At 39.5% G+C, this 125,562-nt stretch overlaps 3 protein-coding genes and 1 pseudogene across 13 annotated transcripts; 1 reads left to right on the forward strand and 3 right to left on the reverse strand.

Moving 5' to 3' along the window:
• Window positions 1-1,682: 1,682 nt before the first annotated feature.
• On the reverse strand, window positions 1,683-33,961 carry ERCC8 (ERCC excision repair 8, CSA ubiquitin ligase complex subunit). 7 transcript variants are annotated; one of them, XM_087759809.1, is made up of 12 exons: window positions 33,842-33,961; window positions 31,505-31,600; window positions 31,259-31,360; window positions 26,617-26,740; window positions 24,960-25,041; window positions 24,251-24,319; window positions 21,969-22,035; window positions 19,319-19,422; window positions 16,375-16,499; window positions 11,478-11,675; window positions 3,773-3,859; window positions 1,683-2,052 (listed from the first exon to the last, which is right to left on the reverse strand). In XM_087759809.1, the coding sequence occupies exons 1-12, from the start codon at window positions 33,916-33,918 to the stop codon at window positions 1,984-1,986; spliced, it is 1,200 nt and encodes a 399-aa protein (XP_087615935.1). In that variant the 5' UTR covers window positions 33,919-33,961; the 3' UTR covers window positions 1,683-1,983. The 7 variants fall into 7 exon arrangements, with proteins under 7 accessions (XP_087615935.1, XP_087615936.1, XP_087615938.1 ...); XM_087759810.1 differs by lacking the exons at window positions 31,259-31,360; window positions 31,505-31,600 and having other exon boundaries at window positions 33,842-33,960; XM_087759812.1 differs by lacking the exons at window positions 31,259-31,360; window positions 33,842-33,961.
• A 117-nt stretch (window positions 33,962-34,078) lies between these two features.
• NDUFAF2 (NADH:ubiquinone oxidoreductase complex assembly factor 2) lies at window positions 34,079-108,230 on the forward strand. Of its 3 annotated transcripts, XM_087759693.1 has the most exons (5): window positions 34,304-34,351; window positions 34,744-34,831; window positions 81,506-81,595; window positions 91,996-92,036; window positions 106,104-108,230. In XM_087759693.1, exons 2-5 carry the CDS (start codon window positions 34,759-34,761, stop codon window positions 106,359-106,361), a joined length of 462 nt encoding a protein of 153 aa, XP_087615819.1. In that variant the 5' UTR covers window positions 34,304-34,351; window positions 34,744-34,758; the 3' UTR covers window positions 106,362-108,230. The 3 variants fall into 3 exon arrangements, with proteins under 3 accessions (XP_087615820.1, XP_087615818.1, XP_087615819.1); XM_087759692.1 differs by lacking the exon at window positions 34,744-34,831 and having other exon boundaries at window positions 34,088-34,351; XM_087759694.1 differs by lacking the exons at window positions 34,744-34,831; window positions 81,506-81,595 and having other exon boundaries at window positions 34,079-34,351.
• Window positions 108,231-108,452: 222 nt separating this feature from the next.
• SMIM15 (small integral membrane protein 15) lies at window positions 108,453-110,465 on the reverse strand. Of its 3 annotated transcripts, none has more exons than XM_087759697.1 (3): window positions 110,340-110,465; window positions 109,645-109,720; window positions 108,453-108,977 (listed from the first exon to the last, which is right to left on the reverse strand). In XM_087759697.1, the coding sequence occupies exon 3, from the start codon at window positions 108,948-108,950 to the stop codon at window positions 108,726-108,728; it is 225 nt and encodes a 74-aa protein (XP_087615823.1). In that variant the 5' UTR covers window positions 108,951-108,977; window positions 109,645-109,720; window positions 110,340-110,465; the 3' UTR covers window positions 108,453-108,725. The 3 variants fall into 3 exon arrangements, with proteins under 3 accessions (XP_087615823.1, XP_087615821.1, XP_087615822.1); XM_087759695.1 differs by lacking the exon at window positions 110,340-110,465 and adding an exon at window positions 109,927-110,066; XM_087759696.1 differs by lacking the exon at window positions 110,340-110,465 and having other exon boundaries at window positions 109,645-109,780.
• Window positions 110,466-123,700: 13,235 nt separating this feature from the next.
• LOC148055575 (uncharacterized) lies at window positions 123,701-124,741 on the reverse strand (annotated as a pseudogene).
• Between the last annotated feature and the right edge of the window lie 821 nt (window positions 124,742-125,562).

The following is a 125,562-nucleotide window of genomic DNA, read 5'->3' on the forward strand; positions in this document are numbered from 1 at the left end:
TATCTCCAGTGGTCCCTTCCAATCTCAATAATTGTGTACCCAAAACACAGGAAAAGGAACTCATTTGGGAAAGCCCATTCCAAAAAACAGGAGAATTAATGCAACATTCTTATTTATGGGTTTAATTTTTATGATTTCTCACCTTTTTAAAATAAATTTAATTTTTCTACCTCTCCCATTTTATATACCATTCCAAGTCCACCATAGAGCTAGTGTTTTTTTTGGTAGGATTTTTGTTTGTTTGAAAATCAACATCATTTATAGTCATATTACAGATAACTGAAAACTGATTGAAAAAAATACTGCATTTATTCTTTGATAACTAGCTCTATGATTTACTGAGCACATTTTTAGAAATTCAAATATGAAATTCATGCACTGCAGTTGGTATATACAAATGATATGCACAATTATAACATGCAACAAAGTCATCCTCTTCAAGATAAAAATCAAAATGTGTTATCTTTCTTCACATTTGTTCCCCAGTTTTTCCAATTTTAGAGGGAACAGCCACCATTGGTAATGAAAACTATAATTTGAAAAAAAATAGAAATTCTCTTCTCTATTCCTGTAAAGTGACAGTGTCAGGCTGGTCCTTAACTTCAGCTGAAACTTCTGAGAGTCTTCCACTCTACAGCTATCCACTTAATAGTGCAACTTAAATTTTGGGTCTCTTCCAGCAAATATGCACTACATATGAAGCTTGTTTAATTACAACATTCCCTTGATATGCCCACTCCTCACTTGGTATCATTTTACAATGCTAGACTCTAAATTGATATAGAAACTGAGAGCCTATATCTTGTATAGATATTAAAATACAGAAGCACAGTGAATTAATTCTAAAATGCATACCAATCATAGAAATAATACACACAATACAAAGATTAAATTATTATCTTTCATTTATTTGTACAATATTTTTTCCTTTCATCTGAATTTGTGGTCCTAACATCTGCTCTTTTTTGGAAAGAATTTTTCCTCTATAGTGCTGCACTTGCATCTGATGGGAAACTCTAACTCAGCTCTCAGACTGGTGACTACACTATGCCTGAAGCACAAACTAGTGATTGAGATGAGCCAATAACCCCACAAAGTGCCTCTCTTTCAAAACAGAGCAGGCATTAGGACCACAAAGTCAGATGAAAACAGTTCTTAAAGACTACATTTGATATTTCTAACTTGAAATGTGATCCACTTTCTGCCTTGTACTGTACCTCAAGCCTGCTTATGTCCAGGAATTCTTGACACTGGCTAGGGAAGAGTGAGAGATACATACACAGAAAACTGATCTTAAAAACCTGCTAACAGGAGTAACAAAAACTCTAATTAAACTAGTTTCTATTCTTAACTTTCTGGGACAGATTCAGGTACTAGTTGGTGGGGTCACCATATAAATACTTGAATAAATGATCCCAGCTATGTCTCTTTCTGAACTGAATACTGTATTTATGGATAAACTTATGCAAAACTGAAAATGCAAAAGAACAGGCACAAAATCCTGTTGGCTCCCACAGCACATAAGCACTTGAAAATGAACGCAGTTTGCTCCACCTAGACATTGATAAAAATAAGCTGAAAGTATCCCTGAGCTAGTCCTCCTTCAGGCAAAATCATTCGTATTATGTCTCTTGGAAACATACAGATTATCTCCTTAAGTATTAGTGATACCAGAAACAATGCAATATTAACTGGTCCCAAGGGCTTTTATTTTTCTTTTATCAGCTGTTCAACACTGAGTGAAGTATACCAATGCATGAGGGTAAGTATAAAAGTCAGTAAGTATGAAAAAGTAATCGTTTAGATTTAACTGTAATAGTGAAGAAAGAACACAGAGAACAGTGGAAAGTTCTGAAAGACCTTGCTTTAACAGAACTGTACCAAAAATCCAGTCGTAATAAATCTGGCAATATCCAATTCTGTTGATAAAGTCCGTGAACATGGTGCCTGAATGTCACTTTTATATCAGCACATAATTGAAATTCAGCCTTCATCATCACTGCTGCTCCATGCGTCTTCATATGCTGGATTTAAGTGCTGTTGAGGCAGAGACTAAAGAAAATAAAAATTCTCTCAGTAGTTTGCTTAATTAAGAGTACTAAAATCAAATAAGGGCAATACTAAAGGCATTTCTTAAATTACTATGTGTAGACAAACTATTGTGTCTCTCACGGGTACCGGCATTTTTTTAACCACTTCTCTGGCCATTCCGCTGATCAGAGACAAGATACATTAAGAAAAGAAGTAGTACTCTATTTAATTCCAATTTCAACAAAAAAATATCTGGAGCACTGACTGGAAGTTTTACAAATGTCTGGTGTAAAATATAACAGATGGGTATTACTGTGTTTGTTTTGAGTCACTGGTTTTAAGTCATAATTGCCCTGGTCCAGCATAATTGTGCACTACTGTCTCAATAAGTAGTCCTGGCCTCTGTCCACATCCAATCTCCTCAGCCCCCCTAGGGTCAAGCTAAAGGGTTTGTGCAGCTATGCAGTGCACTGAATCACAGGTTTTACTTGGGGTAATTTTTTTTTTTTGTTTACTTCTGTCCTGGGTTCAGATTCTAGTCATACAGGCATTCAAATGGCTGTTCTAGCACATGAGAAGGAGCAGGAACTAGTGGCCTGTGGACAGCAGAACTGCTTCTTTCAGCGCTCATCTACAGTGCTCATCTACAACATGTGCAAACAGCAGCCGTAGCTTAACAGATTTCAGAACAACAGCACATATTACATACCTTCACCATGTCAAATTTAAAGGGGCAGTTCTAATCACAGCTGGGTAGATACTCTTGTTGCTGTGGGTTTGTTTTTGTTTTTCAGACCAAGAAAAAACAATTCACACACATCAAAATTCTCAGTTACAGCAAAAATGTTCATTTCGGGTCAACTGAACACATTTTGGGTTTAGGGTATCTAACCTTTGAAACTACTTTTTTCTTCTGTGCCTAAGTGTAGGATAGTTTTGAAATAAGTTGTCTTACAAAGCAAAGCAAATGTTACAAGAATTTTATGCTTATTTTCCCATCCAAAATGGAACATTTCAGAAATTTTAAAAAGTGGAATTTTGTATGCTATGAGCCAAAACATTAATATACCCTGATTTTTTAAGATTAGTAGAGTTTGCCAGGCTCTGATTCTGTGAATGGTTTCAGTTCCTTAAAATCTAGAATTTTTCCCCTTCAAACTGTTCACTGAAATTTTTATTGCCCAGCTCTAATACTAAAAGAGAGAAAGTACTCTCTTGGAAAACAGTGTTACATACGATGTTCCCTGTAACAGCCTGAACGGCTTGCCTCAGATGCTAGAATAAGCTCATTTAGAATCTTCTTTACTATATTTCTGCATCAAAAATATTTGGGTATGAAGTGTGCCATCCCTAATCTTACTGTTTAATACACAGTATATTCTTAAACAATTTAAAATACAATCTTTGGCACCTTTCCAATTCCAAAATAGCATAAGATACAGAAAACTGTACGGAAATTAAAGAAGCTGAAGTAGAAGTTGAAAGACTGATAGCCAAATGACAAGTACTACTTTTAATTCAGTGAGAAGCTAAAAGTCTGGAAAAGATTTTACTAGACTATGAAAGAAAATGTACTCTCAAAATCCCAACACAAGCAAAAGACTGCACAGAAACAATAGGTGATTCTCCTCTTAATTAGAAATTGTTATAAATTTTGATGGTGAAACACATACTTAATTTCCACACACCCCCCGCAAGTATAACAGCCATAAAAAGTATAGTTCAAACTCAAATTCATTACCTTTTCAGAAATGTCATCAGGAAGTGGCTCTCGAAGAGCTGGTATCCACGCAAGGATATTGCAATCTTTGCTACCACTATAAAGTTCCTTTAAGAAAGCAAGCAAAAATTACTTTTACACAAAGTCATTGAACAGTGACATAGATATAATGGTGGGAAAAAGATGTACGAAATACTTAAAAATAAAGACAAATATACAATTTCGAATTTGTACTATAATCTTGATAAACAGTATTTTAAGTTATATGCCAAAACAAAATGAATAAGTTTTTATATTTTCCCCCAGATTGTTCACCAAAACAGCTCTACCCACATTTAAATGAACTTTACTGCTTAAATGCACTTTTCTTCTTCCCTTTCTCATGTCTCCTGAAAAGACACCTGTTTTAACAGTTAGGAAGCTTAAAGAGATGATTTATGTTCAATGGAGAAGTAAGGAAAAAAAAAAAGATTTTTTTAAATTATAATTAAAATTTTTTTTCTTCATACCCAAAAGTTTTAATTATAATTAAAAAATATTAACCAACTTAAAAGCATCCATTGCAACACACGTTAGAAGAGCGCATACGTATGGAACAAAGAAGTATTAAGTAAATGTAGTTTCAGTACGCCTATGGAAGGAAAAGAACAAAGAACAATTTGAAGCCTGTGTCCTGTTGGGAAGACAGAGATCAGAAAGACCAATTTATTATTTTTAATATAAATACCTCTATTTATTATGGTACTGACTAAGGACTGAGATCCCATTGTGCAAGGCACCCTGCAAACACATGGAAGCAAACAGTCTCTACACCAAACAGCTAACAGTAAAATACAGCTTAGTTTTCTTAGTTCTTTATTAAAGGAAATACAGACTTCTCTGTCACTCTAAACTGAGGAAATTTTGCTAATGAGAAATACTGCATCATCTTTGCAGTAAATTTTGCACTAATAATCCTTCTATTTTCCAAAGTGCTACTTAAATGAACACGCATGAAGATACTCTTATACGCCTTCAAACTTGAATCATACTCCTGCATATTATATGCAATGTCTGACAACACTTGAGCATTGCCATGCATTTAAACTGCCTGAGTGAAACATGTATTTTTTCTGTATGAAAGCCTTGCTTTAAGCATGTTTGTTTTTGCACTTAAACTAGCAACTCTGTGCATGTGAGCACATTATTAATGCATTGATTCAACAAAATTCCACAAGTTCAATAAATTATTACACTTCTGTCTTCACAGAAAGTCTCCTACATTATGTAGATTTAATTCTAGAACTGCATGAATTATGCTGACAGTTGGTGCAGGAACTTAATGCCTAATTCCTATAAATACCAATTTATGTGGGTAATCTTATTCAAGAGAGCTGACACACTCACTCTTGTAAAACTGGTCCCATGCATGAAGTTATTAATGCATAAAACACATACAAGATTAGAGTTTATAATTTTATGAGAGAGAAACATCCTACTTACCTGTTTTAAAAGAAGACAGGTGAAATTACACCAAGCTATAGCCCAAATCCCACTTTGTATCCTGTCAGTACTCTACTATCTATCCTGTCATGCTCTACTCAGGCCTCCTGCCTTTGACAGGATACAGAATACCACTAGAACTTTAAAATCTCTTCCCACCCCAAAATCTCTCCTTGTGAGCAATGTCATAGTGAGATCAGCATACTTTAATCTTTATTACCACTTGTCTCACTTTCTGATCCTGGCATTGCAAGATCTTCAGTTAATATCCACTGCATTGAGTAATACTTACAATTAATTATTACAACCTGAAATGGTGAGTCATACCTTAAGTGAGTCGAAAGCAGAAGCAGTGAGCTCCATGCATGTTTATGGTACAATATATGGAAATATTATGCTTTAAGACTCTGAGGAAAGATTGCAAATAAAACCTAATTTAACTTTCACTTATCTTTACTTAATAGCCTACCACTGGATTTGCCAAATACATTTACAGATGTCACTGGCATTTCTTGAACAACAGAATTTAATTTAAAGCAAATTTGTTTCCTGATGTATACATAATATTTTGTGACATGTTGTTCGTGCACGGTGCTTTACTCCATTTCTTTTTCTGAAACAGAAATGTAGGTCTTGTTTGCTTACTTAAGTTATTTTAAGCAGCTAATATGGCACAATGGTATCGAGCATGTTAGATCCAATAGTAAACATCATCTAAGAGATTGCAAAATGAAGATTTCCTCTTCCACACCCCTTTGAAATTACCGACCTCCTATTAAATTAATGGCTCTTATTAAAGGGCCAAATTCTGCAGTTCTTATTACTCAAGCAGACTAACATCTTATTAACTTTACAGAGATATTTATGTAAGAACAATTTAGGCCAACAATAATATAGTGGATTTTATGGCTCTATTCCCAGGATCTCAAAAGGCATATATACACACATTAACTAAATCTCACACCACTTTGTGGAGACAGCTCCACACAATATCTCAAACACAAAAAGTATTCCGCACAAACCTGCTAATTAATTTGGATATCATAAGAACAGATAAAGACTAATATCACTGGATTCCAAATAGCTAGTTGCTTGGGTATCAGTGATCATATTTGATTATAATGGTTCTGAGCAAACAGAAGACACTTCTCACCTCAAATACATAATTGGTGCAAAGTTAAAGTTCCTTTTAGAGCCTATTCCAGTTATGAGGTGAAACAAAGGTAGTGATTAAAATACAGTTAATGAACAGAAAGAATGTGAGGGACTGGCAGCAATGCATATCCATCAGAAGTTCTGAACATAGAAAAAAATAGTATGAAAATCTAAGGACCAGATTTGGGGGTAGGTAGGACATAAATCACTCAGCAGGGTTAAAGACAGCAGAAAAAGTTTAGAAGACTATTCATATGAAGAAAACTCTTAACAATGAGAGAGACTTGCTACTAGATGGAAATGGTAGAAACTATGCAGAAAAGATGGAGACCTTGTTTCATATGAAGATAGTGTACTAAATTCAAACGTGCTAGTAAGAAAAATGTTAGAAAGCCATCTGCTACACATTTCACCAGTAGATGCATAACTTATATCAGAAAGAGTTAGAAGAGTTGTTGGCTTGCTTAAGTTAATCATGTTTAATATGTCTTGAAATACTACAAAGCTCAAAGTAAGCTAATATGCCATTCAGGGGAAAAAAAAAGAAAAAGACAAAAAAGTGGAATGATACAGATACAAATGAACTAACTGACATTTCTTTAATCCTAACCAAGACAACGGAAAAGGTGATTAAACAATTCTCTTACTGTAGAGTTAAGATATAGGAATATAAACAACATCAGTCAACACAGTTTGCAACAAAGCAGATTTTGTCAAGCAAAACTGATTTTATTTACAACTAGTAACTGAAAATAGAAATGCACAGCTGTGAATAACTGTCACATTGATTTAATATTGCATACAAGAGTAAAACAAAACAGGTAACTATAAATTTTACAAGTGACTGCATTCTCAGAAAATGAGTTAATTGGGAAATAATTTCTATTGGGATTATATGAAGACTGATGAATGTACTTAATTGTCTCAAGACAGAATGAACTATTTGGAAGTCTAGGTGTGAACACAAACAGTCAAAATAACACTACTGCTACCTCTGGTGTTGACACACTGACTATAGTAATGTTATTTCATCATAGTAAAAATTTAATACAACTAGAAGCAGAGCATTTAAAGAAAAAGAAAATCCAGTCACACTTCTAGAATATAGAACTGAACTCTGGAAAAGGGCAATTCTGAAAGAGAATCAGGAATCACAACAGATAACCACATGAATTTTTTGCCAAAGTAAACCCATAGCTATAGTAACTGATGCAGTTCTTGTGTGCATGCTCACACATGAGCGATATTTTTCTAAGGATCTTAAAAGCCAAGATAGAGGCACTATAAAGAGACATGCATTTCAGGGCTGGAAAACATGATTTACATGGAGATTTAATGAGCTTCACCTCTTCAACCTATCAAAAAGAACACAAAAGATAACTTAATATAAACACACTAGCACTTTTCCCAACTTTTGTTGGGAAACTGTTCTTAAAAACACAAAGGGCTTTTTAAGCTAGTCAAGAACGGTCCAGAAAAGATGTGCCTTAGCTATAATGTGAATATTCCACCTTTCAGTGGATTTAGCATCTCACTGCCTATTCATACCAGAACTGCCTTCCAGATCTAGCACAGCTTACTAGCTTGGGCTCTATTGTCTCATCTGTTATGTGTCCAAAGCTTTCAGTGAAGTCCATATCAGTGACAGGGAAACACTGTTTCTGTCGAAGTTACTGAATCATAGAATCGTTAAGGTTGGAAAAGATCCTTAAGATCATCGAGTCCAACTGTTAACCTATCACTGCCAAGTCCACCACTAAACCATGTCCTTGAGGACAAGGACCACGTCTACCTGTCTTTTAAATACCTCCAGGGATGGGGACTCAACCACTTCCCTGGGCAGCCTGGTCCAACGCCCGACTACCCTTTTGGTGAAGAATCTTTTCCTAATAACCAACCTAAACTTCCCCTGGCGCAGCTTGAGGACGTTTCCTTGCGTCCTATCCCTTGTTACTGGGGAGAAGAGACTGACCCCCACCTTGCTACAACCTCCTTTCAGGTAGTTGTAGAGAGCGATAAGGTCTCCCCTCAGCCTCCTCTTCTCCAGACTAAAAAACCCCAGATCCCTCAGCCGCTCCTCATAAGACTTGGGCTCTAGACCCTTCACCAACTTCGTTGCCCTTCTTTGGACACGCTCCAGCACCTCGATGTCCTTCTTGGAGTGAGGGGCCCAAAACTGAACACAGTACTCGAGGTCCGGCCTCACCAGTGCTGAGTACAGGGGCACTATCACCTCCCTGGTCCTGCTGGCCACACTATTCCTGATACAGGCCAGGATGCCATTGGTCCTCTTGGCCACCTGGGCACACTGCTGGCTCATGTTCAGACGGCTGTCAGCCAACACCCCCAGGTCCTTTTCTGCCAGGCAGCTCTCCAGCCACTCCTCCCCAAGCCTGTAGCGTTTCATGGGGTTGTTGTGACGCAAGTGCAGGACCTGGCACTTAGCCTTGTTGAATCTCATGCAGTTGGCCCTGGCCCATCGGTCCAGCCTGTCCAGGTCCCTCTGTAGGGCCTTCCTACCCTCCAGCAGATCAATACTTCCACCCAACTTGGTGTCATCTGCAAACTTACTGAGGGTGCACTCCATCCCCTCATCCAGATCATCAATGAAGATATTGAACAGGACTGGCCCCAACACTGAGCCCTGGGGAACACCACTCATGACCAGCCGCCAACTGGATTTGGCTCCATTCACCACCACTCTCTGGGCTCGGCCGTCCAGCCAGTTTTTAAGCCAGCACAGAGTGCACTTATCCAAGCCATGAGCAGCCAGATTCTCCAGGAGAATGCTATGGGAGACAGTGTCAAAGGCCTTACTAAAGTCCAAGTAGACAACATCCACAGCCTTCCCCTCACCCACTAAGTGGGTCACCTTGTCATAGAAGGAGACCAGGTTAGTGAAACAGGATCTGCCTTTCATAAACCCATGCTGGCTGGGCCTGATCCCTCGGTTGTCCCGCACGTGCTGCACAATGGCACTCAAGATGACCTGCTCCATGACCTTCCCTGGCACCGAGGTCAGGGTGAAAGGCCTGTAGTTCCTGGGATCCTCCTTCCGACCCTTCTTGTAGAGGGGCGTCACGTTTGCTAGCTTCCAGTCATCTGGGACCTCCCCGGTTGACCAGGACTGCTGATAAATGATGGAGAGTGGCTTGGCCAGCTCCTCTGCCAGCTCCCTCAGTATCCTCAGGTGGATCCCATCTGGGCCCATGGACTTGTGAGCATCCAGGTGGAGGAGCAGGTCAGTGACTGCCACCTCTTCAACAACTGGGACTTCAGTCTGCGTCCTATCTCCATCTCCCAGCTCAGGGGCCTGAAAAACCCGAGGATGACTAGCTTGACTATTAAAGACTGAGGCAAAGAAGGCATTAAGTACCTCTGCCTTCTCCTCATCCTTCGTGGCAAGGTTACCTTCTGTATCCAACAAAGGAGGGAGATTCTCCCTGGCCCTCCTTTTGTCACTAACATATTTATAAAAACTTTTTTTGTTCTCTTTAACAGTGGTGGCCAGTTTAAGTTCCAGCTGCACCTTCGCCTTTCCGATCTTCTCCCTGCATAGCCTCCTTGTAGTCCCCCTGAGTCGCCTGCCCCTTCTTCCAAAGGCGGTAGGCTCTCCTTTTTCCTGAGTTCCAGCCAAAGCTCTCTGTTCAGCCAGGCCGGTCTTCTCCTCCGCCTGCTCAGCTTGCGGCACATGGGGACGGCCTGGTCCTGCGCCTTTCATATTTCCTCCTTGAATAACATCCAGCCTTCCTGGACTCCTTTGCCCTCCAGGACTGCTTCCCAAGGGACTCTGTTAACCAGACTCCCGAACAGCCCAAAGTCCGCCCTTCTAAAGTTCAGGGTAGTGGTTTTGCTGACCCCCTTCCTTACCTCTCCTAGAACTGAAAACTATCATGTCATGGTCGCTGAGCCCAAGACAGCCTCCGACCACCACATCACCCACCAGGCCCTCTCTGTTTGTGAACAGCAGGTCCAGCGGGGCACCTCCCCTGGTTGGCTCGCTTACCAGCTGCGTCAGGAAGTTCTCTCCCACACACTCCAGGAACCTCCAAGACTGCTTTCTCTCTGCTGTGTTGTATTTCCAGCAGATATCTGGTAAGTTGAAGTCTCCCACGAGAACAAGGGCTAGAGATTGTAGACTCAAAGGAAGAGCTACCAGATTACCTTCTATGAGGTCATGAGAGGTCATGAAAAGATATCCACGTGCCCTTTCTGCCTCAAATATTTCTGTCTGATATTTCAGAAACAAAAGATGAGGAAGGAGGAGCTGGAACATGAAGTACAATGCTCAGCACCTGAGGGCAACTATGTAACAGCCTTACAATCCATACTAACATCCACTCTGCTCTTGCCACACCACAAGCCATAAGAACAATCTGTGGTAAAGCATCTCATAACAAATTAAGCTTTGTTATCCTTAAGTCTTTTATTTCAAGAGAAAAATACACCATAGGGGTAGAGGAAAAGAAAAAAAAGGCAGAGGAAAAGAAAAAAGGCTGTCAGCACCATGAGTCCCTGTAATGCTATAGTATTTCTTAGGTGAAGTGTTCTCAGATTAATTTAAGCTCATTATGTTCCCAACACTTCATCCAAACCGTTCATAGATCCAGTGACTGGTATAACTACAGGCGTTTGAGCAAGGTCACTTTAGCAAAGTACTTGAGAGGTTTCCCAGTGCCGATAGCAACACCAATGCACTTCACCTAAATGCACTTCACATTCTTTCTTACTGTGATCAGTCTTAGGTATCTCAGACAAATGTCTCCTCTTCAGTCTTACAAAAAACAGACAAAAGCCTTAATGCATACGATTTATTAATGACAATATAAGCCAAAAAATTACTATAGGTATACTGAAAAGTTACGTGTGTGAGACAAAACGAGTACTGGAAGGAACCCAATACAGAAAGGGCCATCCCAAGAACTTTACCTAACTTTTCTTGCTTGACACATAGGCCACAGAACTCCATCTTATGTCAAGATCTTTGGTTAAAGCACATCCCTGAAAAGTTAGTACTTTTTGTGCAAATGGTTTGGCAATCTGTATAAATATTCCAGGTTGTCTGGAATATTGTTTGTACTTTACTTACCTGAAAATTAGGTTGAAATACACAGCAGTTGACAGTACTATAATGCCCTCTAAGCATAGTTATCAGTTCTCCAGTGAAAATTGTATAAACAGCAATGGTACTATCATACGGTACAAAGGCAAACTCTGGATTACAGCCACAAGAGATTGTGAATTTGAGTCCTTTTCTACTTTCATTACAGACTTTCCCATAATTCACCTGTAAAATGAAGAATTATGTAGTTAGCTATTATCTAAAACAATAAGAAATAACTTCACATGAAAAGGTCAATTTCATTTCTTCTTTAACACCCAATAAAATTTATTTTAAGCTTCCCAATGTTAATACAACTTTTGAGATTTCCAATTACAGATTTCTATAAAGAGAATAATTTTTCTGTTCATTAAAGTTCACTCTCCTTAATAGCAACTTTAAGAAAGGGACAGAAAGATATGCCTAAAAATCAGTAGTTCCACACTAAGAAACAGAATTTGCATGGGCTGTTGCATGCCAGATCTACACTGAACATCTAAACTATCACTGAAATTAGAAATGGTTCAGGAATTACCACCTTAAACATTTCCCTAGATGATCCAACATAATAATTTTCTCTCAGATACTGAAACAATTAAAAGAACTCCTTATGCACAACAGTATACAGTTACAAATCATAGAATCATGGAATAGTTTGGGTTGGAAAGGACCTTTAAAGGTCATCTAGTCCATCCCCCCTGCAATTAGCAAGGACGTCTACAGCTAGATCAGGTTGCTCAGAGCCCCGTCCAGCCTGACCTTGAATGTTTCCAGGGATGGGGCATCTACCACCTCTCTGGGCAACCCATTCCAGTGTTTCACCACCCTCATTGTAAAAAATTTCTTCCTTATCCCTAGTCTAAATCCACCCTCTTTTAGTTTAAAACCATTACCCCTTGTCATACTGCAATAGGCCCTACTAAAAAGTCTGTCCCCATCTTCCTTATAAGCCCCCTTTAAGTACGGAAAGGCTGCTATAAGGTCTCTCCAGAGCCTTCTCTTCTTCAGGCTGAACAACCCCAACTCTCTCAGCCTATCTTCATAGAAAAGGTATTCCAGCCCCCTGATCATTTTTGTGACCGTCCTCTGGACCCACTCCAACAGGTCCATGTCCTTGCTGTGCTGAGGACCCCAGAGCTGGACACAGCACTCCAGGTGGGGTCTCACCGGAGCAGAGTAGAGGGCCAGAATCACCTCCCTCGACCTGCTGGCCACGCTTCTTTTGATGCAGCCCAGGTGACAGCTGGCTTTCTGGGCTGTGAGCGCACATTGCCGGCTCATGTCCAGCTTTTCATCAACCAGTACTCCCAACTCCTTCTCCTCAGGGCTGCTCTCGATCCCTTCATCCCCCAGCCTGTACTGATACTGGGGATTGCCCTGACCCAGGTGCAGGACCTTGCATTTGGCCTCATTGAACCTCCTGAGGTTCACACAGGCCCATTTCTCCAGCTTGCCCAGGTCCCTCTGGATGGCATCCCATCCCTCAGGCGTGTCAACTGTACCACTCAACTTGGTGTCATCTGCAAACTTGCTAAGGATGCACTCAATTCCACTGTTGTTGTCATTGATGATATTAAACATTACTGGTCCCAATACTGCAAGAATTTAGTCCATGGATTGAAGAAAAATTGATCTACACTACTTCCTATGCTGTAAGTGCCCTTTGTTTATCGGAGTTGACTGATGTTGCAGAAAACTACATTTCTGAAGTATATATGGCAGTGGGACGGCAAAGAACAGAAGGATCAGTCTAGACAACTCAAGAACTAGCCCTAAGGATTTCTCAGAAAGTCATCCCTTGCTCAGGGACAAAGGAACAGAGGAAGAACATCTGCAATGTAGGGAAGATTCTGCATCTCTCTCTCGAGTTCCCAAGAAACAGCAGAAGAATACGTAGTATGAAAACAACTGAATGACAAGCAGAAGGATGGCCTAAGTAAAGGGCAAAGAAAACGGATGAGAAGAAGGAGACTCATGAAGAAGAAGTAAATAAAGAATAACTTGCTAAATTGTTATGGACTAGTTAAGAGTGATAAAAAAAAGCTTCTAACCAAAGCTAAATCACCACTGAGAAATTCAATACTGTTCCCTATAAGGGCAGCTAGGATAGGAGCAAATGCTACATTTCTAAGACCTGGCTTGTGAGGTGTGTCGGAAGCCTTGCAAATCAAAGTAGTATATGAAGTATAGCTTATTAGCGTCTGTACGTTTCAAGCTCTTGACAAATCCTACACAGGTAAAAATCTCACCAAAGGTGGAAAGTGGAAGCTACAAAGTATTCCAGTTGGACATATCAGTCTAACTAGGTCCTATCAGATATCAAAAGGGTATTAATGAGAAAATACAGAAATATATTCATGAGAACAGTATAGCTTAACTGTAAACAACCTTAATTAAAGCATTAGAATTTTGTCAAATAAAATATACTTTTTTTTTTTTTTCATGAAGAGGGAGAAGTCCACTATGAACATCTGAAATTCACACATTATTTTATGGCTTAAAAGAAGCATTTCTTCTAATAAAAATAACAGTATTTTAAATTTTAATTAATTAATACTACATAGCATTATATAAAAAATATTTTGTTTTCAAATAGTATTGTGCTAAAATCTATGCTGTTAATTTCTGCTGATAAACAGAGATTCCCTTACATGTACAATGTTAGTAAAGCTCTCTGGGTTAATTTTAAAGCTCCCTACCTAAGCCTCATTGCCTATAGTTAAAAAAAATATCCTAAGTGTGAAATCTTTTGACTATAAGCTAACAGATTTGCAAAGTCTAGCAGGTAAATATTCTAACAGAAATATCTTGCTTTGTCAGGTTCTTGATCCATACTACATCAATTGCCTGAGTCCAAAGTTTGAGGCAAATAGAAGCATCAGTCAGCATGAGCCAGGCAAGAATACTTGTTGCTCTATTTTTAAAGTACGCTCTTTCATAGCAAAGAGCACTTATGTAAGAAAAGTATAATAAAAAGGAGTTCTGAGAAAATCTCTCTCAATCATCATAAAAATGTATACAAAGACATTTCGATTAGCATACAAGTAGATTGATGTTTTTTCATATTGAGAGGATATTTTCATGAGATGTGAAGCTTATGTCACATCCTTTGTGGATAATACTGCTCATTCTGTAGACAGTGTTTGTAAATACTGTGTTAAATCTTGTTAATGCTAGTCATTTTAAAGAGGCATATTACTCTGCTGATAAAGAGCAATTAAACTCCTTTACACTGCATGTGAGCAGTAACAGCAACAATTCCCAAGCCACAGCACTGCTCATAACAAAGGCATGTACAATGAAAGGGAGGAGTAGAGGCTGGGAAAAGTAAATTATATGGATATACTCAGTGTAAATGTTCCTGCTTGACAGAGGAGCAAAGGATGCTGCCAAAACAAGAACTGAAGAAAGATCTTAAAAACTGGTGTTGTTCTTTGAGCACGCAGACAAACAGAAAACCTGCTTCCTTCTGTTTGATTCTTCCCATACTCAGTGAATCGGGACTTCCTATTCATTTTTTGTGATAAAGGAAGAACGCAAGATGCATACGACTCCAACATTCATTTCTCTTACTAACTGAAACAATCCACTAAGCCCCAAATTTGGTTCATTGCTCAAAAAAATTCACATGCATGGCTTAATTTCTATACCTTTTGAAAGGTATAAAAAAATTATGGATATCAAAAGGACTGGCTAGTAGGGGAAATAAAGGAACTACGGTGTGAACCTGTATTACCTGTACATGCATTTATTCATCTGCTGGTGCCTTGAAATTATTTTAAGCAATACCTCTAGGCAGTGTGTGAAAATACAGTACTCTGGACAATATAATTCTGCACTTGAAAAAGCAAGGCAGGATCAAGATATTCCATACCAAATAAGAAAATTGTAAACTAGCCTATGAAACAAGTCAATGAACTAACAGGCACAAAAAACCAAAAAAACAGCGATCCAGCTGGTGACAGGAGAGTGAACAAACTGTATTATCTGCTTTGGTGATGGTGATTTGAAGACAGAAAGATGTCTGTATATGAAGTGCTGAGAACAAGCTGGCAAATACGAGCAGTGTGGAGACAGAAAAGGCCTTTCATTTAAGTGTCTATAAGGAATTCTTTTTGCTGTGTTCTGAAACTAAGCAGCAAAAGTAAAAGATTTCTAAGGTAGACTAAATTTTTTTCCTTTCCTGATAGCAATGACAGACCATAATCATGACTGGCTAAACTCACATGGAAACTGACTTACCTAGTATGTCCTTCTTTCAAAATAAACACAGGAAACAATTTTCTTTACTGAACAGAAAATTAAAACAGCAACCTTCAGCAAAAAAACAAGCCATAGAAAGGACTGGAGCAGCACTAGATATTTAATTGCACCCTTGCCACCATTTGGTTGCAATGCAAATGTAGAGGGATAAATATTTTTATCACTGCTATACAACTCCACAAAAACACAAAGAAAGTTGTGATAAAGCCAGGCAGTTAATCAGTGAAACTCTCCGGTATGGATAACTGCCCTGTGGATGGCATACTGACAACTAATAGTTAAAAAAAGAAGTTTCTACGAACAGTCACTGCATATTAAGGTTTACGTTGCTGTCTGAAGTGTTTTCAGCTACGCTTACAAATCAATGAACTTAAAGTTACCATATTCAATCTTTAAGTAGATTCAGGCTTCTCAATACTCTATGTTTTTTATAGTAAGTAGAAATAAGAAAGGAAATCTGGAAAAAAAAATGCTCACAAAATATTGTAATGATGAGACTAAGCAGCTATATCCTTTATGAAAACGAATAAATATCCAAAGTTGTAATGACAATTCAACGAATTATAAATCTTCTAAAATGAAGTGGAACCAAAAACATAACCAAAGATTCCCGAAAACTTACTAATGTGTTTTCTCCAGTGGAGCTGTTCCAGAGTCGCATCCGATCATCTGTACCAATGGTCAACAGATGAAGTCCATCATTTGTATAGCATAAACCATTAACTCTCCCATTGTGAGCCGTGTTTGCTGTCAGGAAAAAGAGCTGGTTCAGATTTCTACAGAAGAATTCCTATTTTGTATACACATTTTTATTTCAATGTATAGCACTGAAAGTACCGTTTAAACGGTAAAATACCAGTAAATTAATAATTTAACTCTTGGTTTATAAGAGCATCTGGCTGGTGACTGGTCACCAGCGGTGTTCCTCAGGGCTCAATTCTAGGGCCAGTGCTGTTCAATGTATTGATCAGTCATCTGGATGCAGGACTTGAACACACCTTTAGCAAGTTTGCTGATGATACCAAACTGGGAGGTGATGTTGACTGTCTCAAGAGACAAGAGGCCGTGCAGAGGGATCTCGATAGAGTGGAGCACTGGGCAATGATTAATGGCATGACATTTAACAAGAACACAATGTCGTCGTCTGCACCTAGGATAGAGTAATGCTGGGCACAAGTGTGAACTGGGAGAGCAGTGGCTGGAGAGCAGCCCTGCAGAAAGGGATCTGGGGGTGCTGGTCGACGGCAGGCTCAATACGAGTCAGCAGCGTGCCCTGGCAGCCAAGAGGGCAAACCACATCCTGGGGTGCATCAAACACAGCATAACCAGCCCGTCAAAAGACGGAATTATTATCCTGCTGTATTCAGTGTTGGTGTGGCCTCAGCTTGAGTACTGTGTGCAGTTCTGGACCCCACAATTTAAGAGGGATGTGAAGGTCCTTCAATGCATCCAGAGGAGGGCAACAAAGCTGGTGAAAGGGCTGGAAGGCATGTCCTATGAGAGCGGCTGAGGACTCTGGGCTTGTCTAGTTTGGAGAGAAGGAGGATGAGGGGCAACATCGTTGGTCCCTACAGCTTCCTGAGGAGGGGAAGTGGAGAGGGAGGTGCTGATCTCTTCTCCCTGGTATCCAGTGATAGGACATATGGGAGTGGTTCAAAGCTTCACCAGGGGAGGTTTAGACTGGACATGAGGAAGCATTTCTTTACGAGTGGCTGGTCAAGCACTGGAATAGCCTTTCTAGAGAGGTGGCTGATGCCCCAAGCCTGTCAGTGTTTAAGAGGCATTTGGAGAATGCCCTTAACAGCATGCTTTATCTTGGTCAGTCCTGCGTTGGTCAGGCAGTTGGACTAAATGATCATTGTAGGTCCCTTCCAACTGAATATTCTGTTCTATTCTATATTGTTTATAGAGTACTATGAATTAATTCCATTGAGTTCACCCTGGAATACTGCACATTCTTAAGTATGTTAAAGTAGCTAAAGTCCAATTCAGTGCTACTGCACCAAACCTAATTATGGTGCCCATAAATTAACTCACTGAAAAATGGATAAGGTATCTCTGCATTATACTGCAGTACACAATTTAGACATACCTCTTAGGTTAAAAGTGTTACCTGTTTTTCAAAGATTTTATAAAAAAATTGTTAGCTGCATTTGGTTTAGTTCAGCTGTATTTCAATATATTTAATATCCTAGTCTGATTGCCATTATATTATCAAAAAGTCATCCTGAACCTATCAGACAGAGAAATAAAGTTGAAAAGAAAGTTGTATTTGGACGAGACAACATGTCATTCAAAGGAATGTGTGAAATGGCACTAATTATCTTGGGAGTTACACAGAATTTTGTTTTTCATAAGAAAATTTGTCCTCATTTTTCTTTTTTTGTAAGTCTTAGATTTCTTCAGAGCATTTTCATGTCAGTAGTTTCTTGAATTTCCATGAAATTTAAAATTGTCAAAAACAAATGTCTATATTAGCATACTACAATTTACATAGGAGAGAGCATGGTTATTAAAAGAGATACTTACTACTACTTCATATAGTCTAACTGTATATTTTGGAAAATTAGTTTGACTTTACAGAGATTTGCATGTATTTTTCTACACGCAATTTAAGTTTCATGTAACAAGTCAGACTGACTTGTAGCTTTAATCACTATCATTTATACTATGCAAATCCCTTTGTTCAGAGCCATGATACACAGTTTCTACTTTGTGATTCAGTTCCAAATACTATGTGGTTCTACCTCAGAGCATCAACTGTTCAAGTAGTTTTTTGGACTGCCAAAACTAAATATATTTTGTCCTGAATTCACCAAAATTCATGAACTATAAAGTTCAGAAGCTTCTCTTTAATTTAGTTTGGTTTTGTGTTTTTTTTTTTTTTTTTTTTTCAGGTATGGAAATGTGACCTGAAGATACATAAAAATGTTAATGTTGTAGCTAATAACAGTTGAAGGCACCATTAATGCATTTGACTGTACTAATAGTGTAATTTAGCTTCCTGTAAAATTAAATATAATCATAAATTTATACGCTACTGTAAACTTCATGCAGTATAAAAGGAATATAATTGATTTTACAGCACCACATATGAGAAAATATTCTAGAGGCTTACATTGGAAGCAAGACTAATTTAAGCAGGAAAAGGAATGCGCTTTTGTGAGTTTTGTTTGTGCTGTCTTTGTTTTTAAAGGAGGGTAATTAACTACTGGAACAGCTTACGAAGTATGAAGTGATTGCTGTTTATATGAAACCTAACTTACAATAGCAATGAATTCTTCCGCCCATAAAACGGATGGCAAAATTTCCCATTTTTAGGGGAAAAACACTGAGAACAGATACAATATTGTTGCTAAGGAGATCTCTCTAAACAAGAACCCCAACCACAAACACTGTCTCTATAACAGAAGTAATGGAAAAAAAATTCAATGGCCTGTGTTACACAGTAGGTAACAACTGGATTATCACTACTGCCCTTGCCAGTCTTACTATTCAACACATTTATGAAATATAAGAATGCTTCTATTTACATATGGATTACCACCAGCTATATTCTGTATTACCTGCCTCAGAAGATGCTTTGGACTTTTCCCCATTGTGCTGATCAAGTGTAGTCAGACATCCAGATGCTCTCCTCACATCCCATAATTTTACTCTACTGTCAGCACTAAGAAAAACAGATTTGCATACATTAGGGAAATTGTGAGCACCCTGGTTCAATAACTGTCTTTAGCCAACCCAGCATTGTCTATAATAGTTGTCTGGGAACTCAGGCTCTTGTTATCACAGATCTACAGTATGGCTGGTACATAAGCTGGCTACATACACATAGGCTGGATAGGTCTATATGCTCTGTTGTCAATGGTGCTATGGCGAGAAACACCGAGAGCTTGCTTCTGCAGGAACTCACTGGCTTTGTCTACATTACCAGGGTGGCACAAGGAGGGAAAGGCCAAGGTTCAGGCTGCAGTGATTCATTCTGGTTGCCAGGCTGCATGCTCATGCTTTGCTCACACTCTGTCTTTGCCAGCAAAAAAAGCTATGATAACTGTTGGTACTAGGTACGTGCTTAGACAGCAACACTGCAGGCAGTGCACCTTGTATGGCACCTTGATGTGCAGCTTGAATTGAGCATTCTAGTAGTACATTTCTGTGTGCACCACATGACTCTCAGGTAATAAACAGGAGGTAAATTCATAGAAAAGACTGCTTCCCATGCATTAAGTCACCAGTGTAGATGTGTTTACTGAAACTATTTGGACAGTTCCTAGGAACTTAACTGTCCTTTTGGAGAAAAAAAAGAAAAAAACCCATAAATCCCTTTTCACCCCAGCTAAAAAGAACCAACTGCATCTCTTTGATCTACAGCTGGAAAATATACCAAATCAAACTACTTCTTAGATAAGCAGTCTTCTAACTGAAGTACTACATGCTTTTTCCTGTGTGTTCTCAAGTTAGGTCAGTGCATTAATATCAGGAACATATAGTGTATATATACATATACCAACTGACCAAAGCAAATCCAACTATTATTCCTTATCTGTTCTGCATCTGACAAAGCTAATTTGTTCTTTTGTGCTCCTCTCCACTACAGATTGATTCTGTTAACTTCCAAGTGGTATTCCAACTGAATATGCTGACAACACATTACTTCGCTGCAAACAAATATTCTGAGACCATAAATAGAGATATCACTGAGGTTTGAGCTGACTGTAAAGTGAGCAACAAACCATGGGTAGCTCATTGAAGTATTCTTAACAAAGGCACAGAAAGATCTTCCTTATTATAAAAGTCTACAGTTCTCCATTTTTGATGATGCAGTTTCGATTAGCTAATCTTTTTTTAGCCAGTTCTAATGAGCAAGAAAGAGCTTATAATTGTCTCTAGTACCTGAAATTAAAATGTGTGAAAAGACACCCAGAAAACATCTCTTCTCTAACTGTTCCAATCTCCTGCCAAAACTATGGAAGAGCCAAGCATCATATACAGAAATTTGAAAAAACAAACACATGCGAGCCACAGAAAACCTGAAAATACATTTTCACTCCCCTGAAGTGATCACAAGCAAACATACAATTGTCTTGGAAAACAGTCACATCTCCTGTTACGCAAGATTAGTCCAGAGTCTCTTTTTAGCAGTATCAGTCAGTTTCTCCTCACTCCTTCTTCATTATCTCAGTGTTGCCAGTCTTGCCCATATTTGCCTTAGCAGATGGCAAAACTGAGTTATGTTATTAGGAACTAGCAGTCCAACTATAGCACTGAATTAAGTAATGGACCCATAAGAAGCATGTTTCACATGCAATTACCATAAGGCAACATGACAACATAGATGCAGTTTATAGTTATATGACTTTGAAAGAAAATGTTTCAGGAGACATCAGTAAGTCAATATTTAATAAACAAAATTTGCTACTATTTCTGTGATGGAAAACAAGTAAACAATTTTTCATTTGCTAAAACAAAGAAACAAATCACATTGTTAGAAAATTTCCCAACTACATTGAGCTTTTCAGAACCTTAGCATCAGAAGCCATGGGTATGCAATTCTGATATCGACTTATTCAAGTTTCACTCTCAACTTACAAAACAGACATTCCTCTCTGCAATTCAAAAGAAAAAACACGCCAACCATGAAACTGAGAAGAGAAATGTCACATTACAATCAAAAGCTAACATATGCAGAAGTTATAAGAAAGCCAATAGGATCTTTTAGACTGAAAATGGCTGGAATGAGGGGGAAAAAAAAAAAAAAAAGGCCTGGGAATATCAACATACAATCTCCACTCTCTGACTTACCGCAGCTTGGAAAGTTATTACCCATCAGCTAAGCTACCTGCATTACGCTCTTTGACATAATTGAGCATGATTAACCAGGATGGTAAAACATGTTTTACTTCATTATAAAACAGATTAGCAATGTGCACACCAATAAACAGTAAGAAGTAAGTATCTCTGCAATGCCCTATCATTTTCCTATACTTTTAAAAGCAATTACTATTTCAAAAGTCTGTACAATCTTCCTATAAAATAAGCATCATTTGGAGAGCTTTTCAGGCTTAGTTCTTCTACGCAAGTTCTACAAAACTGGAAAGAGGTTAAAGTAAGCGATGAAGATTAAAAGAGTATTTGAATTGTAGAAAACATGCATAATGAATATATTAAATTTATCAGACATTTTTAGTGCATATAACAGTCCAGCAAGATCTCTACCTTGCTGTTGCCAAAACAAATTCGTGACGTGGGGACCAAGACACTGCCAATACTTCTTGCCTGTGACCTAAAATTATATGAAAAAGTTTATATGATTTTCTAGGACAATATTTACACACACTATTTTATGTAAATGAGTAAAAGCAAATACTTAGTTCCATAGGATCCACCAATCCAGAACAATAATCTAAATTGCAATATGAATTTGAATTTTGTGAAAATATATTATTTTGGGCTAGAGGTTATTTCTCTTTCTTCCTCTTGCTTGAGTGGGATTGTAGTGAACTGAAAGTGATACATGGATTATTACATGTGTATGACTTCTGACAACAAAGATGGTTTTACCTATGCAAAACACATTATAGCATAGTCACAGCAACTGAGTTTACTTCAAGTACTGTTATTACATTTTGTGTTAGCACTGGTGTTCTCACACACAGAAGGAACTTTCCATTTGTTTTTCTTCAAATCCTTTCAAAATGTTTAATAAAAAGTGTATTTACCTTATGCACTTAAGATTAAAACTTTATTCAGCTTATCCTCAAATACTCTTGTCCTGAATTTGGGGTATTTTTTCCCCCAATTAGGTCTGAAATATTAAGATATTAAGATAAACGTCTTCTTAGCCATGTCATACCCAGTGTAACTTAGTGGCGAGCAATACATATATATACTCGCACACACTTTAAAGTTTGGAAAGTTTTTAAAATGTTTGACAAATACAGACAATAGGAAGTGTAAGGTGTCCTAAATGGAAAGATTACAACCACACTTCATGTAATAATAGAAACACATTGCTGAAAAATAAACTAAATTATATAAATATATTTTTGCTAATGCAGTTTAGAGCTATGTGAACCACCTTGTTTCTGGTACATCTTCTAGTAGTTGGTTTTCCGTTACCTGAAGTAATCAAAGGGCTGTGATGCCCATGATGATAGAAAAAATCTCCATAATACAGGTACTATGGGATATACTTGGAAGGCTCAGGGCACACGCATTTATTTGGATCCATTAAGTAAGCTACAGCCAAGCATTAGCTTCATTTCAGCTGCTAGAGTTAGCCTGTGTGAAAAATATTCATACCTATTTTCAAGACACTATTGAGTGCTTCAAGTTCTGTAAAGAGTGATTAGATTATGTTTAGATTATGTTTAGTGGAGGACATAATCTGCTTCCACTTGTGCCTCTGATATTGCACTTGAGCTAACTGTACCAGGCTGTGTACAAAGACACAACCAGCTTGTGCCTGGAAAGCAGTAACTCTTGTGCCAAAACTAAGAAGCCTTGCTGAAACCACACTGATTGTCTCAAGAACTATTTTTGTGTCTGCACCCTCTGGTACTCTCAGTTCTAGAAACAGAATTTTGAGACGCCCATTGTGGCTGATTCAGTTCAGAAGGACTTACTGGGTTAAGCTCTGCATCACATGGAAGCACCTAGGCTGTTTTTAGACTTGAGCTGGCCAGTGAAGAAATAGAGCTGCATTTGCACATTGCTGTGTCTGAACTAACACTTGTTTACAGTTTCTAGATTAGATCTGGCTCTTGCCCTGCTGATTTGAAGCATGAAGATTTACTATGTAATTACCTTCACTTCGGTGTGTATATATATATATACACTCATATTCCAAAAAGTAAACATTAGAAAAGAGACATTAAGGGCAAATTCTCATTAAGTGCAAAAAGTAATGGATTACACAACAATAAACACCTACATTTATTGAATAAGGTAAATGGAAAGGATCAGATTACAACCTTGCTACAGCAAATAGTATCTTGCCTGTTTTACAGAAACTTCTAAACAAATCCATGCAAGCACCCACACAGGATATTTTGTTAAAAATAGGGTTTTTTGGTTTTGGTGTTGGTTTAGGGGTTTTTTTTGTTGTTGTTTTTTGTGTGGTTTTTTGGGGTTGGTTTTTTTTGGGTTTTTTTTTTTTTTTTTTGAAAGAAAGCAGCACCCCATATTGAATTTCCATGAACACAAAACCCATGCCTACACTTCAACATCTAATAAATAGTTATCACTATTGGTTAGGTGATGAAAATGCCCAAACATGTGTAATAACTGTTCATTAATTAGTATTTGTATTCTCCAATTCATTAGCACTAGACTAACACCCAGAAGAACCTTTTGCCACTGTGTAACTTTCACAACTGGCAATAAATAATTCGGTCATGTTACTTACAAAGAATACATTGTACACACTGTTTCTTTACAAGACTTGTTTTACTCAAAGTAGTTATTGTTTAACATTTATGTTTCAGACTAAAAAGTACCCTGCAGAATGTGAGAGCAGGATCCAGACTTCAAGTCACAGAGCTGTACTTTGGGGCTTTTGGTACCAACTGTAACAAAAGAAAGACAGCTAAAAAAAAACCTCAGCATTTGAGAGAACAACAACAAAAAATCTTAGCAATGACAAAGAAATAGAAGAGAAATGTTAGCTGCATAACAGTTCCTCTAGTCAGAGCAATGCATTCTATTAACAGATTTACATTTTTAGTCCAAGTAAATTTACCATATAACAAACAAAATTTAGAAACTGGGGGTAAACATGACAGTACTTACGAAACTTAAAAATTAAAAATATCTCCTCTTTAAATATTATTTTTTTTGCTAAACATAGTTAAATTGTGTAGATGTAAGCAATACACACACCCCTATTTACACAAGTCACTATGTTTGGTTATTCACTAATAACCTTCAAATGCTAACTTATGTAATAAAAGACAACCTAATTATAGCTAGAAATTTTCTTCTAGAAGAAGAATTGATTGATGCGTTATTTCAGAAAAACAAATGTGATATTCTTATCTGCATCATCCAACTAACCGATAATATTTTATTTTACCAATGACTTTACGTCTTTCAAAGACTCAAATTATGTAAAAATAAGACAGGAGGGAAAAAACCCCTATTGAATATTACTTGTTTTTTACTGTAACCCCAAAATACATAGGGCATTTCTTAAAAATACATACATACCTGCTATTAAGCAATGCTTTGTAGCAACTGGAGACATGTGATGGCTATAGACTGTTCCCTCAAAGTGAAATACATCTGCAGGCTGATAAAAAGATTAAATTAATTACAGCGCCAAGTATGTTATCAGAATGTAAATCCTCATTATTAAGTATTTTTCAAGTAACAGCTACAAATGAGACTAATACAAATATTGCTATTCACATACTAACAATTTCTCTCCTGTTTAGAAACCAGATCATGCAAACATCGCAAAGTAATTAAGTCTGTTTCCAACGCTAGAACAACTACACCAGAGCTCAGACATGACCCAAAAGAAAGACCAAGAAAACTGGCTAATCAGAAGTATGAATGGAAATTATTTAAAAAATATAAAAAAATTTTAAAAAGCTAGCAAGAAAAAATAGCAAACAAGAAGGTTGTAATACGGAGGTATAATTCTGTCGACAGGAACGTGGCACTTAGGCTAAATTTAGAAGCTCCTTATCATTCACAAACATCACATACTATTTTAAATTCCTAAAAAAAAAAAAAACCAAAAAATCACAAACCCAACACCAAAAAAACCCATACAAAATTATTAGCTTCCTTGTGAGTGTTAAAAATTAATGAAATATAATATTGGCTTTAACAATCAGTACAATTACTTTCAGGCACAATTGATTTTGTTGTCTCATTCTAAAATATTGTATGTATAAAAAACCCCTTAAAACTAAGTTGTCTATTTCAAATACACGTTTTGGTGGCAGAACACGTCAATCAATAACCTTCCAATGAAGACTGTGTCTTTTAAATAATGCTCACAGAACTACCTGGAAAGTGAATTGAACTTTGCATTTATGAGAAGATTTAGTAACTGCAAACACAGTTTCACATCTCACAAAAAAAAAAAGGTCAAAAATTATTCTCTATTGTGTCCCTAGGATGATAGACCTCTTATTTTTTTTAAATTCTTTCACTATGCATGAAACACCATTCAAATAGCATCAGTGCAAATCCATTAATACATGCATACTGGAAACAGGATAAACTGCACTCCAGAATTCATAGTTCAACAATTAGATGTGAGGATTAGTGAGTCAAAGCAACCTAAAATCCTACAGAATCTGTCTACTTTAATAAAGCCACTTACATTGGTCAGCATTTTCTTAATGGTTTCTCTCATTCTCCACCAATTTTTAGAAATGGTGTCTGTAGTGCTTGCAACAGCAAAATTTTGGACCTGATGACCCTGAATGCCAAGATCACTGGTCCTTCAAAAGCAGTATTTAGGCCTTGGTTAGTAAAAATAATTACCCCTGCTGTATGCTACCATTACACCCAACAACCCCCAAGAATGAACTTCAGGCCAGTCCTTAGTGGGCAAGTTTACACAGCATAAATTCAACTAGCTGTATTCTTGTCCACAGCAAAAGCAGAAAGGAATTGTCCCAAGGGCTCCAAGCTCTCATACAGTTTAGACATTCAGGTCTTCAGAAACAGACAGGTACACACCAAGGTATGAATGAATGCCAGAACCACGCCACCCGCTGCTGCACCCACAGTTCTAACAATCAGCTGCTTTTCATCCTTCTGGATGCTTGGTCCTGTTGAGCTCTGGGTGAACTGCAGATGCAGAATGAATAATGTATACAAGCAAGCTGCAGAAATTCTCTCTTACTTGTAAAGTATTTGTATCCCATATTTTCAAGCTTTTATCAAATGAGCTGGATGTAAACATGCCAGTGTCATGAGGATACCACTGGACTGTCTCCACACTGAATCTATGTACATCAGGATGGCTCCTAAAATCAAGGAAAAGATTCCAGTTGATTAGAGTCTCGATAGTCATCTTATAATTATCTTGACATTTGATGACAAGTTGAAAACATAGTTTAAACTTTTTTTTTTTTTATTTGCACTGAAGTTTTCAAGAAGAACTAGTTGTTTTGGTGCCTCAATTATTCATCAACCAATGTTAATTACTCTGAAAAGCCCTCATTTCAAGAAACTACAGATGATTTACCTTTTCAAAATACGGTATCTGTAGCATATCTCAAGTTAAGACACTCAGTCTGAGGCATAAAAGGCACTGATGTCTTTTGAAATTTTTAAATTCTAATGTTTAAAGATCTAATGCTTAAAGCAAGGGTCTAACACTACAAACCTGTTATGCTTATGGAATTCCACTGTCTTAGATCCACTGAAAAATACAGTCATGTATACAGTTCAAAAAATTAATGATTATTAGCTAATAATTACAGCTACACAGTTATTGGAAATTCATGTATACTGAAGTCACCAGATAGCAGTGGGATGAGTTACTGAGAGTTAATTATTTTTGCATTCAGAAATGAAAGAGGAAAAACAATATGAAACTTTCAACTCAACTACGCACAGTAACAGAACGTAATACAATTAATAATACAGTAATAGTGGTGGGAAGAAGGGACACTAGAGCCAATTTTGACAGCTCCAGGATATGATTCAACTGACCAGGCCCTGAACAATACAGGTCATTTCACATACCTGCTAGGCCACTCATATCTGAGCTGGATCCACGTGGATCCAGCTTCAGGGCCCAAAACCATGCTCCCAGACTCAGAAGTACCATGCTGTTGTGGGTTAAACCTAGGCAGCTAAGAATCACCACAGCTGCTTGCTCACTCCCCCCCCACCCCCGCAGTGGGGGGAGAGAATCCAAATGGCAAAGGTGAGAAAACTTGTGGGTTGAGATAAAGACATTTTAATAAGTAAAAAGAAAGAAAACAAAACCCACAGGGAAAAAATAAAAAAAAAGAAAAAAAAGAAAAATAAGTGATGCAAAAGCAACCCCTCATGACAGGCTGACCAATGCCCAGCCAGACCCCGAGGAACAACAACCCCTGGAAACCCCCCCAGTTTTATCGCTGCACATGATATGGAATATCATGGTATGGAATATCAATATCCCTTTGGTCCGCTCGGGTCAGATGTCCCAGCTGTGTTCCCTCTCAGCCTCTGGTTCAGCCCCAGCTTACTTGCTGAGGGGGCAGAGTGAGGAATGGAGAATGCCTTGACACTATGCAAGCACTGTTCAGCCATAGCTAAAACATCAGTGCATTATCAAGACTGGTCACAAACCCAAAACATAGCATCATACAAGCTACTATGAAGAATATTAACTGCATCCCAGCCAGACACAGTACACATGCGAAAATAGTCCAACTGGCACCATCTGCAGCTAGTGAAGGGCTCACAAGATTTCTTCACGTCAGCTCTTATCTTTGCATTGTTCTCTCAAGTGTCCTGGCCTCCAAAGCGATAACTATTGCAGGGGTATCATTGTGTAAACACAGATCTTCTGTATAGATCTGGCACTAAACCTAAGCTAATAAACCTTCCTGCTTACTTGGGTTGCTAGAAAGCACAGAAGCCAGCATAGTAAGCAAGAGCTACTGAACAACTGTTGAGCTTAGTTTAATAACTCCTGCATTGCTTATCTCTGAAGCATACCCTAGAATGGCCTATTATTTTGCCACAGTGCTAAAAATAAACAGAATTTGTGCACTTATTCTACAGGGGGAGTCAAGCTAAAATTCTTCAGTACCTGTAGTGCCAGGAAATCAAGCCTGACTCAGCATGAACTTAGTCCTGCAGAGGCATTTGTATGCATTGTGCAGAAAAATCTAAACTCGTGGAACTCATTATCCCGGTACAATAAATGTAAGTGCACAACACTGGACTGTGTTCAGCACTGCATGAGAACAATCAATTCTCCCATAATCCAGAGGGCTGAGGAATGAACTAAAAAACTCCTGAGTAGCTCTGCAGGAATCACCTTTGATCTGGCTAGGCTTAGTAGTGGCCACATGCCATTCAGCCTGGCTTCATGTCTCACAACTGTATGTTATTCTCAGTTCATTCTATATGCAGAATTTCCCCATTACTCAGAATATGCCAATCTTTTCTACCAAAGCAAAATACGGAATTAATTCTGTGGACAGTAAGGTCACTGCCATTCATTGTTCCTAGACAGGTTTTGAGTAGAGGAGACTACCTTACACACAAGCATCAGGTATATATTATCTAGACGCTGGTACTGTTTGATTACTCTCAAATGCCAGTTTTTGCCACAGGACAGCATGGATCGTATGAAACCACGTAAAGCTGTGTGCTGACTCCCAGTGGAAGAAGGAAAGTTATTGTTTTTTGCAATAGTGGCCCTGCACTCTACATGAGAAACACTGGGTAAATTACAGCCTACCATCAGGAATTATCTCCTCTGATGTTCTAAACTACTGGACCCTCAGCAGGCCCAGTTCAGAATCTATTCAGAAATAGCTTCAAAGGGCCTCTACCAAGAGCTTATTCTTTACACAACTTCGAGACCAGAGTTGCATTGTGCTCTGCAAACCTGGAACACAGGCAAACTTTTGCAACACGTCATTATCATATACTTCAATGATAGGAGCCAGGCAGTCAGATGGAAAATGTTTCTTACTGGTAATTAAAAATTCATTTCTGATGTCAGGAACTCTGCATGAATAATATTCCAGTATCTGAAGCTGTATCTGCAGCTAATTAGCTACAATAAGTATTTAAAACACACTAGGAAGCTATATGAATACTAAGAATAAATAATTCAGGCAAAAAATCTACTATGATTACTTTAAGCAATAATAATAATAAGCCTATCATTTAGAACATTGTGTCACACAAAATCAGATTCTACTAGTATGATTTATGCCTCTGCTCAACTGATAAGAAATAAAAGATGCATCTACACAAATTAACATCTACTCAAGAAACAAACCACCAACTAACTATGCTCATAAACAAAATTTTCAAGTATGGAATATTTCTGCTGACCTAAGTGCAGTTAATGATGGCATTTGACATTTTTTATGGTGTGTCTTCTCAGCATGTATTTCTTCAGTTTGCTGTATCTGTTTCAGAATTCATTTCGGTTTTGAGATCTGAGATGTATAGTCATTACTTGTTCTTAATTACAATTTTAATTAATTTTGTTCAAGAAGTCCCAGCCATCAACACTTACCAAATGCAGCTTACTTGCACTAGATTCTGTTCCTACCCATTTGTTTTGATGCATGTTCTATTACCCTTTTTATTTCTTATGGTCCAAGACACCGCTTAGGCTTTTTATTGTTACAAATCTGTTCTGTTCTTGTCGATCTTACCCATGAAGCTCTGAGACCTCAAATAATTTGAAGACTAGGAAAAAATAAGGGGAAAATGTAGCTACTAATCTTTTACACAGTAGGATATATCTTAGTGTGAGCCTCAGATAAAGTCCTAACCTACTAGATAACCTTACAATGTAAACACAAGGAAAAAACAGCTTTTGCTGGAAGACTTAATGCCCATAATGGACAAATTGCCTGCAGGGAAAGCCTGAAAAATCAATAAAGGCTTTGAGTCTTTATATAGATTACACACAGTATGGGAGTACCCTGTTCTTCATAAAAATATATCCCATTTTTGTCAGTAACACATCTGTCTTCATTCAAACATGTTCTTAAGAGGTTCTGTATTAATTAGTTCTGTACCTGGTGAACACCTGGAGAACTTAAAATAGCTACTAGTAAAGCCAAGAGCAGGGAGAGGGGAAATAAAACCAACTGCAAATCTGTATTAGATTTTTTTCCAAATAGATGAACAGGGTTATGCAAAGATTATTTTCCTTTTGCTTAAACACATAATTATTCAAAGAGACATGTATTATAGGTATTTGGGTGATACAAGGAATATTTCTACAACAGTCCCAAAATTACTTTCTCATAGTTACTGGCATAAAGTCAGCAAATTTCAACATGAAACAATACAAAAACTCACAGGTGAGAAACTGTAACCTGGAAGAGGGCTGAAGATTTTTTTGTCTTTTTTCTAGTGTTAAAACATGAGACTGCAATACTAACTCTTACTTTTTTGTGGGGTCCACAGCAACACAAGCATCTCTACTTTAGTTTCCATATGAGTACAATCAACATCCTCCATTTTAACTTTTGCACTGCCAAAGATCTACTCAAACAATATCAGAGCGTCACTGTATATATATCGTAACTGTCAGAGCAGACAAATCAAGAAAAAACAATTAGCTCCTGCTACTTAGTAAATCACATAAATCCTCACAAAGTTTCTTGCCTTTTTTTTTTTTGCATGCCAAAAACCATAATGCATCATGCTAGCCTTCAAAGATTTCTGGCACTATTTTCTACAGTCTTTTTATCCTAGAAATAAGAACACACATTAATTTGTGAGTTTAATGCTAGTCACACAAGAGATATCAATATGAACTTTTAATAGTATTTTTGAGTACCTACCTTCCCACAGAACAAAGTGCTTTACATGTGTAACTTGGTTTTCTGCTCAAGTTTTCAAGGTCATAAAGTACAATAACACCATCTGACCCACCGGATAACATGCTGAAAGTGTTAATAAAGCACACAAGTTACAACACTCATGATCTCAATATACTCAATATAATTGAGTGTTCACCAATAAATCCATAGTACCAAAACACAGAGAAGTTCTTATACACATTTTTACCAACTGAAGTATATACTTACTATCTTCCCTCAACAGGCTCAATATCAAGGGTGTTGATACCACTCCCATGTATTCTTTCCACATCTCTATCTTTATTTAATTCCAAACTTAGAACCCTTAAAACAACAACAAAACAACAACAAAAAAGAAAAACAGAGATATGAACAACAAGAACAACAGAATTGTAGAATATTACTATGTAGCTCTGCACAGCTCAAACCATAGTTTTGTGCTTCCTCAATGCATTTAACCCATCCCCATTATTTTTTGCAAAACTAGACTTGCAGTGACGATACAGGGCTGGAAATAAGTCCTGTGAAGTTGGCAGAAAAAATATTTTATTCTTTATGTTGTTTGGAAGGTAAGAGAGAAATATGCAAAATAGGCTCAAAGAAAAAGCAGAACTGCATTTGCGGTCAACATATGAAACAAAAAACGAAATGTAATTTGAGAACACCGAGCAAAAGAAACATTAAGAAGAAGTTGTAGTCGCAACAAATATTAGTTACTTTGAAGCTTCATCGTGTACCACCACCCTTCCAAGCTTCATCCTACTTGGAACTACGGACACCTAGTGGACAGATTCATTTACTTTTACTAATTATAGTATTTCCTTTAAGGAAACAATGTTTGTGTGTTATGTTTTCTATAACATCAAATAAAGACTATACTATCCACATGAGGAAGCTTCCAAGACAAACTCTTCTGAGCTGCAATTAGTATCTTGTACTACTTAGTAGTAGCCTGTATCTTTAAATATACTAATATTACATAGTCAAAAAAAGACAGATTCTGCTTCCTTAAACCATACTACCCGATAAAAAAAATTCGCTTTACAAGATGATCAGTGCTTCCTGTGGCACTGTTTTATAAAAACCAGTATCAACAAAAATGTAACTAAGTAGATAACTGAAAAGCTGTAAGGCAGAGTGTCCCCACTCAGCTTCAGCCTGAGTGGCAAAAATCTTGATGCCAGAAGCATAGGTTGTTACAGGCAGACCCCCCAACAGCATGTCTGTAGGCATGCTTCAAAAGCAGCAAGTCATTTAAGATCTTTTAAAAGATGTGAAATATAATTATGCAAGAATTCACTTAGAGTAAGCATTTTGACATAAACAAGATACCTAGTTAAAAACTTTTGAGCTCAAGATTTAATTTTAGTGAAGCAAAAACTCCCTTTAAGGAAATGTTTTAAAACATATGACTTTAAAATGTAGTTATAAATACAACCTACTGAAGACTACAGATTATTTCTTTTTAAAGTCAAAATTAAAATGTTTAGGAAGGGAAATGCGAGGTAGGCAGTTGTCCAAGCAATGCAAATTCTGCCCACTGTGCTTTCATTCTTCACACTGAATGCTACACAAGTGCTGAGGGCATAGAAGGGATGTAATCACATTGTCAAAATGCACACAGAAAGGAGTTTCCTGAATCACCAAAGTTCATTTCAATTTTAAACAGACTCTTTTTACAATGATACACCCACAAAAGCTGCATCATTGTATGGGTAAATCACCAACATAAATCCTTCTTGCTGATGGAGTTGTGTGAGCAACTGAACTGAGGTTGGCTTTATTGGCTTTCTCTTGAAATACATCTGCAAAACTGATTCTCTGATAACGAACAAATATTATCACATTATAACCTTTAGCAGGAATATTAATAAGCCTCTCTATGCAGTCACGACTTTCCACAAAAGCTGTTAGGAACCTAATAAAACCCCTGTGTCTGATTCTTTTGCAACCTGCCAACAGGCCAAGTTTTGGGAAAAGGGAGGACGAACGGGCACACAAGCATCACATAAATCTTGTTTCTTCGGAAAGGAAGGCACAGCCGCATGCAAATTGAAACAGCTGGTGAAACCGCCAAGAGAGGAAGGGCAGCGAGGCTGAGGTACAGCTTATTGCCCTCTGCCTACTCAGCCTACCAAAGCACCGTTGCTCAGCCCACCCCAGAGCTACTAATTCACACACGGGAAAAAAAAAAACAAACAAACAAACAAAAAACAAAAAATCACGGGAAGCCCGGAGGCGCGGCACGGCAGACAGGCGGGAGCCTCTGCCGGGGCGCCCAGGCCGGCCCCGGGGGCTCCCGGCTCCTCCGCTCCGGCTGCCCACGCCCCGACCGCACAGCGGGGCGGCGGCAGGGCAGAGCTCGGCTCTCTCGGCCGGAGCGGCGGCGAGGGCGGCCCCAGGCCCCACCCCAGGCCGGCCCAGCTCGGGCCGGGCGAGGGCTCCCCCGGCAGGGCGGAGCCAGGGGCTGCCGCTACGGCCTTGCGGGCCCGAGGCGGCCGCCGCAGGGCCTCCCCGCGCAGCGCAGCTCCGCCCCGGTCCCGGGTCCCCACCGCTCCCCGCTACCTCCGGGTGGACTCGGCCCGGCGCAGCCGCACTGGATCGTCGAGCCCGGCCTGCCGAGCCGAGATGAACCCCAACATGGCGGGACGGCGAAACCACTCGGCGCCGCTCCGCCATCTTGGGCCAGGGGTGGCCGGGATTGGCTCGGAACAGGCCGGCCTCCACCAATGGCGAGCGGCGTTGCTGGCACGCCCGAGTCGGGCAGGCACGGGGGCGCCGTTGAGCGCGGTCAGCTGGGCAGGGCAGTGCAGGGCAGTGCAGGGCGCGGGACGGCGCGCGCACGTGACGCAGCCCGGCGGGGGCGGGGCTGGGGGTGCCGCGGCGGAGTCGGTTGGCGGCGGCGGCGACCTTGGCGGCGGGAGGCGCCCGCCCGCCCGCCCGCCGGGATGAGCCGGCCCTGGCAGGTGCTGCGCGCCCTGCGCCTGCGGCTCCTCGGGCCCGCCAAGGAGCTGGTGGGCACCGACCAGTTCGGCAACAAGTACTACCGGGTGCCCAAGCACGAGACCCGCGCAGGTAGGCACGGCGGGGCGAAGGGCGGCCTGCGGCGGGGGCCGCGGCCGGGGGCCTGGCGGGCCGGTGGCGGGCGGCGGCGGCGGCTGAAGTGGAAGGTGCGCAGGGAGCCGTGCGCCTGCCAGCGCCCGGGCGCGCCGCCTCTGAGCCCCGGGCGCTGCTGCGGAGGCCCGCGAGCCGCCGGCGGAGAGCGCCGAGCCCCAGCGGAGCGGGGTCCTGCGCGGCCCGGGGCCATGTGGCCGCTGGCTGGAGACAGCGGGACGGTTTGGCGGCTGCTGCTGCTGCCGCTGCCCGGTGGCAAAGAAGAGCGGCTTCTGAGTGAAGGCGAGGGTGCGGCTGCTGAGGGGACCGAGGGTGGGCCCCTTCTGGGCGGCTCGCTTCGAAACCACGTTCAGTTTCTCATTAGGCAGATGCTGTACTGCAAGAAAAAACCTAAAGCCAGCCATCAAAAGATTTTGGAGTGTAGGCATCACCCTGTAGCAGGTAAGTAGGCAGCAGTAAACAAATTGACTCTTCTTGATAATTCAGAGCGCTTCTGCATATGTTTTAAAATGAATTTCTGTATGTATGCTCTCTGCACTCCTGAGGGAAAATAGTTTTCTAGGTTTCTGCCTGTGTTCCCGGAGCCTGGGTGCTCTTACAGCATGTACTCACATCATTGTCTAGAGATGCTGTGCTTATGCTGTACAGCTATGTATAATTTATTGAAGACAGCTTCCCTGAAGGTATTTAAATGAACGTGTTATAATATTTTACAGTCCTCTTTCCTCTCCCTGCACAGGCTTGTTTATCTGCTTGCTGTACTCCATATGTTTTGTATGACCACATCAACTAGAGCACCTCCAGGCCATAGAGACTTTCTACTTTATATTCTTCAGAGTGCAAGGAGAAGTAGAAGCTCTGAGGCTGTGCGGTCACTTAAGTCAGCACCCTTCCTAAAAGGAAGGGAGGGAAGGGGTGCACACCTTCCCTTCAGAAACATGTAGTGCCTTGAGAACAGTTCGCTTGACCTGTTTTGCTGTGCAACTTCATGAATGACTGGCAGTGACTTAAAGCACGTCTGCTCAAACAAGTGTTTCGGAAGGTGATGCGCGCACCCTTTTGTCAGCAGTGTGTTTTTCTTCTCCATTACTATGATAGTGTAATACTTCCAGGCTTTCTGCATCTTGCTTTCAGCTTTTGGTCTTCTTGCTGTTGGGGTTCATGGTGACTTTGAGGGATGTACGAAAGGCTGTGTCTTCTAGCACACGGGAAGCAGTAAAAACTGCAATCAGATTTTTTGTGTGTGATTATTGCAGCGCCAGTCCTTATTTACCAGTAAAAATGATTTGTTTTATCAAAATACTCAGTCTTTTTCTCAATATTTGAATTTATGCTGGCATGCCTTTCACAGTGAAAGCCCTCTGCTGAAACTTTAAGACTGATCTTTGTATTTAGAACTTAATTATAGGGTGGTTGAGTGCTACTAAGAGGGCAGGAGAGGTGGGACATAGCTATTGAACTCATCAGGAGCACTGTTTAAGAGGCTTTTAAAGTTAATAATGAGTTGAAATAGTTGTATGTAGGAACACATTGTGGTAGCCTTTATGTTTCCCAGTTTTTCTTCAGGTGAACTGTAGGAATACTGAACATAACGCTTCAGAGGTGAAGTTGCTCTGATTTTGCTTTAAGCAGGGAGTGCTGGCTCTTAAATGCTCTGCAGTTGCAACTCTGGCTGATGTGAGTGAGAACAGCACTTCTATAAATCTTAAGGCTCCTGCACATTAAGTGTATTTTGGTGATACAGATGACACAATGCAAGTCTACTGAATTATCAGTACTCCTCTGTTATTAGATTTTCCTTTCTCATTCTTCCACTTGTCTTACTTTCTTTGTCTTGATCTGTTGAAAATTCTGCACCACCAGCTTGCACTGGTTTCACTGCCACCAAAATGGAGAGATCTCTTCCCGCTGTGTTCTTTCTTACTGCTGCTAACTTTTCACTGTCATTCGTTTGGCCTTTCTACGGAAAGCTTTAATAGAAAAATACATTGAAATTACTTGATGAAGAATAAATTGTAAGGTAGAACTGGCACAGAAGTGGAAATGAAGAGGATGAGCTGTTAGATAGGATGAGGTTATACAAAGATGTCTTGAAACAAAATCAAGAGCTAGAACTTTTAGAGTCTCTAACACTTCCTAACCATATTCACCTCAGTTTTTCTCCGCCTTCTAGTAGTTTCCTATTAAGCTTTTTAATTCCTCTGATCTCACCCAGTCAAATGCATATTATCTTGGAAAAATAGAGTATTTTAAAAAAATATTAAAAAGCAGAATAAGGAAAAAGTATCTGGCAAAGGGCTAATGTTTTATTCACTCTTCCCATGCTTCTCTTCTGTCTTCAGAATGAAAGTAAGGGAAGAGTTATTATAATTTTGCTTTACAAACTGAAATTTGAGGTACTCAAAAGTAATACCGCATCTTCCATAAATGTGTTCATTCATAGTCAGTTAATTCTCCCTTACTGTCCTTTTTTATGTAACTAGAGAATAGGAGAGTGCATGTGAAAAATACTACTACTAGAATTCTGTGTGAAAATACTACTTTTGAAAATTCTGTTTTCTGTTTAATTTACTGATGTATATTTGACACTGCACTAGCTGTCGCCTTAGATGATCTAAAAAGACCTAACCCCTCAGCATCAGCAGAATGAAAGAACTCTGAATGAAGTAACCAAGACTTCCCCACAGGAAGAAGAAATTGATGGTGAAACTTTTTCATGAAAGTGTTCAAACTCTGCTTTTTATTCTGTTGATTTGTTCTGTGTTATATTAATTGATGGAACTCACTGTTACAATCAGACACGCTTGACCGTGAGATGTGGGATGTAACAGTCATTAAGGAGGGAAGGGAATAAGTAGAATGAAGACCACTTACTTCAGGAAAATGGGCTTCAATAAATTCAGAAAACAGATAAAAGGGAGCCTGTGAATGTCTAAACAAAGGGAAAAGGTGTGTAGGGCAATTCATACCTCTAACTCCTCCAACTGTTAAAGACACAAGTACAAATTACCCTAATGTGGATGAAGGCTAACAAGTATAGCAATAAATTAACCTGGCTAAATCATGAGTTTTTAGTGACCTCAAAAGAAAAAACCCTTCATGAACCAGGTTACGGTTATGGCATGGGTGCTGGAAAAATAGAGGACCGAGTAATGACTCGTAAGTATATTCACAAGGTAGTGAAAACCAAAGTGAAATTGTTGGTTTGACAAGGTAGCTTCTTATCAAAATTGTTTTCTCAGTGGACAGTACTTCAATGTTTTATGCCTTTTTGTGTGCAAAATTTAAGACTGTGGATTATGAACTTGCTACGTGGGTGCATAGCAGGTTCGAAACTGTTCTTGAAATAGTCAGAAATGTTACCTGTCAGCTGGAGGGGAGTATCCAGAGGGATCCACTAGCTGTCTGTTGAAGTCCAGAACTGCTCAAAGTTTTTATTAGTGATTTGGATGAAGAACAAGAAAGTATTTTTATGAAATTTGCAGTTCAAACTGTGCAGGAGGAAACTTGGAGTAGCTGTGAGCATCTCAGAGCAGGTCAACTGTCATATGATTCAACTGGGGGATCAGCTGAGGTCAAGCCTTGCTTATTTCTAAACAAAGAGCATACAATTTAGTGGTTAAAGGGTTCTGAGAACATGGATCTACACAACTGACAAACTTTCTGTAGTACAGCATGTGTTGTATTAGTAGTTATAAATTTAATTTCTGTGTTCTCTTAATTTGGATACCCATTTTCTCCCTCCATTTTCACCTTACAGACCATTATCCACTTTCCTTGCAAAACAGACTTCCTCATGAGTGTTATTATTATTTTATGACATAGTCTTCCCTGAACCTAGCCAGCCTCTTGTGGGAGTCCCTTGTGACTTTGGGTTACTTGGATGTAGGTGATTCTATTCTGTTCGATTTCCCCACCCACTGGTGACTCATTTCTGCTGTAATTTGTACTTTTACTTCTGTGGATGGTGATCCTTGTGGTGTCAGCAGAGGAAAGAATACTAGGTTTGGTCTATTCCAGAGTAGGAAAGCATGCCAGTTCTCCCTCAGGTTTGTATTCTCTTGTGGCTGAGGATAAGTCAGTTCATTCTATCCCTGCCAATCCACTGACTAGGGAGGTGATCACAGGTGGTTGCACCCACTGCCCTGGGTGGTGGTAACTAACTCGCTCTCACAACACTTTTGAAGAGCATCCTGTGCTGGTCACACTTGTGTACAACAGGGTCACACCAGGACTTGGGGGCTTTTAAAACTTGTGAAGAAGTTTAAAGATGCGGGATGGGGAAGGAAATTTATTTTAGTCTGTAGAAAATAAAACGTGCACATGCAGAAGATTTCTGAAGCTCAGTTTTTAAAGAAGCTAGGAATTTAAAAGTGTGGAGGATAACCATTTTGAAGCAATGCTCTCTTTTTTAAGTGTTGGAGAGCATTATTTGTTGTACATTAGGAAAATCTGCAGCATATGTAGTTCATGCCTTACCATGTGTTCTGGCTATATAGAGATCAGTGCAGGATGGGAACAGCACTGGAAAGAAAATAAATTGTAAGGGAAATAGTGTAGAGACACTCAGCTGTTGTGTAAAGGTTCCGCTGTGAAGTCAGTGCAGCGTGTCTATGCCATGCTTTGCTGTCCTATGGATCTGGGGAGGACTGATTCGGTCTAGCACAGTGCCGGGCCTGATGTGCTTTATTGCTTTGTACTGTACTTGAGCAAATAAGCTCTTGGAGAAAGACAGTGCAAAACAGCCAGGCGCTGCTTTCCCTTTCAGGTCCTAGATGTGGTTGGTCTATCAGGACCCAGACCTGGGGCTGGGCTTTGTTTCAGACCGGTAGGGAGATCACACTTTACAGCTGGAGGTGAGAGTGGATGGCGTAGGTAGTATCTACACCTTCTTGTGCTTCAAGCAAAAGCTGGCTGACAGCTTGCTTTTGACCTGCCCTGCCTGGTCATTGCCAAGGGTTTAGAACAGAAATACATGGAGCCTATGGTGCAAAGAATTCATTTTTAGTTTCTTTCAGTTGTGAATTGCTCTCTCCTACACTCAGTCCAGAGTCCAGGATGCTCTTGGGTCCTGGGGCCGTGTCCCCATTAGTAAGGAGCAGTAGGAGCAGATCAGTGGATCTGAGTGGTTGATGTTGAGTTTCCTCACACCTCCATCACATGTGATTCAGAGAGTTTACTTCAGATTCAATTTAGTCTGTTTCTTAAGACTGAATGTCTGTAATACGTGCAGTCTGAAGTTCTCAAAAAGGTAAAAAAGTGTTAGATAAACGTTCAGGTGTGGCCTTCACATTGCCTTGTGATATACCCTGTTAATTTTTGAAATGTTTTTGAAGTGAGGATTTCTTCTTAAAAAAAGCAAGTTGGGCACACAGAAACTACTTTGAGATCCAAGTCAGTATGTGGTAAATAGAGGTAGCACAGCATTCACTACAAAACCACGCTTGCTTTGAGTCACATCACTACTGTCGACATAGTCTCACAAATATCCTAAAATCTGGGATGTCCAGGTCAAACTCAAGATGTAGCACCTGTACCCTGAGACCACCCTTACCTGTTTGTAGGCACAGGAAAGTTGTCTTGCATTCCTGGTTTTGACTCTCTGAATAATTAGGTTATTCAAGAAGAGCTAGCAACTTGAATGTATTTCATTGTGGTGTAGGGAATCATTGCAGAGATTTAAACAGTGGTAATCAGCTGTCGGTGACGTGCAAAGGTGCTGATTTTAACAGGTATTAAAGGTCTAATGGCAAAAAGATACAAGCTTGCAAGGATATCGTAGTTCTGCTGGATGAATATAGAAAGGATTGGCGCTTTGAAGAGGAAGGGAAGGAAAATGTAAAACTGAGCTGTTTGAGTCTGGTTGCATTAATTCTCTTGAAAGAGAGAAAGTGAACATTGGAAGTCCCTAGACTGTAAGAATAAAAAGTTAGTAGATTCAGTAAAGAACGTAATTGCTAGAAATAGAAAAGGAGTTAAGAATTTAAGTGTCAAGACAGTGGGGAAAGACCCTGAAAAAGGAACCATTGTGCCCACAGGAATACAAAAGAATTCAGAATTAGAATAGTTACTTTTCTGAAAACATGAACCTTCAGACACGGTGGGACTGAAGTTGCATTGTGTAATGTTTATCAGGGACTTCTGTTTTCAAGCGGGAAGAAACTATCATCTCCAAAGTCAAGTCAAACCTTCAACAACTGTGGTGAAGCAGGCTTATTTGGAAGAAAAGATGACTCTCTATTTAATGACATTCTGCAAATGGTGTTTTTTACAAGATTACGTTAAAGTCATGACAGTGATTAAATAGTACATAGCAGCATAACTATTAACTCATTAAATAGTACATAGCAGCGTAACTCATTAACTCTGAGATGACTCTTCAGTTGCCAGTCCTGAAACTGGACGTGATAGCAGATGGGAATAGACAGTTGGGTAGTGGTGATCGATGACTCATTTCAGTATCTCAGACAAGTATTTCACTAAACAGACTAGATTTATCAATATAATGCATTTATTTTTCTCATTGTGTAACGTGCTGTCAGGGCATTGCCATGAATTGTTCTTGCTGCAGAACATGGAATGATACTTAAAATTTTCATATTTTTTTAATTACAAAACAAATGCCTCGTACAGTTTATGCATTTACTACAACAAAATATACCTTACAGCAAATAGCTGATTCTGTTTTCCGTTGAAAATATAAAGACTCTTAATAACCAATTTAAAAAAATGCAGGAAGATAAGAGGAACTAAATATTTAAGATCTGTTACGTATTTTTCATCTTTTCTAAAGGCTGATCAATGGGCAGCTTATATTTAAACTTTTTCGGTGTCTTCATTTGTACTGTCATGTATTGTAATGATTTAAAGTTAAAAGCTCTGTGAAATACCAGCATATGCAACCTTTTATAAGAACAGTAGATAAATAACGAGAGGGTAGTTTCTTTAAAAGATTATCTATCAGTGCTAAAAGCATGGCTCAAGTTTTAAGGTTCGCTTTGGGGAAACAGCGGACTCAGGTGTGACTTGGTTTGGAGCTGTGACCTACCAGGAGCAGCTGGAAAAAGCCTGAAGCATTCGGAATCCATAAGTTTTTATATGTTGCATAGACTCCGTGTTAGGCGGCATATGTGGCCTGTGCTTGCGATGACATGAGCTTTAAGAAGGAAACTGGCAAGCTAAACATGCTTCTCCGTATTCTTGTAAATACCATCTGAAATGAAAGTGGCATTACTAAGTTTCAGTTGTAAATTTTGTTGCTAATAATTGAGTGTAAGCACTGACTTCTGTGGGAAACCTTTTGTTCATGTGAAATGCCCACTCAGGTTTGCATAAAAGGCCTGTATCTTGTGAACTCTTTTTGTCTGCAAACCAGAAATGTGCAAGTAAGAAAGAACCTGTATAAGGAAAAGATGCTAATTGCTCAATTGTATGAAACATGTAGGATGTCCTAAATCTTACTGAATCCAGACTTCCATAGAAATAGATACATTTTTTTATGAAAGTCAGAAAAATTTACAATTCTGTTGAGATAAAGGAATCCTCAGTGATTGTTTTTGTAGCTGCTTGTTTTCTGTTTAAAATAGTGGCATGTTGCCTTCATGTGCATCAGAAGTGTGGAGTAAAATTTCTGTGTTTGTGGGGTTTTTTTTCAAAATTTGCTATAAAATAAAATTCTATGTTGAAGACTAGACTGAAACATTCCTGTAATGCTTTATAGTGAAGAGGATAGAGCAGAAGGAACAACATCTTATTCCCATAGCGTATCTTCTGAGGTTAGAGCTATGGTTTTCTTTTGACTCTGAATGTTACCTTTCTCACTAACAGTAGTGAAGGCTAAGGAAGAGGCAGCAGCTGATTCTGATTGTATGAAGCATTTATGAACTGGTGATCAAGTGTTGCAGATAATTCTACAGAATATTGGTGAACATAAAAAAAAAAAAGTTTTGCCAGCTAGTTTTTCAAGTGTTGGTGGAAAGCTAATAAACTCATTTTAGTTCTACATGTATAATTTTAAGATACTAAGGAAACACAGAATTTGCATTTTGATTAACGAATATGACACCAAATTTTAAAAGACTTAATCATTTCGGATATGGAAATAAGTGTATTGAGAAAGTGTTTTTTTCACATGGGGAGTTTTTATCCAGATACATACTCTCACATCCAGTAATAGCTGGCAGTTATAGGTTTGTCCAGATGGTGGCAACGTTGTTTCAGAAACAGTGCATACTGACAGCTTGCTGAATATTCCTTTGGGTTGGACTACATAACAGAGAAACCTAGCTCTAAAATAATTGTGTGTATGTGTGTTTGTACAGAAATAAAACTTGTATTGCAGACTGCAGGCTTCTAGGACAGTAATTCTGGAATGACAAAATAGCTTTTCAGTCTGGGTGATACATTATGCCGTAAAGCAATTACACTGTGAAGAGCTCACTGCAGACTATAAAAGCATTAATATTTGAAAAACAGTATTTGGGTGCAGTGATATGTTTTTCCTTCAGCTGCCAGAAATGAATTGACAACAGGCATGGTATGTTAATCTCGCTGACTTGAAAACCAGGAATAGCAATAAGTAGTCATATGGACAGGCAGTAACTTGCATGTTATCTGTTGCTATGGCCAGGTTTGATCTTCAGTGTGTATATTGATATTAAACCGAGATGCTGATCTTGCTGGATTTTGCCTGCCAGTATTAAGTTTTATATGCTGTGCATTTGTTACTTTTAATTATTGTGGTTTTGGTTTGTGAACCTGTTTTGATTCTTTCAGTAGAAGTGTGTGGCGGGGGGTGATGATTTGGGGTTTTTTTGAGGTCTGTTTGATGGCCAAAAATCAGGTAGTTAAAAATTTTTTTTTATTTCCTTGTGTTAATAGCTTTCTTTTTACTATATATAGAGAAAGAAACAGTAAAGTGCTGGACAGGTATGTGTTTTTAATAGCTGGAAAAATCTTACTTGATTTTGTTAATCCTGCTGACTTAAACAGCTGCCACCTGCAGGGTTCAGAATAGCAGCCCTTTTGGTAGTTGTTACAAACATATTTCATTAGGCATGTCTTTTCTAAGAGCTAAAGTAACGATAGAGTACCTCTGCTGTCTTCATGAAATTGCTTGCGCTTTGTTCTCCTACCTGTATATTAAAAAGTGGTGTGACTCACCACTATGCCATTCCATTGTAAGTTAGCACAGGTGAGCCTGCTGTGGGTTCACGGTGACAGGAGAAGGACAGCTGTCTCAGAAACAGAGCTTATGAAACTGTCAGCAGTCTTGCCTGTATTTCATCCTTGGAACATGATCACTAGAGCTATGAGTCTTGCAGACATTATCATTGTATCAATCAGGATTGTCGGCATATCATCATAGCCTGCTTTATGGCTAAATTCTATCGCTTTGAGTTTCATTATCCTAATATACAAGGAGAATTCAACTTATTTTTCTCGTTCAAAAGAAGGGAAAAAATCGGTCATTAATACATATAAGTACAAATCACCTACTCTGTATAAAGCTTTAGGATTTGAAATTGTACTGGCAAACTAAAGAACAGATTTAATATATAGAGGAGGCTTGAAGTGTGTCTGTAGCTGGTACAGCAAATATTTTCTAATATGTCTGTATAATTAATTTCAGCTCATTATTTATATGAATTCGGATTAACAAGATTTATAAATACTGTCCAAATGCTTTGTTAATTTTGATTGTCATATGAAAATTTTCAATGTCCACTTTTACTGGTACCTTATTTGGTATATCTTTTTAGAAATGGTTTATTACTGTAAAACAAGACTAGATAGAAAATTAAAGCATTTAAATAAAAGCTGAGGGGCTACATTATTGTTTTAAAAAAGAAGATAGAATAAAGAGCTGAACAAAAGAGTGCAGTTGAGAAACTGTAGTAAAAGAGAGGTTAAATAAAAGGAGCTGAGGAAGGTTAGCATGCTGCCCTGTGGGCCACTGTAACCTTTTCAGTTTCTCCTGAAGAACAGAGAAGGTGGTAAGGAATTAGGTTTGACTTCTGCTTTGTACAATAAGTTTTTTGTGTTCATTATAGATCTTTAAAATACCAAATAAAGTTTCTGTCATAAGAGGCTTGGTAGTTTTAAGGTCAGATTTACAGAGATAAGAACTGCTTTGCTTTGAGGAGAGGGAAGAATCAGTGTCATGCTGTGCCTCTGGGTAAAGAGTTGCACAGAAAGGAGGACCACTTAAAAATGAGCATGACAGGTTGAGGAAATGGAAATGATGAAATAAGGAGGTAAGATCTTAGTTTCTAGGTGTCCATTATTTATGGCCATGTGCATATGAAACACAAGGTGTTATCATTTCACCCTTCTTGAAGTGAAGGACTAATTTGACTAGCCTCCTCTGTCTAGATAATCTGGAGGCACCATCAAGGGGAACTGCAGTCAGTATGAAATTTGCTTCTGACCAGGAGAGGCCAAAGAAGGGTTGCATTCTGGCAGACTTCGGCAGACAGTAGTCAGTGCTGTAGGAATTGAAAATGTCACAAGCTTTGGAACTCATGAAGCACGTGGACTGATGGATGTTTTGTACCTGTAAGAGGGATAATGAACTCGGGGATGAGGAGAAGTTGGTCCACAGAACTACAACCAGAAAGGTAGAATGGAAAGATATATAGCACTACGCAGCAGGATCAGCACTGCAATGCCTGAGGAACACCCTGAAGATACTAGCCACAGCAGACTTTAATCTAGCAGAACTAATGTGCTTGAAAGGGCGTCACATCCAGTCACTGATAACCAGTGAGAGAGTGAAAATGGATGTCAGTGAGAGTGGCATCACCTCAGCCAAAAATGTAACTGACTGTTATAGTTAATAGAGGGAATGGGGCAGCATAATTATATAAGGGTCCATTGCTTGCATGTCATCAGTATTTGGCCAGAGGTGTTGTTTGAAAGCATATTGTAAGAAAATGCCTGTTTGGCTAATAGGTGCTTCTGCATCTAGTAGCCTGTCTACATTGGCTTGAGTTTTATTTCAGTGTTGCAGCTGAACTTCCTATAATGCAGAATTTCCAAACACTATTGTTTTTAAGCAACTTAGACTTCCCACACCTTCAGTAATAGCTATATATTCCCATCAGTCATTTATTTGCTTCTCTGTAAGAACAAGGCAAAAAGGTCCAGGACATAAATTGGGGCTTTTCTTCCAGTGCTGTGGAGTAATTGGTTTTTTTTTTCTACTGAGGAATCTTAAATTAAGATGATCTAACAAGGTAGCTCAGAATAGCAGAACACTGCCAGTGTTTCCCAGCCTCGCAGTCCTGCCCACTCCTTTTTCAGCCTTATCCATAAACAGTATTCATATTTTTTCTCCTTTTTGCTTAGTGTATAGCAGTGACTCATTAGTATGGTCAAGAATGCTCAAATTTAACAGTTTTAACAGGAAGATACTTGGCTATAGTAAAATTAACACCCAGGTTTATTTCCATGATAAAGTAAATATCTGATCTGAGAGTTAGTAGAAGCTAGTATTTCTGTCAAAAAAGGCATAGCAGTCCTTTTCCTTCATCTGGCTGCTCATGTCTACCTTCTAAAGTTGCCCTCTCCCTCTTCCTCATTAAAAGTGTTTGTGCAGCCTTGTGCTAGGTCTATCGTCTCTGTAACCTAATGCTATTCCTTTTTTCAGCAAGCGTGGTTACCTGGTCTGGTTCATGGCACAAGCTGTGCAAGTGTGACAGTGTAAGGGAGCAAAAAGCACCTAGGGATGAGAACAAGGCAGATCTGTTACTTTCAGTAGCTCTTCTAGCTTGAAATGCTAGTTGAACTGCTAATCCAGGTTCACTGTGGAGTAATCTTGTCATCCTAAAGAATCAGGGGCTGCACTGTTCATTTTCACCTGTCTGTAAATAACCAGTGGAGATTTGCAAAGTACTGGTACTGTTTTTCTGAGCTCATATTTGTAATAGCATTGACAACTTTGCCACTATTATCTTATCATACAAAGATAATCATACAAAGCAAAATTCTGGATTAAACCTAGTATAATGATTATAAAATTATCAAAAGAATATTTTTAGAAATAAGTTGTGGTTGTTATCTTATCTGGCTGGAATATAATTTTTTTCTTTGAGTAATAGTTTTGTATCTTTGTAAGAATTTCTTCAGATGAAATAGAGACATTCGTGCATCCTATTAAAACATACTTGATATTGGTATATGGATATTTTCTCATTAAAAAAAAAAAGTTTCCTTAGTCTGTTCCTGGCTTGAGAACCAAGAATACAGTATCCATAAGGAAATCATGGCATTGCTTCAGTGTGATCCACCAAAATTTCCTAGGTTGTTCTTGAAATAATTAAGTGGGAAAATAACAGGTAGTTTATGAAATCAGCTGGTTTTGTGAAATTTCTGTCATCTTCGATCAAAAAGACATTGTATAAGTAGTTTCTGAGCCAGAGCTGGAAAATGGACAGCTCCTGTATTTGGGTCTGACCCAGATATGTAATACTATGGGATAAAGTCCAGAAAACTGGAGTCAGGATCTCTTGTGAACATGAAGGTGAAGTGAGGTTGGCTCAGTTGATTCACACAAGTTTGGTGTTGCTGAAAGGGAAAGATCTTGTTCTTTCTTTGCCTTCTCTCTCAAGCTGGCAGTGGCACTCATGAGACATGTTGCTGCACCAGTTTAACTCAACACAGTAGAAAAAGGTGAGCAAGTGGTCCCATGAGCTATGACGCTGGGACAAAGGAGGAAGGTGGAACCTTTGAGCTAAAAGTGGGGTGGGAGGTTGGTGACTGTGGGCGGGGGAACCCAAGAGACTTGCCAGGGGAACACATCCCACCTTGTGTAATCTTACAGTTTTTATAGGATTATCTATAAGATTCTGATTTTTGTTTTGTGTTAGAACAAAACATGGGTCTTCTATATAAGAAAGAAGTGGTTGTATTTGCTGAAATATGAGGTTTAGTGGGATTTGTTGTTACGATCGCAGATTTTTGGCAGGTATATTAAACATTTTTTCAATCCTGGAAGAAGCCATTTAACCCTGTCACCAGAAGAGAAGATTGCCAAATTGAAGATTTTGGCAGACTTTACAAAGTTTCTGTCAGTGGAATCTCAACTAATATTTGACTTACTTTCAGCTGGAACGGAGGTCTGTATGGTCTGCGCAGATCCCATATGATGGTAAGGTAACGCTTCTGAGGAGCTCCTTGTCAGTATTGGGCCAGGGCTTTCCTCTGAGAGGGGGAAGGAGGTACAAAGGCCCAGTTTCTTTGGAGGTCATATTAATTTTTAGACTTTTGCAACAGCCACAGTATTCCCGAGTGTGATTAACTCTGCCACTCTGTCCTCTGAAACAGGATTATAGGCAGACTCTCAAAGAGGAATAATTGATTAGCTGGTTTCTGCTGTTCCAATGTGCAACAAGGCAGTTAGCGCAGTCCATAACTCTCACCTAGTCTCTTCCATTTCCTTTGGGTGTTCACATCTTCACTTCAGTAAAAGAAAGGTGGCTATTCCAAATCAGAGTTAGAGGCTTGGATGCCTAACCACAACAGCCTACCAAAATAGCCTCAATGTACCAGAAAACCAGCAAGAAATGTGCTAATTGTGTAAATCACATAGTTGCATGGCCAGTTGTTGTATATTTGGTATTTTGCTGTAATAACATTGAGGTAGGTGATGAGCAGACAGTTCAAACAAAGAAGAAACGTGAGTCACCCAAGCACCTTGGAGCCAATTAGTCATGCCTATGAAAGAATGAGAGCTTCAACCAGTAACGCATCCTGACTTCCCTCCTGAATGACAGCTTTGCACTGGCTGGCTATCTGCTTTTTACGAATTGTGGCCCTGTTTGCATGTGTCTAAGCTTATAGTAAGCTTATTTGTAAGTAACCTTTTGTATGAAGAATAGTCATCAAAGTATCTTGTAGTAATGCATTTGTAAATTATTAAAGTACATAAGAAATCAGGACATTTAATATGAATTACTATCTCATGAGCCAGAAAAGACTCTGCATTGAGTCTTATCACATGGTTGCATAGCTATAAATATTGTTAGTTTACCATGGGAGTCACCTTATCACAACCAGTGTAATTCTGCGGGAAAGATGGAGAAGGGGCAAACACCCATGTTGTACTATCCAAGGGAAGATGGAGTTATCTAAGATACTGTTGTGTTGGATGTCTACATCTAAAGAATGATCTAAGTTTTCACCCTGGAGGCCTGCTGCTATGAATATCTTGTTGCAATGGATCGTGGGCTTTACCATGAAGAACAGTAGGAAGACTCAGCTGCACTTTCCTGAATTTCCTACCTTGCCACCCTCTCAGATAGGGAGAGGAATGAATCAGATGGTGGATGAAGATGGAAACTGATCTTCAAGGATTTGTGTTAGTTTTAGAATGCTAGAGTTTACGAATCTGTTCTGGTGGAAAAACTGTTACGTTGAATGATTATTTTTGCCTCAAAACATTTCTAAAATCTTCTGCAGCTTGAAAAAGTTGATTCAAATTGTCCTTGCTTAAATGTTTGGAATAGCAAGAATTTTATGTATTAATTGATTGTTTCAGACTGCTTACCAACATCCACATACTTCTACTTACCATGCAATTTGGACACATTCGGTAATCTGGCTTAGGGCAAATTTTTACAGCCTGGTCACTGCTCCTTAAGAGGGGATGTAATAGAAATGCTGGTACAATCAGGACAAGCTCCTTGTCTTGATTACCAGAGGTAGTGATTAAAATACATCAGCTTGCAGACTCTAGTCTCTTATGAGCTGAAATGGGTTGTGTTCTCTTCCTCAAGTCTTCTTGGATCCCTGCAGATGTATTACCCTGGGTGCAGAGTTCACAAAGGAAATCTTGCTGTGGTAGGAAGATATGGCATAACGTGAAGTAGGAGTACAACTAACTAAATGTAAATGGAGAATTAAGAGGAAATAAATTGTGTGAGCTAGAAGATAAGAAACTGATAATCTGTGATAGTTGCACAGTGGAAGCCAAAGGCAAATTCAGTGTGATGCTTTGTTCTGTTCAAATGTGTAAAGTGCAAATGCAGGCCCTCTTTATAGATGCGTGAGGGAAGGAAATAAATTTTACCTACTTTTCTTTAAAAATGTTTGTGTTTCTTCTGTTGGCAGGCATGTCCTGAGACCAGATATGGCTTCAGTGGCTGGCTTCCTGGCTGGCTAGGCAGAAGAGATGTATTAAACAGTGTAGACAAAATATTGTTAGGTATTACTTAATGCTAAAATTACAGCTACCAGGTCGTATGTTCTGCGTATTGATCAGGTGTGGATTTAGATAGGCTTCTAAGTGGATTATAGGCATGTGTACTCTTATGCTGACATTGCTCAGTGTAATGCAATAGGAGTGATGATTCCTGATCATTGTTTCTGGCAGCCCCCTTTACTGTATCTTTCTCCCTTCAAGTGTTTTTAAAAAAAAGTTAGGATATCTCAAATATTTAATTTTCTCCTTACTGCAGTTTCTCCTTACTGCAGTTTCATTATCATGTTTTCTTTCTCCTATATTCTACCAAACAGATCTTAAAAAGAAGCACCTCTTTCTGAAACTGGAATAATATATAAAATAGAATATATAAATAGAATATATAAATAGAATATATAAAAAGAATTACATTAGGAGAAAAATGAAGTTCAGCTGATGTATGGTGAAATGTGTTTGTTTATATACAGTTATTCCAAATTATTGACCTTATAGGAGGAAAACATCCTGCTGTAAAACTACTTCAAAATTTGTTGTAGTTACGGGCAAAGGGCAAGAGCCATCTCTGTAGTTTTATATTATCTTCCTGGCTATTGCAGCACTATTTCTCCCATCCATGTAGTTCAAATTTATTTTCAGGCATTGCTCTTTTTATTTGTAAGTGTGTTACTCCTGTGAGCCACAAACTGTAGTCTTGCATCTCTGAGTACCTGCTTCATTATTTAGACAGAGGGATAGTCTTTATCCAAAGTGTTTAAAGTTGATGCATAAGAAAAGGTACTTTAGGTAAATATGGATAGTTGTGGTCATCCTCATTAGCAAAAATGTAACCACTTGCAGCCTGACTAACTGAAGTTTTTGTTTTATACTTCATGGCAAAATAGAAGGTAAAGGAAATTTTTTATATTAGTTTGTGGATATTCATGGAGATCTCCTGTCTAGCCAAGGAGGCAGAAAATGAATTTATGTTCATTGATACAGATCGGTATGTGATAGGAGTCAACCAGTCTCAGGCTATAGAAAGACGGAGGAGAATGGGACAGTTTGCAGGGGAGTTTGAAAATGAAGTAGCTTGTAGCCAAAGTGAAAAATAGAGATCCTGCAGAGGGTCTAAAGACAGAATTGAAGTGCTCACAGCTTCTGATTAGAAAAGCAATCTTTGCAGCACTATTATAAATTCATGAGTAGGGTAGGATGCATATGCCAAGTCAAGAGAAAATGATGTCGTAGTAATTGAGCCTGGATGACAGATTTAGCAGTGTGGAAAATCAGGAAAGTTTTATTGAAAAAATCTTATGCAGAGAGAACCTATGCGTTTGAGAGAGGTCCCAAGTATAGGGATAAGAGAGCTCCAATTCTAAAGCAATACCAGAAAGAAAGAAGAGTGATGGCATTATTCATCATGATTGTGGGGAAAGGAAGGAGAATAAGATCTGTTTTAGACATGTTGATTTTAATAAAAAGATCGGGCATCTATTTGGAGGTGTCAGAAAGGAGACATCTTAAGGCAGAAGGACGCAAGTCTTGAAATTCTTAGAAGAATTTGTTTTTGTGTATGAGACAGGTGAACCCTGATAGTAAACTCAAAACAACTATGGGGGGTGCTTAGCAGTAATTTGTATCAGAAACAAGCAGGGACAGATTGGCATTTTGCTATGGCATTCTGTACTATGAAACATTTATCTGAAGGCTGTTTGTGTTGCAAAGATTGCAGTGTCTCCAGAGATGAAATATAGAAAGAGAAGAGGGGATCAAGGACAGCCAGTGCCATGAGGCAGTGGCCTTATAAGTATTGCAAGATAATTGTTAGTTATGTATTTCTGAGAGCAGCTGTGAGAACAGTTGCTGCAAATCCTGTAGTGCACTGGAGCTTTCTAGCTTATCTTGCTGTTCAAAATGCTGACGCACCAGAAAAAGCTGGAAGCCAGTGAAGTAGTGTAAGGGAGAAAATGTAACTAGAGCAAGAAAGGTTATGGTGGGGGTTTTTTTGAAAGCAGTGTTGTTGACAGATCATGGAGAGGAAGTGTCATGGAAGTCCACACAAGTATACATTGGAGATGAGGTGAGAGAGGACAGAGAGTTGCATCAAATCAGAGATTTTACTTTCTAATGAATATAGTTAGAAAGAAATGGATTTAGAGAGACTGAAAAGGTAAAAAAGCACTTTTCAGTGGGAGCTTAAATGTTGGATGGTGATTAGTATTTAGTATTTAGAGTTTAGTCCATTTATAACTGCTGTTTGAAGCAATAAAACAATTCAGAGGAGGGGAAGAGAACAGCAATATATATGCATTTGAGATTTAGGAGAGTCTTACCGTGTAGAGTTTATTATTTTCTCCACCAAATGTGGAACATGTATTTTTTTTCTCACATTAATGCACTGTGCATTAATGCCTATTGTTTCTTCAACATTTAGTTTGAAGTATTGCATGAATGTATAATGTGATATAATAATTGTCAGTTTAATCTCCGCAGCATTCAATTCATTGTTTTTGGGATGGTGCACCTGCCTCTTAGAAGGGAGTAGCTTTCAGCTTAATTTGAATTATATTTTAAGTATTGGTCCAGTTAAACAAAAAATGAGAAATTCCATCTGTTCCATTGTCATGTAGAAGAATGTTTTATCCCTGAAGCACATTATCGTATCTAAAATTGACAGCATAATCTGTTGATTTTTTTTTTTGTCCCACTTCCCCAGGTGTCTCTTGGTACCATTTTGATTAAAAAGAAGTATTTCTGTACTTAAAACCAACCTGTCTCAAATGATGAGGTTTTTTTCTGTCATTTCTGTGGTGCTGCAGTGGCCAGGCAAGTTATGATATGTATGCAGTATTCACTAGATGTTCCACTTACTTCCCCCTCACACCTTCAAGCTGTGAAGAGTATAGCAACCGCTGTGCTTAATTTTAGTAACAATTCACAAGTAGCAATAACATTTTACCCCTTTATGAATACCCTGCTCATTTGTAGCTGGCATACCACTGAATTAGCTGCATGCGCTCCTTTTTCTCAGGGTAGCTTCCCAAGGCACGTTCCATGGCTTGCCTTATGTCATGCTGAAGGATCCCACAGATGACGAAGCCGATATTTCTGTGTATTTAGAAGAATTTGCATTCTCAGATCAAAGTTTGTAATTTACTGAATATTGCTTTATTGTGAGCCTTTTCAAAAGAGGTTCAAATTTATTTCCAAAGAGTTACTGGCAGACTGAAACTTTTACCTTACGTTACTGTAGCTAAAGTTCACACGAGTAGGTTAAATCATAATATCACTATGTAATATTTTTAAAGTGTTAGCATTTTAAAATGATTGTGTTACCTTGAGATGTTATGTAATAGAAGACCTCATAACTGCTAGCTGAAACTGAAACTCTGTATAGGAGGAAGTTTCTAGGCAAGAGTTGATAGTCTGCATGAATAAGACGGCAAGCATTTGGACTGACACTGGCATAATGGGGTTCTGCATTTTGTAAGTGAGGGAGTGGGGATACAGAGGTTCTAAAGTGTTCCTGTAATGTATTGAGCTATTTCAGCTGTTTTCTCTGAAATTCTGTGAGATGAGGTTCAAGAATCCATTGACTCTGTTTTTGAGCCTGTGATGAGATACGTCGCTAGATGAACTAAACTGAGGGGAAAAGAGGGTACTAAGGTGAAGAACGAGCTGAGTAAAAAATGATGACATTGCTAATTAGGAAAAGATACAGTGTAAGAAAGTTGGCCAAAATATAAAGAGGAACCTGGAGTTGGCTCAAAAGAAAAGATGCTATTGGGTGCATCTGAAGATTGGCATAAGTGTGGATGAGTAATAAATGGCTGAAGATGAACGGTAACTAAAGCACAGAATTCTCTGTAGAGAAAAAGAAGCTGCAGCTTGTTAGAATTGGGACAGAGAATGCAAAGTATATTTGAAATACGCAATAGAAACTGCACATTAGAATATTGGAATTAGTTTTTTTTTTAAGTATGAGAAACATTAAAGACCTAACAAATAGTATGTCTGCATCTGATAAGCAACAAAATAATGGACTAAAAGGAAAGTAATCAGTAGTTTCCTCTGTATCAATACTGATAAGTATTTAGGTAGTATACCTAAAAGATGTTTAAGAGATGCTAAAGAAAATAGAATGGAGAAAAAATATTAGAAGGCACCTTGTCCGATGAATGTGTGGGTTCGTGTCGGATGTTGGATTAGTCTGACATTTCAGTTATGACTCTATCATACATGGGACATCCTGATGTGAAATGTTTGTGTAACTACCCTTTCCACGGTCAGCTTCCAAAAAAGAGGGCGGATCTCCCATCGTTCCCTCTTTGCTGTTTCCAATGTGAGGAAAGCCTTCGATTGAAGAATCCATACAAGGAAGTCCCACATTCCTGTTTTCCTTTTCAGTGCTCTCCTTTCTATAGTTTTTCATCAGGGCAGTACTCTGAGCCTGCTATTTGTGATGCAGATTACAAGAGCAATTAAATTTAGAGAGCCTTTAACATCTCTGTGTGCATTGTTGATTGCCAAATTCTGAGACTATGCACTCCAGGGAGGGAAGTTTGTGTAGAGGAGATGCACTGTCGTTTGAAGCAACTGTGAAATAGTTTTCTGTTGGTGGTTGTGGTTTATTGTTGTTTTTTTTTTTTTTCTCCATTAGGAGAAAATACAAGAATAACAGAAAGGTGTTTGGGCTAATCTTTGAAGTAGCAAGTGAAAGAAAGACAGGTTTATGAAACAACCATTGAAACTTGTGCTACTTTTAGGACAGACTAAGAATGCTGTTGTAAATATTAATGAGCACAGAAGGCTAGGATTTGATGGCAGATACCTAAAAATTAAGTTTAGTGCTTGTCTTCTTCCTGTTACATCAAAGCTGTGCAGAACTCTCATGTTGTGCACACAGGCTATTTAGGATTTTTTTTTTTTACGATTGTAAATCTTATTGTTGATCGTCTCATTGATGGAAATATTTGAAAATGAGACTTACTGTGCAGTATTACAGAAAAAGGATAGTATGTGCCTGATTATGTATTAACTAGCATGGCCTCACTCCAGATGAGGCTTTCAAGGCTATCATGAATAATGATATTAGATATCACTGAGTAACATGATTATTTGTGTTACGTTTTGTGAAGGCTGCAACAGTTCTGGAATGCAAGCTTTTCCAGAAACATACACACAAAATATTATACTGAGAACTATTTTTGGGAGACTGAAGATTGGCCATATTTTCTTTTAAAAGATAAACCTTGCAGGTATTGGGGTGATGCAGTGTTATTATAGATGACATTATCCAAGCAATGCTTACAGAATTCTAGAAATGTTTCAGTCTTTTGCTGAGGGATAAAATAAGCATTTCCATTCACTTTTTAATTTCACTAGGGCCTTATTTGGTTAATATGACAATTTTTCTCTATGGATCCAGCAGCTGATGGAAGCACTCTGATTCTGTTTCCTCCTTCCCCGTGGGCAGAAGGAGAGGCCATTGAAAGAAATAAAAGCAGAAGGGAGATGAACACACAAGCACATTAGAACAAAGCTGTCTCCAAAAGGACAGATAGTTCTCAAGTCGTAATGTTGTTTCTTTTCTCCATTCTTGCTAGTGTCCAAGTACTTTTCTGCAAGCTTTTCCTGCGAGTATTCAAGTAGAAGGATGTCCCACTGGACAACTTGCTGCTGTTCAAGTATTAAGCTGTTCCCTGTGCATCACTGCCCTGTTACCTTGTTAACGTGCTATAAACGATGCAGACTATGTAGAAAGTTTGGAAGTTAATGTTTCCACAAGCAGCATATCTTTTATGCTATATAATGAATTAACTGACAGTCCTGCAAATAATGTAGTTTTAACTGCTGTATATTTTCTGTTTTGAAAACTATTTATTATTTGCATTACAAGGCTTGGTTAAACTTCATGTCAACTTTTAAGAAGACATTTTTAGAGTTTTGTAAGTGGAATGATTACCTTACTTAGAGATTGTCACGTTACAAAATACCTTTGGTGAGAAAGTAATTGACAGTTACAAAAACAAAGAGCAAAATCAAACCCTTTTGTTTATTATTTACTTCACTTTTGGCTTTGCTCACTTCTAATACTGTCAATGATTATGCTGTATTTTAAAACAAAAATCAGCTTCACAAGGTGGTAGCGCTACCAACCTTTCTAAGCAAAATCTTGTTAGATGTCTTGCCATTTACAAACTTTTCCAGTTGCCTTAGGCCGAAGGTGAGAAAAAGGAAAATCTTCATGAACTTCTGCGCGTGTGTGTGGGAGGTATTACTAAATTAAAAGCAAAGCTAAATCAACTATTTAATATTATTGGCTATTGAGTAGAAAAGCCAAGGAGAATACTGTGGTGATGTTTTAGCCATGATAGTTAAAAGAGATGAGCAAGGCAAGGTTTGTAGATAGAAGGCAATATTTTTATTAAAACAACCAATTATATTTTCAGAAAAAATGCACAGAGCAACTTTTGAGTCCAGAAACATATCATCAGTTCCGAGTCAGAAGTCAAGTATTTCAATCATATACAAGTGAGTTTGGAAGCATCTGGAAGGAGGCCAGTACAGTCTGCAGGTGGTGTACCTCAGTGCCATAAAAATTACAATTTTTGTTTATTTGTAATACTTATGACACCTTGCCAAAATGTACGTTTAATGTCATCCTAGGCTTATCTGACTTGTGACGTTACTACTTGCTGCATTTTTTTTATATCCACAGATGACTGAATTCCCCTATTAATACAACTTTTTACATAACAAAATTCTAAAACTATTTTGCTCAGGATTAGCCCTCTTTTCAAGTGCATAAGTTTACTGTTCTTGTTAAACATACATATGTAATTGATATGCTAATGACTTTCAAGGTTATAGTGGAAGGAAAAAAGAAATCACACTTGTTTAGTGGCTGTAACTATGGTGCCAGAAGATGGCACTGGAGAAAGATGTACCACATCTTAGATTTTGTGGGATCACATTTGTTGGATTTGTACGACATTGAGTTTTCTCTTGTGCAGCTCTGTGCTGCTTATTAACACTGTTTTCAGTTTTCATTTTCTTGCCTAAGTTTTAAAGTACTTTGGTGGTTTCAGTTTTGGTAGGAAGCCTGGAGGTTGGCATGTCGGAGTCCACAGAGAAATTGGAAAATTCTGCACTTTCATGTGTTAGATAGCAGTTTAATCAGCTCCCTTTGGAAGTGCTTCAACACTGCACTTTAATAAAGCATCATGGCCTAGAACTTGAAAGATATGGATAAAATGGAAGTAATTGCTTTAGAGAAATAGAGGTGATGTTTTGAAATTGTGAGACAAAGCTAAACTCTAAAACTGAACAGGAACAAGCACCCGATGATGGTGTATTAATACTGTTAGGATGGATACTTGGTGCCTGTCCTTCACATATATTACAGTGAGCTCTATCAGTAGTACTCTGGGTATTTTGAGAAATAGAACCAAATGTTCTTGTTATGCCTCCCTTCTTTTCTGGCAGGCTCCACAGATAAATGTAACCAAATAATGCAATATTCAAGAAGCTGTTATAATGAAAGTTTTTATAATACATTCAGCTGTTATAATACAATCTTGCCATCTACCCTAGCAGAATCTGTAGCTATACTCAGGTGCTAAAACTTGTGACTGGAAACACTGTGTGTGTTACAGAACATCTGCTTTACTATATAAAATTACTGGCATTAGAGAAGAGATTGGTGTGTGCTTTTCTTTTGCTGTTAAAGCTAATAAATATATGACCATGTGAAACTTAAGTAAAGTCCTGGCATTATTTGATTTGAGATGTTGTGACTCAATGAAGCAAAACCAGAGATCTGTTGAAGTAACATTTTGAGCAAAGTTGTTTGGTTTTGGTGGGGTTTTTTTGTTTGTTTGTTTTTGTTGTGCTGAGCAGGGAATTTGCATTCTAATAATAGCAAGTTTATAAGGGTCAATTTAATAGGCATGGTTGAAAAGGGAGCCCAGCAGTTTTCTCTGAGCAACCTGCCCCTCTGACCTGCTTATTTGCCGGAGCATAAGATTTCACCTAGCTAGTGTAAGTCCCCTCCGCAGCTGCATGCCTTCTTTCCTTGAGTCTTTTTTTTGACACAAACCTGATTTTCTATATAGACTACTTCTCTGATAAGTTGGTGTGGTTTGTTTTTCGTTTGGGTTGTTTTTTTTTTTTTTTTTTTTTTGTAAGTCAGTTATACTTCCAGGTTAAGAAACCAGTCAGGGCAATTGTATAGATCAGTTAGTTTTGAGAGTCTGGAAATATGATCAACTCTCAGGTCATTCCAGTTCACACAAAAGAGAACACAGTGCAGGTAATCCAGTGTGGGTAGGGGGGCTTGACCAAAGAAATGCTGTAGTGACATATTAAGAGTGATAAAACCTTAGTACATTGAAAGTCTTCTGTAATTATTCTGTAGCTGCTCATTTTTATGTTTCTTTGCTCATTCTGAGAATTAATTGAAGCTTTGGTGTATAAAAAAGAAGACGCCCCATTCAATTCTTCTGTAAACTGAAAGACCCTCTTGTGTTTTGGAATATGGTATTTGTATTGAAACATCCGAAACAGAATCATTCTTTTCAGTGTTAGTAAGTACATTCGGTAAACCCCCCACCCACTCCACTTATTTATTCTTAGAGAGGAGAAAAGAAATAGAAAAACCAAAAGAAAAAAGAAAAGCCAGTTCTTAACTACATGAACAGATAAATTGTCTCTATCAGTGAATTTCTCTTTTTGAATGGCATTTTTATGTATGGAAAGGAGACGAGAAGAATATGTAACAAACAGACCATTTAGTTTGCTAAAGTGGTATTGTTTTGCCTATTATGTTAGTGTCTAAAGAGAAAAACAAATATTCTTCTATAGCAAAATACCTGAGCTGCTATAATATACCTGATAGGCTGCGTGTGCTTTCTAAGCTACTGTAAGAAGCAGTAATTGAATCAGAAATTGTATTTTGCTTTACATATTCAGAGAACAGCAAACTGTTCAAAACTGTACTGTTTCAATGTTAGTAATTTATTGTATAGATTTTCTTTTTTTCCATCAACATTTAATGTAAGTCAAGATTTAGAAGAAATAAACTGTCTCTGTGAACTGAACTTGCTCTCCTTGAATTTTAAAACTATACAAAATTCTGTAAGTTTCATTGCAGATAATTTCTGGGGGTTTATCACTGTGAAATACTGTAAAATGAATAGTGGGTTCAAATAACTGATTTGAGATCATTTAGACTATATTGAAGGCCTTTGTATTCTACTACTAAAAAGAATAGAAAATATAATTTAATTTTTTATGTCAAAGAAAAAAACAGGTCATTTTTCATGGGTTATTTAACCCTTTCAATGTTAGAGAGAGATAATGAGGGGAAAAATGACTTGTCTCAGGCTGGTAGGCACTATATCTGGGCTAGCTCTATTTTAGTGCAGCTCGAATTCTAACATGAGGAAATTGCAGAAATTTACAATTCAAAGTGTGTTTCATCAGGGAGAAATCCACAGATTGTTTTGACACTCAGTTAGAAATTCAGCATGAAGATGGACGTCTCATGAAATTTGCAGCTGCTGATTGAATTTATATTTCCATAAAGGCCATCAACAGTAGCAGTCTGCAGGGGAAGTGGGGGAAAAAATGACAAAAATTGTGAGGCTAGCATTTTTTCCTCAGCCTTATAGTAGCAAATTACTTGTAATAAGGTCCTATACTGACCAGGATTAAAGAAGAACGTAGGCAGCCAGAAGGGAATGATTTCTCATTTTAATTGATTTGAACTAAAAATGTCTGAATTTGATATTTAAATATATGTTTAGTCATCTGTACAGTATGTAAAATGCAACTGCAAATCAGAAGTGTCCTTAAACTGAAAAATAAGACTCTTACTGGTAATTACAGAAGGTTTATCATACAGGTAATTTGATTTTATAATAAATTCCCAGGATAGAAAATGAATGATATTGAAATGTGCAAAAGTAGGTCGTCTTTATTAGGGATGAAAATTTCATCTCGTCTCATCTCTGGCGATGCTCACTCTCATTCATTCAGACAGACAGGAGAGGATGTGTAAGATCTGCGTTTATTTTTCTGAGTAACAACTCTCATTACGTTGATCATTTAAAAAGCAAACATGCATTCACAAAAACAAGTCCATATTGCCAAAAACAATTAGTAAGAAATGTCATTGAGACGAACGGTATAATAAAATGGAACAGGTTTATGTTTTGTTTAGAAGGTTTTGTATATTTATGTTTATGTTTTCGTGCAGGGAGGCAAGGTTAAATATTTTTCAAGTATCTTCTTTTTTGATAGAAGCAGAATCATTATCATCATTGAGAGATTCTGACTCCCTTAACACCTTTGTTTCAAATTACCTGTGCATCTGAAGACTAAGGGAAGGTTTAACGTGAAGGTGTTTTTTTTCATCCTGGTGTTAGAGATTTATGCATACAACTCCCAATGCATAGCAAGGCAGCTATACCCACTGAGTTGTATTCAGAAGCCTTTTCCTCATAGTTAGTAGTCTGCATCTGTGCCATCCTATGCTGCAGTTCCGTCATGTCTTGCAAGCTAAGGAAGGTCAACAAAAATAAATTTTGAGGTCACTAGGCACCTAACAGTTTCTGGAACATTTAAGGGAGTTCTCCATAGCTGGACAGCACAGAGTTGTGGTTTAGTGTGGAGAGACACAAGTCATGTGTAGTCTTGATATCAGTAAGATTTCTTAGTATATGAAGACATTTAAGAATGAAAGAGCTTGTGTGATATCTTCACGTAAAAATACGGGGATCACATAGCTGCTCAAACCAGAAAGAAATGAGTTAGAATTCTAATGAGATTAATTGAATAACTTTGCAATAATGAGAGTCTCTATGAATGTCATTATTTCTGAGACAAATATTTTAGAGATTAAATTGGTAAAGTGTAGTAAAGTAACTATCTTTAATTTTACTTCTAAAAATTAAAATACAGTTTAGGAACTTACAAGTCTTTGATGTACCTGGAAATGAAATGACTTGATTGTAGAACTTCTAAGTATCACAGCTTGTTCTTTCAGTGGTCATAAACTCCATATATCAAACACTTGTATTATGGTTATTAGAAGCTATGCAAGTCTAAAGGTTGCAGTCCAAAGTCAGTCTTTCTTCTTTTCTTTCACTGGCATCAGCATAAATGGTTTCACGTGGAAACCTTTATATATACTTATTGGCTACAATAGTTGCACTTGGTGCTTTAGCTTCTAGTAATAGCAAAATACTCTAAAATCAATGGGTGCACAACTGAGTATTTAAATACTTGATGATGCGGTACTTACACACTGGGAAAGCACATAGACCTCAATGTTTGCTGTTTAGTCTAAAATTTGCTTAGTTAAGCTGTAACTGTGGAAGTAGAAAGCAGGAAAAACTTAAGTGGGGACTGCATGTTGCTGTTTGCATGTGCATTTGTTTTTCTAACTTGTGAAGTGACCACAGAGACTCGTGAGATTTGAGCAGAAAAATAAATTAATGAGTTGACTCAGGTCTAAAAAGTTTTGACTTTCAGGTAGTCCTTGGTCCCTGCTGTTCCAATTTATCCTTTTCCTGCTCAAGGTAGCTTTGAAAGCGGATCAGACATTGCTGCTGTACCTTGGCTATGTGAAGGTTTTTTTCTTCTTCACCACCTACACCACTCTGAGCTCACCAAAACGAGCTAAAATGTGGTTTGGTTTTTTTTTTTTTTTTCCCCAGAATCAGTGTTATTGGAAAATACTTTAACTAATGGGTACGCATTGATCATCTTAAAGAAACAAACTTTTGAAGCAGAGGTTTAAAAGAAACCTAACAATGTACAGTAAGAGTTAAATCAGGCAAAAATTTTCAGCTGTTCAAAGAGAAATGATTCCACATTGCTAATATTAATCCACTAAATTGTATTTTCGTGTAACTATTGCTTAACTTCAGTACCAGTTACCTTTGAAACACTTGTTTTTCTTAGAACTCTAACCAAGTAAAGATTTTTTTTGTTTTTATATATAATGAAATAGGACATTTTGCAAACTTTTAATATTTAAAACTATAGAAGTACATACTACGTGGTGGGATGACTCACATAACTGGAATGCTGCAATGGATGGCTACAAGCTCTTTAGAAGGGACAGGCTAGGAAAGAGAGGGGGAGGGGTAGCCCTGTACGTTAGGGAGTGCTTTGACTGTCTAGAGCTTAACGACAGTAATGATAAGGTTGAGTGCTTATGGGTAAAGATCAGGGGGAAGGCTAACAAGGCGGATATCCTGGTGGGAGTCTGTTACAGACCACCCAACCAGGACGAGGAAACAGATGAAGTGTTCTACAAGCAGTTGGCTGAAGTCTCACAGTCCCTAGCCGTTGTTCTCGTGGGAGACTTCAACTTACCAGATCTCTGCTGGAAATACAACACAGCAGAGAGAAAGCAGTCTTGGAGGTTCCTGGAGTGTGTGGGAGAGAACTTCTTGACGCAGCTGGTAAGCGAGCCAACCAGGGGAGGTGCCCCGCTGGACCTGCTGCGTACAAACAGAGAGGGCCTGGTGGGTGATGTGGTGGTCGGAGGCTGTCTTGGGCTCAGTGACCATGACATGATAGAGTTTTCAGTTCTTGGAGAAGTAAGGAAGGGGGTCAGCAAAACCACTACCCTGAACTTTAGAAGGGCAGACTTTGTATTGTTGAGGAGTCTGGTTAACAGAGTCCTTTGGGAAGCAGTCCTGGAGGGCAAAGGAGTCCAGGAAGGCTGGATGTTATTCAAGAAGAAAATCTCAGAGGCACAGGAGCAGGCTGTCCCCATGTGCCGTAAGTCGAGCAGGCGGAGGAGAAGACTGGCCTGGCTGGACAGAGAGCTTTGGCTGGAACTCAGGAAAAAAAGGAGAGCCTACCGCCTTTGGAAGAAGGGGCAGGCGACTCAGGGGGACTACAAGGATGTTGTGAGGATATGCAGGGAGAAGATCGGAAAGGCGAAGGCACAGCTGGAACTTAAACTGGCCACCGCTGCTAAAGATAACAAAAAAAGTTTTTATAAATATGTTAGTGACAAAAGGAGGGCCAGGGAGAATCTCCCTCCTTTGTTGGATACAGAAGGTAACCTTGCCACGAAGGATAAGGAGAAGGCAGAGGTACTTAATGCCTTCTTTGCCTCAGTCTTTAATAGTCAAGCTAGTCATCCTCGGGTTTTTCAGGCCCCTGAGCTGGGAGACGGAGATAGGATGCAGAGCGAAGTCCCAGTTGTTGAAGAGGTGGCAGTCACTGACCTGCTCCTCCACCTGGATGCTCACAAGTCCATGGGCCCAGATGGGATCCACCTGAGGATACTGAGGGAGCTGGCAGAGGAGCTGGCCAAGCCACTCTCCATCATTTATCAGCAGTCCTGGTCAACCGGGGAGGTCCCAGATGACTGGAAGCTAGCAAACGTGACGCCCCTCTACAAGAAGGGTCGGAAGGAGGATCCCAGGAACTACAGGCCTTTCACCCTGACCTCGGTGCCAGGGAAGGTCATGGAGCAGGTCATCTTGAGTGCCATTGTGCAGCACATGCGGGACAACCGAGGGATCAGGCCCAGCCAGCGTGGGTTTATGAAAGGCAGATCCTGTTTCACTAACCTGGTCTCCTTCTATGACAAGGTGACCCACTTAGTGGGTGAGGGGAAGGCTGTGGATGTTGTCTACTTGGACTTTAGTAAGGCCTTTGACACTGTTTCCCATAGCATTCTCCTGGAGAAGCTGGCTGCACACGGCTTGGATGGGTGCACTCTACACTGGGTTAAAAACTGGCTGGACGGCTGAGCCCAGAGAGTGGTGGTGAATGGAGGCAAATCCAGTTGGTGGCCGGTCACGAGTGGCGTTCCCCAGGGCTCAGTGTTGGGGCCGGTCCTGTTCAATATCTTCATTGATGATCTGGATGAGGGGATCGAGTGCACCCTCAGTAAGTTTGCAGATGACACCAAGTTGGGTGGAAGTGTTGATCTGCTGGAGGGCAGGAAGGCCCTACAGAGGGACCTGGACAGGCTGGACCGATGGGCTGGGGCCAACTGCATGAGATTCAACAAGGCTAAGTGCCGGGTCCTGCACTTGGGTCACAACAACCCCATGAAATGCTACAGGCTTGGGGAGGAGTGGCTGGAGAGCTGCCTGGTGGAAAAGGACCTGGGGGTGTTGGCTGACAGCCGCCTGAACATGAGCCAGCAGTGTGCCCAGGTGGCCAAGAGGGCCAATGGCATCCTGGACTGTATCAGGAATAGTGTGGCCAGCAGGACCAGGGAGGTGATAGTGCCCCTGTACTCAGCACTGGTGAGGCCGGACCTCGAGTACTGTGTTCAGTTTTGGGCCCCTCACTCCAAGAAGGACATCGAGGTGCTGGAGCGTGTCCAGAGAAGGGCAACGAAGTTGGTGAAGGGTCTAGAGCCCAAGTCTTATGAGGAGTGGCTGAGGGATCTGGGGTTTTTTAGTTTGGAGAAGAGGAAGCTGAGGGGAGACCTTATTGCTCTCTACAACTACCTGAAAGGAGGTTGTAGCGAGGTGGGGGTCGGTCTCTTCTCCCAAGTAATGAGTGATAGGACGCGAGGAAACAGCCTCAAGCTGCGCCAGGGGAGGATTAGGTTAGATGTTAGGAAAAACTTCTTCAGTGAAAGGGTAGTCAGGCATTGGACCAGGCTGCCCAGGGAAGTGGTTGAGTCTCCATCCCTGGAGGTATTTAAAGAACGGATAGATGTGGTGCTTGAGGACATGTATATTGATGGACTTGGCAGTGATAGGTTGACGGTTGGACTCGATGATCTTAAGGGTCTTTTCCAACTGTAATGATTCTATGATAGTAACCTGAACAACAACAATAATTAAGCTCCTATAAGCATTAGTATAGCATTCTTCTAATTCTTTTGGGAAGTGTATTACTAATTATGCTTGCAATCTATTTCCTATTTTTTACTTCAATACCTTTTTAATAAATATTGAGTAATATATGTAACATATGTGTATAATAGATATGTGAAAAAGCATGCCAGAAATTTATTGCAAATATAAGCGAACTTGAACATAAATCAAAATACATTGATGAACATAAAAAAAAAATCTTATTGCACTCATATGTCAAGTGTCAAAGTAGTGAGTCAGAAATATGTTTAGAAAGTTGTTTCTAAACTAGTGTACACCCTTTTTTAGATATCTCATTTTAAGCATCCCCCTTTCAGCCATCCTACATTTTAAACAAATTAGGATACAACAGTAAAATTGTGGGGAGTTTTTTGGCCTGTTAACTGTCTACCCAGCTGCTTCTTAAAGATCCTGAGGGTCAAATGCTATTATAATAGTTACTATAAATCACAAAGAATGGGGCATTTCCTCTGTTTTTTAGAACTGAGATGGCAGTTTTGTATTCAAGAGGTATACCCCTATCATAATAATATAGTTATGGAGTTGTCTTTAAGGTCTCTCCAATAATACTTTTTCTGTCTTATAGTGAAAGTAAGACATGAGTTGCTTATGGGTTAAGGTATTCAACTTCAGTTAGTTTATCTGAGTAAAAAATTAAACTTCAAGTTGAAAATAAGTGATGATAACATACTTTTATTTGAACTCACTGCTGCAATATCTATGTGCTACATAATACTGGTATTTTTAAGCACTGGAAATTTTTGTCCTGGCAGTTTGAGCTCTCAGTTCAATGTATGCTCTTCTTTCCCAGGTCAGGCAATGTTCATGTTAGTTGTTTTGTTCCAATACCAGTTTTTGTTTCAGCTCAAATGTGAATCTTTAGAATTGTTTAAATCTCAATCCAAGTGAAAGGTCTGCATTTTCAAACAGAAACTTCAGTATTGTTTTATATAAAACATGAATAAAATATCTGGATGCAAAAGACGGTTGCAAGATCCTGCTCTTCAGCCCTTCAGGCCCGTGGTTGTGTTCTCAGCAGTGACAGCAGCAGTGGCCCTGTGTGCACACTCGGACACCTCGGAATAAGATCATTTGTCATGTTGGTGTCTATGCCTTCACAGCTCTTTAGGTTGCTTTGTCCGAGAGCTGAGGGGAAGGAGTCCCTGTTGCCACTTTACCTGGTTGTGTCAATCCTGACTGCCTCATCTCACAAGACATATCTTTGCCATGAGGTTATTTATAAAATTACAAAACTTCCTGTTAGACACAGCTGCGTCGTGAAATAGAAACTGTTTACTCTTTTGGCAGCCCTGGCAGACTCTACCATTCTCTACATTTATTTCAGTCTTCGTTAGGTATTTTATTTCCTTGAAAGCTGTACAGTGTTTCTCTTTACTGTAGTAGGCTACACTTAGCAGACGTCCCTGCAAGGCATTTTCATGTTCAGGGTCAAGCTGTAGTCACTTGTCCTGTTGTATTAAAGTTGCGTCCTCTTCTCCCAAGGAAGAGCTCTTGCTCTTTCCTGAGATCCCTGTCAGGCCTTGTCTTTCCTAGTGGGCTGTCCCTCTGAATCCACACTAACCTGTCCGCTTTATCAGCCCGCCTTTGAAAGGTGTTTTGGTGGTCATCAGCCCGGCTAAACATGTCAGTGAAATGCAAGACGGACTGCCGGGGCCCCACAGATGGTGTTCTGTGAGGACCGCATCATGTTTAGGCCCTGTTCTCTGATATTCCCCGTGCCCCCCTCCCTCCTTTTTCCTTAAACTTTGAGCTTTCACAACAGTATTTCTTGTTTTCTTCCCAAAGCCATATTTTAACCCATTAAGAGTAGCATTTCACCTGCTGGATGAACTGAGAGGCTTTTTTGAACAGAATATACACATTCAGCGTGTCTCCCTAGTTGACTGTGACATATGCAGAGGGGGTCAGGAGCTCAGTCTTGTTCTACTCAGATTTCCCACCACACCACCAACTTCAGAGCCACATTGGCACATGTAGAGGGGGACGACCTCCACCTTCAGCATCTGAAATATTAGGACCTCTGTTCACATCTTGCTCAGATGTGAACTTTGCAAGAGTTTTTGTGTAATTGCTTTATAGGTGAGAACAAGCAACTTAACTACAGTAGGATCTTATTTGTTGTGTTATATTGATGTATCTGCATCCCGCTTTTTCATCTGAGTCTGTATTTGTGAGACTTCTGGTAGCGAAAGGACTACATGGGGTTTATATACATACATCTCTTATGTTCTTAAAATGCTCTGTCTTGGAGTGTAGGAATAGCGCAAGTGCAGCTTCAAAGGATAATTTTGTAATTTGTATGATAAAAAGAGTAGCATATAAATTGTAGGATAAAGAATAATTTCTAATGCTGTTTAAAAGAAATGTTTGTAGGATATGCATATATGTGAAATGGATATTATATCTCAAAGGACAAGCTACTTTACCTAACGTTCCTTTTCTTCAGAAGTTGCCCTCTTGTGTTGACTGTGGCTGAAATACATGAGCATTCTCCCCTATACTCTGCAATGAATAGCAAACACAATAAATTAGCAGTACTAGTATTCTTTAATCCTTCAAGTGCTATGCACAGTATTAGCTGTAATTGTGTTCAGACCTTGTATAAGACTGAATTTTCTTTCCAAATCTCAAACCTGTAATCCTTTTGTACAGTTTATTAAAACTTACTAAAAAACAGAAATAGCATTAGCTCCTTGAGAGTGTGTGTGCAGCTAGCTGTAATTCCATTCATTCTGGAAAAAATGGAGATGGTAAATGAGCATTTGCAAATGATTTATAATTGAAATATAATTAATCATCCAAAACAGACTGTAACACTGCTGTGTTGGGTCATATTGCTTAATTGATGTTCTCCACAGCTGTAACTTTCTTTTCATTTCATACCCTTGCTGTCATTTGCCCATTTCTCTTCCCTGCATGACTGCCTTTTTGTTTATCTCCCTGCATTATGTTTTTATTTATAGAGGACAAGTTATTGTACACTTTCTATCTGCTTGCTAAATTCGCTTTGTACATGCTAAATCCCCATTTTAAGCTGTTTTTCATACATTTACAGAAAATATTCAGTACTTCATTCCTGGATTTATTCACATTTTGACAGTAATTGGTAGAAAACTGTTTCTTGAATCTGATAGACCAAAACAAACCAAAAGAACAGTTGGGAGAAAGCTTCCACATGCCAGAGCACCGAGCATCCATCAGCTGTCCAAGGAAGTGGCATTTGTACTAGTATCATTTACACTTTTGTTGCAAAAAGAATATAATGTTGCATATTTCTAGTAAGCTTATTGCAGATTCATTTACAAAACGGTGGTTCTTTATAAAAGTGCAGTATCTGTTGGGCTTTGTGCTCCTTTGATGAGTTAGAAGGCACAAGGCTTTCCAGTGAGTAGGGAACAGGAACTGGTGTTGGTGCATCCTGCTGCCAGATGAGGAGAGCTCAGACACTAGAATAACAATGGGCATTTAGCAGAGAGTTCTTAATCTCTGGCCACTAAAGGAACTTGCTTCCTGGACAAAAATAAAAGGTGTTTTTACTTGAGTTAACTGCCAGAGTCTCAGATACAGCAGGCTTTCAAAACATAAGGTTTGTGTGAACATATATAAAAGCCATGGACTCTGACCCCTCAGGAGCTACAGGTTCAGTGTTTTCAGATTATTGAATTTTTTGCTCCTAAAAAGAAAATACAGAACAACAGAATGCCTTTTTTCATATATTTATGATACAGATGTAGGTGAATACACATTGACTGCTCAGCAGCTCATAATTCATAGAATCACAGAATCATAGACTGGTTTGGGGTAGAAGGGACCTTGAAGATCATCTAGTTCCACCCCCTCTGCCATCAGCAGGGATACTTTCCACTAGACCAGGTTGCTCAAAGCCCCATCCAACCTGGCCTTGAACACTTCGAGGGATGGGACATCCACAACTTCTCTGGGCAACCTGTTCCAGTGCCTCACCACCCTAATAGTGAAGAATTTCTTCTTTATATCTAATCTAAATCTACTCTCTTTCAGTTTAAAACCATTACCCCTTGTACTATCACTACATGCCGTTGTAAAAAGGTCCCTCTCCAGCTTTCTTGTAGGCCCCCTTCAGGTACTGGAAGGCTGCTATAAGTTCTCCCCAGAGCCTTCTCTTCTGCAGGCTGAACGACCCCAACTCCCTCAGCCTGTCTTCTTAGGAGAGGTGTTCCATCCCTCTGGTCATATTTGTGGCCCTCTTCTGGACCCTCTCCAACAGGTCCATGTCATTCTTATGTTGGGGGCCCCAGAGCTGGACGCAGTACTCCAGGTGGGGTCTCACCAGAGTGGAGTAGAGGGGCAGAATCACCTCCCTCGATCTGCTGGCCACCCTTCTTTTGATGCAGCCCAGGACACAGTTGGCTCTCTGGGCTGCAAGCGCAGATTGCTGGATCACGTTGAGTTTTTCAACAACCAACACCCCCAAGTCCTTCTCCTCAGGGCTGCTCTTAATCTATTCTCTGCCCAGCCTGTATTTGGGCTTGGGATTGCCTCAACCCACATGCAGGACCTTGCACCTGGCCTTGTTGAACTTCATGACGTTCGCACAGGCCCACCTCTCAAGCCTGTCAAGATTCCCCTGGATGGATGGCACCCCTTCCCTCCAGCGTGTTGGCTGCACCACACAGCTTGGTGTCGTCGGCAAACTTGCTGAGGGTGTGCTCAATCCCACTGCCCATGTTGCCAACAAAGATGTTAAACAGCGCCGGTCCTAATACCAACCCCTGAGGAATGCCACTCCTCACTGGTCTCCACTTGGTCATCGAGCTGTTGACTGTAACTCTTTGAGTGCGACCATCCAGCCAATTCCTCATCCACCGAGCTGTCCATCTGTCAAATCCATGTCTCCAATTTAGAGACAAGAATGTCGTGAGGGATAGCATCAAATGCTTTGTTCAAGTCCAGGCAGATAATTGTTCATAGCATTCTAATTTTATTGGAATAAACTATTTAGTGTTAGAGAAATATGGTTGTAGTATCCCTTCTGACTAGCTTGAATATCCTACAATGACAAAAGATTTAAAAAAAAAAAAAAGGCAAAATGGCAAATTGTATACAGAGAAGAATAAGAAATTGACCCCCAGAAATGAGTGTGTTTAAATTAGTTTTGTCTTTACATATAGAAAACATGAATCTGTGCAATTCAGGTAGAGGACAGTTCTCACATACTTATCATAGAATCATAGAATGCTTTGGGATGGAAGGGACCTTTAAAGGTCACCTAGTCCATCCCTCCTGCAATTGGCAGGGACATCTTCAACTACACCAGGTTGCTCAGAGCCATGTCCAACCTGGCCTTGAATGTTTCCAGGGATGGGGCATCTACCACCTCTCTGGGCAACCCGTTCCAGTGTTTCACTACCCTCATTGTAAAAAATTTCTTCCTTATATCCAGTCTGAATCTTCCCTCTTTTAGTTTAAAACCATTACCCCTTGTCTTATCGCTACTCGCCCTGCTAAAAACTCCCTCTCCATCTTTCTTATAATCCCCCTTTAAGTACTGAAAGGCTGCAACAAGGTCACCCCGCAGCCTTCTCTTCTCCAGGCTGAATAACCCCAACTCACTCAGCCTTTCCTCACAGGAGAGGTGCTCCATCCCTCTGGTCATTTTTGTGGCCCTCCTCTGGACCCTCTTCAACAGGTCTACATCCTTCCTGTGCTGAGGACCCCAGAGCTGGACGCAGTGCTCCAGGTGGGGTCTCACCGGAGCAGAGTAAAGGGGCAGAATCACCTCCCTCGACCTGCTAGCCACGCTTCTTTTGATGCAGCCCAGGATGCAGTTTGCTTTCTGGGCTGTGAGATCACATTGCTGGCTCACATCCAGCTTTTCATCCACCAACACCCCCAAGCCCTTCTCCTCAGGGCTGGTCTCAATCCTTTCATCCCCCAGCCTGTATTGATACCGGGGATTACCCCAACCCAGGTGCAGGACCTTGCACTTGTCCTCATTGAACTTCATGAGGTTCATGCAGGCCCACCTCTCCAGCCTGTCTGGATCCCTCTGGATGGCATCCCATCCCTCAGGCGTGTCGACTGCACCACTCAGCTTGCTGTCACCTGCAAACTTGCTGAGGGTGCACTCGATCCTGCTGTCTATGTCATTGATGAAGATATTAAACAGTACTGGTCGCAGTACGGACCCCTGAGGGACACCACTCGTCACTGTTCTCCATCTGGACACTGAGCCATTGACCATTACCCTCTGGATGCGACCATCCAGCCAATTCCTTATCCACCAACCAATCCACCCATCAAATCCATATCCTTCCAATTTAGAGAGGAGGATATTGTGAGGGACCATGTCAAAGGCCTTACAGAAGCCCAGACGGATGACATCTGTAGCTCTTCCCTTGTCCACTGATGTAGTCACTCCATCATAGAAGACCACTAGGTTGGTCAGGTATCATATAATGGGTAAGATCTGCAATGAGTGTCAAAGCAGACTTCTTCCCTAGAGGGCTATCAGGCTGAAGTAGGGTATTTTTAGTAAGTTCAATATTACCTCCCATTGCTTTTACTGTAAATAATACTGCTAAAAAGATAATATGTGTTTAATTGTTAGAGGAATATGAATTATAAAACCTTAATAAGGTGCAGTTTTGATCTGTAATCACCTAAACTAAGGATATGTAGTTGGAGCCTCTGCCATTTATCTTGCTCTGCCTGCACACTAGTTTATCAGATAGCGAGTTATGAAGTGATCATTTCTCACTGAGAATTGAGTCATGTTTTCAGGATGCCTCTTAAATTTTTTAGGAAATGCATTAAATATTATGTCATACAACTATTTTGGTACTTTATAAAAGATCAAATAAAATACTAGTTCATTTTCGAAATAACAAAAAAAAAAAAAAAGACCTAATCTGTCACTGATTAATGGTTGTATCTTTTTTTCTCTCTTTCACTTCTCTGTGGCCTCATTAACAGAAGTGTTGCATGTATGAGGTTTTCAAGGCTGGTTCGTAGCTTTTCAACAGTAGAGTCAGAGTTCCAGTAACAACTACCAGTTTGTCAGAGAGCATTTGCATGTGTAGAAACTCTGAAACCATCCTCTTAATCATCAGCTGCCTGATAATTAGGTGTGAATGAAAACAACTTTGAGACTTGTCCAGAGAATTTTACTAGGAGAGATATTGGTACTATATATAGCTCTTGACCATTTCTTTAAGAATGACATACTGAAAATGGATTAATTGTAATAATTGCTTTTTTTGGTCTTTGTGACACTAAAATATTTCTCAATATATATGAGCCCTACTGAATCAGTGTATACACACTGATTGCTAATCTTCCTGTGAAATAATCATAGAATTGTTTAGGTGGAAACAATCTTTAAGAGCATCAAGTCCAACGGTTAACCTAGCACTGCCAAGTCCACTGCTAAACCATGTCCCTAAGCGCCACATCTACCCATCTTTTAAATACCTCCAGGGATGGGGACTCAACCACTTCCCTGGGCAGCCTGGTCCAGTGCTTGATAACCCTTTAATGTGGAATAGCTGTACCAAGTATTTAATACAGTTATTCAGACTTCAGATCCTGCCTTCCTGTTATCTTCCTGCTCGGTGTAAAATACATATTTTTAATTTTTGCTTCCTACTCCGAGTGTGGCATGGAGTGTTACATTCTGTTTGCATATTGTAGATATACTTTAGTTTGTATGCATTTGTCTGCTTACCCAGTTATAACTTTTACAATGCAGTGAATTTGAGCCTTGTTTTACTCTCTGTCTTTAGCTAGAGCTGAGGGTTTGGGGATTTTTATGGGGAGTGGTGAGGGGGGGTTATCATTCGTTTGCTTGTTTGGCTGTAGAGAAGATACTGTAGAACATTTGGATCCAGAGAACTCCGTGGTTTCCTTGTCTTCTATTATATTTAAGGCTAGATTTAATCTTGCTGCTTGGAAGGAATTTGTTGTGTCTCAAAATGAATATCCTCATTTGTTTTATAATCTCTTTAGCCCTAAACTCACTGATAAAATACTGTTTATCAGAGAGAGAGGTTGTATCTTTCTTGCTGCTAATTAACTACCCTTCTTTGAGAATAGTGTGGGGTTTGGGGGGGGGGGGGTTGTTTGTTGGGTTTTTTTTCCAGCAGCACAGGATATCAGAGACAGCAAACAGTATGTTTTGATCCTTGTCCATGGCCTAGATTTCTAAGGTATTGGCATAGTATCTGTAATGATACCCCTATCCTCAGGAACAGTGATGGCATCGGTATCCTCAAGAACAATGACAGAAGAGATTTCTAAAATAAAAGCATTTGTCAGAATTTGGTAGACATGGAACATGTAAACAATGAACAAACTCAACCCAGCAGTCAATGTCAGCAATAGCAGTATTTTAATCAAATGATTCGTGCCACACCAGATCCAGTGAACTAACACCTCATACGTTAGTTTAGATGCATCTAAAGGAACTGGTGCCACATCTTTGGATTGGTACCTAGATGTTAACCCAGACCCCACAAGATGTTTTTTATAGATTTATACTGAAAAAGCATCTTCTGGCCTACTAAAAACTTAGAGCCCCCTCAGCCCAAAGACTATATTTTGGGGCCATCTTGGGTTGGGTTCACTATTGCCGTGCAGAAGGATTTCAAAGCAATATTCAACAACAATGGAAAGAGTGTATCAGAATTACTCTGTGAAATCTAACTGCAGCACTGGTGACAAGAAAAGCTTTTCTCCTTCCACATGCAAATATTTTAATCAGATGTTTTACTAAGCTTGTCTTCATATCTGGCTGTATACCACAAACATTATTTTCTGCTAGCCTCTAAATGGTTGTGTTACGTTCTTGATGCATTTATATATACGTGTGTATGCATGTATATGTATTTTCAGACTTTTCATCTCTGAGGTGATTCCATTCAGAGATGGGTAAAGTGATGCTGGCACACACAGCGCATGGTTTGCACTGAATATTTTGCAAGCTTGCAAAAGTTTCTCTCCGAGTGATCTGAACAGTGCCTTTTTTTTTTTTTTTTTTAAGAACAAATATTTTATACTTTGTATTTCTGGCTGTGGCTTGATACTCTTAAACTCAATAGAAAACTCATTGACTTCTGTGTGTCTGTGTTTTGGCTTTATTTATCATAAAAATATCAGATTGTTCTTTGCAGATTTCCTCCTGACAAGACCAAAGTAAAAAGTGGCATCTTCCATTAATGATTTGCTAGAACATTCTCTAGACTTTTTGATAATGTTTGTAAAACAGAAGTATATTATTTAAATAAAACATTTATTGTAAAGTTTTTTGAAAACTTGAGCTTTCCGTAGCAAAAGTTGTTTTAATTTAGAAAAAATACTTATTTATACTTAAGCAAACAGTTAAGAGATATTTAAATACAGTTGACCATAATCCAGCTAGAAGTTGTTAAACTTTTGGCAGTCGGAGCAGTCAGACAGAAATATGGTTTGTAATTTAAAGACACTAGTTTGAAAGAGGAAGTAGGACACCTGCATGTTAGTGTTTTGAATTTCTTTATTTTCCAGTCATTAATTTAAACTTACTTCTGGGACACTATTCCTGCTAACTTTTGCTTAAAGTTTGAATTGAGAAACATTCTGAAGATCACCTTAAAGGACTTGGTTCTAAAATGTACTAAGCTTTTTCTGTAAAGGTAACCTTACTAACAATGATATGGTACTATATGATTGGTCTTAATAAACTGAATGGAGGGAGCAGTGTATGGAGAAAATACCTGATTTCAGTGAGGTCTACTGTTGTAGATCACCTTATCAAAATGGATAATGAAATAGTTACTAGCATTGCACATTGTGTGATTGGTTTACCCCTCCTGGTGTTTCCTTCTGTTACTGGTTGCATCATTATTAGAATATTCGTTCCATCACCAGTTTCAGAAATTACAGCTTGGTGTATAAGCCTTATAATCCACGTGTGTGTGTATTTTTTTTCTGTTCAGAGAGGCAGCTTTCAGACAAATTTTCATATTAATTGTCTGTCATTCTTGACATGTATGTACAGGGTAGAGTCCTAGACTAGGGAGGTAGCAGTCTTCAAAAGAATAGCATACAAGCAGGAGAGAGGAAGTATATGTGGACATTTAAAAAACAGTAAAACCCGAAGCCTGTGTTGTTTTCTTTTTAACTCCTTACTCACATTTTAACTACGTAAAAGCATTTTTAAACTCAGAGGTATATTTTTTTTCTTCTTTTTTTTTTTTTTTCCCCTTCCCCACTCCCATCCCACCCCAGTCCTTCTGGGCTGATTGTGTAGGTATTTTTCCAAAGTCTCATTGGTCTATGCCATGTCTTTAGTATCATCAGTTTGGTTGAGGGACTTTCATTTGAACAGTGCTGTTATCTATATTACATGTTATGTTACTGTAATTTTTTTTTTCTTCTGAAAGCACAATTAGGCAATGGGTCATAGAAAATACGTATGTGTCTATATGTATGTATATACATTCAACATATCAGTGACTGGACACATGCATTGTGGAGTGGTTAAGCAAAAATGTGATTAACGTGGACTAATAACCCACACAAGCATAGGCTTTTTGATTTAAAAGGGAGAAAAATATGCCATTTGTGCCAAACTGGAAAATTTCAATATGTATAACTGTTTTTAACTGCAAAATGGAATCAAGTTGCAGCCTGTACACTCTAGATGTCTGACAGCTGTTGTAAAAGTGGATTGTCTTTTCAGAGGCCTAAGGGATAAGCTTATCTCCATCCCAAGAAACAAAGAAGCTAACAGTGTCAAAGTCATTCTGGTTAGCAGACAAAAGATACAAATTGGTGTTTGAAATCAGAATGAATCCATACAGGCCTGGTAACCCTGCAATGTTACTTGTGTTGGGCGGGGTTAAATAGGGCAGAATTGAGTTATTGCCTGTTTGGAAGGCACTGTTCTAAGTCCTTCTTGTTTACTTTGTGGAAAATAGGCAAAATTTCTTTATTTATCAGGATAAGGCATTTAATTTCCTTGCAGTCATACATGACTACAGCAAGAACAGTATTGAGCAGTTTTCCCTCTGACATATGCATGTAAATTATTTTCCTGCATTAAAATAAAAATATTGTCGGAAATAAAGAATGTGCCTCTTGTTTCAAGGTATAATGTACGGTCTTCCTTATGGACATAGGTTTACTTGGGTTTTGTTTGCTTTCCCAGTACATATACATTGTGATAGATCAATTGCTAGTTAGTAAATAGTTGGATAGTAAGCCTTGTTTGCAAAAACTTCATTGTTTAGCATATGCTTATAAGAAGGGCAGAATCTAGATGGCATTGAGAGTCAGATTTGTTAAGCTGACATCCTGGATTAAAATTTGGGACAAAATCAGGCTAACCATACCATAAGCGCATGTTGGTCACGTTTACAAGAGTGAGAAGTTCTCCAGAGGACCAACAGTCCATCCTAGAGAAGCTTTTGAAGATGGTTGATATACAGATCCCTTCCCCTGAGAAACTGACAGTGGATCCTATCAAGATGGGAAAAGTCCTTGTCAAAGGAAATTTCAGAGGAGAAGCAGAGTCTTTTGGGACAGCGTCAGATGTGCTGCTGTTACGTTAATACCCATTTCTGACAAAAGATACGATGTTGGGACACATGTCTGGCAAAGCGAGAAGTCTCTCCTCATGTAAGTTCCACGTTAAAATTTGACATCTTCTCTGGTGACTTCATGACAATTCAAACCAAAAAGCCTACTCTCCTGCGAGAGACCCAGACCCCTAAGTCTGATCTCATCTGTGTTTAAACTACTTAGACTATAGGGAGTTTTTTTTAAGGTACATTGACTAGACGCTGCAGTAAATTTGGGCTAGTGTTGCCTGCTGGGGCTGAAGTCTGGAAGACTGTCAAACTCAGAGATAAGGTGGGAGAAATAATGAAAGCCCTGAATTTGCTGTGACTAGACTTTCTGGGGTGTAAGTAAACTCGCTCAAAACTAGCTTGGCTATCTTCAGGTTCTGTTGCAACATGAGCCTACCCTTAATCTTTTTGTACCGTGTCAAATCCATTGTTAGTGGGATACAAATAATATTTAATGAATTGTATTGGCAGAATCTGTTAACCAAGTGAATTAAACACGGCAAACTGTTTCTACCTTATTGAACATTAGCTGTAAATGCTGTAGAAAATCAGAGCAAGGTGGGAACAATTCTTTTGGTACACAATGTGGGATAGTAGGAACAGCAATTAATACAAAATAACAAATAATACTAGGATGGTATGGCTATGGCTCTGGCATTGTCAAAGCATGATTTTTGACCCTGAGTGCCTGGTACTTACAGCTTTTTTGGACTTGCTGATTCAGCACTTACCAAGTTTAATATCACTTGATCCTGCATCACTGTAAAACTGGAAATCACTGATCCTGGTTCTTTTGAGGTTAATGGAAATCAGAACCATAGAACAAAGCAGCCTATGGCCTTACTTGCTGCTCTTAAAAGTTGAAATGAGTTTCTAATATGATTTTATAAAGCATAAAGAGTTTTAGATGACTTCAAGCGTATGAATTATTGGAGAAAATATAACTACATGCGTAAGTGATAGATGTTAGGTGCAAATACTAAACTTTTGTATTTTATTTTAGACTACTGTATTTATTGTATGAATAGATATAATGACCTATTGAAACTTACTAATTTGTCACTCAGCAAAAATTAATTAACTTCATGGAAATCTAAATTTAAAAAAAATAGTCAGAATTCTTTGGGAGAAAAGCATTATCGTAAAATGCTGATGTCTTTCCTAAGGTGAAGTTTATTATTGCAGAAACACTGGAATCCTGACCACGAGGTAACATGAAGTCGGTCACCAATGAACAGGGTCCCTCAGCTAAAAATCTATGCAAAGGAGAGATCTAGGCTTGCACAAATTAATATTCACCTTTAAAAGGGTTGTTTTTCCCTTTCTTCACAACAAACTTTTTTTCCCATCTCCTCCAGTAGAGATGAGAACTTTGTATCTTGCTCTGAAGGTGATGGGTCCCTCCTGTAGCCTATGGAGAAATAATCTACTTTTTATTGCCTCTAGAGAGGTAGTTCTTTCCCTGCTTTGTGCAAAGAACTGGTGATAGTTCAGTTGCTTTGCTGGCTTAAGTACCACTTCATGTTTAGCAAAAACTACAGTTTGTTGAGGTGTTGCCAGACAAGAGGAAAGAAATGGGGGATCCATTTTGTTGAGCTTTGTGAGGTACTGCTGGAAAAATTTTTAGAAACTTTTGTTTCTCGTCGATAAAGTTTATGTTGTGTTACTGATGATGAAATAGCACACTGTTAGTAAATGAAGTCCAATATAATCTCTTCTAAGTACATACCAGTTCAGTAAACAGGTATGCTTTAAAAATGCTTGTTTCATCATAAACGGTACAGCAATGTTGTGCAACTGAAATGTAGTCCATTTGTCTTAAATTAACAAAGGCTGCATATTCAGTCTGTGCATTTTTTAAAAATTTCTTTTCTCTAAGTAATTAATAAAGTTTTTCTTGCATGGACTCTTACCATGCAGACAGTGCAAATCAGCAAGCCAAAAGAGTCCTGGTCCTGAGTTCTCATGAACATCTGAGATTCATTCAGTTTGAATGAGAATTGCGAATTGTTGCTTTAACGTGGTAGCTCCATGCATGCATGTGTGTGAGAGGGCGATCCCGTTTCCATCTGCTGACTGCAAAACATACTGATATTTTATAGCTGGAAAGGGCTTTTGCTCAGTTCAGGTACCAAAAACATCAAATGCCCTATTGAAGGTCCCGTTTCTCCTCTCACTGATCATGTGTGTTTGTTCTAGCTGCACACATTAGACAAACTTGTTTGGAGGTTAACAGAGAAATCTTTTTCAAATGACAATTTTGTAAACAGTGAAAATCAAGCTAGGACTGCTGGAGATCTTCAAAATAGTATATATGTATATATAGTTTTAAGAAATTGATATGGGAAGAATAATAACTTGGTTATAGAACAACACAAGTTTGGGATTATTCATTATTTAACTTTATTTTGATCTGGAAGGTTTTACTTAATGCAAATGTGGATATATCAGATTTAGTGACTGCAGTGGAAATAGCCAGGATGTTTTGTCAGTAGAAGAGGGGCTCTTCCTTAGAAGAAACGGAAAAATTAAAATATTCATTTTATAACATCTGCACATATCTACAGTTAACCATGTTTTTGTTGTGGAAATATAACTTAGTTTCTAGGCTTCATAGTCTATAGATAGGGCTGTAGAAATGTAGCACATAATTCATTAAGTCATTTACTACTCCTTCACATTTCACTTACTATTTTCCTTGCTGGCTTTGGCTACGCCTTTCTCATGCCAGCAGGCTGCCTAACTTCTGTTAAACACTTTTGTTTTCAGGCTTTTATACAAATTCACTTCAGTCATCACACATTGACTTTCAGATAGACTGGGACAGAAAGACTTAGAGAAAACATGTTGTGTATGAAAGTATATAAATCTAAAATGTGTAAATACTGTATCACTTGCTGAAAGATCTGTCTATTACTTAGACTTCTTGGCCATTTTGCCTGCTTGTAACTCCTGCAAAGTTGCAAATCTTGGCTACTTCAGTGGTTTGTGTAAATGATGTTATATCTGAGTATTCTGTGTGAGTATTCTGTACATCTGTTAAATTCTTTCTGAAGTAATCTGCTTTATGTTTTATGAGGTATTGGCTGTTACTCTTTGGATATGTTGTGTTTTATATAATCCCAACTTGAAGTATTAATGGTCCTTCTATGTTTCTAAGATCTCGTATTCACATGAAAATGAGATTAATTTTAAAGTTAATACTGTAAATAGTAGTTCTTACATTGCTATTTGTATTTGCTTCAGATGTATACACTTACAAGTGAAGTTTCTTAAGTTGCATTAGCAAAGACCACAGTACTTATTTGAAAACATGGGAATGAATTAATCATTATAAAGCAAAATAGTCAATATCTTTAGTATGAAAAAACACTTCTCTAAACTGTAAAAGGTTTTAATTACATCTAAAGAGGCCTCAGTGTGATCTTCAATAGCAAAGTCTGTGTAAATTATTTTTCAGTGGTGGTCTGCCAAAAGAAACCTAGGGGACAAGGCAAATCAGACAGTTGAAGTTAATTAGTGTTGTGTGTGCATCACAAATGCAGAGAGGCTTGAAAGCCACCAGCACCACTGTGTGATGATTCTTCAAAATAACATCTTCGGGAAATAATTTTCTGAGTTTGGCTGTACAATGTGATTTGACTGTGGGATCTGGAGAATGAATTTTTTACATGTGTCTTATGAAAGCTTGCAACAGAATAAAAAGTGTATTTTGTTAAAAGTAGATTAGTTTAAAACTTTTTTGGGGGGAATGCATAAAGGTATAACATCAATCACAAGTCATGGTAGCAGGTAGAAAAATACACTTCTTCGTTACTTTTGCTTATATCGGTTTACTCAGACTATTCTACCTGTGCAGGACTCAAATTCTGGACATTTTTTTAAAAGGTGCTGTGCTAACAGTAAAATCTAGTGACTTTCCAGCAATGGAGAAGAGTGTTAGTTCTGAGACTTGTATAGGATCAGACCTAATTAGATCAGCCGTTAGCTTTTCTGGAAATCTTCTGTATGGGAAGAAATTAATTCTGTATTTTTGTTTTGCTTTGAGGATAAAAAGTTTGAGAAATTGAATTATCCATGGTATTCTTGAAAAGAAATTATTTTAAAGAAAGTGTATGAAGTATAATATCTTCAGCATATGGGAACTGTATACTTACAAAACAAATAAATATGAATCATATATCTTTCAACACTGATTAAAAATGTCTAATCTTGGAGATGAAAGTATGCTACACTATTTTCTTTGCCTGATGGCATATCTGAGACAGTGAAAATGTTGCATTGCTTAAAAATAAAAAGAAATATTATAAAGCTAAAGAAGGTACTTAGAAAAGGAATTGCAATTTCTATACAAGTTCTTATTTTACTGTATTAAATACTTAATAATGAACAATAGTATGCAGTTTAGCTATTAACCAGAGATGGGTGAATTGTAACTCCTGACTGCTATCACTTTTAAAATAACTTCATCTGAAATACTTGTTGAACACATACTGAAGGAATGAACTGCATTAATCACATCATTATGAAAGAAAATATTTTATGCAGATATTTCTTTGTGTTTCCTCAAAATGTCAAATTTCTCCATCTCAGCCTTCCAGGAAGGGAAAAAGCTGGGAGAAAAAGCCTGGGGAATGTTGTTAGGTTTTTTTCCCTGTGAGGGATGGGGAACTTGCACTTCTTTCCAGTATCTGCTAATTTAAAAAGCAAATTAAAATACTCTTTTTCTGTACAGTGGCATGATATCTGACAGTCAGTCTGCTGTGTGCTACATCACCAGCTGAACCTTAATTCTTCCTCTTTGGCTAGTAGAACCTGTGGGTGGGATGTAGATCCAGATTCTCCACACTGGCTCCCCTTTCAATACACTGGATGTTCCCTATCAGAGAGTTACCTACTGGTTTTTGGTTTCTAACATAGAAAATACTTAGTTTGCAAGCATATGTGAAAAGGCTCACATGCACAGAGCAGTTGCTAGTGGTTGGAAACCATGTGGCCTGATGGCTTTGCAAAGCTAACCAGTGAACTTCCAGTGCTGTTTTTTAACTCGAGAATAGCATCAAGTTTCTGATCCCTCACCAGCAATGGTGGGGAAGATATCCAGGTGAAGGAAAAAACAGTTGATAGAAAACTGATCGACAGTTCTTCAGAGAAGCATTCTCAAAGGGAAGGGGATACACTAAGGTGGATAACTTGGTTTGAAATATACCTGTCATTAATAATCCACGTCAACTGTAGAACATGCAAGCTTTTGTTGAAGTTACTGAAACACATAGCATTTCAAATTGACATCTAGGTGGTAGTCATTTTCTCAGTATTTTAATCCTTCATTTTTACCCTGTAGACATCATTGCACTTGTGTGAATAAGTACAGTTCTTTCAAAACAATAACATAATCAGCAATTTAAATATTGTCTAGATATATATTTAACTGCCTTTCTTTTTTCTGCTATAGGGCAGATTATACAAGAGAGAAGATTTGTAGAAGCAATAAATCGTCAAGCATATCAGTATGAAATGGGTGACTTTCCAACAGAATGGGAAGGTAAATCCTGAATATTTTGGTTCTATGTCAAGATAATTTTTCCACTGAATGTAGATTCAATATTTTTAATGGAAAGCCTGACTATGTGAATAGGCTGTCTGTTATCTTTCATTTTGAGTAAAGCAGGCTTTTGTTTAACTGCATAGTTATTATAAATTCTTAAAGTAACCCCTTTACAAATAGGATAAATGATGTTTAGGAAATCGGTACTTAATAAAAATGTAAATAAAGCCTGTATGATTCTGACTTTCTCCTACTAAATGTGAAAATATTTGTGCCTGAGGGGGATCTGATAGAATAACCAAAACAAAATGTGTTAAACTTCCTAATTATGCCTTCACTGGAGTGTTAATTTGTAGGTCAGTTGAATTATTGGTGGCACAGTGATGGGGTGGGGGTTTTTTAGTGGTATTTAGTTTCCTATACTTTTCCTTGCACAATCTTGTAGGGAGTTAGGAGGACGTGTTAATAATTACCCATTTTTTTTTCCACTGCTACTGATAAAAATTTTGTCTGAAAATTTAGGACATAGAAAGAAATTCAGGGAGGTTAGAGACGGTCCTTAGGGTTAGCTGTGCAGACCTTGGAGAAGGAGAGAAAGCAGAGGAGCGTATGTTGGTCCTTGAGGCTGTAGCAGCTCGAGCCAAGTGTGGGGTTAAATGTGGCTTAAAATCCAGGACTTTATAGCATAAGCAAGGAATCCCTGAAATAGTAGTCTACCCATCGTTCAGCATGCTTTTTGGGGAGAACAATAATATCTAGGCATCTCCCAGAAGCTGGTAGGTTTAAAGCAAACAGACTTAAATTTTAAGCAGTATGTAGTTAAACTGTGGAATTCCTTGTCATTGAATATTCTGCTTGCTGGAAGTTTGCATGAGTTCAAAAGTGATTAAAAGAATTCATGGGAGAAAATTCCTTCTCGTACACAGACGTTACTGTGGTTTTATTTGTCAGCGAGCTGCAAATTAATGGAGGCTACAGTGTGTTTTGAGGAAATATTGCAATATACTTGCTTTACCTCATTCTCTTTCCTTTGTGCTCACTGTTGGCCCCTGAAAGAGATGATACTGAGCTAAGAGAAGACTTTGGTCCTGTTATATCCCTTCATGGAGTCAGTAGAGAAATATCACATGTTCCCATCTTGCATTTTATCATTGTCATTACACTGATTCCTATGATTTTTTTTTGTGATCAACTAAGGCTAGTATTAACACCTGAAAGCTTCTCAAAGGTTTTTCAACCCTATTAGCAGGATTTGCCAACTATGGTGAAACCACAGTATCAACAGCTTCTGTCTTCTACTGCCGCAGTACTCACAGTTGGCTGGCAAGTCTTAATCTAGTTGCTCCTGGTTCTTTATCAGTCTGAGATAGCCATCTTCTAAATGAGAGCAGCAGCCTCTTAGGCTTGTCCTGACTAAATCATCTGGTGCTTGAATGGCTATCTACCTAATCCAACTTTCTGAAGGTCTGCTTCCTCATTCAAAAGTTCTCCAGCCCCTGCTGGTCATCTTAGGTCTGAGTGACTGTCATGCAATCAGTCTGCACAACACTGAGAAGCATGTATAAAGCCTCAGGTAACTCTGCTCTGCTGTGAATGAATTCTCATCTGAGACCTGCTACTGCATTTTAACGGTTGAAAAATGCAATCCAATAGTCTCTACTTGCACTTGGCTGGAATTAACAGGAAACAACATGGACAGTCAGACTGTCTCAGACGGGTGTGGCTAATCACCCTTTCACAAAGGGTTTTAGACTGGTTCAATCAACTTGCTATGTGAACTGTTCCTTAGGACTGCTGGAATCAGTGTAGCACTCATAAACCTGCGCTATATCTCTCTTCAGAAACTTTAGCACAAATCCATGTGACTTGACAGTGTGGTGCATGGGAGGATACACCTGTTTGAAAGGATGCTTTTGGCAAGCACCAGTACAAGACCCTTGGAGTCAAGGGTCAGGTACCCTGCATGTGGACTTGCCTAAAAAGATGCAGCTACCAGACCTGAGACGAACTTTTGCAAGTCAAGGCGTCTTAGTCAGCTTTGTTTTAAAGAAGAAAAGACAACTGGCGAGTCCCATTTTTATGAGCTGCGTTTACGCTTTTAACGCTTAACTTCCTCATCTTTGTAACTACATTTTGTGTCCTTTGTGATTTTGTCAGCACCAAATAGAAAGAATTCACAGAGAAAAGGAAAATTGTCAGTAGGCAGGTAAGTAACAGTCTTTTCTTCTTAAGTACTGAATTCCTGTAGAAACACAAAGAAAAGATACATGCATCTTTTTTTCCCCTGTGCATTCCTGAAGCAGAATGGGTATGTAGTGCATATTTCTGACAGATAAAGTATGGGAATTCCACAAAAAAGGCTAACCTGTGGTTTTTTTGTCCAGTGCCAAGTTAAACATTACAAACAGTTTTGTGGAAGTATAACAATTTTAAAAAGCCAAAACTGGTGCTTCTGCTGTGAGTATAGAGGCTCTTCAGAGAACTGTTGTGCCTCTGCTATATATTGGGGTGTGAATTAGGGATGTGGGGTGCTCTGAAGTTCAGTTCATCACTACTTCTTTTCTGCTGCTGTAAAATGAAAAATTCTCAAGGAGTAAGAAATGGGAAAGAATGGAAAGAGTAGAGAGTTCAAATAGTACTGAAAGGGTTAAAGCCAAGATAGACAAAGCCACTGCATCAAAATGCCTCCTGAAAAGCCTAGGGGCAAGGAGTATATTTAAACATCTTAGTCACTTAACTAAACAAAAGAAAGGCCTTTGTGATTTAGGGAGTAGTTAGAATGGTTGTAAGATAAGGGGGCTCCGGGATAATCCCATCTCAGACAACTGGGCCTTGGGAGAACAAATGCACGGAAGATAAAAAGTCACAACAGAATGACAACAGCCTTGAAGGACACCGTTTACGTGATCCTAGGACTGAGTTTGTGCAGAAGCAAAGGTCAATCAGCGAACACAGTGAAGAAGACTACGAGCCTTCATCTGAAGACCCCCAAAGACCACCTGAAGACCACCACGGGAGATGACTGCACATGCGGATCGGACATTTGCATATGTTAATAAGTTCCAGAAAATCTCGTGTTTATGTAAATGATTTCTCGGAAATCCTGTGAATATGTAGGATTTTATAGTATAAAATCTCTGAAAGTCCACCAAATCGGTGGAGCATTTATGGTGGAGAATCCCCAGTGCTGCCCAGCGCTGCAATAAAGGATACCTGCTTAATAGTAACTTCGTTGCTATTGAGTTTCATTTCAGGGACTCTCTGCATACTCCGTTTCTCCCTTGGGGGGATTCAGGCTGTGAGGAGAAGCATCCGTGAATTTTTGTATCAATACCACAGAAGCCAGTTATCTGAGTGTGAACAGTTTAATACAAGGTTTTTAGAGACACTTTGCTGAAAGGCTCATTGCAATTCTGTCCCTATTTTTTCCTCTTTAAGATTGGTCTAGAAGCTTACCAGGCCCACAAGACCTGTGCTGAACTTTCACTCTCTATCTTCTGTCCAGACTCTTGAAAATTTCCCAATGCATTCTTTTTGTGGGTGTTCACTTTATAATTCTTGCTGTTGTGGATGCTGATCATTCCAGCAAATAATCTGAGACTTTGCAGGAGGATTTCTAAAATACTTGCTGTTTTCTCTGAACAGTAAAATACTAATACAAGGTTAGAAGGCTGTATAATATTTCCTACTTCTGTTTTCTCTTTACTCTTGGAAATTTTTTTGATTTTTAGTGTTCTAAATCCTCTCTGCTAGGCACATGCTTGCATCCCCAGGGGCCTTCTCTCCAAATCCTGTGTGTGTGATTTGACATCTGTGACCTCTCCGCTTCAGTTTTGGCTGGTTCAGCAATAGCAATCTTCTTACCTAGCCTTCTCAGGGTTTTTGCTTGAAGGGCTGTGCTAAAGTTTCTGTTACCTTACTTCTCCTTTTTCTTCGGATCTGCAGAGAGCTGCTTTCACCTGTGCTGTCTTCGTTCTGCCAGGACTCAGTTTTTTCTCTTGTGGATAAGCCTTAATGGCCACCTGATTTAAAAGCAGTCATCCCAGCACCCTTTCCCTCTCCTTGTTTCCTTATATCACACTGTGTGACTAGAAAAGAAACCTCTTTTGACCGAAATGAATAAAAGTACTGTCCCTGGAAATACTTAAGGGCATTAGTTGTCTGAGGACAACTTGCACAAAATCAGGGACAAGGCATTGTTGAAGGAGTGGGAGAAGGCTGTAGTGAACCGATTCTATGATTCTATGAAATTTGAAGACGGTATGAGTTAAATCTCATTGTTTATCTAAGATATTCAGCCTGGATAGCTGGTAAACTAAGGGGCTGATTCTGATGCTGTGTTTATCAAGTTATAAACATGTAATAAGGTAACCGAGAACAAGGTTACCTTTAGAAAGGTATAAAGCAAGTAGATAAACCAGTCATCCAGATTACGGACTCAATCTGTGCAAGCTGTTTCTCAGACTCTGCAGAGGATGTTTGTGTATTAGTCCTGAGAGTTTATGTAATACAGGGCTGAGGGCTTTACTCCTGAAGGGTTTGCCTGGAATTTTTCTCCTGAAGATGTTAATTTTAAGTGCTTGTCCTGGTTTCAGCTGAGATAGTTAATTTTCTTCTTGGTAGCCGGTATGGGGCTGTGTTTTGGGTTTAGGATGAGAACAATGTCAATGATACACTGATGTTTTGTTCTCGCTAAGCAGTTGCTAAGTGGCGCTCACACTGGTCAAGGACTCTTCAGCTTCCCCTGCTCCCCCTGGGTGCACAAGGAGCTGGGAGGGGGCACAGCCAGGACAGCTGACCCAGACTGGCCAAAGGGCTATGCCATACCATGTGACGTCATGCTCAGTATATAAAGCTGGGCAAGTTGGCCGGGGGAGGGGTAACGATCGCTGCTTGGGGGACAGGCTGGGCATTGTTCGTTGGGTGGTGAGCAATTGTACAGTGTATCGCTTGCTTTGTATTACTATTGTACTATTATTACTTGTTTTTTGTTATTATTATTATTATTACTATTACTACTGTTCTATTTTTATTTTACTTTAGTTATCAAACTGTTCTTATCTCAACCCACGAGTTTTCCCCTTTTGCCCTTCCGATTCTCTCCCCCATCGCACCGGTGGGGGAGTGAGCGAGCGGCTGAGTGGTGCTTAGTTGCTGGCTGGGGTTAATCCACGACAGTGCTCCACAGGATTAAATTTCCTAAGTTCTTAGACCTGTAATTTTACAAAAGTGCTGAATGACTGAAACATGCTCAATATTAAAAGAAAAGAATCATAATCCCCTTTTGTTCTCCTTAGTTTTAGTGTTAGCTATTTGTACACAGAAAATTAAGTCGATTTTCTTTTTAAAAATCCCAAAGTGTATTTCCTTTTGTACTGTAATTTTGAATTTCGAACATAATACATACAGACGATACAAATATTACCCGTTTTTGTTAAGGTGAAGCCTCTTATATTTTACTACAAAGTGGGAGTGCATACTTTTCTCTAGGCAATATGGATGCACACGACAGATAACCTTTCTGTAATGTTAGTTCTGAATGTTCACCTACTGTAGAATGTGTAATTTACCTCCTCGGGACATGCCAATAGTGCTCCTGAGAGGACATCAGTTATTTACATACCTATAGAGATGCATGAGATTGTATGCTTCATGCAGCATTTTATTGCCCGTCTAGTTCTAGGCTTTTTTTTTTTTTTTTTCTTTCCTGGTAACAGTTAGTGATTAATGGGAGTCTTAATTTGCATGCTCACTTTTACGCTTATTACAGTGCATTATGTGCCAGTAGGAGTCTTAAAGTTCAATGAAAATCTCGTGCATACTAATGAGAATGCAAATAACTGCTGATGAAGGAATGCAAGGGTCTCAAGGTAGCAAATGTCCAGCTATCTTGCAAAATTCCTTTTAGACAAAAGTAGCATTACAATGAGTACAGAATGCAGGAAGCGCCGTCCAGATAAAATTAGAAGCAGCAGCATAATTAGTTTGAAATGGAGGCAATGATTAATTTTGCCAAAGCTTTGGGGGGCAGGGAAGCATGTTTTGGTTGCGCTTGGTACATATGTGTTACCTTCTCTACTTCACCACGTTTAAAACATCTTGGCTGACAATGGCGAGGGCATTTTGTTTTGTTAGTGTAGAGAATGGGAGTGTTCATGTGGAAATTTTTTCCAGCTGTAATTGTGACTGGACACTTTTTAATGAAGTGTATACATGTGTGCATATGGTGTTCAAATAATACGTAACAAAGCACCTACCTGCCTTGTTTCCATTAACAAATATTTAACAGTGGTATAAATCTATTCAGTAATTTAAATCTGCATTGAGTAAAAGTGTAATGGAGAGTGCAAAGAAAGGTGGGAGAGCTTTTCCATTGATAAATTGTGTACACTGACTATATTTTTCAAAGAGAATGCAAAATGTCTTAATTTCAAGATATCATTTACTTGGGTTTTGTTAAAATCAGTGCTAACTCGGTAGCGGTTATACTGGTTATATTTTTGTATATATTCATTCTTCCTTTAATTGTTACCGTGAATTTCTCTTATACCTGAATTATGAGGTGTTGGTGTTTTTTTGAACCTTGTGTTGGATGCTCAAAATATTGTTGATACCTTAGAAAAAATTGAAAGGCTTTTCAAATTTTCTGTCTGAAAGAGAACCACCTGAAAACTGGTGGGGATTAAATATAGTAGAGTCTTGCAATTCTCCTCCCCAAAGACTGAGGAGTGGTTAGGTGAATTATTGGAAAAATGTATTGCTTTTGAAAGACTGATGAGTCTATTAGATGATAAAGTACAATATACTAAAATATACTCAATTCAGATAATGTTTTCTTTGCTTTTAATCTTGTAACATATCTTGAGTTGTGCTTTACGTAGAATATTTCAGAAATGGATTTGCACAGAGGGAATATTATATATTAAATCTAACTAACTTCTTCTTATGCCTATAAAGATATTTTAGTAAATTCTGTTGCTGTATTTCCCCCTCAGCTACATAGCAGTGAAGGAATCTTTCATTAGATAATTTTCTAATGTGGCTCATTAGAGATGTTAAAATGAATTTACCTGCAGTTATTTGGAAAATGGTATCCACTCTTTGTGTCAGCAAGCTTTACTTAGGATTAAACTGAAAAAGATTTGTAGTCCTGACACTTATTAGAAAGAGGGAAGGTTGACAGCTCCTATAGAACCGTGCATTCAAATGCTTGTTATAGGTGGAAAGAAAAATAGCACAATGGTATATATAACTGTCTGCATTATTTGTGTGTTTAAATAGATACAGTCTGATAATAGAATATTTGATACAAGAAATCTTCCTAAATTAAGGATTGTTTTGTTGCTTTTAAGTGTTGGTACTAATCGAGATCTGTTAATGAATGAAAATGTGTTGGGTAACGCTCCTTGCCTTCACAGCTTCTGTTCACGGGACACGTGTCATCATGTTACCCTTCACTGTTCTGTCAGTGGCTTGTTAAACCGAGGCAGATAATTAAATGATAAAATCTTTTAATCGAAGTATTCCATTCATCTGAAAATCATTAATCAAATAACTGCCTAAAAGTCCCATCCACTATTGAAAGGATATCTATCGTAATGGTTATATTTCAGCAGTAGTTTCTAACTGCAGCTAAATTTTTGTAGGATTTCAAATTTTAAGAATTTTTCTTTAAGAATCACTAATTGTAATCAATTGAAGTTAAAATGCAGCTGGTGTTTTAAGAAAATACTGGCAATTTCAAAAAAAGTGAAGCAGTTTTTAGGTGCTGAGAGCTGTGGAATTGAAACCAGTGGTACAGTACTTCCCTGTGAGAGAAGCAAAACATGGCAAGGCAGAAGATGATACTTTGTTGAAAGTAATCCTTTAAATTTTGAAAGTTTGAAACTTAATTTTTTATGAAACATTTTAAACTACTAGTTTTCCTTTTTTCTCCAGCTGTATCTTTTATTGGTTAGCGTCTAGTATCCATACTTCACTATACCTGATAACTCTACCACTTTCTTCCTTTTCTGGGTGATGATGGATCTTTGTTCCATCTTTGGAACAAAGATGACTTCTGCAGGAGGAAAGGCTTGTGTGCTATGATTTTCTCTAATAAGGTCATTGGTCCTTTTACAAAGAGTGTCTGCAAGGCTGCCAGCTGAGAAGTGCCAGTCTCAGTCACGCCTGTTTAGTCCCTGATCTTGCCAGATTTTGCATTTGGAAATCCTCATAAAATTTAAATGTTTGAAAGTGCTACAGATACATGCAAAATGTTTTCTACTTCTATAGATTTAATAGAAAGTCATTTGGTTGTATTTTGGATTATCTTAATGGCCTGTTTTTCTTTCCACTAACATAAAACTTTTACAGAAGGGGTGATGTTGACTGTTCGGTGCTTTTGCTTCTCCACAATGGCAAATTCGGGTCTAATCTTTGTTAGGACCAAAGACCTCTGAGAAGAGCTGGCAGGGACTACTTTTAAGAAAAGATGTTTGAGAATGGTATTTAAAAGAACACGTCTTCAGAAACTGTCATCTGATAGACAAGAACCAAAAGTAATACCTTGCTTCATATCATTACAGGTATTTTACCATTAACCTTGAGTTAAGGCTGTCAGCCTTGCTGTCGTGGCTAAATTCCAAGCTATGTAATAATGCCATTTTGCTTCCCTTAATTCCATTCTTATATTAATGGGAAGCTATTCCTCCTAAAAACAGTTTCATAATGTTGCTGAAGCAGAGTCGTGTTAGCGTTTCACCCTATGTGTAGTTGCATTTTCAGTAGTGAGGTGACATTATGACTCTGTGCAGCTTTTAGTTGTTTTGGACTTGCTGTCTGATTCATTCCCTAGTTCCCCTCAAAATACAGCACACACAGTGTTAGAAAATTAAAATTTGGATTAGTTGCTTCTTAAAGCATTTCTGAAATTTTATAGACAGCTGCAGGTCAGACCAGGAATTTGACTGGGGGGTAATGAAAATGTCATTTTTGCTCTGATTTTCAAGCACAGTAACAAAAGTCTTAATTATCCAAACAAGCATACAAAAGAACATTTTGCCGTGTCTCCACGCTTGGAACTGGCTTTCCTTATGTTTGTCCTTCTGTTCATTACTGGCCACTTGCATTCTGCTCCTTATTCATTTGAGAAATACGAGCAGAAAAGACAAATGTCTACAAAGTGTACAAACTGGTACCTACCAATTGTGTGGATTGAAAAGGCATGAAAAAATGCTATGGTAGTAATACTTTTAAAGAGTGATGGATACTGCCTTGTCCACAGTCAGGTAATTTGTTTGTCTAAATAATGCCTATAATAGTTGGAGGTATGTCTAATAATTCATCAACTGAATGAAGCAAGACCCGACAGTGCCACTTCTCTGTGTGCAGTGGAGTCCCTTTGGATTGCTACCTCCAGTCAGTCCCGTGCTAACCATCAGTGCTTGCAGTGGGAGTGTGCATAAGTCTACTGATTTTGGTTCATCATGGAAAACCTGAGCCGCAGGACAATTGTCATTGCCGCTGCTTTCATTCCTTTGCTGTCTTTTCCCACATGAATTGACTGAGATGGAGGGAGCCGTCCCTCGCTTACAGTACCTCCCCCTGGATGAAATGGGTAGTCCCACACAGACATAGGACATGGTGCAGTCACGGCTCTGCAGCCCCTCAGTCAGGTTTGGGGCTGTATCTTGCATCCCTGTAAAGGAATTCTAGTTGGCACTAGCATAAATAGGCTTTTGGCTTTAACAATGCCTGAGGCATATACAGGAATCCTTTTTCTACAGGGTGGTCTAAGGCTTTTCATACTTTTCAGCAGCCATCTTGTCATTTTCTCAGGGTGAAGCTCAGCTCTGTATAGCAAGGTCAAATACAGGCCTGGGCTGTGCGCCCTGATTTTTAAGCCCTGTTTCGGCAGCCAGGGTGATATATAAACTGTGTCCAAGCTCTCCTCGTGGAGGTGATTTCCCTCCCCCCACCCTGCCCCCACCTTCCTTCTGTGAAGACTGAGAGTGTTGACATGGGAAATAACATCTTGGGTCTTTGTATTTTGAGATATTATATGGCTTGCCAGATTGTGACAAATTCTATTGTAACATATATAAACATTTGCTTTCTGGTTTAGGTTGGATATTAGGAAAAACTTCTTCACTGAAAGGGTAGTCAGGCACTGGACCAGGCTGCCCAGGGAAGTGGTTGAGTCCCCATCCCTGGAGGTATTTAAAAGACAGGTAGATGTAGTGCTTAGGGCCATGGTTTAGTGGTGGACTTGGCAGTGCTAGGTTAACGGTTGGACTTGATCATCTTAAAGGTCTTTTCCAACCTGAATGATTGTATGATTATGTGATTCTATAGTTTTGAGCTTTAATAGTCTGTGATCTTTGAAATAATTAATGTGATTTTTATTTCTTTTGCAGCATGGATAAGAAAAAAAAGGCAGGATCCACCCACCATTGAGGTGAGAGAGATGAAATGTCTTCAAATTTTCAATTGTTGTAATTAAACTGCAGTAATTAATTTGTAGTGGACTCAACTGTCCAGTAATTTGTCACTTTTGGGGGAAAATTTAGTATGTTGCTTGCCTAATTGATGAAATTATACACAGACTAGATATCTAACACCTAGGAAAAAGAAAAACAAATGGAAATATAAACTCCAATGTTTTTTAGTTGGTACTTTTATCTACATGAATTCTTTAAGATGATCTATGTAGATTCTTTAAGATGATCATGGTCATTCGAGAGTTTCTTTAATTAAACATATTCTGAAATTACTGCTATGAATTTTTAAAATAGATCTTCTGTGTATTAACGCAAGGTTTTTTCTATGGTAGTTGACATTAAAATGCAGGTTTCAAATCCAGTTGCCAGTGGATCCATCGGTACAGGAAAACAAATTGCACTAACATTTTACAATGCTAACGGGGGAGTTGCAGCCATGATTTTTTCCATTAGTGGTTTGTAATGGAATGAAGCAGGGAAATATGCCACGGTCTTTCATGCTGATGAGTTTGTAAAGAGTGGAATGAGTTTCACTGTTGATCTGTGTATACAGACACACGCATATACACTGCCTGCCCTGGATTTGTATTACAAGTTGCTAAGCACCAGCTAGGAATGAGTGAGTAGATGAGGCATGGTTTACTACAGAAGATTCAAACTGACACCCACAGAGGCAGATACTTGACTTGTATCAGTAGGAATAGCTGTGTCAAATCCAGTGAAGCTATGTTGGCATGCTCTAGCCAAAGATTTGGTCACTGAGATCTTCTGGAATATACTGGTTTGCAAAAAGTTGGCCTGCCTGCCTGTGTGTTCAGATGACCTGGGGAAGCTAGTTGGTTGATGTTTACAGCCACAACTCATTGAAATGAGCTCCCACACAACTCAGGGCTTTTCAACTAAATCTCACTGCCTCTGTTTTGCACTTGCCACTGAGGTTGTAGAGATAATAAGGGCTATAATATATCCATGAATGGAAGAAGTTTAAGTAAATTTATCCTCAAAGGTTTTTAGGGCTTAAAACACATTAACACACTTTTCTTTGCATTAATATTTGGGTAAGTATTAAGTGATTTTTTAATCCCCTCCCCCCAGTTACTTCTGCAGAAGTGATACTACAGCAGTTGTTCTGACTAAGCTTGGACTCGTCTCCTTTTAAGTAGCTCTGGCTCATACTAACTGTATACGTACAACTTTTATTGTTGAAATTACCACCTCATGTGATAGTTGAAGATGTGGGGTGTTGCATGTCTTTTGTCCTATCATTTCCATGAGCCAGACTGCCATGATAATTGTGCTAAGATAAACTTGCTCCTGAGCATGCGGGCAGCCTTGGGTTTGGAACTGGTGGAATAAAACTCCTCCTGGCACTGCACGTGTTGGTCCTGTTTCAAAATAGGGAGCAAGGAGTTTCCACAGGTGAGAGAACTGTGGATCAATAGTGCTCTAAATATTTTACCTTCCAGAAAAAGCAATTTATGGAGAATGAAAGATTATTGGGAGTAATGGTGCATTCAGAGTTACAGGACTGTTTATACCTTCAGTTTCATGAGGTAATAGATCTGAAAAATAATTTAGCAGCTAGGTACTTTACCTGTAGGGCTGTGCATTGACCTTGTCAGAACAGAAGTGATACACCAGGAATTTGAAAAAGTAGTTATATTTTCTTTCAAGTAATCTCTAAATTGTTTTTTCCTGAATAAGAAAAGGTAGTTCAAATATATGTATGTTAAAAATTCTTGCTAATATTTTGAAAATAATGCTGCAGTCACATTTTAAATGTGTGATAGTGCAGCCTAATTTTTTTTCTGTATTAGTGTAGGGTGATATGTATGATCTACTTTTCTCCTGATTTGAAACTATTATACTGCAAACCCTTACACCACAATATCATTATAAATATAATTATACTACTGAAGTACATATAGAATACTGTTTCGTTCCTATTTGTAGGACTGATTGGCTTTAGTGTTTTAGCTACATAAACTTTACTGGCTGCTATTCTATATTATATTCCCTTTTTGACAGTAATGCTGATATGGTAAACTGCTGTTTGACAGCTATGGAACGAGGGAATATATGTGGCCATATTTCATGTTGAAACCCTGTACAACAAATCTCTTTGTTCTTTCACATATTTCTCATAAGACTAGACTATTTCTAGGATAATCTTCCTGAAAAAGGATGCAAAGCCCATAAATTTTGCATTTTTGCTTTAATGACATTTTACTGTCAATATCGTATTTTAACACCACAAAACAGCATTACAGTTCCTAAAGCATAAGTTTCTGGATCTGTGCCTATGTTCCTATCCTACCTTTGTGGTCTGTAATACCACTTTTTTTTTGGATGGTTTTCCTTTTTTTCCTGTCCTTTGTCTATCATCTTTTTTTTTTTCTGTCTAATATCAAATGACATCATGTTAGACTTTATTAAAATTTCTGTTCCCCTTCTCTGCTCTGTTTGCCTACCATCCCTCTTTAGTATTTTATATTTGATTTTTTAATATTTGTCAAACTTGTCTTCTATTCAGCTCTCAGCTATGGATGATAGAGGTTGCCAAACTGCTCAGGCTATCAGGTCTCATAATGAGCTCTGTCATCAAACTTTAATTGAAAATATTGCAGAGATATGGCTTCACAAATCAGCTGGATCTTACTGACCTTACTGATAGCACTAATGACCACATTTTGGAAACCAGTGCTTTGGTGAATACTGTAGGCCAACAAAATGTCATCCATAATCATTATGACGTGTCAGTCACTTAAGTGAGAATGAATGTGAGTTGTCCTTCCTTACGTAGCTCAAGGTCGCTGGGTCATGACACCAGCTAAGTCTGTTGACGATGTTCTTAAGATTTGATAATGTTTTGGGTTCAGGCCATTCTTTCTTCCACACACAGCTAACTTATCTTTTTTTGTTTCCATTAGAAGGCTTTCATTTTCTTACAGAAGAAATCACTTTACATCTCTTTTTCTTTAGGTCCTATTCTTTTTATGGAAGAATACTTAAGTGACTTCACAAGACAACTTGTTCAGTGTTAAGTGTTTCACATACTTAACGGTTTCTTTCCTTCCTGTGCCCCCACCGCTTTTTCCCCATTTTTGGAGGAAGTCACTTAGACTTCTGTGTACTGGGCTAGTTGTAACCCAAGAATGCTGCTCATCGCCTTGGTTATTTCTAATCTGACCAGTAACGTAAGGCATGTTAGTGGTTGGAAGCCTTGGGTTTTAAAAGCCAGCTTCTGGGATACTGGAAACAGTTGGTTGCCTTTTAATTTTATTACAACTTGAAATATGCCAAGTCTCATTCTCAGCTCAGTTATGATGAGGGTGATAACTTTGCAAATGAATGCAGATCAAGTTGTTTCTTATCTTGTGCTTAAACATATTCTGTTCCTATGGTAATCAGGGAGTCCATCTTGATAGAGAATTTTGGATCACATCTGCATCCAGTGTAAGCATTCATTTGTGCATACACATACGTATACACATACTGCTTTATAACAGGTGAGAATCTGAGCTTGTATATGTATATTTTTGCATTACTATAGCATTCTGTCATCTGTCCCTTTATATATATTGTGTATGATCCTATATGGTTGGCTGAGGAAAATTTGTCATTACCTTTATTTCTGTGCAGCTGTAAATTATATTTTAACCAATTCAACAAGTGATGAATAATTGACTACTCCATTTCTTTATTATGTGTATAGGAAACTAAATGTATGTAGCATGTTTCTGAGCAAATAGGAGATGTGTCCTTGTCTAGAGAGCTTACAGTTTCAAATTAATGGAAATGTTTTAAAGGCTACCAATATTAAAATACTTTTAATCAAATGCTATTTTGCGGAAGCAGATTTAATAATTTATCCCTTTACATGCAAATTAGTTTACCTGCTAAGCATTAATGTTGTCGGAATTTATTAACAAAAGTTGTCTTGGGATATAGCCGTTGTTTTATAGGAGTGCTGTTCCATCCATGCAAATCATTTCTTTAAGAGAATATTTTCTTCCATTCTTCGAGCCATAGTCCACTTTCAGTATGGCTCATTAACTAGATTGTAAGGTAAATATAAACGTGCTGTCTCGCATACACTCCTACCTCCCGGTTTTCCTTCTGACTACAGATTTCACTCCTGATTTGAAACACGGCATCTTTATCTTTTGGATTTTTCACATCTCGGTTGCAAAGGAAAGGAAAAATGCTCCTGGGAGGCAAGGGGAAAATCCTTCTCTTTAGGACTCCTTTTTTTTTGGTGTATGTTACTACTCCATCACCAAAGCGGAACTCCCAAAATTTAAAAGATGTTAAACAACGTAACACCTATAGGACCACTGTGGGTATGTCTCACTTTTTTTATGCACCTTCATGAATTTCAAGCAAAGTTTTGCTGATCAGAACTTCGAGAGACTTCTCAGCTCTTTGTTGATAGGCAACTTTGCATGGCATTCACAAGCTTTGCTGCATTCTACATCTCCTGTTTTCATTCTGGGTCACATCCCTTTTAAAAAAAAAGCGTTATTTAAAATTTGAGATTGCGTTATGTAAAAATATTAAAAATACTAGTGAAAGAAATTGTTATTTTCTGTTGGTGCAGGTCCTGATTGAGATAGTGGCTGGATGCGTAAGACACGTGGAAGCTTTGCTTATGGTGCCTGTTTCAACAGAGTATCTGCCTCTCTATCTGCCTCTCATATTTATATGATCACTGCATATGTAACACACAGCCAGGTTTTCTCCCACATAGATAGAGGGAGTCACATCAAAATTGGTTTAGGTATCTTGTATCTAAGACACATTGAGTCTTCAGCTTCTAAACCTGGAAGGGGCTAAGAGGCATATTTTTAAGGATGTAGCAAACCTTAAAAATATCAGGCATATAGTGAGTTTTTAAGCCTTTCTGTGCCTAACTTCTGTTTGATTTCTTTAGTATTTCTGATTTCAGAGGGCATCAGATTTGTAGGGTCTTTTAAAGAATCCCACTGCCTGTAACATGAGGTTCCTGAATGTATTTAGAAATCTAACCCTTATTTTTTCCCATAACAGACCTTGTAGTTACGCGCTACTTCTGACAGTGTCGTGAGGTTCAAGAGTATCTGAGTAACTTGGCATTGTTTATGGCCTTGTCTGTAGAATGGAGATAGAAATATAGTTACAGACTATCTTGGGGTGCCAGAAAATGCATGAGGAAAAAACAGAGAAGGTTCTCATGGCAATGCCGAGAGAAACGGGTATGGAGAGAAATGTGGTTTATCTCTGAACACGCCCATGTGATAACCTGCAATTGCCAGGTGTGTACCTATAGCAATGCTGCTCTGTGAACACAGATCTTTGTACTAGAAGTCACTTCACTGTTAAGCTAGATGCCACTTCCTCTGTAGTGTGCACAGGGCTGCATAGCTGCAAGTATTCTCAGTTTAAATTGAAACCTCACTGTTGCTTTGTATGCGTGTGTATGTATGTTAATATTTTATGGGAAGCAAAGTAGAATTGCACGTTCCTTTAATTAGTGTCAAGAGCCTGAAAAAAGTTTGAAATAGAAAACCACAATAAATGACTGATTTTCTCATGCATTATGTACTTGTAACACAGTAATAAAACTCAGTGACTTCTGAATTGCACAGTTGGATAGAAGGTGAAATGTTAAAAAAGGAAACTTTTTGTGACAGCTCCTGTCTTCTTTCAAACTATTTCTAGCATTTCCATAATTATCTGTTTTGACAACCTCCTTGTCAAAGGAGGAAAAATGTACTTCAGTGAGTTGTAATAAGCATAAGGTTTCAATAATTGTTTTTCCCTCTCCCCTACCGCGAATAATTACATTGAAATTACATTGTTTGGTTGCCACAATGCATACCCACTTTTCCCATTTACTTGATCATAAGTATTATTTATTTGAGAGATGGTATGATCAAAACTAGCTTCAGTCATGGAGATCACGTTCCTTTAACCAGAACAGGATGCAGCTTAGAAAAATTCTTTGTTTGACACTGTTGGGATTGCACATTATGGTTTTGCTTCAATCATCTTTCAGATGCTTCAGTTGAGAATTTTTAAAAGCAGAATTCTGACATGGAGATTGTACATTCTTGCATAGAGAATAGGGCTTAGCAAATGAGTATTTTACTCCTGAAGCCACAAAAAGCTGCAGAATATGATTTACAGTTCTGGGAAATGCTGTTAAAAAAGCAGAGGGATAAACAGCTCTCTGAGCAAAATATTTTCCATCATTGTTGTCCAGGATCACAACGAGGCTTGAAAATTTGGGACATATTCAAATTACTTGACTTGCACTAAATAGCATTTTACATAGTAAATTGTTCATGATTCCAGAGAGGATTATTACTCAGTGTGACAGGGCAGTAAAATTTGACAATATAAAGAGCTGAGCTGAGTCTAAAGAGAAGGAAGTCGTCAGAGAAGTCACTCAAAAAAAAAAAAAAGATAGCTTGAAGAAGCCATCATCTTCTAGAGTTTTTCCCTCTTACTCACTTCAACTTTCTCCTCAGGTTTGAAACAGGTACTTGTCAGCCTCCACAGAAGAGTATTGAGGCACCAATTTGTCCCATTACTTCCAGTTTGCCTATGCTGCAGATCCCAAGCCTGTAGGGGAGAGAGCTGCTGCTGCTCTGCTACTCCTCTTTCGGGTGGGAGGGAGTGCATGGAGCATTGGCTCTGTCTCTTAATTCACTGTCAGCACAGCTGAACGGGGGTGGAGAGAGAAGTAACGTGTACCAGGAAAAGGGCTGGTACAGATTACATCATATGTAGAGTAAGGGGAAAGCAAGGACCAAACTGGGACTGAGTCACATCTACAGTTCCTTGTTTGCTCTGTGGGCATCAAGGCTATGCATTGCCCTTTATTCAGGGCAGAGTGCAGTGGTGCCAGGCTAGTTTGTGATTTTTGCTGCTTCTACACAGTTTTATATGTGATTGTGAGCGTCTATGTAGTTCTGTACAAAAATCTTTTCAGTATTATATAAATAATTCAGGCACAAACCCCTACTGATTCCTTGTGCTGCCGACATGCTTTACATTCCAGTATCTGTGCCTTTTCTGTTCCTTTTTCCTCTCATTACATGTACTTGCCAAGAACATGTGTGCTGCACTGAGGTGCCCTAGAGACTATGCCAGCTCATGCCAGAGATTCTATAGCTCAGAAGTAGCAGTATAGTAATTTAGTAATAGTTAGCATTGCTTCTCTGTAGATTTGATTTAAACAGAAATTGCTGTGAGTTAGAATTAGTTTAACTGATTTAGCTTGGTAGTAAATGTGGTATTAGCACTGCATTTAAAACTAAAAATTGGGCTGTCATCAAAGCATGTATTTCTACGTATATTTGTAATCAATATATTGGTTTAACACACATTAATTGTGGCATGCTTTAAATTGTAATTGCAGTTTTTGTGCTGTTACTGATTGATTCCAAAGAATTAATGCACCTCTCATTTACAGGATTAGGAACCCAAAATGCACAAAACAGCCTTCAGCTAGAGTGAACTGTAACATGATCCTAAGGAGTTACCTTTCCCTTACAATAGAACAGGAGTCAGAGTTTCCTGTTTCAAAAACCAGTGGACCATTAGAGGTCCGTTTCTGATTCTGCTTATGTTTAAGGGGTTGTTGCAGGTTGCAAGCAAATGTACCTGTGCTAAAACAGCAGCTATGTTAGTTTAGTAATTTGTTTGGATAATTTATCTGATTTATGTTCAAAGGTCAAAAAAGCTCTTCTACAAAGCCTAGACGATGAGAGATGCCATAAATTATGATGTATCCAACAAAGATCATTCAGATCAGTTTACTTTTGAATTATGCAGGGTACATCCTTCTAAAAAGTCACATTGAGTGCACAGAACATAGCCCGTATTTTAAAATTGCAACTGATCAGAGATTTGCTCAAAAACTAAACCTGAATAAAGCAAATCTTACATTGATTTGACTAATGTTGATTGTCAATTGACCAAAGATATTTAGCACGTATGTTCTTTACAACATTAGCAGTCAGTTGGCTTAGTGTTTGATTTAAATAAGTATTTTAGGAAGGTCAGATACGCCTTTCCAATTCAAGGTGCACCTCTGTTTTTGCCATGCACTGACACAGCCCTTCATTTACCACATTATTTCTTATTTCCAACCTGGCACTGCTCGGTTACTGAGTTAACAAGACCTGCTCTGAATCAGAACATTCAGTGCTTCTCAGTGATGAGGTCCGCTCTCTGCCTCCTACTCTTGAAATATGATGTAATATCTGATTATTTCATCTTGCCTATTTAACTTGTTGAACTGGAAAATGGAGTTTAGTTAACCAGTTTGGTGATATTATACAAACAGGTGAATTGGCTTAACTTCTAGCACTTTTCTGGACTTTTAGTTAATTTGTCAGTGAAGAAAAATTCTGACATGTTAAATTGTCTTATAACAATCAACTTTTTTAATATTGTTCCAAACCAGATTTCTTTTCCTTTCCATTTGTCATTTTTTTAATTTTTGCTAACTTGTGTATATGAATTTTTAACAGGCAGAGTTCAAAGTTCAAGTTCATTCATAATCAAACATAAAATATTCAAACTAGACACCAAAATGCAAGTATTCTATGAATATGTAGTGTCTGTACAGTTCAAACAAAGCACATTAATCTGTCCAGATGTTTCTCAGTTCTGGCATCAAATAATAGTTAGTTAACCCTATTCAAATCAAGAGAAATCGTGCATATTTCAAGATATGTAATTAAGATAACTTAGGAAGTTGAAATAGTTTCTAGGACAACATAAAGAAGCTATTTATTTTTAAATTAATTAAGATACAAACCCATCTGAAATGAAATGTGACATCTTGCTCAAAAATAATAATACATAAAATCCATGTATTTACAGGTTTGGGTACAGTGTCTTTAGAAAATCATCTGGAAAGAACAAAACCAAACCAAGTACCAGTCTGTTAAAGTAACCTGTAAACAATCCCTCTTGGACATTTTTGCATTGGTACTGTACATCTAGCCACCTGCATCGCTAGAGCTACTTGTTCACAAGTTTGGGTTGCCCTTTGCTTCAGGAGATTGAAAATACTCCACGAGAGGCAAATGGTGTTATAACCGATGGCTGGTTTGAGGACTGAGAGGGAAATGGTAAGGAAGTAAAAGGAAGGGGAGGAGGAGTTCCTCAGATTGTGGGGTTCAGGAGGTGCTGCAGGATAGAAAGAACTGGTTAAGTACAGGTGTTTGCCTGTGGAGAAGACTGGCAAGAAGTGTTCAGCAAATGCTATTCACTATGGAGCAAGACCCCAGCTGGAGGAACAAGCAAGTCTAGAGAAACCTCTTGTATTTATGACATTCTCCTACCAGGAGGAACTAATTTTATTTATTCTCTAAGGCTACTAGTTTATTCAGAAAAGGGAAAGCAGCGACAATATGAGATCTTTTAAGAGCGAAAGAATGTTCCATTCCAAATCTTCAGCGTACAAAGCAGGTCTGCCAGTACAGCCTGGTAGGCGCTGAAGGTCTTTTGACTAGAGACAAATTTGTAGATTTTTTTCCTTCTGTGTAGTAGAGGTGAATACAGTTACCAAGCAGCAGAGGATGCTTGGTGATACATCTCAGCTGCCAGAGTTGAATGAGACCTTTAAACAAAAACATAGTTTGCAAGAAAAGTAGAAATTTCATGCCAGTGGCGTGAAATACAGCCTGATCCCTTTTGCAGCAACGCACTTGGAAGACAGCAACATGCCTTGGGCTGCATTGCCCCCATGAGCAGGCTGTCTTTCATTCTTTGTTCATGCAGCTGTTACCACTACTAAGATGTCAGAATATGCAGAAGTCACCAGTTTCTGGCTGAAAAGCAGCTGCCTTGAACTCCACATAGGGCCACTTTGGCATTTCCTTAATAATAACATTAGGTTCTTCAAGAAAACCTTAGAGATCACTTTCTTAAACCCTGCCTTTCTACGGAGGGAAGGCATGCAGCTCCAATCATTAGAAGGATTAAAAACCTCGTAGAGCTTACAGTCATCACCAGAGCTGGACAAGTAACTACTGCACTACCTGCAGTGAGTAAAATTTCTTCTTTTACATTCCACTTAAAAGTAAACTGTAAAACATGTAGTTGGACCTAGTTGTCGCCACATCGTATGTATCTTGTTCCAGATGCCAGGAGCTGATGCATTTCAAGGTGAACATCTACATGTAGGGATTTCAACTGGTATAAAACATGGCTGGATGTCTTCAGGCATTTTTCATTTTTTAGTTTTGCAGCACAATCCAAATCCATAGATTTCTCTTTTACTAAAAATGATGGAGGGCATTTCTGATACTCTTTAGATGCCATCTGCCTCCTGAGAGCTGCAGGTTCAAAGGGCTTATATCATTTGTTTGCATAAAGAGAACGTTCAAGAACAAGCTAACCCTTGGAAAAATGCAATTTCCTGGTAGATACTGTGGTCTCTGTGTTGGGTAAAATGATTTTGTATTTCCCCTAAAGATCAGAGTACATTACATATTCATGTTCTTATATTTCAGCAGAAAACTTAAATGGTATGTTTGGGGGGGGCAGTTTATAGTGAAGCTAGCTATTTTATAAAATATTTCAGTTCGTCTTGGAGGAGGAGAGAAGATAAGTGTTCTGAGCCTGCCAATGTAATTTAAAAGGAAAAAAGAAAAAAAAAAAGACTTTTAGCTCCCAGTCACTGTTCACAGTATATCAAACAGTAAAGGGGGCTGGGTAGCAGTGGATCCTCAAAGTGAAAACGTAGCCATGTGCAGGTGAGTTGGAAGAGCCTGTGGTGCCATGCAGATTTACAGGCTGTTTGTCATGGGTAGAAGAGCCCAGCACATGTCAGCTTCTCTGCTGCTGTTCAGCGGGTGATAGGAAGCCCTGCAGAACCAGGAGGGTGTCAGGAGGAACCTTTCTAACACTCACTGTACTTAGTTGCAGTGAGCCATGCAGATAAACTGAAGCCAAATTTGGAAGATAGTTATAAAGATCCTGTACATTTCTAATGTGTTTTAAGGATAATTCCTTCTATAAATATGCATGCAATAGTTTCATTAAAATTTGCATTTTGAACCAAGTTGATTATGCTATTCAAATTTGGAACTATTTGGATCTTTCATTTAAATGCCTGTAATGGCAGGAAAACTTCAGTCTCATAACTGCTTCAAACTGCAGTGGCTATGGTAATTGAACCAATAATATTTAGAAATACAATCACAATGTTAAAAAAAAAAGTATATGTTCTAGTGAGAATTGAGAATGAAGTATTTGCTGGTGATAATATTAGAAACAGGAAGGACTTGTTGAAAGAATTCCACAGAACAAACTTGCCAGTATCAAAGCACAAGATGTTTAAGCTAAGAAAACTTGTCTATTTGACCCAATTTTTCTAATGTGCCAATTGACACAAGATTCCTGATTCACATTTTCTTTAGTTTGATCATAGGAACCCTGATTTCAGCGTAAATGTTAGTGGCATGATTTTAATGCATAAAATAGATGCATGCAGATACTTTCAACTTGAAAAATTTTTGTCCTGGTGTGGATTGTATAGAAGATTCTGAATAAGTCACTTCAGTATTTTTTTTTTTTTGTGTTTGCTAATAAGGATCGTTCCTCATGTTTTTTTCAAGATCAACATGGTTATTTTACTAGATCACAACTATACTTTGCCCAGTGAAAGCTGACTAAGAGTGCCTTACTTGAGTCTGACAACCAGATGACAATTATACATCAACATTTAAAATGGACTTGGAGCATTTGGAATTTAGTTACAGCTGCTTTTACCTGACTAAGATAACTTTGTTAAACCAATTACTGGAAAAGATTTTAAGTTAGTAAGTAGCTGTTCACAGTAAGTGAATTACGTTCCTATTTTAATAAATCATTTCATGCTGTTTTAGCAGAGACTGTGATGCAGTCTTCAGATATCACAAAGGTATATGACCTTGTTTCTTAGTAGTGAGGTAATACAAGCACCATAGGAGTAATCCCCTTGAAATCAGTAAGGTCATGGTAGATTTATACAGGCATGTGGTAAACAAGGACAGAATTGAGAGATGTTATAATGAGATTTTGCTATACTGACTGTTGAAAATTTGACCTTGTTACGCTTGGCAATATTTTTATTTGAGTATGGGAGAATTTCCTCCCCCCCCTTCAGTTTGCAAAGTCGTTTATGTGCTGCTTGTGTGTTTTCATGCTGTATAGGTACATGAAGTGTTTTGCCTGTGCTCTATGCATCTGTGAATTTAACTATAGAGGCAAATAAGGACTCATAAAAAGGTGTTAATTTTCATGATATCTCTAAGATAAGGTTTACTTTAAATGCTGTCTTTTTAAATGTTCTTAAATATTCACATACTCGCTACGTCAACTCGTGGCAATATCACAGGTATTTTAATGCCATTCCTAAAATAATGTCATGGTCTTCTACTGAGAGAGAAGTGTACTGGTCTAGTTTCTCCTTAGCTCTTCCATATACTTGTAATCCAGAGAATTCAGCCTTTTTCCTCCTGTATCCCAGTTTAAGTGTGGATATTAGCAGCTTCCTTGTTACATGGTGTTGATTTCAGTTAAGTTGTATTTGTGTTCAAAGTGTTATAAAATTTCATATCACGCTCCTGCTTTTGTTTCTAATACTCTTCACTATCTGCCCTTACAAAAGCACAGAGAAGTCTCGTTAGCAGAATTTGCAAATCATCCTTCTAACAGGAAACATATGCTAGTAGATAAAAAACAGACTTCAGTATTTTTCAGGGCTTTTTTCTTTGTGTTTACTTTGGGAGTTGTTTGTGTTTTCCTCCGAACAATATGGCAAGGTCTACTAACAGCTGTTTTTCTACATACCTGTGGACAAGCCAGTAATGGCACTTGTTTCAACTATTAGCCTCAGCATTTCTCAGTGGAAGCAGCCAAATCCCAGTTCAAGTCATCTTTATTAGTGAATTTCCAGCTTTAACCTGTACCCAACCATGTTTCAGTACAGAGCTTCATGAAGTTGCATCAGCAAGTTGCATGAGCCTTCTCTGAATACACGTCCTGTGTGGGTTTTTTGGCCTGGCAGTAGGATCATGCATCAGATAGTTGCTTCAGTTTATCGGGGGTGGAGGTAAACCTCTAAAACTAGATCACTTTTATTTGCTTTTTTTACCTGTGCAGAGGCAGTAGGCATGATTTTACACCCTTTATGAATGCAGTACATTTATTTTAGCTAACACACCTGGTAGATACCTAGAGTTAACATACAGCTCGCCTAAGCGGTGTTGTGTTTAGTGTCCTCATCACAACACCCAGTTCACCTTTGCTGGCCAGGCAGCCACCAGCTGAGGGTGCGTTGGCCTCCCTTGCTTCTTGGACCATGCAGGTCCTTGACCTTACTGAGCTGTCTTCTGAGTCTCTGGGGCAGGGTTTCCCTCAGAGGTTTTTATGGGTTTTTTTCTCCCCCTGCCTCCCCCCACCCCCTCACCCGTGTTATTTCTCCTGAGTTACTAGTACCATCTCAGTAGCTTTTTTGTAGTTATTATTTTATTTATTTATTTTTCTTGCATGGCTTCGGCTTATGTACTAGCAGTCAAAGTTGCACATCTTTTTCTCCCAGAACTGCACCCTGGGGCCCAGGTACCTAAAGTCAGAGGCATAGCAAGTTACAGGAAGAAATGCAAGTGATAGATAGATACATAGTAGCAAGACCTACATAGAAGGCAACCTAAAAGGTATTTTCCAGGCATTTTCACAGTTGTTGATGAGTGTTACATAATTTCTTTTCCTTTTTGATTCAATACAACAGTGAAACTGAGACACCACACTGCAGTTTTGCTTCAACAACATGATCAAAACATTAAGAACATTTTAAACCAGGGCTGAAATCACAGTTGTAGAAGAACAATTTTGCCACATTTTATTTTACCTACGTAACTGAAAAAATCTGGATTACAAAATTAAGAAAAACAATGGCTGCTTAAAATGTTTTATTCCAACATTGGGTATTGCATTTACCTCTGATTTATCTATTCATCTTTCTACTGTGTTCTTAGGAGATTCTTAAGAATGAAAATTATAGAGAAGAAATGAAACAGAAAATCAAAGAGGTATCTGAAAAGGATAAGCTGCTTCAGGCCAAGGAATACAAGGAGGGACTTGTTGCTGAACCAGTTCATACTCACGTTAAAGGCCATGCATCAGCCCCGTACTATGGAAAGAAAGAGCCTTCGCCAGATCCAGCCAGCACCGCAAGTACCTTTCAGCCAGGCTCCTGGATGCCACCAGGCAGTGGTAGTAGTCATAATAAATAAAGAGTTGTAATGTACAGATATTGCTAATGGACAGATATTTTAACAGATAACATGAAGAGCTGTTATATATAAGCAAGTGTGCAATAAAGTAATATTAAAGCAGTTCAGTGTATTTTTGCGGAACCGTTCAAATAGGCTTAATCATGACAAACTACTGTAAAATGTTTGGGTTTAGTGAAAAACAGGATGTGTTATTAAGTAAGTTTGTTTTCAATAGTTGCTGTTCATCAGTTACTGGTGAAATCATAGGTAGACGGTTTTCTAGTTAACTCAGTTTTCTTAAATAATTCTAAATTGCGTTTTCCTTGAAGGCTCATTTATTTTTAAAATTGTTTTTGATGTAATAAATTTTAGTTAATCAGTACACTTAAATATTCCCAAACCTAGGCGTCAGCGTGAGATAGTTCTTCAGAATGCGCGTTAATTCCCTTGGCAGTGCCAGTGTTCTTCCCTCTGGCAAGTGGATGGAAAAGTTTATTTCATTAACAGGAATCACTATGACACGACACTGACTACACACTGTATTAACCTTAGAGACATTCTTGTAATTAAATTTAAGAAAACAATCAACATATTTGAATAATGTTTGATTTGCAGCCAGCAGTAAGCACAGGATAAAATGAGGCTGAGTTAAACTACATATAAGTACTATAATAGAGGTTAGAAGCACTTGGTAAATTTGCTGGAAAATAACATGGGTCTCGGGACAAGGGACTGTCAGCAGATTATTTGCTTAGAGATGATGTTTGAGAACTTCAAGTCAAAATAAAGACCACACAATTTTTTGAAAAAAAGTATCAAATTTATTTATGCAGTGCATCCTTCATCAGTTCTCCTCCATGTGTTTTAAGCTATGTATGTGTTCCACCTTTGATACCTAGACATTTGACAACACTTGAGACAAAACAGTGGAGACTTAATCCCATGTATTTATAAGATGCCAAAATGTCATATTCTAATAATGCTTGCTTTGACCAACAAAATTGAAAGAGCATCAACAATACTTCAGGTTCACTTTAAGTCATTTCAGTTAGACTTCCCACTTCAAATCCCTCTTTGTGTCCCCCCATAGGTCTCCTCGTTTGAACAATGGTATTATTATAAGGTTTTATTTTTAAACATAATGAAGGACTAGTTGCTAGAAAGCACAACTCTGTGCTGCTGTTTAGAAATATGCTAAGTCTAAAAACCTAATGACTCCCACAAACTCTTTAGAACTAGACTATTAATAAAAATTAGGCTTTGAGAAATTAATCACTTCTGTTAGAAAAACATGAATTGGAATTAAGGTTAAATAATTTTGGCATATTTACAACACAAACCCCACTTGGACTTTTTCCAGCATGCCAGCATTTTCCAGCCTGGAAGGCAGCAGTTTCAAGGGCCATGAGAACAAAAATCCCAAAGATCATAAGATCCTCAATCAAAGGTAGCCGGAAGGTTAGCACGTAGGAAGAACTACTGTCACCACCGTGCACAGCCTGCTCCTGTACTCCCGCAGCCACCTGCTGTAGGTCACCAGGACAGAGCACACTAGGCCACCCGGGCTTTTGGTCTCGCCCCATTTATGGCTATTCTTTGAGGCATAAAAAGTTTCCAAAGGCAGAAAGAAATTAGTTACAGGCGGAGTGTTCAGGTAATCATTAGGGAAAAACAAACAACGCAGCCATGTATGTTGTAGAATATGAGTGGCTTAACACAAATGAAGGTTGTAGAATATGAGTGGCTTAAGACAAATGAAGGTCATAAGAAGAACCAATCCGTTTCCTAGCGATTGGGCTGAATTTAAAGACTGTTGATGGCTGGCAGTTTGGGAAACAGGGTCTTTTTGCAGACAAGCCCCACTATCAAGGGCACACAGCTGAATGAGCAGCAGGGCCCCATGCACTGTCCTTAAAGGAAACCCATAAGGTATGCTACCCAACTCTGAAACTAGCTTCTCTCTACAGCTCGGCTGAAGGTATACCAAAACTTGCCTTTCTGTAACCCAGTTAACCATTCACATTTTCCTCATAATTTGGCAATTTTAAGACACTTGTTAAGTCATAGCTTAGCTAAGGAAAAATAATAATCTACCTCCAGAGCCACCCAAGAGATTAATTTTTTTAATTTACCATGCAAATTTAGAAAAGCAACATGCACTAGAACACAAGTAGTAGATTAAATGATTGTAACAAGTGTCACTTGGGCAAACTTTAACACAAATCATCTCAGCAGAAAAAATACACTGAAGGGATTAAATTTCATACTTCAAGAAATAACAGGATCAAGTATCAAAGGACAGTTACAACACAAAATGTACAAGTGTTTCATTAAAAAAGTGGATTCTTTGCACAAGGAAGGTTTTGGGTTTTTTTTGCCCACTTAATCCTTCTTTGTTCGTTTGGCTTTCGCAATATTCTCTTGGCGTTTCTGTTTCTTCTTTTGCTCTCGCTCCCTGGCCTCAATCATTTTTGCAAGCTTCCATGAAAGCGCTGCACTGATTATGAACAATGGTGTGAGGGCCAAGATCACTGTAGTAAGAAAGCCGTATGGGTCCTTTGCAGCCCACTCCACGATGTATTCAGCCCAAGCCTTAATATCGAACATTTTTTCTGTTTTTCTACTGGGAAAACGCTACGGAATAATAAAAAAATAACTTCTGAATATTCAGAAAAATAAAAGCAGACATACACAGCAATTACCGTGTTAATATAAGTCCATCACTCCTCATTGAAGAGCAAGCTCACTTTTGCTAGTTGAAGTTAAAAAGTGCATAGGATGCGAAAGTAAGCGTAATACAAACTGTTAGCCCTACCTTAAAGCACAGTGTTTACAAAATAATTAGGCATTTCATCCAACACAGCTTCAGATACTACCGCGAAAAAATTGCTACACGGAAAAAAGCGAGGTCCGTGCTGCTTTGGAAGAGGAGCAAAGCGCCTGGTCTGTCTTTCTATAGGTTTTTACTAGGGGGGCGGGGGAGCCGGGGCAGCGCATCACACAGTAAACCGGCAACCCGCGGCAAGTCGAACACAACCTGCGAGCGGTGCCGGCAGCGAGCACGGCGGCGCAGAGGCGCCCGGGCGGGCTCGGGAGGGCCGCAGCCCCCGGCCAGGAGCAGCAGCCGGAGCCGGGCGGCCGCCACCGCACACCGACTGCCCCCTCCCTCCCGCCGCCGTCCCCGCCGACCGCCGCCGCCGCCGCCCTGCCCGCCCCCCGCCCCGCAACGGCCGGCCGCGCGCCCCGCCCCCTCCCAACGGCCGCGCTGCGGGCGTGGCGGCGGCGGCGGCGCTGCCCTCACCTGCGGCGGGGGGGCCCAGCGCCGCCTCGGGCTGCCCCCGGGCGCCTGGAGCGACGGAAGGGTGGCGCCGAGGTCCCTGCGGAGAGAAGACACAGGCCTTGAGGGAAAGGCGCCCGGCGCGGCCCGGCCCCGGCCGCGCTCACCTCCCCCCGCAGCGCAGGTAGCGCCGCTCGGGCGGGGACGGAGGATGGCGGCGGCGGCGGCGGCGGCGGGGCGGGGCGAGGGGGGCCGCGCCGCGCCGCCTCCCCTCGCTTCCCCCCGCCGCCCCCCGCCCCACGGTACCGCTGCCCTGGCGGGCGCCGGCCTGCCGAGCGGAAACAGGAAGGAGGCGCCCGCTCCGCCCATGCCGGCCGGGCGCGGGGGAAAGCGAGTCCGCCCGCCGCGGCTGGCTAGAGCGGCCCCGCCGGCCGCACAACCCCCTCCCTCGGGCGCCGCTCCGCGGGCGGGGCAGCGCCACCCACGTTCACGCGGACCTGGGCGTGGGCGGGGCGGCTCCCCCCTGCCACGCCCCCGGTGGGCCCCGCCCCGCCCCGCCCCGCCCGGGCGGTGCTTGCCGGGGGCAGCCCGGCGGCCGCGGAGGGGTAAGGCCTGCGCGCAGGGTGGTCCCCGGCGCCGCCGCGGCACTGAGGCCCGTGCTTCAGACCGGCTGTAGGTGGGAGAAGGGAGTTCCCCACGCGTGCGGGCGGACTTTCCACCTCGTCAAATAACCCTGCGGGGGCTGGCGGCAGCACGCGGCTGGCACCCCGTGACGCTGGGGCCGGGGCAGGACTGGAAACGGGTGCCCTGGTGCGCCGTGGCGTCACGGCTCTGTCGTCTCCCGTTTTCTGTCCCAATACCGTGCTGCGCAAGCGCGTGGTACGGCCTGGAGGCAGGCCGCGCGTAACTTCCGCCCGCGGCTCGGCGAGGCGCGGCGGGTAGCGGCCGCGGCCTGTGGGAGGTGGCGGCCCTCGCTGCCGGGCTCCCGGTGCCTGGCGGCGGTGCACCGTGCGCTTCCCACAGGTCAGGTGCTGCGCAACGGCTGCTGGCTGCCATCAGAGGTGTGGTGGTGGCGGTGCTCCCTACTGAACTGACCTCAGCAAAAATACTCGCCTGATCTCAGTGTAATCTGAGCGACTGTTAAAGCCTTCAGTATTCTCATACCGAAAATGGCAGGGTTTGAGCTTTTGCTTTATGTGTTGCACCAAGCCTTCCCTTCTCCCTTTGTACACGCGTGCGCACGCACGCACTGGTGTGAATAAAAACTTCATTACGCTTCCCAAGCAAAGTTAAGCATAGATTACGGTATTAGCTTGGTACATGAGAAGATCTTGCAATCACTTAAATTGTATTGATCAAATCAAGAGTTCCTTTCTCTGTAGCATAGCAGCAAATGCCCTAAGAGCATTCCACTTTTGTATGTCTTTTCTTTCTGTGAATATTTACATTATTTAAAGGGCAGCAAACAGGTAAATAGGAAATACACTTTGGCAATGAGAGAGTCACTGACAAGAGATCTGACTAATCTAAAATGCTTTAGATGGAGTATGTTGAATGCAATTTTGTGCTATGTGCAAATTTTCGTTATTTGTGCATTCTTACTCAAAACCTGTCTGTAATGTTCAGGCTCTTGTAATATCTTTTGAAAATAGAATAGAACAGAATAGACTATTTCAATTGGAAGGGACCTACAACAATCATTTAGTCCAACTGCCTGACCAATTCAGGACTGACCAAGTTAAAGCATGCTGTTAAGGGCATTGTCCTAATGCCTCTTAAACTCTGACAGGCTTGGGGCATCAGCCACCTCTCTAGGAAGGCTATTCCAGTGATTGACCTCCCTCTCAGTAAAGAAATGCTCCCTCATGTCCAGTCTAAACCTCCCCTGGTGAAGCTTTGAACCACTCCCATATGTCCTATCACTGGATACCAGGGAGAAGAGATCAGCACCTCCCTCTCCACTTCCCCTCCTCAGGAAGCTGTAGGGACCAACGATGTTGCCCCTCAGGCTCCTTCTCTCCAAACTAGACAAGCCCAGAGTCCTCAGCCGCTCTCATAGGACATGCCTTCCAGCCCTTTCACCAGCTTTGTTGCCCTCCTCTGGATGCATTGAAGGACCTCCACATCCCTCTTAAATTGTGGGGTCCAGAACTGCACACAGTACTCAAGCTGAGGCCACACCAACACTGAATACAGCAGGATAATAATTCCGTCTTTTGACGGGCTGGTTATGCTGTGTTTGATGCACCCCAGGATGTGGTTTGCCCTCTTGGCTGCCAGGGCACACTGCTGACTCGTATTGAGCCTGCTGTCGACCAGCACCCCCAGATCCCTTTCTGCAGGGCTGCTCTCCAGCCACTGCTCTCCCAGTTCACACTTGTGCCCAGCGTTACCCTATCCTAGGTGCAGACGATGACATTGTGTTCTTGTTAAATGTCATGCCATTAATCATTGCCCAGTGCTCCACTCTATCGAGATCCCTCTGCACGGCCTCTTGTCTCTTGAGACAGTCAACATCACCTCCCAGTTTGGTATCATCAGCAAACTTGCTAAAGGTGTGTTCAAGTCCTGCATCCAGATGACTGATCAATACATTGAACAGCACTGGCCCTAGAATTGAGCCCTGAGGAACACCGCTGGTGACCGGTTGCCAGCCAGATGTGGCCCCCTCCACTACAGCCTTTTGAGCCCTGCCCTTCAGCCAGTTCTTCACCCAGTAAACTGTGAACCCACTCATCCCACAGTTGGACAACTTGTCCAGAAGGATGCTGTGAGGCACAGCATCAAAAGCCTTACTAAAATCCAGAAAAACCACATCCACCGCCTTCCCTTCATCCACTAGGTGGGTGACCTTATCATAGAAGGATATCAGAATAGTTAAACAGGACTTTGCTTTGGTCCAGAGGAGGGCTACAAAAATGATGAGAGGGCTGGAACACCTCTCCTATGAGGAAAGGCTGAAAGAGCTGGGGCTGTTCAGCCTGGAGAAGAGAAGGCTGCGGGGAGACCTTATTGCAGCCTTTCAATAATTTAAAGGGGCCTACAAGAAAGATGAGGATAGTCTTTTTAGCAAGGCCTGCTGCAACTTGACAAGGGGTGATGGTTTTAAACTAAAGGAGGGTAGATTTAGACTATACACAAGAAAAAAATTTTCATGATGAAGGTGGTGAAACACTGGCACAGGTTGCCCAGAGAGGTGGTAGATGCCCCATCCCTGGAAACATTCAAGTCCAGGTTGGACGGGGCTCTGAGCAACCTGATCTAGATGAAGATGTCCCTGCCCATTGCAGGGGCCATGGACCAGATGACCTTTAAAGGTGCCTTCCAACCCAAAGCATTCTATGATTCTATGATTTGTGAACCTACATTGACTGTGCCTGATGATTGCATTATTCTTTAAATGCCTTTCAGTAGCACCCAGTATAGTCTTCTCCATAATTGTTCCAGGAACTGAGGTTACACTAACAGGTCTGTAGTTTCCTGGGTCTTCCCTCACGCTTTGTTTGTAAATTGGAATAACATTGGCCAGCTTCCAGTCAGCAGGGGCCTCCCCAGATTCCCAAGGCCTTTGGTACATACCTTTACATGTATCTTTGTACGTGTGTTACTCAGCCATTTACATGACCATTAAAACTCTTAGAGAGGTTATGGGTCCCTGTTTGGTCTGTAATTTGTAAATGTTAGCAAAATACAGCAATTTAGTTTTATTGGGGCTTATATCTTAGTTCTGGGGTGTTGTATTTATTGATATCTTTATAAGATGTTTTTGCATGCTGTGTAGCTAAGTTAAAAGTAGATTGGCTATTACATAAGAATAGCCTATTTCTGGTAAAATTGCGTATCGAGCTAGAGGGGGCTTCAGTTATACTTCTGATGCTTGGATGTCACATTCAGGTACGTATGCCAAAATAAGCACTGACTTAGTCAACAGCCTTATAGAAGCTGCTTAATATCACCACCTTTAGGCCTGTTGCAAGATTAATGTCCAGTTCCAGCCTTTCACATAATAGTAATAGTCTCATCTGCCTGTCTTTCTATGTCTTCTCTGCCTTATTGTTTTAAAAAGTGCCTGATTCATTGTGGCAGGGAAGAAATAAAAAGTGAGGATTTTTAACTCACTTTTCTACAAAAACAGATCTTAAGTAATTGCATTTTCTGGTGTCCTTCTCCCCGTAATGGCTTCTGAAGTTGTTGGCCAGTTATATTGCAAAGTAGTAGAGGTCTCATACATAATAATTCTGCTCCTTTAAGATTTGTGAAAGTAGGCAGCTAGTAGACAAGAGAAGCCCAGGCTACAACCTTGACTGAAAGCTGCAGTGAGTCTGTATTAGGAATGAGGAGATGTTATGGGATTACTACCCAATGGGAAGGCTTCATTTGGGGCTTGCACTCCACAAAATTTCAAATAATTCAATCACAAGGCCACAGGAGATCAGGGTGCTAGTTTTGCTTTTCTGAGTTATTCAGTTGTTGTACTTTGAGTAGTCAAAGAGAGAACAGAAATGCCAGAATTCACTACAACTTGAACAAACCAGCTAAACCCTTAGCATACCATCAGAATACTTTAAAAGACCACATAAAGCATATGTTTATGTTAACTATAATTTTGGCAGTTAACTGCTACTTTGTAAATCTGCACTTTCTTTTACATCTCATCTAGAATTCCTTTAAATGACCCTGTTCTGTTATTTATAGCTATGTATGTGCCTGTGTGTATTTTAAGACAGACACTCTTTAATTTTGTATCTGTCAGTTACAGGCGGATGAGTGAGGGAATTGGAGGGCTTAGGAAGGAGCGGGAAAGGATCCACCGATGAAAGATCACATCGTTTAAAGTGTGAAAGTCACAATTCATACTAAACGTTCTAACAGTTTACCTAGATGTCATTCCAGATATCTAGGCTAGGAAGGAACTTTACTCAGGGTGGACTTAAACTTTTCAGCAACTACATAACCTCAATGGCAGCAGCTACAGAAGTAGCATTAAAATATAATACAGTATGAATTTATGAACCATCAAGTTTGGTAAAATTAAATCACTAGTTAATTTTTTATATATATCTAAACATATATTTGAACAGCATTAAAAGTTCTGTTTCATTGGAATTTCATGAGAGCATGCTGGAGAGGACAAGCATTACAATGTGTTCATTGTCACACTTTCAAAGAGTGAGTGGGCAGAGGAATGGAAACGGCACTCCAAAAATCCAGCAATAATAAAGTAAGATACAATGCAGAGAAATCTGCTGAGAATATAATACAGGCATGGAAAATGGGAGAGTTACTTGCATGAAAGCAAAGCCTGCCTCATGCCAACAGTGACTGAAGAGACTATGAGTATTTGAGTGTGTGTGGTGAAGACAAGCTTTGAGTAAACGTATTCCTTTCACTCAGATGTGTTGACATGTACCAGTGGTCCAGAATCATTCTATATAAGGAAGCTGATAAGTACATCACACAGTGTAATCTCTAACTACCCTTTATCTTTTGTAAATTCTGAGGATAAACTAGTTCTTGAAGCTACTTTTTTTTCTACATGCAGCATGAATTCTCCAGTAATCTTTATGTATAATTATTAATGTCCCAGGCATGTTGTACTCCACCTGCTGAATATCCCTGTTTCTAGAAGAGCTAGGTGGAATTCTTGTGCCGTTGTACCATGGTGGGTTTTTAAAAAAGTTTTGAAAAGTAATTTGACTACTGTTTTTTTCTCCAGCCTGTAAAATCTCTAAGCTGTGAAAGCTTTATTGGCACTTTTTGGACCATGTATGATATATTCGCAGTAAATCCACAGCCAATAAACATTCTAGTTTTTATAGCTTTACTTGAGCCAACAAAATTCCTTTGTACCACTGGGCATTAAGGATTCTTTTTCTGCTACAAATCTTTGTTTAAAAACATTGGTATTTTATGTTTAAGTGGATCTGCAGTATATCTTTATTCTCTAAATTGCATTAACAACCTCATGTATTTTAGTTTGGCTACCATTCAACACAGCTAGGTTTGAGTATCCAAGATGAAGGTAGTCAAAATCATGAGCAATACTGCTGCTGTACTTAGTTCGCTTCAAACCATCCTTATAAGTTGTTCTGCTGCTATGTACTTTTAAGGATAGAGCATGTGTTGGGACAGTGCATGACCCATAGGCCAAGTTAGGTGCTGCACACTTTCTTATCTTAAGAAAGTGATAGAACATAGAAGTATGTATATCTAATATTCAATTAAAGAATGATCTTCTGTGCTCTAGGTGGACTCATTCATGTAATAGCATTGTTTTTACTACCCTTATAATGAATCATATAATTGAAGAACTGAACTTACTCCATCCTTCCTTTGTTCCTATTTTAGGTCTTAGTGTTCAAAAGGGGAAAAGAATTATCAAAGATACAAATGGAAGTTATTCAAATAGTAAAGATCTTTTCTTCTCCTAGGTCATTACTGCATTCTGATATCATCATAACTGCTATGGTTATTAACTGGTTTCTGGATTTTCCTGGGTTATATTAAAGGGAAAGAGAGAAAAAATCATCATCGATACAGCTTTATAAATCCTCAGAGCTTTTCTCAGAGCTAGCTTAGTGTAGCAATTCAGGTAAGAAACAGAGAATCATGGGATCATCTACCAACTGTGGCACTAAGCCTGGGCTGATTCTGAAAACTTTAGGCCTCTCCACAGAAGTCTGATCCCCCCGGGAACAACGGAGAAAGGCAAGGGAGAATGATTGGTGTCTCTGAGCAGTGATTCAGGCCCACCAGGATGTGAGTCACTCTCTGAAGCTGCCTGCTTCCTCTCAGGGACCACAGAGGGCACTAAGGATTGAGGATAGTGTTCCCAGCTTAAACACCTGGCTTAAATGCCAAATCGAAGTGCAAGGAACCCAAGCCAAACAGCATATCCTTCGGTGAATCAACTCCATGGCTTTATGTATGTGTAGGTGGTAATATTTATCCACCTTCTTAAAATATTTTGAGGTTGTTAAGTAAAAGAAGCCGTGCCAGTATGACTATTAGTTTGGTTTTTAGGATTCAGATTTTCCTTGATTTTTGTAGAAGCTTGATTTTAACGGGCAATTTATGTCTATTATAAAGCCGTGTGCAAGTAATGGATCTAAACACAGCTTTTTCAAATTCAGGGAGTATGGCTGCAGTTCTAATGATTCTTCTGTTTGTGGTCTTACCCTATTTTCTACTACAAAACCTTACTGGAAGTTGGTATTTCTAGTGTGTAACTAGACATCTCCCCAAAACTGTGTACAAGCAGGTTCATTTTGTAGCTTCTTCAACAGAGAAGCCAAAGTTGAGGAGACTGATTGACAAGTCTTAAATGACGTTCTTTTTAGAACTTAACTGATGTACACTCTAAGGTAAGAAACTTAGCCCTCTGTATGTACTATGTATGTTCTGAGAAGAACTAGAGAACCAGAACCATACTTCTGTCTAATCCATCACACTTCATAGAAGAGCTGAGCATAGTTATTATTTTTATAGTTTCTTTCCAAGAGCAGTAGGGAGTAATGATACTGCTTCTCTAAGTGTCACAGCTGCTTCACCAGGTCATACTGTCCCTAGCTGGAATTGAACAAATGTCCCAGGATAGTGCCTGCAAGAACCTTTTTACTTGAATCATTGTGCTCTGCATATGGCATAAAAGTGAGATCCTGATACTTGCAGTAATAATAATTGTACTGTATAGCATTTCAGTGCTCTGAAATGTTCATCACACAGCCAGGGAATCTCTCTCTCAGCTGTTCTAGTGTCCTTGCTAAATTATAGTTCAAGTAACACATTTTCCTCAACAAAAATTCCTTTTCACAGCTCCAATGATTTTGATTTCCTTTTTACAGGGTACCACAGGAATTCCTGGTGATCCAGGGTAAAAGTGAAATTTAAGACTCATTATAGGATATACTTTAATGAGTCAGGACTGCTGCCATAACAAAGGAACCTAATTCTAATTCCTTATTCCTTTTTGGACAACTAGACCTATATGCTATGGTACATTATTCCTGTGTGTTATATGGCTGCCATTTTCTATCTGAACATGGCAGTATCTTTTTTTGCTTATGTGTGTTTAGAAACACTTTATAAAGTATTGTGACCTCTCTGCTGATGAAAGACACCGTATAAATCTTCAGTACCTATAATAAGTGCCCATTTCAGTATTAAATTAACTTACAAGAGTAGTATATGTATGAGTCACTGAAATCTGAAAGACAGCCAGTATTGTTGGCTCCTTTCTGCTCTGTCTTATATGGAAGGAAACTGTTGTCAGTGGAAGTGGGAGTCTGTACCTTATTTGATTTCGTAGTCCTATGGAATGGAGTGCAGTCTGTAGCATTATGAGTACCTCCCTCCTGCCTTCTGCTTGGCAGCAAAAAGAAAATTCTAGTATGTTCTCTTAACTAGTTTTCATGCTAAAGTTAAACCACCTAAAGTTAAAAGCTTTTCAGTTAATTCGTAGCAAAGCAGAATGATCAAACATAAAGGAACATTGCCAAGGCTAGAATACCTAAACATCAGCCAATGTCGATGCTGATCTTGTGGTCTGAAACACCTCAGCTTCAGGATCACGTGTTTAAATGATACCACATGTTCAAAAGACAATCAGAAAAGATACGTGATTTACTGCTATGGAACTTGTACTTATTTCCTTATTCCTCAAATTATGGGAACTAATGCTCTTAGAAATGCCTTCACAATGGTGATATCTCACTCACATAAATCTACCTTTATCATAAGAGCAGTGGTCAGTTTTGCAAAACCTGTAAATGTATGTTCTCGAAATTGAATTGTTAATGACATGCATATCAATCTGGGTAACTGTCAGTTTGCCTATCCTTGCCAATGCCAGGTCCACTCCTAAGTTTCAAACATATGGAGTATAACCTTAGAACAGGCATCACTTAGCAAAACCAACCAACTCAAATTGTGTAACTTAGATTGTCACTGAAGACAGTAGTACACATCTGATTTGTTTAGAAGCAGCTTGGTAGCCTAGCTTGCAAAGCTCAGATGCTTGAGCTCAAGCAACTGAAAATTGCCATCAGGATGTTTCATCCCTGCAAGAAAATCAAGTGCTTTTTTCCTTAACTGTGTCTCCATTCTGAGGCATACAACAGCAGCGGATTCGAATGCTCATCTGACTTTCCTTTCAGTAGTGGAAAGCCTTTATAGAAGAGATCAGATATGTTTTCAGAGGTGGAAATACTCCTTCCTGTATGCATGCTTTTTAAAACTCTACCCACAGAATAAGCATAGGAATTTTTTCTGTACCCTCCAGAGGTTCATGGCCATACTTGGCAGGAAGCAGCAAGGGCAGGCCTTGTGAGGTTCAGCCAAAAGTTCAGGTCACCAGGCAAGCCTGTAGTGATGAGACAGGTCCAAGATCAAGCCAGAAAGTCAAGTGACCAGGTCAGGATCAGAGTCAAGAGTCAGGAAGGTGGAAGACCAAGCACAGGCATTCCTGCAACAAAATTATGGCAGAGACTGACAGCAAGAGCCTGAGCTTAAAAGCACTATCTGGAATGAAGGACCTCAGTTCCCACAGCTTTGTCTCACACGACGTCTTTCTACACAGCCCTCTAACTCAAGGTCACAGAGCTGCATGAAGCCAGTGCTGAGCTTGAGCCATAGGCAGCTAAATCATAGAATCACAGAATCACAGAATATCTCAAGTTCGAAGGGACCCATAACGATCATCAAGTCCAACTCCCTGCTCCTCACAGGACTACCTAAAACTAAACCATATGACTAAGAGCATTGTCCAGGTGCTCCTTGAACTCTGACAGGCTTGGTGCCGTGACCACTTCCCTGGGGAGCCTGTCCTAGTGACTGACCACCCTCTCAGTGAAGAACCTTTTCCTGTTGTCCAACCTGAACTTCCCCTGATGCAGCTTCATCCCATCTCCTCATGTCCTATCACTGGTCACCAGAGAGAGGAGATCAGCACCTCCCCCTCCACTACCCCTCTTGAGGAAGTTGTAGACTGAGACAAGGTCACCCCCTCAGCCTTCTCCAAGCTGAGCAAACCAAGTGACCTCAGCTGCTCCTCCTAAGTCTTGCCCTCGAGACCTTTCACCATTGGTCATCCTTCTCCGGACACACTCCAGCAGTTTGATGTCCTTCTTCTTATATTGAGGTGCCCAAAACTGCTCACAGTACTCAAGGTGGGGCTGCAATCAATCCCTGGAGAAGAGGCACACGTGGGGCCCTAACAAAGCTTGATACGCCAACTGCATGTTTATTTAGTCTGAGTTGACTTGCTTTAATGTCTAGAAAAAAATTAAGATCCACACCTGTAATTTTGGGCACCTTAAGGTGAAGTGTTCTGCTTATAGCTGGTACAAGTTGAGAAGCTGGCCCCGAGTGTTACTTGCCAGAGCTTTTATGTGAGGGGCCACCATCTAACCGGACCTGTGTTTGTAATAGCTCTCTAACAGTTCTGTCAAAATTATCTGGTTTAAAAACATCTACTAAAAACATGTTTAAGATAAACTCTGTTTAAGGTGTGTTTAAGATAAACTGAGACATTTAGCAGAACTGGGTTAGGGAGCAATTACATACGCACTAATGGTGGTAGGCCATTAAGGAAAGCGACCTCTTAATCCAAATTGACTGTGGCTAGGTCAGGATGTCTAAAATGTCCTTACATACTTCATGCTCTAAAAACCCTAGTTCGGGGAATTAAGACTGGAAGGTATCTTCTGAGTGGATTACTCTTATTACAAGCTACTGTGGGAAACTCTGTCTTCTAATTCCTTTCATAGACTGATCAAATTCAACCTCTCAACTATTTTTTCCTGTTGGAGGGTTTGTGCAGTATATATTTTTTCTGAATGTTTGCGGCATTTAAATTTCTGATCTAAATGTATTTATGGCCGGCTTATGAATATAAATTCTTTTTATGCCAGCATCATCCTCTAATTTCATAGAATCACAGAATGGTTGAGGTTGGAAGGGACCTCAGAGTCATCTAGTCCAGCTTGAGCAGGGTCACTTAAAGCAAGATGCTCAAGACCATGTCCAGTAGTGTTTTGGGTATCTCCAAGGGAGACTCCGCAACGTCTTTGGGCAACCTGTTCCAGTGTTTGGCTACCCTCATAGTGAAAATGTGTTTTCTTACATGGAAATGGAATTTCCTGGTTCATGCTCATTGCCTCTAGTCCTTTCTTTAGGCTCCAATTGGAAGTGCCTGGCTCCATCTTATTTGTGCCCCCTCTTCTCCCCACCAATCAGGCATTTGTACAGATTGATAACATTCCTCTGAGCCTTCTCCTCTCCAGGCTAAACAGGGCTGGCTCTTTCACCCTTTCTTCATATGACAGATGCTTCAAGCCCTTAATCATCTTCATTGACATCTGCTGGACTTGCTCTGGTTTCTTTGTCTGTTTTGTACAGGGGAGCATGGAACAGGAAACAACGCTCTGGATACCTAACTTTGTCATCAACACGTACCTTTTTATGCCAGGCTTATTAATAAAAAATAAACAAAACAGATTCTTAAGATTAATCAATTCTACTAGGAACCTTTTCACTTTATTTTTCAGCAAAAGTTGTTGTCATCTAGCAGTTCTTTACATGCAATAAACTCTATTTTGTAAGCAATTTCTTTTGCTTACAGCATTTCTTTTGTTTAAAGTAAGTCTTTTTAATCAAAAACTGTGTTGAGTAGTATGTACCTTTCCTAAATTTGTGCTTCATGTCTTCCTCATTCATTAAAAAGTGTTGTAAATAATTAAAAGCTAAATAACTTATTAAAAAGAACAGAAAAGGTGTGAATGATTATTGGAAACTTTTCAAGTAGATTTAACTAGATGTCCCAGAATCAAAAAGAATAGAACAGAATGGAATAGAATATTTTCAGTTGGAAGGGACCTACAATGAACATCTAGTCCAACTGCCTGACCAATTCAGGACTGACCAAGTTAAAGCATGTTGTCCAAATGCCACTTAAACACTGACAGGCTTGGGGCATCGATCACCTCTCTAGAAAGCCTGTTCCAGTGTTTGACCACCCTCTCAGTAAAGAAATGCTTCCTCATGTCCAGTCTAAACCTCCCCTGGCACAACTTTGAACCATTCACAGATGTGGCCCCCTCCACTACAGCCTTTTGAGCCCTGCCCTTCAGCCAGTTCTTCACCCAGTAAACTGTGAACCCACTCATCCCACAGTTGGACAACTTGTCCAGAAGGATGCTGTGAGGCACAGCATCAAAAGCCTTACTAAAATCCAGAAAAACTACATCCACTAGGTGGGTGACCTTATCATAGAAGGATATCAGAATAGTTAAACAGGACTTTCCTTTGTGAACCCACGTTGACTGTGCCTGATGATTGCATTACCCTTTAAATGCCTTTCCATAGCACCCAGTATAGTCTTCTCCATAATTGTTCCAGGAACTGAGGTTACACTAACAGGACTGTAGTTTCTTGGGTCTTCCCTCACACCCTTCTTGTGAATTGGAATAACATTGGCCAGCTTCCAGTCAGCGGGGGCCTCCCCAGACTCCCAAGACCTTTGGCAGATAATCGAGAGGGGTCCGCTAGCTCCTTCAGTACTCTGGGATGAATCCCATCAGGCCCCTGGACTCGTGAACATTCAGCTGATTCAAGTAGCCATCACAATTTCAGTGTCCACAAATGGAAAGTCCCTGTTCCCGCACTTGTGGTCCTCTGCCTCAGAGGACCACGCAGCCCAGGGTCTATCAGTATTATTAAAGACTGAGGCAAAAAAACCCCAATGAATGCCTCCGCTTTTTCTTCCTATCATCCCTGTTAGTCAGATGACCATCTTCAACAAGTATTGGTCCAAAGTTTTCTTTAGACCTCCCCTTGCTATTAGCATTTAAAAAAAAGCCCTTCTTGTTACCTGAAACAACACTGGCCAGCCTCAGCTGTAACTGAGCTTTAGCCTTTCATGTCTTCTCCTTGCAGGTATGAACCACAGCTCTGTAATCTTCCTGCGAAGCCTGACTTCGCTTCCAGAGATCATACAATTTCTTTCTCCTCTTGGCCTTCATGAGGAGTTCCCTGTTCAGCCCAGCTGGTCTTCTGCCCCACTTGCTTGACTTACCTAGAATTGGCTGCTCCTGTGCTTCTGAAAGGTGGTTGTTAAAGACCAACCAGCACTCGTGGACTCCTAAGCCCTCAAAAGCAGATTTGCAGGGTACTCTGCTAAATAGCTCCTTGAATAGCTTCAGGTTTGCTCCCCTGACATCCAGGGTAGCAACTCTGCTGTCCTTTTTTCTCAGTACACTGAAGATCTTAAACTCAACCATTTCATGATCACTGTGGCCAAGACAGCCACCTACTGTCACATCTCCCATGAGTCCTTCTCTATTCACAAACAGCAAACCTAGAAGGGCATCTTTCCTAGTTGGCTCACTGAGTACCTGTGACAAGAAGTTATCTCCTACAAACTTCAAGAATTTCCAAGACCTGCTCATGGTATTCCCAGCTGATGTCTGGGAAGTTGTAATCTCCCATAAGGCCAGGGGCTACCAATCCAGAAATTTCTCCTAATTGCTTATAGAATGACTCATTAGTCCTTACATCCTGGCTGGGCGACTGGTAGTAGATACCCACCACAAAATCTCCTTTGTTTTCCATCCCCCTAATCCTCACCCAGAGGCTCTCAACCACATCAGCACTAACTGTAAGGGCTGTACAGTCAAACCTCTCCCTTACCTATAGTGCAACACCTGCACCTCACCTGCCCTGCTTATCTCTCCTGAACAGCCCGTAGCCCTCCATCCCAGCACTCCAATCATTGGACTTAGTCCCCCAGGTCTCACTGATACCAATAATATTGTACCTCTGGGAACTAATCAATGCTTCCAGTTCATCCTTTTTGTTTTCATACTGTGTGTGTTGGTGTACAAGTATTTCAGATATGCTCCTGAGCCCTCCATGCTCCCAGGAGCAGTGTAAATGTTCCCACTAGCATTGCCACCCTCAGGCAATGCCATACCAACCCTTGGCTTACCTACTGCAATCCTGTTAGTATCCCCTTCCCCCATCGATTCTAGCTTAAAGCTCTCTCGATCGGCCCTGCCATCTTACACCCAAAGACACATTTTCTCTATTGGGACAGGTGGATCCCATCAGGCCCCAGCATACCTTGTCCCTCAAAGGCACTTCCGTGGTTTAAAAGCCCAAAGTTTTGGTGGAGGCACCAATCCTGCAGACAGGTATTGATATCCTGGGCTTGCCTGTTTCTTCTGAAGTTTTCCCCCATTACTGGAAGGATTGAGGAAAATACTACCTGTGCTCCTGAATTTTTTAGCATTCTTCCCAGTGCTCTGAAGTTTCTTTTGATTGACCTCATGACATCATTTGTACCCACATGAAAGAGCATAAATGGATAGTAGTCTGGAGGTTGAACTAGGCTTTTCAGTCTTGTGGTGATGTCCCTAATTTGTGCCCCAGGGAGGCAGCAGACTTCCCTGAAATGAGGGTCTGGTCTGCAGACGGGTGCTTCCATTCCTCACAGAAGGGAATGACCAATGACCGTAACTCACTGTTGTTTCTTCTCAGCACTGGTCTTAATGCAGGTTTTGTTGTGAGGGGTTGGTCTCTCTGATCTTAGCAAGACGGCTTGCACAGGTTCCTCCTCTTTCTCATTATGCACTTCATCTACCGTACCCAGTATCTTAGAGGGTAACTTAGATGGTAAGGAGGAGTATCTCTTACTGCTCCATGCTGTAACCTTCTTCCACCCCTCCTTATCCCTTGTGACACTGTCTTCCTCCTGGCACAAAAGATATCCAGGACCTGCCTCTATAGTGGTCATGCTGAGTTGCTTCCATGCATCATAGATGGCAGAGTATGGCTCCACTGATCAATCCTCCCTCCCAGACTCTCGAATACTCCTCAGTTTGCTCACCTCCTCCTGCAGCTCAGCCACCAAGAAGAGCAGTTCATCCATCTGATCACACCTCCCGCCGTCTTGCTTACAATCACTTTCCATCTCTAGGAATATCCCTTCACACATCCCACAGCCAGAGACCTGGGTGGTCACATGCTTGAACAGGAGCTCTGTCTGTGTGGCTGCATTGGTTCTACCAGGTGCTAGAAGCTCAGGAGAAGCAGGGGACACTGCTTTTTGCTGGGTAGCCACCATGTTGCCACATGCATGCTGCGTGCCTGCCCACTGGGAATATATATGCTTCAGAGTCCATTGCAAAAGTAGATGACAGTCTAAAAAACCCATTTAGAGATAACATTAAAGCAGCTATTTCAGAAATAATAGATATGAAGAAAGGGAAAGCTAAACATTAATTCGTATTCTAAAGCAGAAGGTAGGAATTGCAGAAAGGTGGTAAGAGAAGTAAGTACAGGAAGACAAGTTTATAGCCAGCAGAGTTAAGGATAACTAGAAGTTTTGATTATATTCTCTTCTAATAAAAGAATTAGGCCAGGAACAGTTGACATGTTCAGCAAATATTTATGATCTACATCTGGAGAAGAGTCTTGTTTATGGCCTAATATGTGCGTGCACTTAGTTATAAAAGGATAGGTCAGGTTTACATATCTCAAAAGGACCCTTTTCCAGGGAAAGAATGATTCTATAAAGAAGCTGGTTCGGAGAAATGTCATAGCCAGAATCAAACAGGAGGTAGAATAGGTGGTCATAGGGGATTTCGTATATTACATATTTAGTGAATATTCTATCAAACTGAAACCAGTGCTTCTAGTGACAATGATCCCAGTTAATGGTGGCACCTGAAGAAAATTTTTGCCTCCTATAGTTAGTTTTTATTTCCAATTAGAAAATGTAATTTTATCACTATTCCTTTTGAAACAGTCTTAGTCTACAGTATTTTACGTTGCATAATTATCCTCCAAATTGCTTTCTGTTTATTTTTCTTTCCCAGCAATACTATCTTTCATCTAGCTTGGAGGATGAGGTAGGTGTTCATGCTCTCTGTCACATCTCCCCAG

This window comes from Nipponia nippon, unplaced genomic scaffold (assembly GCF_047370975.1).
Source record: "Nipponia nippon isolate SJK-2023a ecotype South Korea unplaced genomic scaffold, ASM4737097v1 scaffold_20, whole genome shotgun sequence".
Taxonomy (NCBI): Eukaryota; Metazoa; Chordata; class Aves; order Pelecaniformes; family Threskiornithidae; genus Nipponia; species Nipponia nippon.

What these genes read in the sequence shown, in the direction of transcription:
- ERCC8 (XM_087759809.1), bottom strand. Translation starts at nt 33,918, where the DNA reads ATGTTGGGGTTCATCTCGGCTCGGCAGGCCGGGCTCGACGATCCAGTG. An exon ending in GGGATACAAATACTTTACAA is followed by an intron (nt 25,042 to 26,616) that starts GTAAGAGAGAAT and finishes TCTTTTTATCAG; the next exon opens with CCTGCAGATGTATTTCACTT. An exon ending in AAAGCATTGCTTAATAGCAG is followed by an intron (nt 24,320 to 24,959) that starts GTATGTATGTAT and finishes CTTTTGTTACAG; the next exon opens with TTGGTACCAAAAGCCCCAAA.
- NDUFAF2 (XM_087759692.1), top strand. Translation starts at nt 34,225, where the DNA reads ATGAGCCGGCCCTGGCAGGTGCTGCGCGCCCTGCGCCTGCGGCTCCTC. An exon ending in CTTTCCAACAGAATGGGAAG is followed by an intron (nt 81,596 to 91,995) that starts GTAAATCCTGAA and finishes TTTCTTTTGCAG; the next exon opens with CATGGATAAGAAAAAAAAGG. An exon ending in AGGATCCACCCACCATTGAG is followed by an intron (nt 92,037 to 106,103) that starts GTGAGAGAGATG and finishes CTGTGTTCTTAG; the next exon opens with GAGATTCTTAAGAATGAAAA.
- SMIM15 (XM_087759697.1), bottom strand. Translation starts at nt 108,950, where the DNA reads ATGTTCGATATTAAGGCTTGGGCTGAATACATCGTGGAGTGGGCTGCA.